Source organism: Amphiura filiformis, chromosome 12 (assembly GCF_039555335.1).
Source record: "Amphiura filiformis chromosome 12, Afil_fr2py, whole genome shotgun sequence".
Taxonomy (NCBI): Eukaryota; Metazoa; Echinodermata; class Ophiuroidea; order Amphilepidida; family Amphiuridae; genus Amphiura; species Amphiura filiformis.
Window position 1 is genome coordinate 18,555,056 of NC_092639.1, and position 144,179 is coordinate 18,699,234.

Consider the following 144,179-nt stretch of genomic DNA (forward strand, 5'->3'; position numbering starts at 1 on the left):
CTTATTGTCGGTCTCACCCATATATTATCGCTGTCTTGAAAGTGTTAGAGAAATATTTCGTCAGTTGCAACACATATAGTGGCATAGAGTGATTTTTCCAAATTTTCACAAAATGACGTAAAGGTTTAGAGCTAGCTATATCCTATAATGGTTATTCCTTTTTAACTATTAAAGATACTCTTTAATAAACACAGCCAAAATAAAAAGTCTCCACTAGTTCATCCCCATTTAATCAGAGTCTGATGAGTTTATGGCAAAATAATTCATATAATAATTTTCTAAACACTTTCCTTCGAAGCTTGATACCAAATTTGATATCAAAAGTTTAATCACCGTGAGCATAGGAACCGTTGTTTGGAAATTCGTGCATTATTAAAAATGACATAGGGAATTGTATCACGTAGCAGAGCTAGCGTGAGTGCCAAGAATTACGTCGCCTGAATAGGCCGGCAGGTTAAAGGTTTACCCATGCATGCCAAAATGCAAATCAAATACCCCGCTCTTTCAATTGTGCGCAGGCAAGTGTACAATGATTCCTGTACGGGTTGCTTCAGGCCACATAATAAGCTGATACCATGCATTGGCTTTTGCGTGGTCAATTCATAAATTGCACAAATTTCCAAACAACGGCCCCTATGCTCACGATGATTAAAATTTTGACATCAAATTTGGTATCAACCTTCGAAGGAATGTGTATAGAAAATTATTAAATAAATTATTTTACCATAAACTCATCAGACTCTGATTAAATGGGGATGGAACAAGTGGAGACTTTTTAATTTGGCTGTGTTTAGTTTGAACCTTAAGCTTCAATTTCAAATGGAATCGGGCCACAGAGAGATAACAGTGGAGAGTGAAGAAGTATTGATTTTGTTATTAGTAACATAAACATATTTCGTCCTTCGCATATGTCACTATGTATTGCAACCGACGATTTTGCAAAACTCAGGATAAAAGTCAAATCACTTCACAGCACCTTAACTCTACTTCGTTACTAGCACCAGTGAAGCAAATACTGATGTTGTTTGTTGTCAAACTTTGGCTGACTAAATATTACACAATGATATAAAATAACAAAAGAATACTGTTTTCAAGACATTACTGTTGATTTCTTTTCTTTGCCCTGAATGTTCGAGACTGCATTAAGCTTGATTTTTTCCCCTTTGTTATAAATGTTTTCTCAAAATTCACACATTATATAATGACATGAAATGGAAATTGATTTCCGCCACTTTGGGTTTAAATAAGCACCATTAAATACCAAAAGAATACTATTTTTCAAGACATTTCTGTTGATTTCTTTTCTTTGCCCTGAATGTCCGAGGCTCGCTTGATTTTTTTCCCTTTTTTATATATGTTTTCTCAAAATTCCACACATTATGTAAGAATATGCTATGGAAATGGATTTCTGCTACTTTGGGTTTAAATAAGCACCATTAAATACCAAAAGAATACTGTTTTTCAAGACATTACTGTTGATTTCTTTTCTTTGCCCTGAATGTCCGAGACTCGCTTGATTTTTTCCCCTTTTTTATATATGTTTTCTCAAAATTCCACACATTATATAATGATATAAAATGGAAATTGATTTCTGCCACTTTGGGTTTAAATAAGCACCATTAAATACCAAAAGAGTACTGTTTTTCAAGACATTTCTCAGACGATGGTGGACTACATTATTCACTGTGGCAACAGCCAATATCGTAAACAAAACAGACAATATGACGGCAACACTGCCTGGACATTGGACGCCCGTGCTGAGTTGTGTTTTTAGCTCTATTGGCCCGTTACAGAAAAAAAAAAAAAAAATGCACAAAATATATTTCTCAGTGAATGTATAAATTTTCACATAAAAATAAATATTTTTGGATTCAAAATAAATGTGAAAAAAAAAAAAAATTACAGCCGGGAGTGAGCGGGACTCGATCTCGGGACCCTATGCACCGCAGGCGAGACCCGTTACCACTAGACCAAGCGAACCGTGATATACAATGGGGGAAATTTTAGGTATATATCATAAACATACCGTGCGTTATTCATACAAAACATTCAAAAAACAGTACTTACAATGAGGTTCACTGGCGAACCTCAACGGATTTAGACTGATAAAATAGTGCTTAATAACATACGTACAGTTTTGGAATAATTTGAGACATTTTTGTGTTTACGTGTAAAACCAATGACAACGTCAAAATTCAGCCAATCTTGGCCGGCCCCCCCTGACATTTCTGTTGATTTCTTTTCTTTGCCCTAAATGTCCGAGACTCGCTTGATTTTTCCCCCTTTTTTATATATGATTTCTTTTCTTTGCTCTGAATGACTACACTCTCATGATTTTTTTTTCATTTTTTTAAATCTGTTTTCTCAAAATTTCACACATTATGCAATGATATGAAACAGGAATCGATTTCTGCTACTTTGGTTTTAAATAAGCACCATTTAAATAACAAGCTGATTTTCTTTATTAGTGTAACTTCTTGAGAGCTGTTGGAATTTCGAGAAAACATAATTATAAAATACTCCTTTGAAAATGATAATGAACAAAAAATAAAACAAGCAAAAAAACATCTAGGAAGACCTCCAATAAGCCTATTCCAGATTTATAATAGTTTTAAAGCACCTTTTTAAATTCCAAAACGAGAATTGATTCAGTTTATCTGATAATACTTTCTTGGTTGTTGCATAATTGCATGGTGGATGTCAATCCAATGACTACATTATAAACAACAAAGTCTTGTGACTTGATCTAGCTACATTGTACATTATAAGGGCTCAAAATTAGTGGTATACTGATCTCCCTTATCCAGACCTCGTTTATACAGACCTGTCTAACTAGTGCCTAAGACAACTTTTCAAAAATTAAAGGAGTATTTTGTGATCCTAGCATCCTCTTTTTTTGACATTTTTCAGCAGATATCCACAAAAAAAGCTTATTCCCAAAATTTCAGTTGATTCCGATTTTACTGCTCCATAGACAATGTGTTGTAATTTCGTTCCGGTGTACCATAACGTAATTCAAATTTCACAATATTTTTGCAAAACGAATTAATCTGCAAGAAATTTTTTGTACATAAACATTATGTAGCCAGAGGTTTCCAGTATTATAAAAAATCTCAACCTTTTTGAGAAAAGTGGGGGGGGGGATGATGCTGTGGATCACAAAATGCCCTTTTAACTGTATAATATACAGAGCTACATATTTTACAGCAATATTTGACAAATATTTCTTCAAATAAGAGGTTTTGTTTTTCTTTGTATTTCAGTGCCCTATTTGACCAGGGAAGTGCCACTAGGAGCTCAGGTTGAATTTCACTGTTTAGATTTGTATAGCCTCATTATTCCCAACATAAACTTGCATATTGATGTTAGAAGCATCATGGTGCAATTAGGGGCTGTGCTCCTGGGGAGGGTAAAATTGGGGGGAAGAAATTTTGGCGAGCCAAAAGGGGGCAAGCAATTTTTGGCAAGCCAAGAGGGTGGGCAAGCGATTTTTGGCACACATTCTTGCAGCGCCTTTTAAATAAAACGCTCTGAAAAGGCTTAGGAAAACCATACAGAAACGCTAAATATGCAAATTTTGGCATGTGCAAGAGGGGGGGCATAGATTTTTTGGCGGGCGAGAAGGGGGCAAGCAATCTTTGGCGAGCCGTTTGGAAATTTTACCCCCCGGGGGATCATAATTCTTGCACAGCCCCTTATCAATATACCTTTTCAAATTGATATTTTCCAAAGACTTCTACCGTTTGTTTATTATGACCAAAGTTTTCCTGGCCATCAACGCTAACACAAACACAACTATTCAGCCTGAACACAAATCTCCATGTAAGACGCGATCCAGCGTTGGGTTTGTCTTGTGTACGTCATTGCTGTTTATGTTGCCACATGTCAATTTGTCCAAATCTGAAATGTCGAAAAATGATGAACATTTGCACCTTTCTTTCCATTACTGTCATATTGTGAAGTGCCAAAGAGCAGAGGTGTTAGTTCCAAATGTTTGGAAAATATTTTACCTGATGACCAAACATTTAAATTGGCTAAATAAGTAGAATTTTTGCTCAAAATTCTGTGGTTCATGAAATTTCTTAACCAATCAGGACCCCACATCCGTGTTTATGTGGCACTACTATACAACGACAAAAAAGTTTGATTATACTCAATAGGCACCAGAAATGCCTAAAAATTATAAGATGTTTTTGTTCCTTTTAAGAGAATCTGCCACAGTGTCATGGGAAGTGATAATCCTGGTCTAGTAGTAGCGGTGATGACAGCATGACTTTAAGTAGTAGGTTATCTATGTAGTTCTCTAGTTCTTTGATGTATAATTTTCTCTCGGTGAGTAGAGCTTCTAGCCTGACCACTCGTCTCACAAGTTCCTGGAGAAGAAGGAAAAAAGGAATTGACAAGAAAACTAGTTGTTACACATAATATTTTGCTTGAATAGATAATACTTAATTCATAAACATTGATAAAAAATAGTGCATATGGCTGGATTTGAACAGGCGACCTTCGTAATACTAGCACAATGCTCTAACTGACCAACTGAGCCACAGACGCACGCTCTTCTCCAACTTTCCTCTGTGGCTCAGTTGGTACAAGTATTGTGCTAGTATTACGAAGGTTGCTGGTTTGAATCCGGCCAAATGCACTAGCTGGTTTGTTTGTTTTTATTGGCTGCTCTTTTTTTATGTTGAGCATATCTAAGGATTAGCAGCTGAAATCTAGGAGATAGCGCTGACAAAACTTCAGCAAGTCACAAGTGACCTGGTAAACGAAGGGGGTCGCTGTAGATAGCTGGTCGGGGAATTTTTACAGGACAGTCAAGTGTAGCCAACAATCGGGCTTATTACCCTGATCGGAATGGACTGAAATGAGGTCTGTTTATCATGGGTCATCTGCCCCGTCTTTACCAGATGAGCCACGGGGAGAGCAATTTTTTTTTTTTTTGGTTCCTGCGGGGAATTCAACCCGGGACCTCTTGCACCAAAGACAAAGACCTTAACCAGTGTGCCACGCTGCTCCCCTCTAGGTAAAGATCAAAATTTGTTCATTCTATCAACCAAGAGAACTAAGTATAATAATGTGAATGCCAAAATATTGGTTAATTTTAATGGAAATCTCTTGACAAAAATGACACGTAACTTATTCCCTATAAAATCAATCTTTATATCATATCCCTTTACCTGCTTTGATAGACTGAGGTATTGAACAGGCAGGTCATCAAGATTATTATTCCCACATGTGGATTTAGGTGAACATGGATTGGTTCCATAGCCTTTCTCCGTTGACGGGTCAAAGGTCACACTGACAGTGCTGTTTTTGAGTGATGGTAGACCGCTGCGAAATGAATGCCTCAAACGACCTGTGCAAATGGAAATTGGGTAATATATTTGAAGGTTTACTCTAAAGAGAGATACTTTAAGTCACTTTTGATGCACACCTTGCAAGTACAATCAGCCCAAGTCCAAATTCTGTCCTTCAACCACTATAATAAGTGTTTTGCTCCAGAGCAAATCTTTCTTGAATTTCTACTTGTTGCATGATTGTAATGCCCAATGGTGTATTAAAATATCACATGAAAGACTAAGCCTAAAGTTCTTAATTACAGTAAAATTTAAGTTTTTATATTAAATCTGGAGATCTCTGGTTTTATTCCGAGTTCACCGATCGAATGATTCTATCATTGAATCAGTGACGTATAAACTGTGTGCATATCGCTCTTCATGAAGCACAAAGCTCCGCTGAATAATACATGTAATACGATCGGCGAGCTAATACATGCACTGTAGGTGCTGGAATGAAATAGCAATTTTCTTCGTTTTACCTCATTTGTTTGGCTCAAAATTAAAAGTGGACAATATGATCAGTGAAAACTAACAGGAATATATGCTTTATGCAAATCACTTATTATTGCTTTAATTACAAAAGTATGCTGTTCACCGGGATTTGCCATTTGGTCTAATACCATTTTGTCTAATATCCATTTCGTAGACATCCATTTCGTCTAAACCCATTAAGTCTATATCCACTACGTCCAATAATCATTTGGTCCTTTAACCATTTGGTCCTTTAACCATTTGGTCCGATAACCATTTAGTCTAATAACCAATAAGTCTAAAACCATTTAGTCTAACAACCATTTAGTCTAATACCCATTTGGTCTATAACCAATAGATCTAATAGCCATTTGGTCTAATACCCATTTGGTCTACAAACCATTTAGTCTTACAAGCATTTAGTTTATTAATAAATAGACGAAATGGTATTAAACTGGTTATTAGACCATACAAGTATTAGACCTAACGGTTATTAGACCAAATGGTTATTAAAGAAATATTAGACCAAATGGTTATTAGACTATATGGTTAGTAGACCAAACAATATTAGACTAAATGGACATTAGACTATATGAATATTAGACTAAGTGGCAATTAGCCTTTCTGGTAATAGACCAATTGAATATAGACTAAATGGGAATTAGACGAAATGGTATTAGACCAAATGGCAATAGACCCTGTTCACAATCCAATGGTAAGTGTCCCCTACAATGGTTCAATATGACATTGCGGTTTTTTTTTACAAAATGACATTCTGTTTGTATCTGTTTGTGAAGGTTGTCATTCATCCAGATATAATTAAATATTAAATTGAATTCATGAAACTATATAACTGGACTATTCTCAGCAGCCAATGGAGGCAGTACTTGTTCACAGCTGTTAAAATTAGCTAAAATGGACTAGGGACCTTAGTGTATTCTTATTAAAAACTGGCTATTTAAGAGTGAGTGAATAACTGTAACTGCTGACTGTAAAGCACAGTGGCCTAATAATTGAAAGGTTGCGGGTTCGAGCCCCACCACAGCCAGTATGTTGCGCCCTTGGGCAAGACGGCGTAATTCCCAATTGCTTCACTCCACCTAGGTGTAAAATTGGGAGCTGTTGGGGTAATCACAATCTAGGTCGGCTGAGAGTACCTGCGCATCAGTTGCGGACTTGTGGAAGCGGAAATGATTCTGATATATCCTAATGGCAGTAGAAAAATTGTTGAAGTGTGCTGGTACTTAGGTGTAGTGCATGTTAAATCACCGACATCTATTTATTTAATTTTATTTTGTAATACTTACTATCTCTGGAAAAACAACTGCCATTTTGACTCCCTGCCGGACTTCCCTCCTGACTCCCAGTCCCAGAAGCTTGAGAATCATTATCATTGTTTTTATCACAAACTACATCTCTTCCTACTAACATCCTTGTCTTCTTCATTTCCATCGGAATATACTCCTCGGATATTGCTCTCATTGGAGACGCAGATCCATTTTGAGTTCCTTTCTGGTCATCGTGTAAATCTACAGCAGAGGCAATGTAACCTCTGTAACAGTTTTTCCTGGCAATGTTAGTAGCTGGGCATTCTTGGTCTCGTAACCGTTCTAAGAATTCAATTTCATTAAGTGTCATATCATGATCGGTGGTTTTTAACGTAGGTTCTGACGGAGAGTGGGGTAGTCCTGATATTGTGCTAATACTGGATGTTGATTTGTCATGAGCCTACAAAAAGAAAAGAATATGTAGATATTAGCTTCCAGCTTTACTTACATAAACACATCAACCAAAAATAAGTCCCCCTCCCAATATTTCGTCATAGCATTGTAAGGTTTTGTTGTGTACCAATAATACTAACTTTGAAATAATTATATTACTGTTTACTTAAGGGCTGGGGTATGAACGTTTGGGCAGTATTTATTGTGGGACATTAGAGCACATCAGACATATCGAATTGCATTCTGAATATGAAGAATGTCATTCTGATATCCAATAATTTTGATTTTTTGAAATTCGCAAGTTAATACACATTTTATGGCAAATCATTACAAATTGATATTTTTGATATTTAACAGTACTTGAAGTAAACTTTATAAATCTGATGATTTATACTTAAAGTGTATGTAGGTGGGATGAAAAGCCGATGATCAATTGAAAATGTTGACCTTTCAACATTATGTTGAACATTATTGATCATTTAGCCATACAAATCCCTATCTTTATGCAGAGCTCAGCACAGTGAGTGGTAAGATGGTCAGTCTCATTCCTTGTCCCAATACACCTTGCAGTTAACAAGCATATAGGCCTACTTTGTGACTTTTGGAACAGGCTGTTTTTGTCTTTAATTTGGGCTCATTCAGCCATGAAGTCATTGACATCTTTCATTTTCACACAACACTTAGCAAACAGTCATATAATTATTTCTCAGTTAGTTTTATTGGTATAAAGTTTTATTCTACGATGTTATGACGTAATTTTGAGAGGGGGACTTATATCTTTTGATGTGTTTAGATCAATAGTGTACATCTAATGCCCTGATAATACCAAGTGTGTTCCATCTCAAATTAGTATGCAGATGCAAAGTTGAACTGTACCCATAATTATTTGCCAACATGTTTTTAAAAAAAAAAAAAAAAAAAGGGCAGTGATTTATAGTGCGCTATGCACAGACACAATGCCTAGACATTGGTCCACAAACCACAGCACACTTAATGTGTTGTTGCCGACTTCTACGGCCCATTTAACAACAACATCAGAGACTTTGCAGCTTCAAGAGTGCACACCCTAGACAATCCACAAATGACCTTCAAAACCAGGATCAACTCCCCAAGTTTTGTAGGGTTAGAACTGTTATTGCTTTGGAACTTTTGTGTGACATACATGTACATTCTCTCTCAGAAGTGAAACACCATCATGGCATCGCTGAACATGCTGCAAATCAAAACCACTTATAATTTTTACCAAGGTTCCTTTGACAGCTTTAACCATCGCGTATACGTGCGCGACGTCAAGCGTGTGTATTGGACCTTGGGCAAAATAATACGCACTGGACGGCTAGCAGTACGCTTAATTTGTAAAAGGAAATCTGAATAACATAATTGGGAGGAATCGGGACATTCTTGCCAAAAGACAATGAGAGAGGTACCAGATGTATTAGCAAGTCTATTTGAATATGAAGAAAAGGATGCAACAACACCATATACTCAGGGCGCGCCGCTAGAGGGGGGTATGGGGGGTGTGCCCCCCCCCATACACAATTTTGTCGGCAAAATTTGACTGCTGTCGGCAAAACGATGTGACTGTCGGCAAATGTAGTCAAAGGTATGTGTGATTGTCGGCAAATTGTGAGAGCGATATAACAGATTAATGTGTTACGAAATTGTGTTGTTGTAACGTAATAGACCTACTGTGAATGGTATAGTAGTTACTAGTTAAAAAAAATATTGTGAAAATTTTTTTGACTCCTCCCCCCCCACTTTAGATTTCTGAGCGCCGTCCTGGCTAAAAAAAAATTGGGTCAACAAATTACAAAAAATTTACGTCGGCAAACCATACTGTACACCCCCCGAATCATATTGGTCTAGCGACGCCCCTGCATATACTCATGAATGCAAACGAAGGCGCCTATCAACGCAGTCACTTTTATGATCAGCTGGTCCAGAGGGCTTTATCAGGTGAGGACATCACTCAGTCAAGACCATAAACCAGTTGTTCAGATCAGTTCGAGAAAACATCCTGAAAGGATGTGAAATGTTGGCTATTATAGCAAGGCACCAGAACCAAATTTGTTTGATGCTTGTTATTAATGAAATAGCAACTAATTAATGAGAATCAATGCTAAATTTATATTGGTAAATATCAATACTAAAATTCATATGTCATCACAATTAACAATAGTCAATTAACTGATTTCATAAACAATAAGGATTGACCAAGCATTAATGGTTGATCGAAAGATCGGACTAATTTGTTTCTATTGACTAAGTTTGGATTTTATATGAGAACTTTTACTAAAGAATCCAAGAAAAAATCTTAATGAACCTGTTCAAAGATTTACGTAAAAATATTACTCACTGCTTTTGTGTTAGGCCATGTTCAAAAATTATTAGTTTCTCATCTTCTCAAAAAGGAGGATGCGGGCATTTTTTTTGCCTTTTCCAAAACAACAGTTTTTCCCAAAGATGATAGATCTAGTGTCTTTTTGGCAAGACTTCCATATGTGCCCCACAATATATAGATAGGGAACAAACTAGCTGCAAACAAGACTAGAAAAGGTACTGACAGCGAAAATCTTTTTTTGTTGGTAATAAAAACCCTTTTTTTGATGCGGCAGCAAAAAACCCTGTGAGCGGGGATGAGAAACTAATAATTTTTTTTGCTTGGCCTTATACATACCTTGCCCTTCTTTAGGGACACGACGGATTTAATCTTCTTTTTGAAGCTACTGACTTTCTTAATGGACGGTGAGCTTTTATTGGCAGGACTGCCGTTGGCAACGGTAGATGATGTCTCTGATGCATCATGCGAGGAAGATCCAAATGGCGCTGGAAGCCTTGAATAAGAACCGGTGGGACTATCGGCAGATACAAGCGAGTCGGATGCCTGGTTGGAGAACAAAAAAATAGAATTTAATTTGGTTGTACCTCATCAATTCTATGACTTATTTTGAGTCAAGGAACAATTGTCTCCATCAAAATAACAAAAAGATATATATGTGCTGGTATAATTGTGTATATTCTCAGTCATCCAGGTATATAAAATATCAAAATTGATAATTAAAATCTTGTCAACTGGACTTACTATTTTTAACTGGCGACATTTCACATCCTATCCTGGATGCTTCCTCAGTTCTGTGACCCCGTCACGGGTCACTGACCAATCGCCGCCGAGAAATCAGATGGCTTGAGGAAGCATCCAGGATGTGAAACGTCGCCAGTCAAAAATAGTAAGTCCAGTTGACTAGATTTTAATTATCAATTTTGATATGTGCTGGTATATTTCTATAATTAAAAAACTTTATTTACTTGTTCAGAGGAGATCAATATAACTAGAAATTTTGCAGTTCTCCATGTGTTGACCATAATGTCTCCACCTTGACATGCATAGTTCTGACAAAATACAATTTTTTTTGGGAAAAAAACATTTTAAAGAAAATAAATCATTTGAACTTTTTTTTGTGTGAAATAAAAATTGTGTGAAAAGCAAATTTGCTAATTATCATCCCAACGGATATGCAAATTAGGACTAACTAAAGGATTAGGCTTTGGCTATGTTTCATTTGGCAAAACAGGATAATATTTTTTTTATTCAAAAAATTTAGTTCTGTATTTTTCTGGAATAGGGAGTAGACCCCACCCCCATTAAAGAGTACAGATGGATACTGCAAAAACATTATGCCTCACAGTGGAGGCACAAAAATATACCAGCTTACCTTTCCACTGTCATTTGAGTCTGACTTCTCTCTACCCAGAGAACCTTGCTCCAGCCAATGCTCTTCATTTTTATCAACTACTGAAGATGATCTAAGTCTTGGAAGTTTAAGCTTACTGCGTATACCTAACAAGGGAAAAGTACAACAACAAAGATTAATAGGAGCGGTAGCAAGATTAGGGAATAACCCAAAAGTTTGATGGCGACCTATAAACGATAGAAAACAAAATCAAATATGCTTTGACAATATATTAAGGTAAAAAAGAAAAGAAAAGAAAAGTTATAGTGCCATATTCGGATCAACCCACAAATTAAAAAATCGAAGGTCATGTTTTTTAATTTGTTTTTTAATGTTTATTTCTGTTTGTAATTCATACTGAATATAATCCTAAAACGAGCCTGGCAAATGGTATCAATCAAAAGACCAAGTCCATGGTCAGAATTCGGCGAGAATCCGAGAATTGATTCTCCCAATGGTTCTTGTAAACAGATTTGCGTAAACAGAAATCCTAGTTGATTCTCGCAAACTTTTGTAGTTTACACAGAAGTTGATTTGCAAGAATCAAACAATTCCCGCAAATTTATTTTGCAGGAATCAAGATTGATTCTCGCACTGCATTGCGAAATTCTGACCCTGTCAACCCTGAGCTTTAAAGGCAATTCAACTTTTTTTGGTCAAATTATAATGTCTTACACATACCTGTTGCAGGAGGCTTTTCTTGAAGAGATGATGACCTTTTGGCTTTTGACCTCTGACCTGACCTATCCAATGTGTTAAATGCTGCTGGAAACTCTTCCTTTAGCTGGATTGTAAGTTCTAATTCTCCTCTTTCTTTTGGTTCCTTCTTTCCTTTGTTGGCTTTATTGCATAGCTTATACCATCTATTCAAATAACAAAGGGAATATTTATTATGGTTGAATTCAATACAGAAAGTCATCATTTGATAATATAAAAAACTATAAAAAACAACAAAAAGACAAATAGGAAAATGGAAGCAATCTCACAAAAGCAGAGCAATAGGTAAAACATTTGAGGATCACAAAGAAACAGATTTTTGTGTTTGATTTGTTTTCCCCTTGGACATATTGATAAAAGCATGATCAAATACTGCATCAGGCATAGTCCCACCACGATCTAATGATCAGCTTACCAGATCCCGAACTGAACATGATACTCCCTAGTGACAAACTAATGGCAATTTTTGATGTAAACAAGTGCCACACTGACTACATTAATGTTATTGAAGATAAACATAAGGCTAGCATAAACTCTTGTTCAATAGGGAATGCATTTTAAAATTACAAACATACAAAGTTTAATACAAAAATTTTCATAACCTCCGCAAATCACACCACAAGTGCACCCCAATCAAATTGCAATTTCAATTTTTTGAAGGGCAAAACATAAAATTGTTTATTTTCACATTTCATTTTTACAAATTTTACAGAAAAATCTAGCTCAGAATATACCTCGGGCTATGCACCAAGGGATGTTCCGCAGCTCGAAGACAAACTATTTAGATTTTTCGCAATAGCTATGTTTTTTTTTGGCTGCCCATAATCCTTTTCACCAAATTGCTGATACTCCCAACTTCATTTATGTTTCAATTCCACCTATTGTGGATAGGATTATATTCAGGTCTTCAAATATTACTGGATTTTTATAGGCAGTAAATTAATAAATGGGTACTCCTATGGTAGTGATGAGAGTTTAAGACCATCATCATCATTATTCTATTCATCACCTTTTAATGACTTTTCCTGCTCCTAGTTCTCCCATGGGAATTGTCAACTGGCCGAGGAAATCATCCAACACCATGCCTCTGTGTAGAACGTTCAACTCTAGTGTCGTGTCATCTTTGGTTACTGGTCTGTGTGGAAGATAAAATGCACCAGAGTGTAATGCAGAGTAGCTAGCTATGTTAATGAACTTGGATGATATCAATCAGTAGGTATAGTCTACCTTCCTCGAGTCAGTAATAATTAGATTTTTTTTTATTGTATCTCTAAATGAGAAGTATGTAAAAGTATACATTTTCAGAAAGGAAATGATGCAAGGAATCCAACTAGCATAACAGATACCTGTAAAAATTAAGTTTTTGAGGAAATCTCAAAATTTGATTTTAATGACTCAAGGAAGGTATACAGACTATAGCTATATGTCAAATGATCATCAGTAGATAACTGTTGAAGTTCTTAATGTTCTGTGTATCTTATCATGGGTAGATAGCTATACTATTGTAAAATGCTTGCTATCATAAGTAGATATAAAAATAATGAACTATGGAGTATATCAGCAGATAACAAATTGTTATTAAGTATGATTTATGCATGTTATCATCAGTGTAGACAGCAATGTGAATAAACCATGCATGTTATCATCAGTAGATAGCAATGTGAATGGACCATGCTTGTTATCACCAGTATGTGAATCAACTATGCATGTTATCATCAGTAGACAGCAATTTTAAGGAACAGTGCATGTTATCATTATAGAAATATTAAGGAACTATGCATGCTATCGTCAGTAGACAGCAATGTTAATGAACTATGTATGTTATCATCAGTAGACAGCAATGTTAAGGAAATATGCATGTTATCATCAGTAGGTAGCAACATGAGTGAACCATGTTTGTTATCACCAGTAGATAACAGTGTGAATGAACTATGTATGTTATCACCAGTACATGTAGATACCAAATATCATGGGTAATGTTACTGAACTATGCAAGTAAGCCGCATCAGTAGATAGCAGTTTTAATGAACTATGCATGTTATCATCGGTAGATAGCAATGTGAATGAACTATGCATGTTATCATCAGTAGATAGCAATGTGAATGAACTATGCATGTTATCATCAGTAGATAGCAATGTGAATGAACTATGCATGTTATCATCAGTAGATAGCAATGTGAATGAACTATGCATGTTATCATCAGTAGATAGCAATGTGAATGAACTATGCATGTTATCATCAGTAGATAGCAATGTGAATGAACTATGCATGTTATCATCGGTAGATAGCAATGTGAATGAACTATGCATGTTATCATCAGTAGATAGCACTGTGAATGAACTATGCATGTTATCATCAGTAGATAGCAATGTGAAGGAACTATGCATGTTATCATCGGTAGATAGCAATGTGAATGGACTATGCATGTTATCATCAGTAGATAGCACAGTGAATGAACTATGCATGTTATCATCAGTAGATAGCAATGTGAATGAACTATGCATGTTATCATCAGTAGATAGCAATGTGAATGAACTATGCATGTTATCATCAGTAGATAGCAATGTGAATGAACTGTGCATGTAATATCAATAGTAGATAGCAGTGTTAATGAGCTTGACCTACCACATAAGATCATTTCTCCCATGCTCTACAGGCATATGGAATGTCCTACCAGAACATTATAGCTTTAAACCAAGATTTGCAGAGCTTAAGTGGGAGGTTTAAAATAGCTATCTTGATCCCTAACCCACCAGTGTTACCAAAATAGATAACTGCGGTTAATGTCTAGGTTAGTTTTAACATAGGAATTTCTTTTCTTTTTTAAATGGTTAACATACGAACATGAGAGTCAAAGCTGAGGATAGTCATTAATATAACACTTTACATAATACATAACAAATTATTTGTAATGTTTTAAGAAACTTGATGCATTATGATAAAGTTGACCCATTTATGCTTGTTCTTTGATGGAGCAGTTACAAACAATATAATTATGTGACTGGACACCACGAATCAGCCGTAAAGTCGGCCCGGTCAGATAACTATGAATAATGACCTCCACACACGTTTTACACTGTAACTCAGAAAACAATTTGCAGAGTTTACGGCTCATTCGTAGTGTCCACTCACATATTGTACAGAAAACCTCTGATGGTCCCCAAGTTGACAATATTGCTATCGGCACATCGCCTTGTGTTAGATTTTAAACTATGATTTATTGCTATCAGCAGTAGATAGTGCTTATATTGCACTTCATTTGATATAGTAGTCACCATCAGTAGATATGTGTCATCTGTTAACTGTGTCAGGTCATGACTTGATATGTTATCAATATCATTTAGCACATCAGTTGCATGTCATTATTAAAGGGGCATGCTGAGATGGGAAATGTAACGTTTTCTTGTGACCAACCAGCAAATATAAAATATTTAAACATGTTTTGGTTGTGGTCCATTCATTTTATGACCATTTAAATGTCAAGTTATATAAAGGTCATAAAGTATATGTAAAGTGATTTGTATGAAAACACTACAAGAACATTTTAAATGTGTTGTCAAGCTGGGACAAACAAACAAGATGTAAGATGGTGAATAGTACCGGAGATCTCCGGATTTAATATAAAAGCTTAAATTTTACTGTAATTAGAGCACTCCAGGCTTCGTCTTTCACATGGTATTTTAGTACACCATTGGGCATTACAATCATGCAAAAAGTAGAAATTCAAGAAAAATTGAAGGCGTCACTGTGGAGCAAATCACACATTATGGCTTTAACAAATTATGTAAAAGCAAAAAGATATAGTGAACAATTTGGTCTTGAAACAATATTGTTGGAACAATGTTGTGCTTACAACTCAGTCACCAAACTCCCAATTCTGTAAGAAACATTGCTCACCTCTAGCAACTAACTAGAGCAGAAAATGGTTCTTTAAAATCCAAATTGAATATCACCGAGACACCTTCGATTCCCTGTAACCATGTCACATACTCTGTTACTCCCAATACATACGTTCCTTATCTAATAGCCCATGTGTTAGCATAGGCAAGAGACAACATAGCCCCAAAATAGATCTAGCATTTAGGTGACGCACTCACTGCTTCACACCCTCATGTTTGGCACGATGCCATCTGCCATCTTTGATCAAAATCGTCTTAAAATTACCGCTACAAAATATGCACTGTTTGTAACGGCAAACTCCTGTATTAAGATGAAAGGATTTTGCACATCGGAAAAATAATAAACGAAAGACTGGGCTAAATAATTATTAACATATTTCTACAAGATGATACATTTTATTATCACCAGACTTGACTTGCAATGTAAAATTTATCACTGGTTAAAACAAAACACAGTCTGTTCTGATCTGCAGCATGTGTGCGTGTGTAGAGGGGCAAGTATAGGAGGATATGCGAGTCACATGGTTGCCTAAGGTACCAGACACATCTCGTTCCTTCACCTATACTGAGTGATATCTGCTGTCTTTGTTGCATCGTTTTTGAATAATATTTTTGTGTGAGGGTAGGGGTGTGTATGTGGGGGTGTGGGATGGGGGTGGGTTGGTATGAAGCATACTTACTTTAGTGCCAGGCTATTACCAACCAATTCCAATACCATTTCACAATTCTTCAGAATAGCAGTCTAATTACCTGACTAATATTTGAGTAATTCTCTAAATAAATATTTTTAATTCCAAATTTTATGGAAAATTTTGCCCAAACTTGTTTCACAAAAATGTGACCTGTAATATAGAAAGGTACCTTAAGGATCCTTTTGACAAACTGAGATTTGAACCTGTCCCTGGAGAGCAAATTCCAAGCTTTAAAATGATACATTAGGCACCAGAAACAAATTTGGTCGATTTGGTCGATGCTTGTTATTAATGAACTATCAACTAATTTATCAGACTTAATGCTACATTTATATTGGTCAATATCAATACAGGCATAAATTACTATGTTATCACAATTAACAATAGTAAATCAATCGATTTCATAAATAATAAGGATCGACCATTCATCGATGGTCGTTTAAAAGATAATTTGTTTCTATTGCCTTATTTGTAAATTTGAACAGATACTTGGTGATATCACACAAAAAATTCCACTTTTTATTCTTAATATTTTCATTATATTTTGCAAGGTTATTTTGCCTGTATCTCAATATAGGCTATGTCGACCTTAAGGTACCTTTTGATCCTTACAGCAAATTACCAACTGCTTTTATGCTTTTTAGTATTCTTTGACATATTTGCAACACTCAAGATCAAAACTTTCAGGTTGCCAGTTTTTAATTATTTTTTTTCCCAAAAAACTGATAATTATGTTACATAGCCAAGGCACCACGCTTCCATCTCCATTATTCATCCCAGCTGCAAATGATCCGAGGTAAGGAATGCTATAACTCATCCACTCACTGTGAGGTCATACTACTTGAAAGCACCCATTTGATAAATCAGCTGCACCGACTGAGATGTAAAAATGTTTGGGGTAATATGAGAAATAAGAGAAATATTACACCACACACACTACAGGTATTAATGGTGTTTGTGCTATCTACTGCTGATAGCAACTGTATGTGTACCATTAGCTTACATCATTTAGAAATCTAGGAGAGACAGGGAGCCAAATGGATGTGTCTGTCTCCTAGCCTCAGTGTGTCGGGGTGTCTGTCCATGTGTCTGTCTGTCTGTCTATGTTTGTCTTTCAGTCAGTCAGTCTGTCTGTCTTGTGATAACAGACTGTTCAAACCAAAATTCATGTTTAATAACCAACACATAAGGACCTTTACTTGAATATCATTACTCTTAGATTCTTCAAAATCCAGCTTGCTTGTCCAAACATGCTCCTAGTCTTCAAAGTTTTCAGTTGTTTGCCTTTCTGTCTGTGTGTCTCACAAGGGTGAAATTAAGTGGGAGACGGGAGCTGTTTGGCCCCCAGAAACTCTGAAATGGCCCCTGGTTCCATCTCAATTGTAGTTGACCAGGGGACACTTTTCTCACAAAACTGGCCCCCTGGATAGTGAACCAAAAATATCAAATTCAAAGCAACTAGTGCTTATTTAACTCATCCAGCTCATCTTTATTTTTATTAGCCCCTTGGTAATTAGAAATGGCCCCTGGTTCCTCCCAATCTTGGTAAACCAGGGGCTATTTTTTTGCCAAAGTGGCCCCTGGTTCAAGCTCTCTTATTTTCACCCTTGGTGTCTCATATGTATAATATATGTGTATAGTTTATATACCTATGACCCTTCTTTCTTATATGTGTTGTGATCAAGCAAAATCAGTTGGAAGTCAGAAATTCAAAATTGTAACTTTGCACTGGGTTCATTGTGGACTGGATAGTCACATTTGCAGTGTTAGAAATAAACCAACATTTCAAAGGGCTTTAGGGTCCCTAAAATGCTCTAATCTTCCATCAATTTTCATGAGCTCTTGGTCCAAAGACCACCTTATTTCCAACACTATCTTTTTGGCTCTCTGTCTTCCATCAGGGTTGCCAAACCTGTGATTTGGTAGCCCAACTGAGCAACTTATGTAGATTTCCCCCGCAACTTTTCCACAATTTCCTGTCCCATAGAAGCCAATATAGGGTTGAACGAAAAAATTGGGTGACTTTTCAACATTGGCTCTCACAACTTTCGATAGTTTCCTGTCCCATAGAATTTTTTCAGAAACCCTGTCATTCTTCTGTGTCTGGCTTAACATTATGGATGTGCACACAGACAGGCATAGGTGTATTAACATTTGTTTTATATTTGTAAGTGTTTGTAAGTGTAATGCTTTACCCTAGCAGGACGTATCTGAGACATACTTAATATAAGTGAGCATCTGAAATAAATGATGCAAGCCCAAGAAATTATGATTAAGTGACTTTATGAAGCTCAGGCAAACTATTAGTAAGTGTATGAGAGACTGTGTTTATGTCTGTCTGTCAGTGGTTTCTCACGAGGCTATGCTTGTGTGCCTTTTTTTGGAGTACAAAACTAGCTTGTGTGTCGATTTTTTCTTGTGTGTCTAGGCACACAAGAAAGATCTAAGTATATAGGGGGTGTAGATGCCATTTTTAAAGGTATTGAAAAAGGTACACAAGCAACAACCAGTCTGAACAACAAAAAAGACACACAAGATGGAAAAAAAGACACACAAGAGGTCCGTCAGGCATCCGTCACATGTCCGTCGGGTCAAAAAGACACACAAGAAAAGTCACACAAGTCTCACAGACACACAAGTAGGGGTGCGTGAGTAGGGGTGTCCGTACGTCTGTCTATCTATGCTTATACAGTAAAAAGCTGCGTCGGCAGTGTGATGATGAATACAAAAGTAAAAAGTAGGAAACTACCGTGAAGTATATAAAATTGGGCGAGCTTTCGGCCATAGGCCTTTTTCATAGCCATGATATAATACTTGTGAAAACAAATACTTGTGAATACTTGTCCACTACAAACCTACTGACTCCCATAGCTACCTTACCTACTCCTCATCACATCCTTCGGCGTGCAAAAACTCTATCCCTCAATCTCAGCTTCTCCGACTTCGCCGTCTTTGCAGTGAAGATGAAGATTTTGAGAACCGAGCTTCTGAAATGTGCACCTTCTTCCACGAGAGAGACTACCCGGAACACATCACTAAAGATGCTAAGCGTAATGTTGATAGAATATCTCGTGAAGAAGCTATCAAACCTACTCCTGCCACCAACACCGATCGCGTCCCGCTGGTTCTCACATATCACCCTCTGACGTACGTGTTGCCAAAATCGTTCAGAAGAATTTCCACTTAATTCACGCGGATCCAGCTACTCATGCCATATTCCCATCACCTCCCCTACAAGCATACAGGAAAGACCAAAACCTCAGAGACTCTCTCGTCCACTCCCTAGTCTCACCCAAGCAAGATAATGCCTCCATGACCGCATGTAAGAGACCGCGATGTAAAACTTGTCGGTTTGTCTATAACACTGCTACAATCAACGGTCCCAAAGATAACTTTAACATCAAGGATGACTTCACTTGCACCACTAAGGACTGCATATATGCCATTACGTGTCGAAAATGCGCTTCTGTGTACATCGGTGAAACTGGACGAATGATAGCAGAACGTTTTCGGGAACATCTCAGAGATACCAACAGAGGGGACATCACCAAACCAGTTGCTAAACATTTTTCAACGAATGGTCACAGCCAAGAAGACATGCAAATTACTGGACTCAAAAAATGCCACGGTAACACGGCAAGTCGCCGCAAAGATGAACAGCAGCTAATTTTCAAATTAGGAACACTTACGCCTGCAGGAATGAACGTTGATTTTCCCGCTTTCCGGAGTAGGCCCATCGCGTTTTTTGTGCTTCTCCGTTCGCGTTTTTGTGCTTTCCGCTTTCGCGCTTTTTTATGCTTCCCGTTCGCGTTTTTAGTGCTTTTCCGCTCAGCGTTTTAGTCCCTTACTACGCACGCGCGTTTATCAACGTTCATTCCTTGTGTATGTTTTGTTTTCACAAGTATTATATCATGGCTATGAAAAAGGCCTATGGCCGAAAGCTCGCCCAATTTTATATACTTCACGGTAGTTTCCTACTTTTTACTTTTGTATTTATCTATGCTTATATCCAAGCCAAACATCCACACCTGGTGTCCTCCTCTCTACTCTCTTTCCTACTGCACCATCAATTGAATTAACACTTACAATTCACACTCCTCGTTCCATCTTGGGCCTTGAGACTTCTCTGCTACGGACGTGATGAATTTATCTTTGCCAAGTGCGATAATAACAAAAGCGTTATTCCACGAGTTGTCCTTGCCTTTCTGTATCAGGTTTCTTGCCTGGTGAACTGTGGAAATCAATCAGAGAAAAGGAAGACACAAATTAGTTTTAATCAATAGTGATATATTTTAGTTCATGTGTGACTGAACTGGATTGGCAGCCAAAAAGAGGACAATGACGCTTAAATTAATGAAGGTTTAAAACTGCTCAACGACATGCAAATTGAATATCATAAGACTACATGTATATTAAAATGTCACACACATTGTAGAGTCTACTAAGAGAATAAACGATAGGAATTTTTGTTTTTACTATCGTCTACCGTGTGATAGACGACAGGCAGCTAGGTCCAATATTTTTAGTGGATGCCTGCGCAGCCTGTATCCACTACGATAAAAATATTGGACCTGCCTGTCGTCTATCATAGGTAGAGGATAGTAAAAACAAAAATTCCTATCCTTTATTCTCATTCTTAGTCAGTTAAGGGGTACTACACCCCTCGATAAATTTGTGTCTGTTTTTGCATTTTTCTCAAAACTAATAACACAGTGGTAACAAAAGTTATGTATATTATACGGGCAAGGAATCCAATTACTACACTGGAATTTCAGTGACCCAAGACAAGCGGTTCGTTATTTATGATAAGAAATAAGGAACCGCTATCATATATACTGAACCGCTTGTCTTGAGTCACTGAAATTTCAGTGTAGTAATTGGATTCCTTGCCCCAATAATATACATAACTTTTGTTACCAGTGTGTTATTTTTTTTTGAGAAAAATGCAAAAAATAGTCACAATTTTACCATAGGGGTGTAGTACCCCCTTAAATATTATTTTAATAACTGTAAACTATGTTTTAAGCAAAAACTAAGTTACCACCATAAAAAACCCCCCTTATTATAAAATGAACAAAACTTGTTTACAACTTCACGTATTTTGTTGCGCGTACTGCACGTACTAGCGCGTCGTGCATTCCACACTAGTGTACGCATACAACGCGATACTTACTCGCACATCTACAAGCGTGTTACGCGTTATCAACACTCATGATGACGTGGGGTCGTCTACGGCCTGATTGACGGCACCCGAAATCATGCGAACTAGACCTGACTCCCACTGACTAAGAATTTATCATCATAAGCCCCTTGTGACCACGGGGCTAATATCTAGATCCAGCAACCCTGAGATCCTAGGTTTTATAAATACAAGTACTGTTGAGACCTGTTCCCACAAAATGAGAGGTTTTTTGTCTTAAAATTGTCTTTATTTGTGAGTTATGGTAAGATTCATAATTTCTGGATTACATGCTTTATGTGATATATAGCTTGTCAGGGTTGCTCCCTCACTTGTTGTTCAAAAGTCAATATTTCAAAGAAGAATTTGAAAGTTTTCTATTGTTTTCTGGCATGATCAATGAACCATATCTCCTTTTCTTTCCTGGCGACTTTCCGCTCATTTAGCTTCATTTTGTGAGGACAGGGGTGTATTCACTTTAAAACTATAAACCCTTTGTAACTTAAGAGCTCTTGAACATAATTTTTTAGAAGTGGCTCTATACCTCAAAAAATAGATTTTTCTGATATTTTGTGCAATGATGCATGTTAGGGTGTTGACTACTTGTGTGACTAAAAAAAATTCAAAAATCGGCTCGTTGCCATGGAAACGGCCAAAACCCAGATTCTGTCATTTTGGGTCAAATTGGCAGTGAAATTAGTTAAAAAACATGTTATTTCAAGTGTTCGCTGCAACTAAGCCATATAATGCTGGTACGTTACATTAAGTTCTTGTGAAAGGACATCTATTCATTTGATGATCAGCATAAATAGAGGTCAATACGTTGTTCTTAAGGGTACGTGCAGAGCCCATCTGCCAGGTGTATTTTCACTTTTTCATAAAATGTCATTTTAGCACCTAAAATATCATCATGAAAATCAACAACCCGGTGTTGCCAGGATTTTGTCCATTCTAGTGTAGGTAGTACAAGCTAGGTACTTTACATTTTAGTAAAAATCAGCTTGGGCAAATGTTACTTCTAAATACAGTGTTGCCAGAAAAACCGGTATTTTTGCAAATTGACATTTTGTCAAATTACGCCTTTTTGTCAAAATTTTGTGCATTTTGACAAATATTTTCCTTCAAGGTGAATCCAAACAACACTTTTTCATCTTTGTAAATATCTAAATACTGAAAATTCAAATTTAGTGTTGCCAGAGTTCTTGATAAAACACCCAATATTAGTATTTTACTGATAGTATGATTTGTTGTTGATGGTTTGATTGGGAAATGCTTATTTCTAATTTTCATACATCGAATGTACATAGTATAGATTGTTATATGAATGTTTAAACACCTGAGCACAAAGTAGGCCTAAGTGTTGCCAGAATTCTTGATAAAACACCCAAAATCATAATACCACGATCCAGTCCTCTCACACTAAAGTTGACGTCAAAATTTGGTTTACTATCATCAATAGCTTGTCCTAAAAAGCGTATTCAAATTTTGAAAACCCCACGGTTCTAGTATTATCTAGTGCAAAGTTATAGTCAGGGTAATCATGGGTATTAATTTTGTTCTTTGTTTTCTATTGAATTTTGAACTGGTCACTCAAACCTTACTGGACTGGATCAATAATAATCAAAAATATTGATATCAATTTCAGCAATAATTAAAAAATATATAAATATCGTTATCAATAATAAACAAAAATATTATCATCAATAATATCAATAATAATCAAAAATATTAACATCAATATCAATAATAATCGAAAATATTAATATGAATATGAATAATAATCAAAATTATTAATATGAATATTAATCAAAAATATAAATATCAATATCAATAATAATCAAAAATATTAATATTAATTTCAGTAATAATTAAAAAAATATAAATATTAATATCAATATCAATAATAATCGAAAATATTAATATGAATATGAATAATAATCAAAACTATTAATATGAATATTAATCAAAAATATAAATATCAATATCAATAATAATCAAAAATATTAATATTAATTTCAGTAATAATTTAAAAAAATATAAATATTAATATCAATTTCAGTAATAATTTTAAATATCAATATCAATAATAATCAAAAATATTATCATCAATATCAAAAATAAACAAAAACATTGACATCAATAATATCAATAATAATCAAAAATATTAACATCAATATCAATAATTATCAAAAATATTAATATTAATATCAAAAATAATCAAAAATATAAATATCAATTTAAATAATAATCAAGAATATTAATATCAATATCAATAATAATCAAAAATATTAATATCCATATCAATAATAATCAAAATATTAATATCTATATCAATAATAATGAGAAATATTAATATCAAAATCAATAATGATCAAAAATATTAATAATAATATCGATATCAATAATCAAAAATATTAATATGAATAATAATCAAAAATATAAATATCAATATCAATAATAATCAAAAATATATATTAATATCAATATCAATAATAATCAAAAATATTAATACAAATATCAATTTTAAAATATTAAGATAGTTTTGATTATTGTTGATATTGATATCCCCATATTTTTGATTATTATTGATATTAATATTTTGCTTATTATTGATACTAATATTAATATTAATATTTTGCTTATTATTGATATTGATATAAATATTTGTGATTGTTATTGATACTGATGTTAATATTTTTGATTATTATTGATAATGATAGTTTTGATTATTAGTGTTATTGATATTGGTATTAATATTTTTAAATATTATTGATATATTGATGTGAATATTTTTGATTATTATTGATATTAACCCTAGAACTACGAAGTACCACCCCAGATTTCTTATCCGTCATAAAAAATGTGTGCATTTACGCCCGACCTAAGCTAATCATAGATCCATCCTTTGCGCTTATTTTAGTGTAAAAATGTTTACCAGCACCTTACCTGGGTGTAGGACCGGCTGTCAAAGATGACCACAGAGGGGGTGTTGGTGAGGGCCACCAAAGGTTTCTACAGTAAAATAAATTATTTTCATTTCATTCATGTAAAATTATTATAAGCTATTGACTTTTTACTTGTTAGTTTGAGGAGAAAATTCGGTCAAATCGCATTTTTTGTAGAATTTTAGCGAAAATCAATTTTGCCAATACTTTTGTACATAGCTAAAATTTTCCAAATTTGCATGGGCGCCCTCACATTATGACGTCACAGTGACATTATGAGAGGAATGTTTGTACTTATTGGTATCACTGGGGTAGAGGAGACCCATAGCTATACATTGATTCCAAATATAACGGTATATGACATTTATAATTGAAAATTAGGGGGTTGCAACCCCCCTTCGTAGTCCGTGTTACAAAATATGGCTCAGTAGTTCTAGGGTTAATGTTAATATTTTTGATGATTGTTGATAATGATGTTAATATATTTGATATTATTATTAATATTATTGATGATAGTAAACCAAATTGATGTTAATACTTTTGATTATTATTTATATAGATATGAATAGTTTTGATTATTATTGATAATGATGTTAATAGGCCTACATTGATATTATTATTAATATTGATGATAGTAAAAACAAATTGATGTTGGATCGTGGCACATATAAATATAAATATATATATGATTTTGGGTGTTTTATCAAGAATTCTGGCAACACTTACTTTGTGCTCAGGTGTTTAAACATCCATATAACAATCTATACTATGTACATTCGATGTATGAAAATTAGAAATAAGCATTTCCTAACCAAACCATCAACACAAAATCACTAAAATGCTAATATTGGGTGTTTTATCAAGAATTCTGGCAACACTAATTTTGAATTTTCAATGTTTAGATATTTACAAAGACAAAAAAGTGTTGTTTGGATTCACCTTGAAGGAAAATATTTGTCAAAATGCACAAAATTTTGACAAAAAGGCGTAATTTGACAAAATGTCAAATTGCAAAAATACCGGTTTTTCTGGCAACACTGTATTTAGAAGTAACATTTGCCCAAGCTGATTTTTACTAAAATGTAAAGTACCTAGCTTGTACTACCCACACTAGAATGGACAAAATCCTGGGAACACCGGGTTGTTGATTTTCATGATGATATTTTAGGTGCTAAAATGACATTTTATGAAAAAGTGAAAATACACCTAACAGATGGGCTCTGCACGTACCCTTAAGAATAACTTATTGACCTCTAAATATGCTGATCATCAGATTAATAGATGTCCTTTTACAAGAACTTAATGTGATGTACCAGTATTATATGGCTTAGATGCAGCGCACACTTGAAATAACATGTTTTTTCCCTCATTTCACTGCCAATTTGGCCCAAAATGACAGAATCTGGGTTTTGGCCGTTTCCATGGCAACAAGCCGATTTTTGAATTTTTTAGTCACACAAGTAGTCAACACCCTAACATGCATCATTGCACAAAATATCAGAAAAATCTATTTTTTGAGGTATAGAGCCACTTCTAAAAAATTATGTTCAAGAGCTCTTAAGAAACCATTAGTTTCAAATACCCTTTTTAATACTAGATGAAACTTTAAGAAGGGTACTTGTTGTAAATCCCTACTGCTTACGATGAGTACCAATCGTAAGTCATTCAAGTAAAATGGATTTTACGATGTGTCAAGTTACGATTGAGTTTGTGACTTATGAGGCTTCATAAAGTGTAGTGAAATGGACCCCAAGTCTCCTATTGTCCACACAAAATGATGTTTTCAACAGGCGTGCTGTATCGGCTGTCTGATAACTACAAACTGTCAAGCTTGTCCGATGCCAAACCTGTTGATGAATATCCATTTTCAAACATAAGGACTTAACGAAGCAATAACATTTCCATTCCTCCTTTATATTGTGTCATGACTCTGTGGCAAAATTGCCACTGCATTTGTCCCAACAGAAAAATGCATAAAAAACAAGAAATTATACACCAGCAGTCTTAACTCTCTCCACGCGGGTGTCGACTGCAGACGACAAGTTTCTTTTTTTTTCCGAAAATTCAAAAATTTCAAAATTGTTTATTTTTATTACCATATTTGGAAGCAGCATGAAATATGCATTAAAATGAGTACAAACAAGCCTGGTATTGGTTCAGTGGTTCTTAAGATAGGTCTTGATATTTTGAAAAATATCTCAAAACTAGAACTTTTTATGTTGAAGCCTATGGCTAGCATGCAGAGCATTAATCATGTTCACGCACTGTCACTCAAAATACTAGTAACTAGCAAACCCACTGGTCTGAAATCCACTGATCTGAAAATTGAATGTGTGCACTAGATTTCACCGTTGCATGATACGTCATGATTACAAATTTCCATTGCCTGGTACATCTGACACCTTATTTTCACTCAAGTCGTACTATTTTCAGGTATGTGTTTCCACAATAAAGCTTATTAAAGTTTGGTGGTACACTGACTAATTCTTTACCCGCAATAAATTAATAATTATTATCAGTGGAGCACCTTTACAGAGAATTTGGTCAATCCATGGAATGTGAAACCCCTTCCTCCCCTTTTGGTGGTTTTATGCAAAGCCTTTTGAATAAAAGCTACACTTGATATGCATGGTTAGTAGTATGGATTCACACAGAATAAATCTGAACATATTTTGAGTGAATTTTGGCTCTATCTCTTGTTCCCCCCTACCTACCGAGGCTGTACATAACTCTGAGACACACTCTCTCTTCTTATTCTCTTTCTCACTCTTTCTCTCTGGCAGTGGCGGCACCACAGGGGGGGGGGGGGCATTTGTCAGAACTCTTGTCCCCTTGTTTCCCCAGAAAAAACCCCAAATTACTTAAAAATTTCCACTTTTTGTGGTAATTTTGCACAAAACTTGTTGATTTTGCCCCGAAATTCACTTTGACCCCTAATGCCCCCCCCAAAAAAAATTTCCTGGCACTGCCACTGCCTATTTCTCTATCTCATGAAGGACATTGTGTTGGGCCGGGGGGGGGGGGGGTCACTGATATGTGAAGGTGGTATGGGCATGTGCAGTGATCAAGGGTTCCTTTTTACAGGCCCTTCAGCAGTTCTAAAGACTCCCAATAGGGGACCATGCTCCATTTCATTTAGAGTAAAACTCCACCAAATTGTAGCGCTTGAGTCAAAATTTAGAAAAAAATAGAATATAGCTCTACAACCTATAATTTGGCCCAATTTCAGTTCAGTAGACTCAAAAACATGATGAAATTCCAGTTCAGAAGCCCCCATCACTTCTCAATTCCCAACGTTTAGTGCCCGGGTTTGGTGCTCCACCCCCACAATATGAAAGCTGAGTTCCCCCACCAGGAGTCTGTCATCATCTTTTCTCTCTCCCCCTTACTTCTCCCTCTACATCTAAATTCTCTCTTACTCATTAAGAAAAAAGAAATACCCCTTTAATCTACTTCAATATCAAATGTATAACATATTCTAAAAGGGGTCGAACAGCAAAGGATAATCTTAAAAGCTAGTCTGCCTACCTTTACTCTGGGTTGAACATATGTGATGAGATTAAGCAAAATAGGTCATTTGTCGGGCAAAATCAAAATTCAACTTTCGATTTCATTACATGTGTCATTTTTAGAGCTTTAGTTTGATAAAAATACCATTACAATTGGACTTATGATTCCATAGATATGGTCATTTTAGCATTGCTCAGAACAATAAAATACAAACAAAGATGAATACTATTATTGGTTATATCTCAAATTTAATATTAGCGACAAATGACTCATTTAGCGTGATCACATCACATATTACCTTATCGTGCCCGCAAGCTATGCAGGGAAATACTGCTACAAAAATATTACATTGAATAAGCAATGAAGCCATCAAGATCCAAATGATGACTACTTGCATTAAACATTATACTTGCCAATACTGGTGCAAGCTGCAAGTTAAGCCAAGTTTATTCCCAAAATGAACTACTAGTCTGCTATACTACACTAAGGTAAACTTTCTTGACAGATTTTCATAAAATTTTCGATAAATATTATAAATATTGCAAAGAAAGGTCAAAATTATTTTCATTATTTGGCAAGTACTTTGGGACATTCTAACTAATTATTTCAAACATCATAATAAATGTAACACATGGTTTGCAAAGCAAGCATGTTCTACAAAAGAAAAAGGTTTGCAGATTATTGAGGAAAAAACAATATTTGTAAATTATATATTTTATTTTTTTACTAAAAGATATTCAGCAGTTATTATTCAGACAATCAAGAAAGACTGTCCCAAAATATGATTCCCCTAAATTTGTTTGTTTATTTGTCGTTTTTTCACTCAAATATATTCAGACAATATAGAAAGTTGTCCTAAAATATAATTATAGGCCTACTGGTTTGAAAAGCTGAAGACAGAGATAGAAAAAACAAAACAATTCCATAATTTTCCCATCAGAATAGCAAATCGCAAAGTTTTCAAGATATTTTGGTTGATTAGAGTTTGTGGTTTAGAATAAAGCCAAGAATTTTCTGCTTTACAAATGCTAAATTCCGCTTTTCTCCGCTTTGTAATTTTAGCACATTTCTGACATAATAAAATTTCACAAGAATCTTACCAATAATAAACTGATCGGGTATCATGGCTGCAATGGGAGGTAGGACAGGCGTTGTACGGTAAATCTATGACGGATTGTACTTTATTTTGATGAATTTTGAAGACCCATTTCTTTAGTAAATAGATGCATTTGTAGGATTGTAGATAAATAATTCAAACTTTTTAGCTTGACAAATCCATTAAATGATTACTCACGACTTTAGCTTTCGCCATCAGGGCTGATGGCTTGATCACAAGTGAATAGGTCCACTGCTTTTCCCGCGAAACGGCTTGTTGACATTTCCCGGAAGTGAAGATGTTTTTGTTTTGAGCAGTGGATTGTACACGTGATCGAGAGAAGATGTGGAGAAGATACGTCGATGATGTTCTAGAGATAATACAGAGAGACAGCACTCAAAAACTCACAGACCACTTGAATTCTGTTGACACGACTGGAAACATCAAATTTACCTTTGAGGAAGAAGATCAGGGCAAGATCCGTTCCTGGACACGCTAATCGTAATGCGCAAAGAAGATGGCTCCGTAAAATTGCTGGTATACCGCAAAAAAACACACACGGACCAGTATTTGAATTTTCAGTCACAGCACCCCTTGCACCAAAAACTTGGGGTCATCCGAACATTGATGGATAGAATGGAGAACATAGTTACAGAGGAAGAAGATAAGAAAGAGGAGGAGAACAAGATCAGGACAGCGTTAAGTGAATGTGGTTACCCCAAATGGTCGCTGGACAGAGTGAAGCAGCAAATGAATGACAAACAAAAGTTAAACAGAAAAGAAGGATGCCACACCATCTAAAGGCATGGTAGTCATACCCTACGTAGAAGGCTTGGCGGAGAAACTACAAAGAATCTTCAGGAAACATAATATTTCCACAGCCATGAGACCCACCAACACTCTGAAAAGTCTGCTGGTCCATCCAAAGGACAAAAAGGACATTGAGCAGACTAGTGATGTGGTATACAACATTCCGTGCAAAGGTGCGACAAGTCTTATGTAGGGAGACTGGGCGACAATTTGGTACAAGGTTAAAAAAACAAAAAAAGGACTCTGAAACTGTTGCAGAAAGAAAGTTCACGAGAGCAAACAGAAAAGAATCCACCACAGAACAGCACAAATCAGCCATTACAGACCACATAGCGCAAGAAAATCATATCATAGAATGGGAGGGGGCGTCTATACCGATTAAGGACTCAAACGCCTTCAGCAGGAGAATTAGGGAAGCAATCTACATTCGCAAAAAGGGGCCAAAGCTATCAACCATGACGAAGGTCTCAGTATCTCTCGATCACGTGTAACGATCCACTGCTCAAAACAAAAACATCTTCACTTCCGGGAAATGTCAACAAGCCGTTTCACGGGAAAAGCAGTGGACCTATTCACTTGTGATCAAGCCATCAGCCCTGATGGCGAAAGCTAAAGTCGTGAGTAATCATTTAATGGATTTGTCAAGCTAAAAAGTTTGAACCATTTCTTTAGTATTTTATTTCTTTCTTTTCAATTGTATTTTTTTTCTTTTCTAGGTCATTTTGCTTATTTAAAAAAATTTCTCCGAAATGCGTTTTCCGCTTTACCTGCGAATTCCGCGATTTTTTGCGGAATTTCCGCAACGCGGAGAATTCTTGGCTTTAGTTTAGAACCATCATCATCACCCAACTGCAGGGGACTCCAAAATTCAGAAGCCTCACCAACACAGACATAATGCAAATTCATTTTTGTCTGAATAGAATCACAGACTGTGATGGAATTGACATTGTCATGCATTATAATCATCACATTGGTATGGATGAAGATTGAAGATGTGCAGTCACAGCACATGTATAATACATAAGGTGATATGGCATGTAGGTGCATTTATGTTGGGCAACAAGTATTTCCCACGGATGATGAAAAAGACCTGATGAAATTCATAAGATTATAAATATTTAGTACCATTATTTGCATCTCAATGATTTAGTAGCCTATTAGACATGAAGTTTGGGTTGCTCATATCGCATGCATTATACATCACTTAAAATGCAGGCATAAGCATCCGAATGGGTGATGAAATGTTATTTCATGTTCAGATTTAAGGTAATAAAGCATTCCTGGGACAGTAAGCATCCTCTTCATGTCAGAGCATGACATAAAGCAAACTAGATTAAAGCCATAATGTGTGATTTGCTTCACAGTTTTACTCGGATTTATACTTTTTGCTTAATCAGGCCTATAATCATATTTTAGGACAGCTTTCTATATTGTCTGAATATATTTTAGTGAAAAACTGACAAACAAACAAACAGATTTAGAAGAATCATATTTTGGGACAGTCGTGTACTAAAATACCACGTAAAAGGCTAAGCCTGAAGTGCTTTAATAACAGTAAAATTTAACTTTTTATATTAAAACCGGGGCGACCCGGTTTTATTCAGTGTTCATCGATCGAGTGCTTGCTAACATCTCCAGCTTATGTGTACAGACGTCGAGCGCGATGCTCCGTGCAGTATTACATGTTGCGATCAGCGAGCGTATTACACACATTTTAGGCGCTGGAATGAAATCGCAATTTTCTTCGTTGTACCGGTACCTCATTTGTTTGGCTCGAAATTAAAAGGGGATAATGTGATCAGTGAAAACAAACATTTAAATAGGAATCTATTCTTTATGCAAATCACACATTATTGCTTTAAGTGACATGCAGACCAAGAGAATCCGGTGTGAATCAAAAGCTCCTTCGTAATGCAAAAATAATATTGAAAATGAAATGCGGTCAAAGTAGAAGTAAGAGTACTAAGTAAGTAACTGAAAATTTAATATTTCCGAGTTCCGACTGATTTTGCTTGATCGCATCACATAATCATACTGTGGTGAAATAGCACACATGATGTTAATTTGTGACACGATCAAGGTAATGTAAGTCGGATGTCGCTAACATTGATTTTGAGATATTGGCAAAGAAAGTGTTTTAACAAAAAATCCTTCTGTTTTCTATTGTTTTCAGCGATTGATAAAGTGACGTAACTTCGCATAAAAAAGGTTTTCAGTTTCTGAAAGCTCTAAATGTCCTCTTTACAATATGTAAATCTCATTTTCGACCAGGGTCGACATGTGACTCATTCCCCTTGATCATGTCACATTTGAGGCTTAATGCCTCATCTTGTATAATAAGTTCCTTTCCATATGTCATGGTACATTGTTCCAGGTATATTGAAGTTTGAGATTGCTCAAATCATGGTAAAGACAAAAAAATCAAGAAGTGAAATAGTAATCATGTTCTCTATTTAAGTGTACACGTGTCAAGGGGGAGAGCAAGAGCTCCATATGATCCAAAAACAGTGTTTAAAGAAACAAAATCTTCAAATAAAGGTTTGCAATATCATACTACAGTTTGCTGCGAGCACACAGTATTCATGACATAGCACTAGCAGGAGAAAACCCCATATTGAAGAGAGATCCTTTTCACAAAGTAAAAACACTGTCAAATTGAAATTCAGGTATGATAGAAGCAACAATAAAACAGGATATTTTCACATAAATTATATTTTCACATGCTTCTTTAGATTCTACTTCTGTCTGATATCACAACAATTTGTTTACACTAACGCATGCATGTGCAACATATATTTCTCAGGTTAATATTTGTATGGTACACCCTATATGCTTTAACAATGAATAGAAAGTACAAAAATAAAAGTGGTATTAAAATATTCATACTTAAAGTAGGCTAATAATGTATTACTGAATACTATAGCCCTTTGCATGCTAAATGGTTGACCCACAACACACCACTTTTTGAAACAATGAAATCTGTTTTTATCAAGATCCACCCCTGGTTTTTTTACCATCATGCTCAGTAATCTACTATTGTTACATTTATTTGCAACATCATCTTTGATATTTTGTGGAAAAACATCTGCACTGTACAAACTTGAAAATGGAAGGAAGGTAACATTACGCAAAATATCAACACACGCCTGGAGCAATGTGACGTATAACAGCATATTTTAGCGTCATTCATTTTTTGTGATTTTAACCATTCTGAACAATTTACCATTTCTTTTTAATCGCAGTTACAATCAGCTACAAATTAAAGTCCGTGTGTCAACAAATTGTGTGGGAATGTTAAATTTACGGTTCTGAAATTAACCACGAAAAGTGCAAAAATATATACTTTGTGAAAATTTCCCCGGTATCACTATGGACCACAACAGCCTCATCCCAATGCCATAGTTCAATAACCTCAAAAAAACAATAATAGTACAAAATTTGAACTCGAGTTGCAGAGTATGAATTTTTGTACCCAAATTTTCAAAGGTCATTCAATGAATGTACAAATGTATTGGGGTTAATGAATTGTGTCCTGATAGATGAGCATGTTGTGGATCCTAGTGAATGCATCTCTGTGTAGTGATACTGCATTATTTTCATTACATTAGAGTATGCATGATGCCAAGCTGGGTTCAAAGACATCTCAAGTGGGTAGATCTATACAGTGATACTATGCAACTATCTTCTATTTTCACAGCCGATTCTCTGCTACTTGGGTTTCTTTTTTTGACATAATATTTGACACATAATGCATGCTCATAGTAAGAAATGGATGCATACAGTAATGCAGTGTAACTGTAGAGTAGTTTGAGAGCAATTGGCTGTTCCAGTTGAAGTCCATACCCTATGGAAGACATGACCTTAATACAGGGAGTGTGAATGGGTGACTCCATTTGAGATTAAGGTCATGCATTCCATAGAGGGTGATGTATCATAACTGGAACAGCCCAATATTTGACTTCATACAGCTCCAGTTTCCTAACCTTTTTTTAAATCTTAGAACCAAAATGTATGTCAAAAAGCATTTATATGCTGATTATGCTCAACAGAAACCATTAGAAATTATTATCAAAACTGTACCTGTTACCTGATGAAATTTGCGGTGAAGATTGAAAGTAATCCTGTCGTTACTCTCTTCAAATTATCCCATGTCGTTTACTGCAGCTACAAGCCTAAATTGAGGTAAATTTTGGTTATTCCTTCATGTAATTTTACACAAAATTAGGGTTAGGGTTAGTTTAGGGTTAGGATTAGGATTAGGATTATGATTATGATTAGGATTAGACTTAGGCTTAGGATTAGGATAGGGTTAGAGTTAGGATTAGCTTACACGAAATAATTACATGAAGGATCGACCTAAATTTTGGTCAGAAACTCACTGGCCATCAACAGAACAACAGGAAACTGAACAGGGCAAGTTTGGCCTATTATTATTTGTCTTGGTACTTTTTGGACACCCTGTTTGTGTGGGCACATAATGTCACATGCATGTACTCATAATGTTTCTAGTGCAAATGTTGGTCAGTAGCCAGGGTTGACCTATACCTACATTCACGACTCATCCTCCAGGTTGAGAGAGTATGGTGATTAAAATGCATGCTTCTCTCAAGCGCTGTTGTAATTATTCCCAGTTCCTTCACCTCATCAAGCATCAGTGCAAACCCTCCCAGCAACGGTTTCGCTATAGGCCAAAATACTCTCATTTCCGCTGGCATGGTTCATCAACCCCATTCGCCAATCATAGTTTAAAGGCTGACCTCAAGTTATTGAGTATGAGTTTTTGTTCTCAAAACATTCAAAGGTCATGATATGAAAGTACAAACATAGTGGAGTTAACCCACTTCACGCAGGTGTCAAATGCAGACGACAAGTTAAAAAAAATTCAAATTCAAAAATTTCAGAATTGTACATTTTATGACCATATTTGGAATCAGCATGAAAAATGCAATAAAATGAGTACAAACAAGCCTAGTATTGGTTCAGCAGTTCTTGAGATAGCTCTTGATATTTTGAGAGAATATCTCAAAACTTTGACTTTTTATGTTGAAGCCTATGGCTAGCATGCAGAGCATCACAGAACTGTGCCTGATGGATGAGCATGTTTAAGATCCTAGATGCTTGAAGCAAAGAATAACAACTCTCACTGATTCCAGACTTCTATCCAAACTGTGTAAAAAAATCAATTATAATTTGGAAGCATAGCGCCGCAAAAACGTTAATATGATTAGTGCCAGAGCTAAGGGTTTCAGTGCATACATTAGACATGATATCATTAGCTATATCACAAGAACCACCAAACCAATACCATGTATGTTTGTATGACGATATTAAATCATTTTTACACTCGGTGGTATAACATAGCTATGAGATGCTATGATTCTGATTTTTTTTTACAAATTTTATAAAATTTTCAGATGTCACCAGGCGATTCTGTACTAAGAAAGCTAATGCTCTGCGTGCTAGCCATGCGCTTCAATGGAAAAAGTTGAAGTTTTGAAATAATTTCTCAAAATATCAAGAGCTATCTTAAAAAACTACTGAAGCAATACTAGTTTGTACTCATTTTAATGCATTTTCATGCTGATTCCAAATATGGTCATGAAAATTTACATTTCTGAAATTTTGAATTTTTAAAATTTGTTGAAACATGTCGCCTGCAGTCGACACCAACGTAAAGAGAGTTAAGATGTAAAATATGACTGCTGTCAGTAATCAAGCATGTGCAAATCATAATATTGCATGATTAAGTAGCCCATATGCGCAATCAAATAAGGCGTTGTAATTACGGTCTTGATGGCACCATACATGCATTTTATAGACTACTATATTTTAAACATAGTATTGGGGCAGCGACAGGGTGATTTTTAATAACTTGATTATAAGTGTATGTCAATACAGTAATAAATAGTGAAAACATTTTGGTTGTAAGTTACCAGTCAGCCAAGTGATATCGAACACTGGTGACATAGAGGAGACTTTTGAGATGCGTATGATCTAGCAGTATATCACACAAGCCTTTGCAAATATAGTGCGTAAAATGGGCTATTCCATTTAATATCCACACTCCCCCTGTGGAAGATTTTGGAACACGGAGAGTATGAATTTCAAATGGAATGAACACATTAGCAGCTCCATTTGAATTTCATACACCCTCTGAGAAAGATTCAACCCATATCTTCCACAGAGGGAGAGTTAAGCTGGTTTCATACGCTTCATCATGCCGCTTGTACTTTTCTGCAAGCGGAGCGGCACACCGCTGAGCGGCAGCGGCATGACTCTGAAAGCCACTCTTGCCGCTCAGCACCGCTCCAGAATCGTATTTTGTTCTCATACGTAAGAGCGGCACCGCTCCGAGTTGTCTTGAATTCAACTCCCAGCGGTGCTGCCACGGCGGCAGAGCGGTGGAGTGATCGATATATCGGCTTGCCGCTGGTCACCGCTAGCGTTTTTGGTGAGATTGCGCAGTGAAGTAATATCATCTTCAGAGCGGCAAAGCGGCAAGCGGCAGGAAAGTATGAAACCAGCATTAGTTTCAAATGGAGCAGCTGATGTGTTCAATCTTTTTGAAATTCATACTCCCTCTGTGGAAGATATTTCCAAAATCTTCCACAGGGGGAATGTGGATATTAAATGGAATAGCCCAATAGAACTGTCCACACATCCGAGACGGGCTACTTTGTCTTCAGACGTGCTTTTTACCTAGCCAGCACATCCGATAGACACCCTGAAATGTGGCCAAATAACTAGTAGTGATGTATCGACTGCTGAAATACCAGGACAAAATTAACCACATTTCGTCGGCTGTATTCCATAGTGGCGTATAGTGATTTTTTGGTCATTTTTTTGAAAATTGGCACATATGTTTTTAATGATGTTCTCTTTCATTTTTTCTAAGTCTCATCAGTCATAATTAGCTAATTAATTAGTAATTAATTAATTAAATGTATGTATAGTTACAAAGTGACATTTTTGTATTCCATAGTGGCGATCGACCATACGCCACTTTTTATACACATTTTATAATTATGAAATATCGGCAAAAATGAAAAACATCGTATGTCATAGTGGCGTACACAGATCGGACCTATACGCCACTATGGAATACTTAACGACTTAAAAGTAACGCCATAGGGATTACACGGCGATCGAGGTGGCGACGGTCAACGTAAGGTTAGGGTATTGCGTTTTGTTCGTTTTCCATAGTGACGTATAGTTTTATTGTCAGTTTGCCAGCAATAGTATGTATTTATTTCTTTTGACAAATATATAACAATAAAATCTATTTAGTTTACTACAGAAATTTCACATCATTTACAAAATATAATGAATGTCTGATTTACACAACTCGATTTTAAATTGGCATTTCTTCAAACCCGATTTTCTCGAAAAGTTGTTTATTCGCTGGCGCCCACTATACGCCACTATGGAATACGGACTGACGATTTGTGATGTTTATCTGCCATTTGGTCTTTTGAGGCCAAAATTATCCTTATTTCGGTTCATTTTTTAGCATTAAAGTTGAAAAATATTTGAAAACGTCCCAGTAAAGTCATTTTGGTAGCAGGTCAGCTGAACAATTTTGCAATTTTTGCCCATCTTGAAAATCTTGGCCACTGATAACTAGACACTATAAAGACAGCGCCAGGGCACCGCTAGGGGCGTAGCAAACGGGAGGACAGAGTGGGCGAAGTCCATGGGCCGCGAGGGTTCAGGGGCCCCGAGCAAACTACTGAGCGAAAATAGGAGGGAAAAGAGTAAGAACGAAAGAAAGAAAAGAAGACCACGTATTCTATCAGCGTGGGGCGCTGGCATAATTAAACTTGGGCTTCATGTTAATGAAAGCACAGCCTTGATGACTAAAATTATGACACTTACCATAAATTATACTTTAAACATGTAGCTCTAATTAAGTGCAGTGTACGTATTGTCAATTATATTGTCTACTAAATTAATGAAACTAAACATAAAAGCAGTTGAGGTTCAATACAATTATAAATGCTATATTGTCTTGATTATGACTTCTATTCAGTTAATTTACTGTATGAAAGTATATGCCTTAATTTTTGACATAATGTTTGTTTATGATTGTCAAGTAACACAAAATGCATACATGAAAACGCTTAAAAAATTGACGCCTGGTTGTTCCACTTTTGCACCATATTTCACCATTTTAGCTTCAATATGGCGACATTTTTGCGCGCTTCACGCATGTGTAACATAAACTTATTCTGGCACCAAAAGGCACTGGATTCACTATACTTCAAGAATTTTGTCCAACCCCATCCCCCATATCAAAAAGAAACCTATGCCACAGAATCTTGTTTGATGGTATTAGTTACTTTGAAAAAATATCCATATAATAGTTAATACAGACCTTCATCTTTGAATTGAATGTGGAAAGAATGAGAGATGGACATAGGACTGTATGGGTTTAGGGATATGGCTGATCAAGGAGATGTTAAAAGGGCCCAGCACTGAGCTTTGTCCATCATGTCCATGGGCACCCGAGGCTCTTGCTATGCCCCTGTGCACCGCAACATTAAAGTTACACCATAGACCTTTCCAGGGTCTATGGTTACACATAAAATATATGGACAGGTTATTTTCAACCCGGAAAGATTACTTTTAGGAACAGCCTGTTCTGCGGACTAAATTAGTTGCTTTTGGCTGAATTTTACACACTGGCTAATATAACCTAAATTTATGCGTAAAATCGATACAAACATTATCACTGATTACACTGAATGTGCAGTAACAATGTGCACAACGGTGTCACATTAGTGCTTAAATTGCAAATGCTTTCATGAATTTAATGGTCTATTTTACACAAATTTTTTTGTTAAATCTGAATAATATATTGATTTAGATGTTAGTGACACAGCAGTGGGCGCCACCCTTAGGGGGCGCCGAATTGACCAATTCAGCATCGATTCTGCACCCCTCCAAGGGATGACATTCTAAATTTTCACGCGCTTCATGTACATTTCAGCACAACATCATTTTAAAAATCAATTTAAGACTGATACGGTATTCAACTTCATTATAACCAAAATTAATAAATTGTAGGCCTTATTTGTACAAATTTTTGTGTGCTCCGTGTGCAATTATTTCAAGAATCGGGGGTCCATTATGTGTCCTAAGCCCAGGGCGCCACAAGACCTAGCTACGCCACCAGGACACAGAACTCTGTAACGCATCAATGACCACAGTTGAATTGATGTTGTTCACCCTGCCTCTTCACTGATTCACTTCTCATCCTGTTAATGAAAACAAAGAATTTTCATCCACATGAAAATTTTCACAAAACTTTCGCTTTGGAATACAGACGTCCCAGGGTCCATACCATACCTTGAGCTGCCTCTTAAAGAAAAGAGCAAGATATTAGTTTAACAGAGTGTAAATGACTTTACTAATGGAAACTTGGAACTATCACAATATGATACCCAACCCTTCACTTCTTATATAATATAGTGAAAGTTAAGAAAGGAAGCTAACACATGAAATTTTCACTTGAAATTTTGTAAGTGTTGAGTATTAGCACATTTTTTATTTTACATTTTATAACAGCTATTTGATATTTTTAAGGAAATACAACTACCGGTAATTGGGAAAATTTAATGTTGCTATATAATTGGGGGTTCTTTAGAACCTTGAAAATGTAAATACCCTGAAAATATTTATTTTATAGCAACTAATTATAATTCATCAACCACACAGATGCACACCGATAAAATTCAATTTCAGTTTCATCTTTCTGATTCAATCTCAGATAACCTGATCAACATCATTAATATGGTCAACTGAACCAAAATATTAACTCAGATTTTCTGAAAAGAATCTCACATTCCCTGATCAAGCCAATATTTCTCATCACGGAGGCATGCATGCACTGCTACATGTACGATGGTGTAGTATGCTGGCTTCAATACAACATGGTAATAATACATTAAAAAATGTTTCTCATGTATTTCATGTAAATGTCAAACACTTTTACATAATTATATTCAAATTTCTTGGATTGATTTCTCTTTAAGCCAGGAAATCGGGTAAAAAAATGTATTCAAAAAGAAAATTAGGCAATGAAAAAGCCAGTTGTATGGGCCCAACCAACCCAGATTTGGCTTTTGGTGATTGTTTTTAAATAAAATAATTAAATAAATAGGTGTATACAATTTAAAACAGCTTTTTTTTTTTTGGCCAAAGTGGATTGGTTTTTTTTTTAATATGCAGAACATTTTCACAATATGTTGTGAAATGTTGCAGATTTTTTGTTCAGATTTATCAAACTTTTGGTGATTTTTTAGGGTCATTTAGCTTCTTTTCTTCCAGAAAAAAACACAAATGAATAACTCTATATGGCAACTGGCAAGTCCATCTGCCCATAGAACAGGCTTGGTTTTTCGTCACCTTATGGGTTTAATATTTTCTGACCATGCTGAATAATGAAAGTAGCTTAATTAACCCTTATTGTAACCTTTTCAAAGTCATCAACAGCATATAATGATGTAGCTCTTAAGGATTAAGTATCCAATATCTCATTTAAAAGCTTGCCTTAGTAGGTGTCCGAAACATTATAGCGCCGTGAGCAATGGTAGCCTCCTACTTAGGGCAGAGTTCAACAATCTATATTAAATGGAAGTCTTTTATTTTGTTCTCATGTTATAGAGGATGAGGTTTGGTACCCACTTCTCTCCAACAATGACCAAGTTCATCCCACAACTATAATCTCATGACAAATTTGTCCTGTATTTGAGCAGTATTAATTGTTCATGGATTGGCATTTTCAAGACATACACATTTATAAACACTTAGCAGAAATTTGCCACCCAATATTTAATGCCCAGTTTATACTTAATCTTTACTAATGAAGAAACCGATAATAATTTAAAAAAATTACTCTCAAATATCTTTCCATCCATGCTACTCCATATCTTGTATACTTCATAATGTCACAATAGTATTCAGGGATTGAATATTGAACACATGGAGTATAGACAAATCTAATTTCACGCATTCCTACACCTCAATGGCAGCCATAGCCACGACGGGGACCCTGCTATCTCACCTAAAATGTGAAATGATGCGGCCTTGAAGGGTATTTTAAACTGCATTCTATCCCCCGTGTTACAGTAGACAAAAGAATGATGACAGTTTACAACACAAAAGAATCTAACATCGAATTTTAAGCGGCTTTAATCCACCCAATTGGGCACTCACAACACCTGTATGGTGCATGCGGGGACCCAAAAATGGCTGACCAAATCCTGACCATGACTTGGCTCATTGGATTCGTCTATAACATGGGGTATAACACATCAGTATAAGATGGAGTATAACACATGGAGTATAACGCATCAGGTCAAAGGTTAAAGAACTGTGCCATGAGAGTTGATGATGTTTAGAATTCTATTGAACGACTGGCACAACACCATTCAGCACCTTTTTAACTCCATTCTGAACTGCAGGGGTAATGTCATTAGGGCTATCCAGATTAGATCAACAATTTTTCCCATCAGATGTGGATGTTGATTTTCAGATAAAGTGTGTCATCTCATTTAATATCATTAGCCCAGGAGGTCTCCTGGTCAAAGGTGTTAAACAGGGCACAAACATAAACAGTTTCACTTATGACAACACCAAGTAAAAGTCATTTAAAGAGCAAAATTACGTTATCATTTTCATTTTAACATATTGTTGCCTACCTACTTTCTCCTCATGAATCTTGTCATGTAATTCTGAATAATTTTATGTTACATGAAAGTTTGAAATAAAATGAAACGGAAAAAACCCAAAATAAATTAATTTTGCATGCCTGTATCCCATGGGGTTGAAGGGGGCAGGAGCAAGGACTCCCCCGACCCAAGAAAAAAATATTAACAAGGGAAATTATGGCTGAAAATATGAAACATTCTGTTAACTTAACCCTTTTTTAAGCTTTTTCTTATCCTTTTTTTGAGCTTTTTTGGAGGCTTTTCCTCTCAAACCTAGGGGAAATAAATCTCCCTGGGCTATTGCCCCCTCAGAATCTTGAGTCTGGTACTATGCCTGGGTACTATGCTGGTATTTTTAAGGTGCCTGCTGCATCCTACTATTTTCATACATGGAAACAGCTCTATTGAGAAAGATTGAATATCGCATGTGACCAAATTAATTTTGTCCTTGACTCTTGAAATCTTAATTGGGTTCATTATAACCTTAATAATATATTCACAATATTTAGCACACTTCCTACACCGTTTCTTTTACCTCTACTGAACATATAAAACAACATAGCATTTTTAATCCCTGGATCTAATGTTTCTTCAAAACATGAGTACTTTCAGGCATATTGATGACTTAGAAGTTTCAAATGAAAAATAACATCTTTTTCAAAATTCCAGAACTACTTACAATTATGGAAAAAAATATATATAACGGTAAATATTTTCCGCAAGAAATCCATCATATTCACCCACACAGGTCGATGCCTCCATAGCTGTTTGTTAGGCATGAGTAGCAAAGCTATTGGCAAATCAAGCCTGAAGAATCCTGTTATGACCATAAAGTACTTCTCACAGTGTGGGGGAAGCATATTGAATAATAAATTGACCATGAGAAATAGTGTCACGAAATGTGGACCATAATAACATTAAGGAAAATGGATGTATATCTAAGTCACATGGGGTCAATTAGTGTCATCTAATAGCTCTATGCTTTAGATTACTCTCATAATTTAAAGTTCATTTCAGAAGCAAAATGGCCAACATAATAAGACCTAAGCAGTATCTCCCCAAAAAAAAAAAAAAGTGGTAAAAAGGCTGGGGCCAGAGGATGTTTAAAGACATTCCCACAACCCAATGGGGTTTCTGACCTTGTATGTCTGGCTTTTGTACACATGTGGTACAGTTGATCATACCTTGGATTGGGATTGTGTGCAAATATCTGGTATTTTCATCCTATTATTTAACATTAAAAACATCGAGACTTAGGAATAAAATTAATGCAGTGGGACAATATGAATGTTCCCTGTAAGAAAATCAAATATCAGTCATAAGTCTCAACTATTAGCTCGTTGGCTGCAGTTTTAAAATGACCAATTTTGTGTGTGTGGCAATGGGGACTTTGCCTTTAAAATTAGGTTATATTGATCAAATTTCCCAATCATAGTGCATTGTAGGACTGCCTTTAAGCCTCCTCTGGGCTGGGGCTGTGAGAACAAAACTGCCAAAAGGTTACATCTATAGGAGGTTTTGCTTTAAACATGTTCAGGGGCCAATGACACATAGGAGGTTTTTACTGCCCAACTACGATATATCATTTCATATCAATTACTCTTGTTACAGATTAAAATATCTGGACGGAAATGTGGATTCCGGATAGCAATATGCTATGACAAAATACACTTTGCATTACGTTGATTGATGATTCTATGGAAACAGCAGGTCTGTCATTATGATTCTGAACTAAAGTCATGAGAAAACAAGTCAAATAGGATATATGCCACCAGTGGCGGCACTACGGGAGGGGGGCATTTGGGGGCCAATATTTTTCTTTCCCCCCAGTTTGCCCCCCCCCCCACTTTTGAGGCAAAAACCCCAAAATCATGTAAATTTCCACTTTTTGCGGCAATTTTGCGCAAAATTTTGCCCCCCCCAGAAATTCACTTTGGCCCCCATGCCCCCCTGAAAAAAAATTCCTGGCGCCACCACTGTCTGCCATAATCCAATAGCCTAATCATGTTTTAAGCATCATAAGCCATTCGGACATATTTAATGCACTCTTTAAGTCTTTATCCTTTGTTAACACTAACAGCAACATTGACATATGTTTTTACAAATCTCATTAAAAAAACAACTTCAAATTAACAAATGATTCAGATGTCAAAGCCGTATCATTTGAACTATATAAATATTTAAAATAATGATAAAATGTAAGTAGTATCTATTTTTATACCATTCATGAAATTCATCTTCTTTGTTGATTTACATCAAAATTTTAAACAAGTTTTTATTTTAATATTTGGAAAATATTAAAGGAGGATTTCATGATCCTAGAATCCTCTTTTTATGACATTTTTCAGTAGATTTCCATGAAAAAAGCTTATTCCCAAAATTTCAGTTGATTCCAATTTTGCATTTGCAAGTTATGCATGATTATGTGTATTACACTGCTCCATAAGCCAGTGGTTTGACATTTTTTTGCTAAACAAAATAATCTGCAAGAAATTTTTGGTACAGAAACATAATGCAGCTAGAGGTTTCCAGTGGTATAAAAATCTCAACTTTTTTTGAAAAAATGGGGGAATGAGGCTTTGGATCACATAATGCCCTTTTAAGTAATAACATTATGTTTATCATATCAAGGTTTGATATTGAATGGCTCTGTAATCATAAAGGATAGAGAGCTATTCATCAAGCATGTCAAGTTCCTACATGCCGATTACCTCAGTAGTACCCATTTCCTGTGACCATGTCTTGTAAGTACAAGTCGGGCTTATCTATTTGGATCATCCCTCCTCCAGCTTCTTAGCAGCATCAAATTCCGTGGTACATTATTTTTCATCTTCATTCATGTGATGCATATAAGGTAGCTTGAAATTAAAAGTGTACAAAATCCTTCAGCTTCCTAGCAGCATCAAGTTTCATGGTACATTAATTTTCATCTTCTTTCATTTGATGCATCTTAGGTAGCTTGAAATTAAAAGTGTACAAAATATTTACAAACCATAATGGCTGCTACTACATTTGTTGAATAATCAAAAATTAACAAAAACAAAATTTGTTTAGGATATTAAAAGTGAAAATATCAATCATACAAAATATTCCACTGTTTACAGTACAGTATGGCATTTTTTTGCAAAGCTCCTGTGCACCATTCAATCGATTGACGACTTCCCTAACCGTTATTCAGCCCAAATTGCCCATCTTGGTTTTATTTGACTATACTTTATCTTTTATTTTCCTACTCCGCATCTTGAGGGTGAAAGCATTAATCAAGTCTGGCATCTTATTTCTCTCTTGTCATAGCTGGTAACGATTTACGTCTAAAATGAATACAGATGATTTTCATATCAGATATTGTTGCTTGCAACTGACTGGAGTAAAATATTCACCATCATCACTTGTTGTTTGCTCCTCTCGTCTCCACAGAATTGTTTATGCGATAGCATTTGATGTTGTTATCAAGAAAAATGAAGCGGATGTTATTTTATTTTTAGGTGTTGTTTTTATTTCATTTCCATTTTTGTATTTTAACCAAATAAATATACTTTAAAATCATCATCTTGAAAGGTGTGGAGGAGACATTCAGCCTGAATGTTCGAAAGTGGCTGAAAAGGGGGAAAAATGGGTCATTTTGTGAAAAGGTGGGAGGGGGCAAGGGGGCACATCTGCCCTGCATGTCCCCCAGGATTGATGCCAATGACTTTAATACAAAAACACCTCATCCAAATTAGGTTTACAGTTCCATTATAGATAAATCTGATTTGGACATTTTCTCCCTCCAAAGAAAAAGCACATGGAAAGAATAATTGACACCCATTATATCTATAGCCTTATAGGATCTCCTATAAAGAACTCATACCATTTTTCTTGTTTGTCAGCTTTATTTCTTTTCAAAATTTGAGTACAAACACCAATAGGTCATCAGCTCCACTCCAAAATACCTTAACCCCCTCCACCTCCCTAATGAAACTACATGTAGTATTGTTCACAGTGCTCCATTTTTATTCTGTTCCGTTGTAAGGATGATTCTATCGCAACACCTATAGAAAGTGAGATACTGGTTGATAAATTATATATGACAAGGCATGATTCATGATCTGCTACTGTGATATACGAGAGAGTTCACTCACATTAAAGAAACATTTCACTGCAGTTTAATTGAATCTAGGAAAATAGGAAATTTATGAAACAGAAAGAAGGTCCAATTTGTTTCATCACTTTCTTTGAAATATTTTGCGTACATGTTTCCTTTCAACACACTTTAGAATGAGATTATTTCTGACAATAATTAACTGAACTGAATTACTAATTGCAGTATGCAGAATCGAAATTATCATATATGTAACAGATTGAATTTTCAGTAGATACGTACCAACATATTATTACTGCAGCAGAATTTCACAGAGATATGATTTTTTTTCTGACAATGGAATAATTTTATATTACAGCAGATGCAAGGATTTGCTATCATTAGTGAATAGACATTTGCAATCTTTGGATACATGCTTAAAACAAATATTTTCCTCAGTAGACAGGAATAATTTGCTACATTCAGCAGAAAGCAATGATATTATAGGTTAATACATGCGTATCACTTGTTGGGAGTGAAATTGTGCAAAATAATACATGCGTACTGAGATATTGATGCGTCTAATGCACGAGCCCCAAAGGGGGGAGTGTATTAGACGCATCAACATCTCAGTACAAGTGCATTATTTTGTACAATTTCTCGAGCAACAAGTGATAGAATTTATTAACCTATTTCATACACAAGATAAAAATCCTGTGATTTTTGCATTTTTATACACCAATCCGAGAAGCGTTTACTGTATTTGGCCCTCTATTGACGGCAACACAGATGTACCAGAGCGGGATATTTAATTCGTAATTCAATACTCATGATTGTGTATTGAAAATCAATGTTGAGTACAATTCCCGGGTACAATTCTGCATAGCACACAATAAATAATGGATGGAACCCCCGACCTCGGGACACCGCAGTTTTACATCGGAGACACCGCAGTAATGGCGAAGTCGGATAGGTGTATAACAAAATTGACACTCAAAATGTTGGAAAGTGCAAGCAAATATAAATGCATCAACCCGCAAGTAAAATGAATGCGTCCGAAAGCACTGCGCGTACTACCCGGAGTGCACGCCCGTGCAATTGTACAACATTTATGCACGGGTAGTAATTTACTAATGTTTGCTCTGGTTCTAACTATCTAGGAGTGTATGAAATACCAATAACTTGCTATCCAAAGCTGATATTTTGCTTTATTCCATAGATAGCAACAACTAACAATCATCACTGGAAAGCCGCAATAAGTAACCTAGTAACTGTTCCTATCTCCTATTAGATACACAATTTGCTATATACATTTAATAGATAACAACAATTAGCTATCTTCTGTAGATAGCAACTATTTGTTATCTTCAGTAGAAAGCAACAATTTGCTATCTCCAGTAGATAGGAATAATTTGTTGTCTTCAGTAGATAGCAATAATCTGTTATCTTCAGTAGATAGCAACAATTTGCTATCTTCAGTAAATAGCAACAATTTGCTATCTTCAGTAGATAGCAACATTTTGCTATCCTCAGTAAATAGCAACAATTTGCTATCTTCAGTAGATAGCAACAGTTTGCTATCTTCAGTAGATAGCAACAATTTGCTATCTTCAGTAGATAGCAACAATTTGCTATCTTCAGTAGATAGCAACAATTTGATATCTTCTGTAGATAGCAACATTTTGCTATCCTCAGTAAATAGCAACAATTTGCTATCTTCAGTAGATAGCAACAATTTGCTATCTTCAGTAGATAGCAACACTTTGATATCTTCTGTAGATAGCAACAATTTGCTATCTTCAGTAGATAGCAACAGTTTGCTATCTTCAGTAGATAGCAACAATTTGCTATCTTCAGTAGATAGCAACAATTTGCTATCTTCTGTAGATAGCAACATTTTGCTATCCTCAGTAAATAGCAACAATTTGCTATCTTCAGTAGATAGCAACAATTTGCTATCTTCAGTAGATAGCAACACTTTGATATCTTCTGTAGATAGCAACAATTTGATATCTTCTGTAGATAGCAACAATTTGCTATCTTCAGTAGATAGCAACAGTTTGCTATCTTCAGTAGATAGCAACACTTTGATATCTTCAGTAGATAGCAAGTTTGATATTTTCAGTAGATAGCAAGTTTGTTATCTTCAGTAGATAGCAAGTTTGTTATCTTCAGTAGATAGCAAGTTTGTTATCTTCAGTAGATAGCAACAGTTTGCTATCTTCAGTAGATAGCAACAATTTGCTATCTTCAGTAGATAGCAACATTTTGCTATCCTCAGTAAATAGCAACAATTTGCTATCTTCAGTAGATAGCAACATCTTCAGTTGATATCATCAATTAGCTATATCTTTCTTTTTTTTTTTTTTTAGCAACAATTTGCTATCTTCAGTAGATAGCAACAGTTTGTTATCTTAAGACTTAAGGGCTGGGGTATGAACGTTTGGACAGTATTTATTTTGGGACATTAGAGCACATCAGACATATCGAATTGCATTCTGAATACGAAGATTTTTAATACACATTTTATGGCAAATCATTAAAAATTGATATTTTTGATATTTAACAGTACTTGAACTAAACTTTATAAATCTGATGATTTATACTTAAAGTGTATGTAGGTGGGATGAAAAGCCGACGATCAATTGAAAATTTTGACCTTTCAGTATTGAAGGTATGGATTTTTTCCCAAAACACCAAAAAAAAAATTTGGCCTTTTGGGGAAAAAAATCCATATCTTCAATATGAAAGGTCAAAATTTTCAATTGACCGTCGGTTTTTCCTCCCTGCTATAGAATATATCATTAGATTTATATAATTTACTTCGAGGACTGTTATATATCCAAAATTTGAAAAATATCAAATTTTTATAATTTGTCATAAAATTAGTATTTTATTGTAATTTTCAAAAATGAAAATTATTTGATATCAGAAAGACATGCTTCAGTATTCAGAATGCAATTCGATAGGTCTGAGGTGCTCTCATGTCCCACAAAAATACTATTAAACTAATAAACGCTCATTTTAGATCCCTTAAGTAGATAGCAACAATTTGTTATCTTCAGTAGATAGCAAGTTTGATATTTTCAGTAGATAGCAAGTTTGTTATCTTCAGTAGATAGCAAGTTTGTTATCTTCAGTAGATAGCAAGTTTGCTATCTTCAGTAGATAGCAACAATTTGCTATCTTCTGTAGATAGCAACAATTTGCTATCTTCTGTAGATAGCAACAATTTGCTATCTTCAGAAGATAGCTACAATTTGATTATCCTCAGTATATATACCAACAATATGCTGTATTCAGCACATGTGTTATATATATATGTTATCTTCAGTAGCTGATAACAATTTGTTATGAGATTGCCCCATGATGAAAAAAATAGTCAGCTAAGTCTCTGCCCCTTTGTCCTCGAAAACCCTCTTTCCATGTTATGCTAGTGCCTACTATAATTAAGTAATAGAATTTTCTAAATAAGTACAAAGAATTATCTCAATTAGGTTGAAAACAAAAACAATTTGATATCGTAAATATATACTCAAATAACATCACTAAAATGCAACAGATCTAAAACACACACGACATCCCCCTCCCCAAAACCAACCACGCAATCAAACTATAACACTCTACTCATACTGTACAGTTATTTTGGGCATTGCTTTTTAATATTCTATACCAATATTAAAGACAAACTTCACTGTATAAAAATCAGCACTTGTGAGATAATTATTCAATTAAATAATCATTGTACACAAAATTAAACTGTCACTGAATATTAACGAAACACATTTTGATGACTAACCTGTTTTGTATGACCGCAATTGAGCAAGTTTAGTGCAGTGGAGCAATCTGAACAACTTAATTAAATTTGCATGGTCAATTTGCCCTCAAACCACAAGAGGGTGTTTTTTTTCATAAAAAGGACAAGAAAAGTGCAAAAGATGCTTCAAATTGAAACTGATGAGCACTGCAGGAAATGTCTTTTTTCTCTTGGAGAATTTCACACATTTGGGATTAGATGGCAGAATATTATTTAAACTCCCTCTAGAAGATGCCAATGTACTCTCATAATGTAAAGAGTGAAAAACGCACTCTCCAAAAGAGTGAAAATTACTCCAAAAGAGTGAATATTACTCTTAAAAGAGCGAACCACTCTTTCATGATATAAGCTAAAGGGACATTACTCAATATTTCATACCTTACTTTTTAGAAATGATTTCTTTTGGAGTGATTTTCACTCTTTCAGAATGATTTTCATTCTTCTCACTCTTTTGGAGAGTGAATTTTACACTCTTTTACATTAAGAGAGTAATAATTATACTTTGTATGTGGATGTGCCATGTATATTTTTTTAAATACTATACATTTGTTATACTATGTATACACATTTGTTACTTTTTAAAATGAAAAATTTGTTATCTTCAGTAGATAGCAATAATATACTGTCTTTATGCTATCTTTAGTATTTATCTGACACATATCCAGTTTCTTTGGAGCATGTGTCAATTAGATCTTTCAGCGCTTCAGACTCCGTATTATACGTACAATATTGTATGTACAATACTTTTCGTGACGATCAAAAAGTATTACACGTGCAATAAATAGTATGTACCGGGAAAATATATATTTTGCTACAATCATAGGTTGCTTAATTGATACGGAGTTGCCAAATTTCTAAGAGTTCTAAATTTAGTGAGTGCACGGAATGAGGAACATCTTTTAATGTCTTCTTGTATTCAACCATGGTAGGTATCATAATACCTACCATGATTCAACTGTACTTGAATTATTATATATGGGCACCTTTTTAAAGTTAATAATACGTCGTATTAATACTAATATTAATAATATTGAAATTGTAATAATAATATAAATGGCACATTCAGATCTTATTTATTTATTTATAGATTTATCTATTTAGGCCTATTTATTTATTTATTTATTTATTTATTTATTTATTTATTTATTTATTTATTTATTTATTTATTTATTTATTTATTTATTGATTGATTGATTGATTGATTGATTGATTGATTGATTGATTGATTGATAACTGATTGATTAATTGATTTAGAGATTCATTTATACTGATATTTAGTCATATATTGATTTAGAAAGTTTAAAAGTATTATTTGTAGGCCTTTGTATTTATTCTGGTTCTGATTTTATTGATACTGATATTTTTGTTAATTTTTAAAGTTTTGGCATACATTCGTTACATTATAACACGCTGTGTTATGAATTTGCAACACCTTTTTACATATTGATATCGTTGAGGCATGTTATGATAGGCCTACTTATGATCATCACAATACATCCATAAACGTGTTAATGCAGTAACTGTGGCGTTAGGGGCACGGAAGCCCCCCTTGATCTGAAATATTAGAAAATCCCATAGGAAAACTGCCGAAAGCGGCTTGTGCCCCTCCCCCTCATCAGAACCGGATGCAACGCCTTCTATACTTTTTCATTCATTAAATATAGGCGTATTAATAGTGATGCGTTGAGTTTTTAAAAAGTAATATCCGCCTTTTTTTCTTTCTTTTTGAAATGACATACGGTACTTGTTACAAAAACAAATCAGCATGGAAACATTTTTTTTCGTCAGAGGCAGATATTTGGCCTATTCAGTGTCATAAAGCTACAAAATAGACGATCTTTTAAAATCATTTTTAAATGGCTATTTATTTTTCAACCTTATTGTTTGTATTTGTAATGTTCACACAATCTGAACAACGATTTTGAATTAAACATGTTAATTGTGATATTTATTATTCCCCTAGAACACCACAGTTAAGCGTCCAAAATTGTAAGTGGGTTTTCTTTTATTTAACCTCATTATTTCGCTAAAATTACTCGAAAACCGTCCTAAGAGTTGTTGTTACTAATAAACATTTCATAATTTTGGGCAAAGGATAGCCAAATAGTTGACCGAAATCGTATATTTGCACCAATATTTGACTGAAATCGTATATTAACATTACCGCCCTTCGTGGCTTTATTGCAAGCCAAAGTGTGAAACGAGATTACTTGAAATATATATTTCAGATTTGAAAGAGTTTCAACCCTACGAATATATTTCTGAAATATGTCTCTCTGATTGGTTGATGGTCAAGAGGATTACGGCATCCTCAAAGCCTCTTGCTGTAATTCTCTAATCGATATCTATTATAGGACCGATCTTCTGAAATCCACACAACCGTGTCAAATGAAATAGTCTCGAATCATAATTTGTGCACGATACAACGTTGATACGTCAGATTTCGGAATTTTATTAAAAATAGGCATAAATCACATTGAACAGGTTGAATGCTGGCAAAAGTAGATAAAATAACTATGGGTCGAATTTACATTAATCAGTGTCCTGGGGCCAGGATAACATTTAGGACTTCTTGAATTCTAAAACAATACTTCGCCAAATGTCCTTGCTTTCATTTTCTCATTTAATTTGTTTTAATTTTAATTAATTTCTTTATCCACTGGCTCTCTGGTAAATCCGGTATTGCCAAATATATCTCTTGTCCATTACCCGTGTTAATCTATTTATTTATTAAAATGAACCATCTATTAAATTCCTATAATACAATGTATAGGCCTAGTGTATTTGATAACAAATTTGTTTTTATTTTTGATTGGAATTTGGGTTCCATTACACGATTTCATAATAAGATATGTTTGGGCATGGCGGAATTAGTATATGATTAAAAATAGACATACTCTTAGGCCCCTTTTTAATGTTTGTAGGCCTACATTATTGATATCAATATTTATGTACAAAATGCAAAAGAATGTATATATATTTGATTGTTTTGTAAACATTAAATTTGATGTTTACTCATAATTATGTCTGGAAAGTCAGGGAAAAACTAAGGAGTATCGGTATTTAGTTTCCTGGGAAAGTGGATCAGATGAGCAGTGAGTAAAAACATTTGCCCTAAATCTTTATTTGATTTTTATTGTTTTATGAATTTATTAGGGCTACTGGTAAAGTGCAGAAAAAACCTCCAAACGCACTCTAGGATTTTTCATCAGCAGCAGTAGAAATTTCTCTTGCATAGATTTTCTGGTGACCTCGCTTGGATTTAGCAAACAATGAACCGTCAGGGTTATAGCGTTATTTAATCTGATTCAACTCGTGCGTGGCACGTATATTTATTGCACGTGTAATACTTTTTGACGTCACGAAAAGTATTGTACATACAATATTGTACGTACAATACGGAGTCTGAAGCTAGCCTTAGATGCAGTATCAACAAAAAATAGGACACAATATCATTACTTAGAGGTATTACACAATGGAGTTGACCTTATAATGTAGCAAAACATGCTGGGTTCCTGGAGACATTTCCCCCTTAGTTGAATGATTTCTGACAACTCACTTTCTGTGAGTGCAAAGTATCATTAAATATCATTATTCTAATGGTATTTTGCATCTAACACAAAGCAAAACCATCAGTAAGAAGACGATGAGTGGTATTTATTTTCCAGAAATGTGTCCATTTTATACCAAGAAATAATTGGACATGTTATTATGATGGGAATGACACATGACATGTTTAACCGTAAGAAGAAATAAACTTCTCACACAATTACCGATGACTGATTTTTGCCTTAATGCTCTGCGTGCTAGCCATGCGCTTTAATGGAAAAAAGTTCAAGTTTTGAAATATTTTCTCAAAATATCAAGAGCTATCTTAAGAACTACTGAATCAATACTAGGCTTGTTTGTACTCATTTTAATGCATTTTTCATGCTGATTCCAAATATGGTCATGATAATTTACATTTCTGAAATTTTTGAATTTTTAAAAAAATTTTGAAACATGTCGTCTGCAGTCGACACCCGCGTGGAGAGAGTTAATGAGGAATGTCGCCAAGGTCTATCTTCATGTCAGCAAAAACATGAAATTCTGAGAATATTGTATACTACATGGCTAACCATAACGAGGGACAAACTACTAAAGAATTAGCACTACACATGATAAAGGATTTTCTTTGTTTGTACTAAGACACATGAATAAGTTTTGTCATTGTGTACAATTGCGGTGGCGGTTTTTAAAATAAGAAAACTGTTGCATATATATATAAAATATTATACTCTTTTATTTTAGGTTTTAATATTCAGAAATTGAGAATGCTGCCTTCTCCACTTTTCCCTCATATTTCTCAATTTCAAATATCATGTATCCTCTTTTTCACATGAATAATTCTGTTCCCCTATTGTAAGTAAAGAAGAAACAATTGCTCATTTACAATATCTTCCGTTCCTTCCCCGTGTAAATATTGATTGTCTGAATGACAGACAGCATACTGAAGTAAAAGTGCAATGCTTGAATATTCATCGGCAAATCACTCTCAAATCAACCTAGCCCAGTTGCTAATCATTTTTTTAATGTCAAAAAAATCTACCCAAATGAGTCAAAAAGGTGAGCGTGAAACGAATATAACACCATTTGACGACATGCTGACTGGAGGTAAATTGCTATAAAAAGTGAAATTAATCAGGAAGTGTCAAAACCTATCTCTCGTCGGTGTTATTTCAAAGCATCAATGGGCTGTTCCAGTTGAAATCTATACTCCCTCTATGGAAGACATGACCATAATCTTCCACACAGGGAGTGTGAATTTCAAATGGGGTTACCTGAGAGGGTAGTGTGACTCCATTTCAAATTGACACTCCCTATGTGAGAGATTAAGGTCATGTCTTTCATAGGGTGTATATATTTCAAATGCAATAGCGCAATTAATCCATGTGTCTTAGTCACCACTCAACAGCTTATTAATATTGTAAAAGTTCACCAGTAGATTCAGGATTTCTTTTAGAAATAGGATTATATTTTCTTTACCATGGGAGCTTATCCATATGTGGGAGTTGATATTAGGACTGACATAGGATGACCCATTTATAAGGGTGTGTCTCTGGATTGATGTGGGCATCGAATGAATGATATCACATTATATTTTCACTCATTCATCATTTAATATTATTTCAGCCTGTTTCACATGCTAGCACAGAACTTTTACCTCACATGATATTTTGTTGAACTGAGCAGTGGTTGAAATTCACTTTATTTTTATTTGTGAAATATATTTTGAATGATTCTCTTTTGTTAATTGTACCTTTAATTTTTTTTAAAGATACACCTGTCAAACATAATGAAATGTTCATGAAAACTAATTAATTCCATGAGAACTACCTGCTGATTGGCCAAATTGAATATTGTGTCCAATTTTGAACCAATCAAGGATGATATTAATAAGATCATCTGCAAATGCAAGTTTGACCATAAATAGTTTAAAGCCTACTCATAATTGGCAATGGAAATGAGCATTTCAAGTTATCAACCAATCAGAAATGCTGTTAGATTACTGTCAGTAGTGTCCAGGGGGTTAAATGACACAGAGTCCAACAGCCCCAACTTGAACGAATTTGTTGTTTTCAGTCCAAGCTTCATGTCACACTTACTAGCTGATTTCCATGCAGACAAATTGACCATTAACAGAATGATCCTCACAAGATTTCGCATATAAATTTACGGTAAATGGACGTTGTTGAAAGCTTAGACACATCAAGACTTGAAAATGTAAAAAAAAAATACAATGTACCCAGAAGCTACCTTTTAACACGTTTACGCGGTTTGGAGGGGATCATGACCTAGTGGGGTTTGCACTTAATTGAGACAAATAAAGCTGGCACACAAGAGGATTGGTATGAATTCTATAAATGAGATTCTACTGCTTGATAAGGATGTCATTTTTGCCCAAAGTGCATGATTCTTCTGAGGAGGGGTAATGCACAAAACCTTTGTTTGATTATATTATTGGCCTTATGGCAAATATAAATGCAATTAATTGTTTCCATGACTCATTTGCTATAACATCAATGTAAATATTAAGAAACTACATTTAAATGGCTAAAAGTGACAAATTGAAATATGGCCCCTGCCATCCCCCTTAAGAACTAGTGATGAAAGAGTAACTGATTTTCATTAAACAAGCATGGCGGAGAAAGCAAACTAATGTCCATCCTGGGCAGTACTACCTACGCATATGATGCATGTGTCACTCCAGTGGGTAGGTTTCATGCAAAAAATCCTCAGACATTTTGTGCTGAAAATCCTTAGACATGGGTAAATTGGTTATGTACTAGTGAGAAAATTCCAAATGCTTATAAAATATCCCGATTAACAATTTTTTTAGTATCAAAATGTGTCCACCTTATAACTGATAACTAATTTTGTATGTTTAAAATGTGCTGTTATCTACTGAAGATAGCAATGCGAGTGGCAAACATTCTACACAAACTTTGAAGTATTTGACCTGCTTTTACCGGGATGTTTGATTTATTTGACATCACAAGCAAATTATATTCTGTTCATACTTCTCCTCGTTTGCATTTGTTTTTTATTATTCTCTACTTTTTATGATAATTCTCTGTCTCCACTGCATCTTGTGTATACATTGGTTGTTTTCTTTCCATTGGAATGTGTATCTTGACTAGAATTTGTTTTCATATCCTACAACATGTTTGCAATGGTTGGGAAAATACATTACTGTAAAAGGTGAAATTTTCGCTGGGATTTAATTTTCGTGAATATTCGTGATTGTAGCTCCAACCACGAAAGTAACACCTCGCGAATGCAACAATGTATTACAAGTATAGGGCAGAACTTAGCAAGCACAAAAATAACAGTTGCGAAAATGTCTCTCTTACTTTTACATTAAGAGAGTAATAATTATACTTTGTATGTGGATGTGCCATGTTTTTTTTTTTTAATATTAGGTTTATACATTTGTTTCACTATAATATTTGCTACTTTAAAAAAATAAAAAGCAACAATTTGCTATCTTCAATAGATAGCAATAATATGCCATCTTTGTGCTTTTTTTTTTTAAATATTAGGTCTATACATTTGTTACACTATACATTTGCTACTTTAAAAAAATAATATGCCATCTTTGTGCTATCTTCAGTATTTTTCTGACACATACCCAGTTTCATTGGAATAAGTCTCAATTAGATCTATGCAGATACGGTATCAACATAAAAAGGAAAGAAGGTTATTACTTGGGTGTTACACAACAGAGTTGACCTTATAATGTAGTAAAACATGCTGGATTCCTAGAGAAATTTCCCCACACCCCCTTAGTGGAATGATTTCTTGACAATAAAACCCACTTTCTGTGAGTGCAAAGTATCATTAAATGTCATTATTCTAATGGTATTTTGCATCTAACACAAAGCAAAACCATCAGTAAGCAGACGATGAGTGGTATTTGTTTTCAAGAAATGTGTCTATTTTATACCAAGAAATAATTGGACATGTTATTATGACGGGAATGACACATGACATGTTTAACCGTAAGAATTACCAATGACTGATTTTATCCTTAATGAGGAATGTTGCCAAAGCCAAGGTCTATCTTTATTTCAGCAAAAACATAAAATTCTCAGTATATTGTATAATGCATGGCTAACCATAACGAGAGACAAACTACTAAAAGAATTAGTACTACACGCGATAAGGTTGCGAAAATGTCTCTCTTACTTTTACAGTATTATATAAGGTTTCTTTATCAGATACGGGAGACCATTGCAGTGCACATTCATATTTGATGTTAGTAGTTGCTGCTGAATACTTAGAAGATAGGAGATATGACTATTAACATCTTTGAGGGTTAACATCTTTGACACAAGCATCCACCCCCACACACAACAGATTGCTAAGTGGTTTTCTAAGCTATGCTGGCGACCCACAATAACTGAAATAAAATATTCTTGTCGACCGACTGACCATACCTTTTGAGCGGCGGGGAACCATAAGCAAGCAATTTATTTTCCACGGCCTCATGACAATAATTTATAAGATAAAGTGTAGTTTTCAAAATGAAATGGAAAATCACACACAAACAAACCCCTACACATGATTTTGACAAAAAAAGGCAATTTACCCCAAGAAACAAGAAAATTATCAATCAGTTTTTAAAATTACAATTTCATGCAATTTTTAAAGCTAACATTTCAAAGGTTTTCAGAAGACTTAGAAACAGAATTATTAGGTCATAAGCTTGCAAATTGAAGAACTAGGTCAAAAAGGCAATATAAACATCCTGCATTGTGCATTGCACAATCAATTCAAAAACAGAATAAGGATGCTTAAGATTTGAGGTCAAAAGTCTGCAACATGCTTTTTCTAGGCCTTTTCATATCAAAACTTCAATCCTGGAAAAAATGTGTTGGGACATTTGGTTGATTTTACTCCTTGTTTTCATTCCTGACGTAAATTTTGACACACTTTTTAAAAATAATGTTCTATGTGTAGCTTCAACCCCCCCTGTAAGCTTAAGCCTCCTATTAAAGCTCACAGGAGGGTTGAAGCTATAATATATATCCCCTCCCTCCCCCACCAATAAAGTTGCAGAGTCCAACACAGAGCCTAATACTAAAATCCCGATCAACATTGTGATGGGGGAAGGGGAGTCAATTTCAGTGCACAGTCCTAAAGTGTGATTACACTTATTACCATGATTGTTGATCAACACGTAAAGACAGATCCATTATCACTGTGTGTAGAGTGTTATAAGTACACATGATGTAATGGAAAGGTGTACTATAATCTGGATCATAAGTCCTGCCTAAATATGCACTTTATGCTTACTGTATAAATTAAACAGGACATTTTTGCAGAATTAATTTTTTCACTTAAAATTCACAGTTAAATAGAAAAACAGAAATTTAAAACCCTGCGAAAATATTTTAACCCATAGACTTCAATATGTAGCTGCTTTATACCACGTAACCCCAAAACTGTTCAAAACAGCTCAAATCTCAAAAAATTTACCCCTTAAAAATACCCTATCAAACAGTATTTAAAGCCAGTCATGAGTAAAAAGTAAGATGCCACAAGGTGTCATAGAATCCAGGCATTTAGATCACGATTCCTACTGCACTTTGCTACACTAAACTGAATTTACATTTAGCAACACCCAAAGTGTTTTTATCGGATAACATGATTGTACTTTCTTGCCCACGAAGGTTTAAGTATTAAAGCTCATCTGTCACTGAGCAATCACTGCTAGGGCACTTAAAGGGGCATTTCGTGATCCACAGCCTCATCCCCCACTTTTCTCAAAAAAAGTTGAGATTTTTATATCACTGGAAACCTCTGCCTACATAATGTTTATGTACAAAATATTTCTTGAAAATTAATTCGTTTAGCAAAGATATCGTGAAATTTGAATTTCGTTCTGGTGCACCAGAACGAAATTACAACGCATTGTCTATGGAGCAGTGTAATACACATAATCATGCATAACTTCATGACGCATAAAATCGGAATCAACTGAAATTTTCGGAATAGGTTTTTTTCGTGGATATCTAATGAAAAATGACATAAATAGAGGATGCTAGGATCACGAAATACTCCTTTAACTTTCATTTTAAACTAAACCAAGTCAAAGATAAATTGCAAAAAATGGCAGTGTTAAACATATATCTTAGCAAACACAAAATAGTTTACTAAATGTTGAGTTATAATAGCATGCAAAAAATAAAATAACATTCACAAAATTTGTGAAAAATTGCTGCAAAACATTGTAACATAACGTTATTTATGTGTTGATAAAATATGTTGCAAACATTTTTGACAACATTTTTAAAATGCTGTTGTAGTGTGTAGTCATGAAAACAATCTAAAATGAAATAACCCAACATAAAACCTTTTTGACCAAAACCAAAACATGTTTTAAAAACATTTTTGTGTTTGCTGGAATGCTATCTTCAGTAGATAGCTGTGTGTGATATTGCTGTTGCTTCCAAAATACAATTATGACAATTCAACAAATTTCAAATTTTTATGACATAGGTCAATAAAAATATAGTGTCATATCAATATGCAGGCTTTCATTGGTCATCCATAGAATACCAAAAAGGTCAATAAATAGAATTGTAGATCATAATATCTTAGAAAGCACAAAGCTATGAAATATTGAAGAACACATTGTGAACAACCAAAGGAATATGATATAGGGTTGCCAGACCAGCTACAGATTACTTTATTAAATGTATTTAGTTTAGTGTAAAGCTGTACAATCCTCTGGGAAAATCTTAGTCTACAAAGAGTGTATACATAACGCTAACTTGTACTTTAGTCACCTTTTTGTCAAGTAGGAAATACTAAGAAAAAGTGCCGTGTATTCAGATCAATAATCTCGATTTGTGTCCGCTGTCACACTTAAGGTATAATACTGTAAGTCAAGTAAAAACAGGAATTAACTGTGTGGAAAAAACAGTCATCAACTGTACTTTGTAATATACACCAGGCACAAAAAGAAACTCGTCAGTTATATTCATCCTTGCTGTTCAATAACTTGATAATTTTGGATTATTCTGAAATATACATGTTGTTAATTGGACTTTGGTTTCTCATTTGACACCCTTTTCGTAAAAAACGAACAAGAATTGACCAAGATATGCGCCTCCAAAGCCTCAAACCCTAAAATCAAAAGTTGCATTTTCAACGATTTTCAATGGGAACGCATCGTTGTGTTGCACACAAGCACCACGGGCCAATCAATAAAGCACACAGTGTAGCATGCACAATTGAATGGTTAAAATTGCAACTTTTCATTTTGGGGTTTGAGAGTTTGGAGGCGCATATCTTGGCCAATACTTGCTCAATGTTCACGAACAGGGTGTCAAATGAGAAAGAAAAGTCCAATTAACAAAATGTATATTTCACAATAATCCAAAATTATCAAGTTATTGAACAGCAAGGATGAATATAACTGACGAGTTTCTTTTTGTGCCTGGTGTAGTTCAGCATATGTGACCTGCTCCTACAAAATCAGACATAAGTCACTAATTTTGAAAACTGAGTTTAATATAGGTCTTCAGCTTTCATTTAATACCCAAATTATGTTTCTGGGACATGTGGTCCTCATTCTACGGTCTTTCAACGGGAAGGGGGGAAGTGACACAAAAAGGAAAGGCAAATGGAAGAAAAATGGCTTTAAAGTTGTAAAATGACATGCTAAGGCAGCTGTGTACTCTAGACATTGTTTCTTTCGCAAAATTGAGTTTTTTGATATGTTTGTACTTTGTTATGTTTTTTATAAATACAAGGAATGAAAATCCAGATTTGTAAACTCCAACTGCAATATTTTAAGGATTTTATTTCACTATTCCACTCGTGTTTGAAATTGAAAAGGAAAGAAAATCTTTGTTTTACCAGCAGGGTACCTCGGCATAACAACGCATCGCGTTATGTATCGCGCAATTTGTTAACGCACAAATACGCTACGCATACGCGACGCTTATCTGCATGCGCGGCGCATCTTATGGAAACACCACGGAAGCACAAAAACCTAGTGGTCAAATGGCTCCGTTTTAGCTGATAAAATGTGGGTTTTTTTAAGTTCTTTCCCCCGATTTAAATATCAAGTTATGAATGGATTTCACTCAAACTTATCAAGGGGCCGTGGATTTACCCGATGTTTATGTAATGTAAGGTTGAAAAATAAAAACTGCTGCATTCTCCTGCGAGATTCGATGAAAGTGCAAAATGTGACCACTTTAAACTTCAATGGCCATTATTTCAATGTTCATTTTCTTGGTAAAATGACGATTTAGGTACACGATAACTCAATAAATACAGCATCTATAGAAACGGTTTTCTCATTTTTTTATATTTTGGTCTATTTCCGATTTTAGGCATCATTTTGTGCAAATAGGCGTTTCTGAATTTTAAAAAGTTCAATTTGATGACTTATATGGTCAATATCTCAAAAAATAAAAAAAAAAAAAAAAAAATTAAAAAAACATTTTTGGAATGGAGCCTCAAGATTGAGCTTAAAACAAAATAAAATATTTTGGAAAGAGTGTTTTTTTTGTTATGATGTACCTAACAAATATTGCCAAAAACTCACTTTTTGTGATTTTCTTCATAATTGTTGTTTTTACCCCAAATCTGTATTTATATTAAGATTTATTGATGTCTTGCCTTCATAAAAATATATACTTTTATATGTCTTGCGCGAATAATTATAAAGTTATTGCACTTTTACTACATGCATGTCTGAGAGTACACAGCCTCCTTAAAGGACTTGGTTTGGCTCAGAAAATGCTAGATTTGGGTGCTTTAGACATAAAAGAATATTTTATTTTCAATGGTAGGTAACATATTAAGGAATCAAAAAATAACAAGAGCACCAATGGCGCTGTGGCTCTGTGCTTTATGGTGACAGTGAAAGTCGAATGTGCAACAGGTGAAATCATTTGAGTATATGTGACATATTACATTCAATGGGTACATCTGGTCGGTTGGTAGCTATCTCATTTGCAGAGCATACAATGATACATCAATCAATTTTGGGAATTACTATTTAGCCACATGGATCGAAACGGTGGAATTGGATGGAAAAGGGTCCAAATGGGTCTAAACTAATCAAAATGTATCAAAATAGGCCTATGTCAAGAATAGTGTTAGTCTGAATAAGAATTTGGCTCTAATTGGTGACTACCCACCAAGTTTCAGACTAAATACAACAGTCAGAGATGTCACAAGCTGACCCAAAAAAATCCTGAACTTGCTAAGCATAGCGAGCGGAACTCTTGCCCAGCACGGCCGGGGGTCCCCTTAAGGTGGGGTCCAGATGGTTTTTGCACATTTAGCACCACAGGAAAGGCCATTTCAGAGGGTAACAAGGCGGTTCTCGAACCATGAGTCTCGCCTGCTTTTGAGACTCCCTGCTTTTACGATAACTTTTGGTAGAGAGGTAAATGAATTTGGCGGTTATCGGCTGGGCACGATTATCTGGCTGATGGTAACTGTACCCACCAAGTTTCATGCCCATGCAACAGTTTTTACTAATATGACCTCAGATGACCCCTGGTGGCCCTGAAATGACCTTCTAAAAATTTGGCTCTAAATGTTGACTGTACCCCCATGCTAAGTTTCATGCCCATATGACAGTTTTTACTAATTTGACCTCAGATGACCCCTGGTGGTCTCAAAAATGACCTTCCAAAAATTTGGCTTTAAATGTTGACTGTACCCACCAAGTTTCATGCATATACGACAGACTAATTTGACCTCAGGTGACCCCGAAATGACCTTCCAAAAATTTGGCTTTAAATGTTGACTGTACCCACCAAGTTTCATGCCCATACGACAGTTTTACTAATTTGACCTCAGATGACCCCTGGTGACCCCAAAATGACCTTCCAAAAATTTGGCTTTAAATGGCGGGTTCAGGGGCCCACCTTACAAATTTGCAATCAAATTTGGCAATACCAAAGAACTATTTCATCAAAGTAATAAATCAAAACAGAAAGATGCTTCCTTTACGAGTTATCACTCATTGAAAGTGCTACTTTGCTATACTTTACATGGAAAGCGACTATCTTAAAGTCGTCATATTTCCTTAATTACATGACCGATCAAGCTGTTATTTGGATATGTGATGCACAAGTAAAAATTAATTATTAAAAGATTTGGTGACCTCAGTTGACCTTTTATGTGACCTTTGACCTCACGAAATTGGATAAAATATGTTGCGCTGAAAATCTAATCAGGTCGAGAACCTCTGGCCACGCAACTCCCCACCAAGTTACGTCACTGTACCCCATACGGATCTCCAGATAATCTGTTCACAAGGTATTTTGCTTATTATGCATATATTATGCAAATTAGGTACTTAATTACCATATTTTACGCTCAAAATCTAATCAGGTCGAGAACCTCTGGCCCCGCTACTCCTCACCAAGTTACGTCACTGTACCCCATACGGATCTCCAGATAAGGTGTTCACAAGGGTTTTTTGCTTGATACGCATCAAATACGCATAAATTATGCAAATTAGGTACTTAATTAGCATATTTTGTGCTGAAAATCTAATCAGGTCGAGAACATCTGGCCACGCTACTCCCCACCAAGTTACGTCACTGTACCCCATACGGATCTCCAGATAATCTGTTCACAAGGTATTTTGCTTATTACGCATAAATTATGCAAATTAGGTACTTAATTACCATATTTTGCACTGACTGAACCTACCAAGTTTCATGCCCATATGACAGTTTTTACTAATTTGACCTCAGATGACCCCGAAATGACCTTCCAAAAATTTGACTCCAATATCGACTGTATCCACCAAGTTTCACGCCCATCCACTAATTTGACCTCAGATGACCTCTGGTGACCCCGAAATGACCTTCCGAAAATTTGGCTATAAATGTTGACTGTAGGCCTACCTACCAAATGTCATGCCCATAGGCCTACTAGTTGTTATTAGTTTCAAAAGCAGCCATCGGTTCAAATAATTGATCTTTGTAACTTTTTTCTGATCAGGGAATACTATAAAAAAAGTGATTTCCCCACCCCTGCTCTCATTGATTGCTTGCCATTCCTTTTGATTGTTCTCAAAATTTAGCTCATGATTAATATTGCACAGCCTATAGTAAAAAATGAAACTTTGCAACTTGCAATCAATGATTTCTGAAACCACTAATTTCAGTCACATTTGAATTCAATTATTATTATTATTATTATGTACATTATTATGTTCATTATCCAACATTATTTTGACCTTTTCTATTACTGCCACCCCCCTAATGACCTTGTGAATTATTCATTCATAACTGTGACGACCTTGAGACCATCCAATCAGAACAGATCAGAATCGATCAATACGCCATAGGTCATGACCTCCTGATTGTAAACATAAAACAAGCCAAAATCATGGCGAGATCGGGGACCATCGACGTAACATCGATCAAATAAACCTTGGTCTTGAATTTCTTAAGAAGTCCTGGCCTAAAAACCATGTTGTTTTTCAAGAGAAAACATATCAATCTTTGATATTCTGAAGTATAAAATTGTTGTGCAAAGTGGAACATCATTTATTTAGACTGTTTTTGCTATGGAAAAATACGGAAATTGTTCAATATTGCGAAGTGGGGTAAAGTAAAATCTCATTGAAAATATAATTTTCCCTCAGAATCATGTCCACAATATGATTAAATTGACTTTTTAAAACTATATTCTAACAAAACTACAATGAGTGTGATGAAATACGAAAATTTTTCATGATTTTCGGTCCGTGTTTTGCACAAAAATTGAGGTCACAAATATATGTGCACTTGCGCAAGGAAAAATAGTCCACTAGGAAATTCATTTACCCGATTCATTAGTTCAGATTTATTCAAGATTCAGGCATGTTCTTGACCATTTTTTGACATTCCTCAACTATTTCTTTATTTAAATTGTAAAGAAATAGTTAAGAAAAGTTATGAAATAGTAAATAACTTCTGAATCTGAACTGAATCTTAAGAAATTACCCTCCGTTGGTTTCCGTCACTTTTACGCCACTTAAATTATACAGACCAAAATAATCTCTAGCACACACAGGGTACCACAAAACAACTCGTTCATCGTGGCTTTTTTACCAAAAAATCATATTTTATCGACAGTATTTGAAATCTACCTGGAGTGCAATCGATTAAATAATAAATAAGCAAAATTTAGAAACAAATTTCAAGACCAAATATCAAACAGACAAACATCCTTAGCATAAAAACCAACGCCCGAATTGGCTCTCTAATTGTTGCGATCAGTTAGGCCCTTTTAGCGTCGCTCAGAGCCAATAAAAACTGAAAAAACTAAATTTGCAAGGTTTTTCACCCCTTTCCCAACTATGACTCGCTGTATCTTGAAATGACTGAGTGCGACTTATGGCGGGTTTCGTCAGAGCAGGTCACATATGTTAATTAGTCAGTGAATCAAATCAAAAGAGTTCCATCTCAGATGTATTTGTATGTTACGTAGACTTTCAATGCAACTGACAGTGACATCAATACCAGGAAAGTAAGAGGCAAATTGTCCTTTCCTCTTAAATTTTTTTTCACCCTCCCTTAATTTTGCTAGACATCCTGTCATTGAAACATATTTTTTTTTACAGTTGTTTTCTCTTTTATTTTCTTGCTTTTCAGTCTCATTGTATAACTTCTACATTTTATCAGTGTTATATTATTACATAGTTAGTTTTACGTAACAACTTATTTACCCCCTTTTCTGTTCCAATTTCTTCAAGTATAAATTTAGGGTTATATTTCTTGGACCTGTTCCTCTTACACTGATGTTCCCTCACCTCTCTGGCAATAAAAGCCAACCTTTTGTCAGGGTTGCCAAACCTGCGATTTGGTAGCCCAATTGGGCAACTTTTGAAGATTTTTCCCGTGACTTTTGACAATTTCCTATCCCATAGAAACCAATGGTTAAAAAAAAAATTGGGCAACTTTTCAACATTGGCTCCCGCGACTTCCGATAGTTTCCTGCCCCATAGAAACCGATGGTAAAGAGAAAAATTAGGTGACTTTTCGATTATTTGACCCGCGATTCGGGCTGAAATCTTTTGGCAACCCTGCCTGTTGTTTTACAATTTAGAGATTAAGTTGAATGAAAATTTTTTTTTAAAATTTAAAAAAAAACTCTCTAAAACTAGGTAACATACTACGGTTTAAAAAATCTGCAATATGTTGTACTTCAAAAATGCTCCCTTTATTTGTTTTTCTGTGTTTTTCAGGGATGAAAACAAGCACTCAGGCATAATTTCCTGAAATGGTTTAAGGGATGGGGTATAAGCGTTGGGACAGTATTTATTGTGGGACATTAGAGCACATCAGACATATCGAATTGCATTCTGAATACAAAGAATGTCCTTCTGATATCAAATAATTTTGAATTTTTTTTTTAATTCGCAATGTAATACACATTTTATGGCAAATGATTAAAAATTGATATTTTTGATATTTAACAGTACTCAAGTAAACTTTATAAATCTGATGATATGTACTTAAAGTGTATGTAGGTGGGATGAAAAGCCAATGATCAATCGAAAATTTTGACCTCTCGTATTGAAGATATGGATTTTTTTCCCCCAAAACACCAAAAAAAAGTAGGTCTTTTGGGGGAAAAATCCATATCTTCAATATGAAAGGTCAAAATTTTCAATTGATCATCGGCTTTTCCTCCCAGCTACATACACTTTAAGAATATATCATTAGAAAGACATTCTTCGTATTCAGAATGCAATTCGATATGTCTGATGTGCTCTCATGTCCCACAAAAAATACTGTCGAAACGCTCATTCCAGATCCCTTAACATTTTTTGAACAAGTGTATTTCCCTAAACATTGTACAGGGTAGATCCAAGCAAAATTTCCTAAAGATTTACATCCCTGGTTTTTAGATGATAAAAATAAAATTGAATGAATTAAATTGAAAACCTTACATACAGTTACACACACAGCTTGACAGATCACAAACATCGTCAATCTGAAGATCTTGCCTATTTGCTTTTTCCCAATCCATAATTTGTTTTTGTCTGTATTTGTCTGCCACAATGTTGACTAAGTCTCTGCTCCCAACACTCATGTTGTGATCTTTATCATGTCAGTTGTCGACGTCAGACTTAGGCTGTAACAGTATCTTGAGGATTCAATGGTGGGAGGATGCAAGGAAAAACATATTTGTACTGCTGCTTCTTCAAAATGAAGTATTTGCATTAGGTCGAATCGAAATATGATGGGATTTGAAATATGATAAAATGGATGATTCTGGCAAGTAAATCCTTTCAATGGCAAGTACGAGCAGTACTGTGATGTATGTGTGTATGATATCTACAGGATTTGTCCTTGTGCTTGTCTTGTGTGGGGGTGTACTGTGTGGGGTGAGTGTGTGTTGTGGGAGGGGTCCTACAGAGGCACTTGACCTAAATTTTGGAAGGGGTGTGCCAAACTTTGCCAACTAAAAAGAGAACAGATTTATGGGCAAAATAGGGGCTTCTGAACTGAATTTGAATTTATTTTTTTAGGAGGGGGGAATAGTGAACTAAAATTGGCCCAAATTAAAGAATCTGGCATTAAAAATTCCAAATTTGAGCAAAAGAGCTACAATTGTGAGGCTAAATAACTGGAACATGATTCCCAAATGTGGGTCTTCGGAACTCCATCCCAATGTAGGGTAAGTGTGAGGCGAGTTTGCAAGACTTCTCAAAATATGGACTAGTTCACTTCAAATATATATGCACAAACTTCAAGTGTCTATCACATAGGCATTGCGAAAAGCCTAAACATTAGTCCATTATATGGAGTATAATTCCACAGTTGACTGAGTGTAAACTGATTTGGTTTGATAGTAAATTTATTAGTTATAACCAATCACTGTGTAATCTGCCTTTTTGACCCAATAGCTCCCAATAAACAATCAAAAACTTCTTGAAGCAAAAGCAGTTATACAATAATATTATAATAATACACTAGGATCCGAAACATTCTCATCTATTAGCGCGCAGTTCTTTAACCCCAATACATTTGAACATTCATTGAATGACCTTTAAAAATTTGGGTACAAAAACTCATACTCTGCAACTTGAGGTCAAATTTTGCACTATGATTGTTTAATTGAGGTTATTGGACTATGCCATTGGGATGAGGCCATTGTGGTTCATAGTGATATAATAGTTCCAATGCATACATTAGTTTTACCCAATACCATTCAGGGGAGTTTAGACCCCAGTGAATGCCATCAAGCTAGGGAAAAAACAGTGATAGTCATGATGATACTATACTTCGAGACATGATGTCAAATGATAAGCCCTAGATAAGAATCAGAGTGTATTCCTTAGGCTGAGTTCACATAGAAGTATACGGTATACGGTATTCGCTATACGAAATACGCTCATTCGTTCAGGCTGAGTTCATATAGGAGTATACTATGTGAACTCAGCCTGATCGAATGAGCGATATTCATATAGCTTAATAGCTTAGTATGTCAGTTTACCCATTTTCTTCGTCTTATCAAATGCTTGTAACTTTACTTCTTGAGGTCACATTGCATTCAATGAGGTGTCATAATGTGCAGAATTAGATAGTGCATCTATTAAAAAATGAATTTGCCCACATATGGTTTAGGTTTTTAAAATTTGGACGGTATACGCTGCACTAAAATTGAACACGCGATTCCCCACTATACTTTACTATACGCAGGTATACGGCCTTTTCGAATAGCTCTTATGTGACCCGGTACTATGAAATTACCTTGCTCGATTTAATCTATACGCGTGCACCTGCAAAACGTGCATCGTATACCCGAATAGTATACTTCTATGCGATCGTAGCCTTATGTGACCCGGTACTATGAAATTGCCTTGCTCGATTTAACTATATACGCGTGCACCTGTAAAACGTGCACCGTATACCCGAATAGTATACTTCTATGTGAACGCAGCCTAAGAATCAAATTGTCCTCAAAGTTGTCCTACATCTGTTGAACAAATCCAATACTTTCTAGCTGACATTAAAATGTCACAAAATACATTACTTAGCTAAAATGATGACATATAAAATATAGTAAAAGGAGAAATTACTCAAATAAAATTAAAAAGAAAAATCTGACATTTCTTTTACAGGGAAGGAAAATAACATCTTACATGAAAATTTCATTTTACATGATGAGCTAGCATTAAGTACTATGGAAACATAATTTCTAATGATTCTTTTCAGGAAATTACTTTTACTGTTGGCAGGTGGAAACTATACTTAGTAGTAATTTCTGGTAGTATTGCCGCCTTGATGAGGTACCGTAATGTGATTCATCAAATGAATCCAAAGAAATGAAGAACTTGCATGGCTTCTTCTCAAATGTCAAACTTACCATAAGTATTTTTTTCAACAGTATTTGTATATCGGTGCCCTTTTTTTACGGTTTCGTAAGCGCATGATACTGATATTTGCCACAGGGATACCATAGGGATACCCTAAGGACCAGCGCTAGTAATACTGATCAATGACATTATACATCAAGACCTCATATATGCATCATATATGCATACAATATGATGCGATTTTTACTGAAATGATTTTCTCTTTTGCTTGATTAGGGCCGCGATCAGTGTAATATATTTTGTAGGTCTCTAATGACTTCAGGGACTGCATTTGCAACCAGTTATCATAAAATTACCTAAACTCGGCTAGCTCATTTCAGGGAAATTGAGCTTGAGGAACATTTTAAGATATATGTACATAAAGCAATAATATGATATACCGTATTCATTCCAATAAGCGCCCATGCCCCAATAAGCGCCCACCCAGGGTATTTTCAATTTGCTAAAGGGTACCATTAATGTTGAAGTGACAGATAGATGTCGATACAGTGAAATAGCTGCAGGACTATACACAAGTCCTGCGTAAACCTGCAATACATTTTCAGCATCAGAAAAGCTACTAGAACGTCTCAGGACCCTTTTATAACATATGTAAATTCATCTCTAATAAACGCCCAGCTCAGGAAAAAATTAGGTAAAAAAATAAGCGCCCACCCAAAATGACTTTGTTTAGCGCCCTGGGTGATTATTGGAATGAATACGGTACATACAATGTATAGCTTAATATGTTTGGCAACACAAGGACTGAACACATTCGATGTAATTGGTAATAAGCAATTAAGTTGAAAGTGCATTTATGGAACTTTTAAGTTGTATGTTGTGTTAATTAGAGCCCTATAAAATATTGAATTCCTGTAATCTCATAAATAGCTCATACATGTACATGTCATTAGGGATATGAGTAGCATTGGTATGCAAATTGCTACTAGTAGCAGTACATATTATAGATCTGCTATCTACTGTAGACATGAATTCAGGATTCCCATTTACAAGCCATCCCTAATATAATATATCTTCATGTGTAATCCCAGATACCAGTATTTATTAATACTAGGAGCTATGCACCTGCAGCAAGCTGTAATATTATCACCTGTTATCTACTGAAGACAACAATTCAGTATGCTCCATTCATACAGCTTATCCTACAAACTGCAGTACTTACCATTGCTTATTACTACTCTCTCAGTGCTCCAGAGCAGAGCATGCATAGGCCAAGAAGCCAGTCACATTAACAATTGATGTTATAAACTAGCAATTTTTAATTTGGAGATCCATATTATTCGTTTTCATGTTAATATTTCTAGGGATGTTTGAAAATGTTAATTTAGAGATCCATTTTTCATTTTAACATTAATATTACTTGGGATGTTTGAAAATCAATTTTTCATTTTGAACTTGAAGTTAACATTACTAGTGATGTTGGAACATTTTGATTTGGAGATCCATATTTTCATTTTAACATTTACTTGTACTCATTTGCATGAATCCGAAGAAACGCAATGTATTCATTATTACATTCTGTAAAGCAACACTGATGGCACAATTTGGCATTTAATATGAGCAGCAGTACCTTACAGGGTTCCCCATATTGAGTAATTACGCCATCAACATAATCTACCTGTCAACAACATTCACAGATCTGTTGGGTGTAAATAAATCAGAAATTCCAGTTGAAATCCATACACCCCATTTGAAATTCACACTACCTGTGTGGGAGATTCAGGTCATGTATTCCACAGGGGGTGTATGGATTTCAACTGGCAGAGCCCAATGACTATCTGAGATGGTGTTACCTGAGGCAAGCTCCAGATGAAAAATTTAAATCAAAAAATTTGCAAGTAGTTTCCAATTCCGCACATATCGTGTGATACTTGCATTATGTTTCTGCTGCTTACATGCGAAATGGTTGAGATATGTGGTGTTTCTGAAATGGAACACACAAGCTATCATTCTGCTTAACTCTCTTCACGCGGGTGTCGACTGCAGACGACAAGTTTCAAAAAAATTTAAAAATTCAAAAATTTCAGTAATGTAAATTTTCATGACCATATTTGGAATAAGAATGAAAAATGCATTAAAATGAGTACCAACAAGCCTAGTTTTGGTCCAGTAGTTCTTAAGATAGCCCTTGATATTTTGAGAAAATATTTCAAAACTTCAACTTTTTTCGTTGAAGCGCATGGCTAGCACACATAGCATTAACTTATTGGTTTTAAGCATGTGATGTTGTGGAGTCAAAATATTATACAAAACAAGTATTAAAAAATGATTGGCAACATATTTTATGATAATATACAGTTACAGTGTGATTTGAAAAAAAAACTTTCACAATAATTGAAGAGCTTTGTTGCAAAACCCTTACATCATAAGTCAAAAATCATCAAAAAATCACTGACATAAGGGGGTTTTCAACAAAAGCAGTTTTTGGTGGGATGCTTGGGTATGATGAGCAATGAGCATCCCGCCAAAAACTGCTTTTGTTGAAAACCCCCTTATGTCAGTGATTTTTTGATTTTTTGATGTGTTCTTAAAATAGGGCAAGTGGATGTAAGGGGTTTTGCAACAAAGCTCTTCATTTTTGTCAAATAATACTCTATTCACATGCTGCCAATTTATGTTAACGCTTCCATTTTGTTAAATTAAATTATCATTTCCAGAAAAAAGTTGACTCTTGAGCTCTTTTTACTGCAATGATTGTAAACGGAACATGAAAATTAATTATTAAACCAGTTTTTCTTCAAATCTCAACACTACACGCATACATTATGAAACTCATGTTACCTGACAGAAACCAATTTCAGAAATCAATGCCAGGAGTGAAACCAGACACTTTGAAGGAAATGAAAATCAAATCAAAATTTAACAACCTCAAATTTGCACAGGTTGTTTACAGTAAACGTGTGACTTCAATGGCACTGCCATGTTTGTGCAGATGTTATTTCAGCCCTTTTCATAACTTGATGTAATTTAACTTTTTTATTGCTATATTTTTTTTCATTTTCTCCTCAACATTTGTAAAGTTTATGGATTTGTTTACACACCCAGAAAGGTGCTACACAAATAAATTGATGGTGTTACATATCGAGGGGTCAGTGACACAAAGCTGTTACTCCATTTTTTGCGAAAATGAGATTTTGATATCAACATTTTCAGAAATATGAGTACTTTCCAATAAACACACAGAAGTAACTCCATTTTTAGCACCCAATTGAAATCAATGGCCAGTGAAACATAGATTTTAAAACTACATATAAAAAGTCAATGTGGACCATTTTCTTTAAAGTCATTTTTCTCAGAAAGGCCAAAATGGAGTTACATCTTTATGTCACTTACCCATTGATATGAAAATACAGTTAAAGTATAAATTGACAAACTAGGGAAACAAGTCCATCTCAGGCATCCAAATTATGTCGCTCATCAAGACCTCGGTCATACTGATATCTCAGTTATCCGAACAAGTGTTTTTTAAAGGAAAATGTTTTCAGAGACATGACACAAGCAGGGTTGGGCTGTAATGAATTATATCGGTTGCTGTTTCTAGATAGGGCCTATGTCCCTATTTTCTTGACCATCTTTGGTAATATGACAAACAATTTTTGTTCTATCCATTATCAAAATCTTCTCCAAACCTAAACCAAGATGATGTTACTATAATAACCTAATGTATTAGAGCTTAAAACCAACCCTCATAAAATATTAAGTCTATATCCACGTCATCAGACAAACCCACGCAGAAGTCATCTTTGCACAGACTTGTAACTTGATGCTCTCTAGTCCCATAGCCGCATGTTTCCGAGAATAGTTTAAAGCCATCTTCATGAATAAAACATGAGATAACATGAGCTTAATTAAATACCACAATTAACCTCATTCATGGCACTACTAATAGTTCTATGTTATGGCATGTCTTATAAATTATGCATTGAATCTTGTCTGTCCCTAGATCCTTGAGGTTCATCGTCGTCTTGGGGTAGGTAGAAACCAAATTGGGCTGTTCCATTCAAAATCCACACTCCCCCTGTGGAAAATATTGGAAATATCAGCCACAGGGAGAGTATGAATATCAAATGGAATGAGCATATTAGGCAGCTCCATTTGAATTTCATACAACTTCTGAGAAAGATTCAACCTGAATCTTCCACAGAGGGAGGGCGAGTTTCAAATGGAGCTGCCTTAAATGTGCTCAACTGCTCATTCCATTTGAAATTCATGCTCCACCTGTGGCAGGTATTTCCAAAATCTTCCACAGGGGGAGTGTGGATTTTAAATGGAATAGACCATTGGTATGAAAGCAGTCCATGAGTCTTAAGGGGGTACTACACCCCTGGCCAATTTTGTGCCTATTTTATTTCAATACAGACAACAGTTGTGGAGTTACAGTCAAAATGAGGAAAACCAATATTTGATCAATAAATCAATAACTACTTGCCTTGAGTTGCTGAATTTTCAGTGCGGTAGTTGTAGTCCTTGCCCCTATAATATACATATTGGCATGTCTTACTTGTCACCAATGCGCTATAATTTTTGAGAAAAATGCAAAAATAGGCACAAAATTGGCCAGGGGTATAGTACCCCCTTAAGCCATGCTGTATGGCATTTATTTGGCTGATGAAAGCATGTGCTGTCTACTGTATAGTAAATCATGATGGTTTAGTTGAGAATCTGTTATGGCTCTTCTGCGGGTGAATCAGGATTAGATGCACAACTCATGATGTATAATTGCTATGACGTGAAATAACACTGAGTTGTTTTGAAAATTGAGTTACTATAGCCTAATTATTACCTTCTACAAACATTAGGGTATCATACTGAAAACACCACAGGTCTACCATACTTGGTTCTAAAGTTATGAAGTTTTGTGATATCTATTTTCTATACCGTATGTATTTTACTGTTTTTTACTCCATATTTTTGCCTGCATCTCAATTTTATATTTGCTGCCTTTGGCCTCCATGGACCAGATGTGTCACATATATGGAGTGTGTTTACCCTATATTTTCTCAGTGTATTATAATGGGGAAGCAGGGTGCCACCTCCCCCCCCCCCCGAAAAAAAAAGTCTCTCCAAAAAATAAGCTTTTCATTTATTTGTATTAAAAAAAAAGAAGGAAATAACCCGGGGACTATTTGCATATTTTACGCAACAAATTTTAGTTCAATTTTGCAAGCAATTTTTTGGAGAAAGGAGCACATTTTAGAAATTTTGCATCACACAGACAAAAATCCTGTGTGCTGGGCTGTGGGGCATAGTATCAAATGAAACACTACAATAAAGTTTGCCTGTCACAAGGCGCATTTCATTTCATGTGCATGCACTTAATAGAAAAGTACGGCTGTCTGGTCAGTTGGCGGACAATATTTGGATTACATTGAGAGTGTTTAGGCAGCTTTTACGATAGAGTCAGTTCAGTGTCTGGAGTGTTTGAATTGATGTATGCGGGTAATTAGAGAAAGGAAAGGGCCCGGTGAAGATGATGACAAGAATTTATTAGCTAAAGCTAATACCTAGTGAGGAGGTGTTGTGATTTATAGTAAGGTGGCCTCATCGCGTTCTTTGGATGAGAAGGAAATTCCAGCTAAGCAATAAAGTAACAACTCCAGAATGATTGAGAATCAGCACTATAGATAGCAAGAAATTGGTAGAATATGCTCCTTTTATTTCTTTGTTCTCATTTGCCAAAAGTGAGAAAGTATGTTTGGTTAGTCTGCTAACCATCTCTGTGGATGTGGCTTACAGATGGCGGTAGGATGCCCCCAAAAAAAAAAATTATCCTAATAGAAGAAAAAATACAGCAATAAATGCCCTGTGCATCATCCTTTTTAGTTAGGGTAAAATTGCAAAATTCTTTGCACTTCGCGCAGCACTGGCCCATCAAAAAAAATTAGGGACTAACATTTGGGGCTAAAATAGTCTGAAATCAAAAAATTGTTATGCAATTATCTCAATAAAACTGGCATAAAGTAGGTATTGAGTCCGTCTCTCTGTCTATAGTCTCTATCTGTCTCTCTTTCACTATCACACACCTTGTCTAGTTGTCTGTCTGTCTCTCTCACATGTCTTTCTCCCTCACACATACACATGTCGCGACATATGCAACCCGACATACGAACGCCATTACTATCACAATTTATGACTGTGATAGTAGAGTTTTTAAACATTCATTAACAACATCCCACATCTTAATTGGTTTTACTGAATGAATATGCAATGATAATAATGATGATGATAAATTGTCTTCCAACCATCCTGTAAACGGTAGTGGTTTAATATGTCAAAATCACTTAACTCTAAATTAATTTAACCTTATCTTTCCAGCATTTCACATCCATTTAATTAAGATCCTGTCATGTGCAATAAATATCATATAAAATGATCATAATTAAAGTAACTCATATTATAGCTGAGACTTGCTTGTGTAAATGTTTTCACAATTTGTCTAGAAATCAATGCATTATTATATAGGCTAATTAAAAAAGTAATAATCTGTTTCCCGTAGGCCACACCCATTTCGTTTTGGGAGCAATTTCCCTTTCACAATTTTTATTTGAGAAATCTGGTAAAAAAATGATATTTTCATTTTTTCAATCAAAAAACGACTGACAAAATGTTTCTCCTAAATGTTCTATCACACACAATATAAAATTAATAAATCCTATGAATATCAATAATCTTCTTAAAACATTGTCATATCTTCTAACCTACTCAGCACTGATTTGATAACAATTATTTGAGATTCCAGCTGCATGTTACCATAACTCCCGACTAATAATAATGAAAAAAACAAACAAGACAAAACATTTTAGGTTTCAGGGCCAACGAAATTTATTGAAAAAAACATGAAAATTGTGCAAAATTTCCTGTTTGAAAATTTAGCAAATTTCCTGAATTCACAATATTTTAATGCTCACATATGACTGTCTCTTTCGTTCAATAGATCAAGTGCAATCAGTGCATTATAAACAACCGATCCCAATCCAATCTCATCAAGTGTACGTTCTCATCACACGTAGTTTCCTATCAGCTACACTTTCTCCTGAATCAAAATGTAGGTGATGGAGAAAGGAACAAAATTAATCTAAATTCTATCAAATCAGATATTTATTACCCGAGTTGTTTTTCCAAAAGAAAGCTAAGACAGGGCTGGGCAGATTGATGTATGAAATTCAGCCTTATGGTTGAAACCCAAGGATAGATATCTTACCCTTCCCAGAATCCTTTGCAACATGATGCATCACCTCATCACATCAAATGACACTCTTACTTTGTACAGATTCTTTTTGTTTTCATGTTACAGATTGGGTAAAGCATGGGTCGATAGTCAAGAAATAAATTTAAACATACTTCGCAAGATCTGGATGTGCTCTGTTCGTCACGGTACTTTTTGCCACTATCGACCCATGCACACCGACATCGCCTGGTTAATAATTACATTGTACAGCAGAGACACTAAAATGAATACACTGGATCGATACACGTGAATGTGCTATGCACAATTTGATATTCAGGCGATAAATCTTTGGATACCGGGGTAGAAAATGATGAATATCTCCCGTAATTTTTTTGTTCTAAAGAAGCCATATTTATTTCTTTGCACTTGAACATAATGTGTTGAAAGGATATGATAGTCGTAAGTTTGCGTATTGAGAAAGAAGCGTGCGTCTTGAGCTCAAAAACTGACCAAAATTCTGATTTTATATGTGCCGAACTATAGCGCAGCGTACATATAGTGTAGCTGCACTCGCTCGTGGTGGCAGTCTAAAAGCAGATGACCACATGGCGTATACATGCTCACTCACACACACAAAGAGGTCAATTACCAGGCTATTGTCAGTAGTCAGATGTCCCTCGGCTCATTATGCGTCTCAAAACTATTTAACAGGTTGGAACAAAATGGCCATGCGTGGCTGTGGATTCAACCTACCATGGCGATTTCTGCCATGAAGATATCGGGCCGATGATACTGTGCCATGTTGCCCTTGATAGCAAATCAGTACAGTTTGGCGAATTCTGATTCACACCCTAGATTTGTAAGAGGTGAAAATTCCATCTTGTCTTCATCAATCTCTACATCCATACCCTCACCACTGCGGAAGAATGCCATTTCAGATAACTGTCTCTCTAACGTATCAATCACTTCATCAAGCACCGCACCATGCAGTCTACTCTTGCCATCATGACTATCCATAGACTCATCTCTGACTTGCTTAAGCTCAGGTAGCTTTCATTCAAAGAACTTGCGCACTCCTAACCAGGTACGCTCACTTCTATCAACATTGCTGCCTCTGTCATCTATTCCTAAGAGATCCATGAGAGGGAAAATGAAAGCATCTCCCAATTTGGAGTAGATTTTAGCAATTAGACAATAACCAGTTATTCTGAATATACGTCGACTAGCCAAAACTAGCTTTTTAGCTAGCTTTTTTTTTGTTTCTTTACGACATGGCATTAACATTAACTGGGCATTAACAGCAGAGACAAAAAAAATCATTAAGAAGCTAATGACGAGGAAGCACCAAGAAAGCGATTAACCTCCCGGCTGAAGCTGGCCCTCAATCTAATGGCTGGAATTTTGGGCAGTTAGAGAATTCCATAAGTGGGCTGTAGATGGTAGAAATGATCTTTCATGGCTGACAAGGTTTTATCTGCCACTGCTAGGTCATGGGATCTCACAGACGGTCGCAACCTGGGGTCATGGACGTGGATGTCTGGCATCAGCTTGGCTGCTCCAACTGCCCTGCGGTGGCTCAATGGTTGAATACGATGATCTTCATATGCATTCGTTGGCAGACCAATATGACACGCTTAGCTCTATTTTGCAGGAAATATTGCTTTGTGATCTCTGCAATTCTACTGAATCTATTACCAGTGAAGCCCTTGAAACAGGCATGTTCGATGTCTTCCATCTCCATCCATGCTGTATATTCGTTACACAGTGATATGGAGTGTGCAGCATAGCTAGGAGAAAATAGCTTTGATATTGCAATGAGGGCCAGCGTATAGACACTTGATCCTGGTGATGTGAAGACCTTCTCACTTGAACGAAGATTTTCTGTTCGATGTTCTTAAAGACTTTGTCAGCTACGTGAGTCATGCCTAGTATAGTGTGTGCACTGCATTTGAGGATTTTCTCTTTAGTCACTCGAGACTTTGCAAGAGCTTGGAACAATCGCCTGCACGATCTGGCATCCAAAAGTCTATCGTTGCAAGGCATTTCAGTTTTAGATCATTATGCAACAGCACCATCAGCTCCTGAGTTACTGATATTTTCTGTAGACTGTTGTCATGGTCTTTCGAGACATGTTAGGACCTGATAATGTGATCAGCTTTCACATCATACATTATTTTGATGCCCTGCTGCTTTGGTTGTGTCGTCAAGACCTACAGTAATTACATCATCATCACTCTTAAAGTGTTCAGCAGGAAGCATCCTCTAGATATCGAATCACAGTTCTGCGACTTGGAAAGACATAAGTTTAAGTCCTTAGCAGATTTCTGACGCTTTGCTGTATCGTCTTCTGATGTTTTATCATCTTCACTATCCCACTCCTCCTTTTCACTTATTTCTTCCAAATCTTGACCAAAAACAATATTGGCTGTTTGGACAATAATACCAGATAAATATCTGGGGCTGACTTGTAATGTAATCAGCTAAATATTAGACAGTACAAAATCATACAAGGTATATTAATGGTGTAAAATGTTGGAAAAACAACATTTTTGGTGTTTTGGGGGTGTTTTTTAAAAATATTTACCACATAACACCCTTCATGTACAGAAATTGATGTTAAAAGTGATAAAAAAATGTGTTTCTTGACCCTGATAACCTATGAAAAGACATGTCACAGGTTAGTAAAGTATAAAAATAAGCGATTTAGTGCTTAAAAATGTGATTTTGGCGGCCATTTTGAATTTTTGAACTTTAGTGGTATCAAACGTCATCATACGTAAAAACGGTTAGCAGATTTGGACTCTACACTAAATTTGGCCATAGAAAACACTCGTTTCAAAAACAGTATGGTGATTTGCCCAACCCTAGCCTACTACCATTCAATCTACTTTTGGTGTAGCGATCAGTTCCCAACAAACACAAAAATGTTTTTAAATGTTGGATTATCTTTAAGGTCATGGATACATTTTTAAAATGTTATTGCAAAATATTTTGGACAAATATTTAAAAAAAATATTTTGTCAACATTCTGTCAGAATGTTTTGCATCACATTTTCAAAAATATTTTTGAATGTTATTAAAACGTTTTTATACCCTTTATAAGCCAACATTTCAACATTTTCTGTAAAGTGTTGTGTATTTGCTGGGTGCCCACCTCTTCCACACAGCAGTCCAATCTTTTAAATGGACTATTTTTCAAAATTTATATTCTTGTTTTTACTCTATAAAACATCAGATTGTAAATTCATTGTGTATCAGCTGATATCAGCAGTGGGTCAAAACCACTCACCATTAGCACTGATCATAAGATAAATTCAAGCCCGAGAGCAGAGAAAAAGCGGGAAGTGGATGGTCCGTAGAAACTAAAAAGCCTGCGTATGCATGATGTGAAAAGTGATGGACAATTAGCATTCTTGCTTGCTTAGTATTGATTGACCATCCTTTTTCCGCCCGAACAAATTTGTAAAAGCTTAAATGACCTCTTGCATGAGTCCTACCGGTCAAGTCTTTAGGGAACAAACTAAAGTTTGATGACGTCCTGTACAGGGTTGTCACTAGACTGAATTTAGTGCCGGCTAAATTTCCATGATATTTGTCCAAAATACTCTCATGCGTAACTTTACAGCTGTTGTTTAGGGTAAAAAGTACAATTTCTCTACTTAAGTGCCGGTTGGCAAGTCCTCATATTCCCTTGAGTGCCGGTTGGTCTGCCTGAGTGCTGGTTACTACCAACCGGCACCGACCAGTGTAGTGACAACCCTGGTCCTGTAAATTAAAGACCTTTTCGGAGGGGTCAAAAAGGCAGATTATGTTTGTCAAAAACTACATAAAATATCGGTCAAAGTTGAGTTTTGGGTTGGAATTTTCAACATTTCAAACTTACATTACATTAGAGAGAGGGGGAAGGGATCATTCTCCTAAACACATTATAGGACATCATCAAACTTTTGTTTTGTTCCCGTAGGTACCTGTGCATGATTTGTTCTACTCGGTATATTGAGGAGCCAGTGTAAGAAAGTCATTACTTAGATTTGGATCATGAAATAACCATTTAAAACAATTAATTATATTATAGGGCTATTTCATTATAAATGACAACATTGAGTCCCAAAAGGGGTCAAAATTCAAACTCATTTATTTCATGCAAATTCATTATCATTTCAAAGTTCAGATGGTGTGTCAATAATTCTCAAAATATTAGAGCGTCAAACCCTCAGGAACCATTAAAAAATTAAATTGAATTTTTGCTGTGTAAAACATAGCTGCCGTCTGGAGGGACATTTTTTAAACAATTTAATACACAACTTTGAAAGAGTATATGTAACCAACATTGGGTTCATACTTATTCATATTTAGTCTGTAATAATTGTTGTATGTTCCTTTACACTTCAGTGTCTTAAATATGCCAGTTTCAATATAAAACAATTAGTAAATTGATACTAATCCAGATAAATGGTGCAAAATTACTACATATTTTAAGGATAAACTTTATCTTCACATGAAAAATTCATGAAATAGTCATTTTGTCCTGCCCAATAGCTACACTGATGCATAAGTGAGTATTCTGCGTCAATCTGTTGTACTAGTCATGGAAAACCTAAAATAAAAGACCCTCCTGTGTCATTTGTTCTGGATAGAACACATTTTTTAACACATAATAAAGCATACTTTAACTTTAGAAATAGCTGCATCAATATTATTGCATCAATATTATTGCATAAAAGATCCCCAGCATTTAAAATCCACTACAAACAGGGTTAATATTCTGGTTAAATTAGGAATATTGCAATTTTTAGCTAACCGAAGTTCAATGCAGAATAATATCATATGTGTTCTCAACAACTGGACAATAATTTGAACACTAAAGTGGGTTGTTAGCATAATTTGCAATAAAATGCAAAAATTTCTTGTGGGTTTGGCTCTTTGAAATTTTTATTTTTTAGTTTGTTTACCAATTCATGGAAATGACATAATTGTGCTGGAGAGGACATTTGTTAAATTGCAAACAGAATCGTGGATACAGGCTTGCAAAAATGCAACAAATACCAAATCATGTGCCACCTTGGTAGAAGGAAGACCACTCTTCCTCTACAAATTTCACATTCTATGATATAATCCTTCTTATTTCAACAATTAGTAATTAACTTCAGTTCTGGAGAGGACAAATTTTTAACGCGGAACTGTGGTATCAAGAACAAGTGGTCTACTGTATGTAAAATAAATGAATTCCTCAATCAGTGCCCTGTCCCATCAATTGGTAATATAACACAGATTATACAGGTAGGGTAAGGGTTTATATTTCCTCTTTAATGTTAACAAAAATGGAGGCATGAATTGGAGAGGACACTCATTTTTTTATTTAACATAAAATGCCAATTTTGCAAGAATCTACGGAATTTTAACATTTTTGCACCAATTTTCACCATTCAACTTGCATGATGTTCCACACATATCATATTTTCATTGCAACAAGCACATTGCCATAGAATGTACCTAATTTTTCAAAGAATTTATTCAGAATACATGGGCAAAATGAAATGGGACTCCAAAATTGGGTTAAAATGTACCTTTTGGCAATTTTTTATACAAAAAATAGACAGAATTCTGTAAAAATGCTCATGTAGCTTGTAGTTTGTGGCATACTTAGAATTAAGTTAATAACACTGCATTATCACCCTAATTATATCAACCAGATATGATAAAAGCCATTTTTGTGAACGTGTCATTTATAATGAAATAGCCCTATAATTAAAAACTTTGAAAACAATAAATAGTTTTTAAATTTTTTTTTTAAAAAGGCACAAAACTGTTCCTCCTGTAAAACAAAACAGAAAAAATGCACTAGCCCCACAATATGGTTCTGTTTATTCCAGAATATCTGGTTAATATCCGTATATCAAAATTACAAGTATTTTTAAAAATTTTGTCTTAAATGTTCTTCTACTGGTGATATCAAAACTGCAAACATGTGACTGAAACTTGAAATGCATTATATATTTAAACTTAAGGGGGTTCGAAACGATGTTTCTGGAAAACAGAAACTGAATTTAGAACCATTTGAATAGATTGAATAAGTTAAGCTAAATACACTGAGCAAAATAGTTTTTGTTTGAAGGAAATCGGACATACGGTTGTCAAGATATACATGTTTTTAGTTTCTTTGTATTCTATTGTTTTTGCCAATATATTGATGAAGTTAATGAGGAAAATTGGCAAAATGTGCTCATGAATATTCATGTTTACCAATATTATACCAATATCTTATGAATAAACCTTCATACTACTTTTATCTTAATACTAATTATAGTTTTATATAATTTTGACATGAAACTTTGCCAATGTGTTTTTATGGCCTAAAACATTAACATGTGATTTTCCCGCCCATCTAATTCGCATATTTGCATAATTAATTAGCATTATACTTAAGGCTAATTAATTATGCAAATATGCAAATTAGATGGGCGGAAAATCACATGTTAAAGGTTTAGGTCATAGAGACACATTGGCAAAGTTTCAGGTCAAAATTTAAAGGTAAAAGTAGTATGAAGGTTTATTCATTAAATATTGGCAAAATATTGGCAAAAATTAATATTAATGAGCACAGTTTGCCAATTTTCCTCATTAACTTCATCAATATATTGGCAAAAACAATAGAATACAAAGAATCTTTCAACAGCAATATCTCAAAAACCGTTTGTCCGATTTGGCTCAAATTTTAGAATTAAGATTATTTTGCATATCTCTCTGCAACAAGTCTATTTTAACCTCAATCAGAGCAACTTGATTTTGCCTTTCGTACCACCTTAAAGCGGAGAGTGTTGTATTGTTTATGAAATAGAAGTATCTATTCTTTTGTCATTGTTGCACAAGAACAATGCAACAAAAAGGGCAATCCGTGGGCAGGGAGAAAATGACAATGTCCGATGTACCGAATGATATCAAATGAATGTATCATATTCCTGCACTAGTCAGCTAGTATAATGCTTCCTTCTAGCCAATTGGACAAATATAATACTCACCGCCTTAATGATACCTGGTAATAATGGTCGCTAAATACTGTGGCCAGTTTTTTGAAAAGATTTTGAGGACATTGCATTAGTATTTGGATCAAATTTCCAATTAGCTGCTTAAAAGTATGCACTTGTTACAGTACAATCTCTGTAATTCATGTTGGAACAGTTCAAATTAAGGTACAAAAAACTTGAGATAATTTTTTGATTAAAATCCCACCTCAAGTCAAAGCTACCCAGTACCTCTACATACTAATGTCCTACCTTCTGTTGGCCCCTATTCCCAAATCCTTCTTTTCACATCATATTTATGAAAAATATTCTTTCAATACAATTACAAGTAACATTCCCTGGCCTCTAGCTGTATCATATTTTCCATATCATTTTGATGTCAAAGGGGATATCATGACACCTCATAAAAGGACTCCATGCTGATGGTTTTTCCAGGCCGTGTGATACGTGTCATGATGAATGTGAATATTTCTTTTTCTTGATATGCAGTATGTATGCAGCTGCATGTACACTGATGTGCAAGAGATTCTGTAGATCACAGTTTTTACTATGCAGTATTGTGGATTTGTCAAACATTATGTATGTTGCAGACATGTATATTACTAACTATCATGCCAAAGGTTTGGGCAGTTGTTTTTTAATATCCTTTCTTTGTGTGTTAGTTGAGATTCACTTAATCCACAGGTACATTTACATGTATATGTGCAAAAAACTTGTTTTGAAAGGCTTGGTTTGTGTTTGGCCATCTCATTAAAATTTCAGGTTTATACCCTTTTCTTTTGTTGGTTGCAATACAATAAAAATGTGTTCTCCTCAGGCGGCATAGGAAGCGCAACACGTGACGTACGAGGCTGGCGAAGATACAGGGCTGACAGCCCCATTCAAAATACACAGTTAGCAATTACAAATGGAAAATTAACATACTTGCAGTGGGGTACTTTGTTGAACCCAGACGGTTTTAGAGTAAGATAATTTTGCTTTTTATTGACCTTTCATATTTAACCACTCCCATTTTGCGACAACTTCTGGGGTCAACCAGTCAATGAAAATTCTTACGGCAGCAGGACGTGTGAACAACTGTAAGCTTTCGCTCAAACACAAGAGCAAAAATACAACTTTCTAAACTATCGTACAGTGTCAGCAAGTTTGTATTCATGTAATTTGTTATTGACAATAATATTTACATAAATCTTTAAAATCTCATCAGGAAAATGGAAGGGAATCATCAAATATTTGCATCAAACTGTGATGTAATGCAATGCAATACTGGCGATCAGGGGCTTTGTAAAATTGTATTCCCTGTTGCCCAACACATCAACATGTACAGACACTGGACAGTCTTGTACAATGATTTTATAAAGTCGATAATATATTAATTATCGAGTACAGCTCATTGAGGCAGCCATTACATTTAAAAGAAAACTGACAAGTTATTTTGCCATCTACTACTGAAGATAGCTCAGCTGTTAAAATATAACCCTATTCCCTACATTTAGGCCTACTGAAAAAACTGCCAAGTTTACCTTATTATCTACAGAAGATAATAGATTTGCTATCTACTGAAGATAGCAGTTTGTATTTAACTGCTACCTACATTCACTGAAGAAAACTTACAAATTATCTTGCTATCTACTGAAGATACCAGCTGTTAATATAACCCTACTCTCTACATTTACTGAAGAAACTGCCAAGTTTACCTTACTATCTATCTACTGAAGATAGCAACTGTTATAACCATGCTACAGGCTTACTGAAGAAACTGCCAAGTTTACCTTGCTATCAACTGAAGATAGTAACGGGTTATAACCATGCTACAGGTTTACTGAAGATACTGCAAAGTTACCTTGCTATCTACTGAAGATAGTAACTGTTATAACCATGCTACAGGTTTACTGAAGAAACTGCCAAGTTTACCTTGCTATCTACTGAAGATAGTAACTGTTATAACCATGCTACAGGTTTACTGAAGAAACTGCAAAGTTACCTTGCTATCTACTGAAGATAGCAACTGTTATAACCATGCTACCTATATTTACTGAAAAAGCAGCTTGTATAACCCTGCTACCTGCATTTAAAGAAACTGCCACACACCCCACACACATCTGTCATACCACCCCAAAATGATTTGGACACAAAATTGATGGCAGCTCTATAATTGCCTTATCTTCTGTTTTCCCTACACATCATGGGCACTTCATTCATCTTTGATCTCCAATCAATTATTTTTCGCATGAAAAAACATCTTTAATTCAATACAAGAAATGGAACTATTACAGGAGACCAGATGCTTTAAAGATCAATAGTCTGTTTACTGATGATGCTACTTAATGCCGCTGTATTCTGTAATAATTTGATTAAATCTCATTAATCTAATTCATGAATATACTATTAAACTTAATCATTTCATATTCAAGTCACTTATTAACCAGCTAATAAAACATCTGAGCCAGGATCTTTTCATTCATAAATAATTTATCATTTTTTTTAGCAATAATGTCAGCAATATTTGAATGATACCAGTAACCGGGCATTGTAATAACCTAGTCCCTCATTAAGAGCACAATATTTAGTTATTTTTATGGACTGCCATAGTGCAGGGAGTACCGATACTGATTATTCTACAGACATACACATTTTTCTTTTGTTCTTTCCCCACAAAACAATGGGTTCATAGATAAAAACAAAAAACAATAGAATACACTCAAAGGGTTCCAATCCCTTCACAGTCACTCACTCTCTCACTCATACTCCTTCATTCAATTGCTGCTTGTATGCTCACTCGCTCATCTACCCATTACCCACTCACTCTTAATATTCACATTACTCATTCTCTGAACTCAATCAATCAATCAATCATTCTGATCAAAATCCCAGCCCTTTCACATGCTGGTCCGATCACCTACCGAGATCAACACATCCACCTACTCACTCATGAATGCACTCTGACTCACCATAAAACTCACTCAATCACACATCACCACTGCACATGATGCACTCACTAACTCACCCCCTCATTTTTGCACACACTTAAAAATCCATGCACTCACTCCAGCACACACTCACCAGCCGCGGATCCAGAGAACAAAAAATACGGGGGGTGCAAAATACATGAGATAGAGGGCGACGAACCATGGCGGCGAAGTGGTCATCGCGTCAGCGCTTGCAAATTTACAATATTATTGTATAAATTCAATTGCTTACTTGACGCAGGGGGGTGTCTGAGGGGGATGTGCCCCCTCAGAAGTGAGCAACTTTTGCAAAATGAAGACCTAATTGAAGCCATTTAGTGGACCATTTTGACACTATTATTGTGTAAAATTTGAGTTTGAAAGAGCGGCAAATGTGTGAAATGTCCATGACGGCTCATTTCCCATTCGTGAACAAGTTTACAATATTATTGTATAAATTCATTTGCTTGCCCGACGCAGGGGGGTGTCTGAGGGGGATGTGCCCCCCTCAGAAGTGAGCAACTTTTGCAGAATGAAGACCTAATTGAAGGCATTTGGAGGACCATTTTGACACAATTATTGTGTAAAATTTGAGTTTGAAAGAGCAGAAAATTTGTGAAATGACCATGACGGCTCATTTAAAATTCGTGGACAAGTATTGTATAAATTCAATTGCTTTAAACATAAAGTTCGGGTCCAAAGTATAAAGAAACAGGCAACTTATTTATACATACATGAGGGGTGTCTGTGGGGATGTTCCCCCCCCTTTGCAAAATGAAGCCATTTGGTGGACGATTTTGACACTATAATTGTGTAAAATTTAGTTAGTTAAAGTTCGGAAATGTGTGAAAATGAAGGCCCAATCGAAGCCATTCGTGGACCATTATTCACTGTAGGCCTAATCATTAAGTCATTACTTCAAACAACATAGGCCTAAAGTGTGCGGGTGTCCAAAACAAAAGTTTAAAACGGGCAGTTGTTTACGCATATTCGCATATATACGTAGGGGCGTCTGAGGGGGGAAATTTTTGAAAAATGATGGCCCACTTGAAGCTATTTGGTGCACCATTTTTACACTATTTATATCATTGCTTTAAACAAAAAAAGGGCCCGAACACAATTTGCAAAATTTTAAATGTTACACTGGTCCACAGACCATGCTGAGACACATTGTAAGACTTGAGACACACAATTAGGCCTACTAAAAGCTACTAAACCATACATGGATTGATGTCAGCATTGACTCCGGCAATGCCTAAAATAATCACAGGCGTGGGCCTATAACCCACGCCTATTAGGCCTTCGATCGACCCGACTGTGCAGTTTTTAGGCACGGGTCTACTCAATTTCGCGCAATGTAACCTTTCTCTTCTCTTTTTATTGCTTTTCTCTTCTCTTTTAATTCTCCTTTTCTCTTTCTCTCCTTTCCCCTTTCCCCGTTTTGACGGGGCGCGCGCCCCATCTTTCCTACTTTTGCTATTTTTACGGGGGGCGCGCGCCCCCTCCGCCACCCCCCTGGATCCGCACCTGCTCACCCCTACTCATGCACTCTATAGCACACACTCACCATGTAGTTTGTAGCACTATTTCTTTTTTCTATTACCGTATATAAAATACAATGATTTCTTGGTTATACATACCAATAACTTTGCATGTCTTGTTTGGTGTCGGTGGTCTGTTTTTGGCATGAGACATAATGTATGTAATCCAATAATAATTCCTTATTCCATAATTTGTCACTAGTGGTAAATTCCCATCTATTATTGGTTTGCTTCAGGTGAAAGAATTTCCATTTAAGGTCTGAAAGAAATGGTAGACAAAATATTAAAGGAAGGTGACCTGATAAATTTGGAAAATCATTAAATCAAATTCTTTAAAACTTATGTATAACATTAACTGTTGAATTACTGACATTTAATACAGCGTAAAACTGGTAGTCTACAGTGTTTTTATTTTTATGATAATCATCATGATCATGTAATAATAGATATCAAATGAAAGATCCTATTTTTCTCATTTAAAACATACTGAAATTAGGAGTTCCAAGTCGGTGTATTTCCCAAGATATCATCAAAAAACTGCTGAATTAGTCAAAAATGTGGTATACCACATTTGAGACTAATTCGACAGTTTGGACGCCTAATTTCAATATGTTAATGAGAAAACTATGAGCTTTCACCTGATACCAAATTCTGCATTTTGATAGGGTAAAGTTGGGGATGAGGCTGTCAATCAGGTCACCCACCTTTAAGCCTACATTATGTACCAGACTAATCATCACTTGAGAATGACCAAAAGGCACAGTAAAGTAGGATTAAATTCCATCCTATTCATCATTTTCTTAATTAGGCCAAATAAAAAAATTAACATATTTCACGTCCTCTCCAGCTTCCTTTTTTGAGGTTTCTACAATTTTATTTTTATTTTTTGAAATTCAGTTATAACTTTTCAAAAAAAAATTGCTTGGAACCCCCCCCAGCCTGCCATAAAATCTTTGCTCCCTTGCTTTGCACATGTATGCATGCCAAATGTTTTGGTTCCCAATTTGCAGAATGTAAATCATGAAATGGTCTATCATGTCTATTAGATTATCGAGCAAGTGAGCATGAAATTTTGAATATTTGAACGCTTCTGTAGTGTTTTCCTAGAGCCTTTAGTTTAGAGATGTGTAAAGCTAAAAAAAAAGGTCCCTGTACTACCTGTAGGCCCTAATTGTGCCAAAAGTGCCCCCGGCCATGCCGGCCTGCCAATAATTGCTCTCTCCCTCAGCCTGCCAAAAGCTTTGCCCCCCCCATGTTACCCTCCCCACATGCACAGGGCTAAATTAACATGATTAATATTGCACAGCCCCTAGCAGCTAGTATACAACTTACAAGGCTGAGCCTGACCGTGCGTGAGCGTGCACCACAGCAGCACAGACTGCCACAGTCAGTGGCGGTGCACATTGATTGTGCATGCAACATTATAATAAATCAGTAACAAAAAATCATCTTCAAAATAACTTTCCGCAAAAATATATTGTTATTCCTTACCTCAAAAATGTATGCAGGTTTACTCAGCCTATGTTACCGTAGCAGTATATCAGTCAGCGGTCTCAGTCCAGCATTAATATCTAAATCATTTTTCGCCAATGCATGAACTTTCAAGACTGTCCTCTGCCTGAGTTTTTGTTTTGATTTGCACGCATGGGGGTTTAGAGAGGTATAACCTCTAATCCAGATGATTCTATGTCGGACCCTAATCGGGATATAGATGGCGCTATGACACAATCATCAAAATCACAGTCAGGCCTAATCAAAATTCAGGTTTTGGCACATTGGCTATGAGAGGCTGTGCAATAATTATGTGTACCGGGTATGTGGACTAACCCCCCCCCCACCCCCGCCCCCGGGTGGTGAATTCTCAAAGTGGTCTGCCAAAATTACTTGCCCCTCCCCTTTGACCGTCAGTCCAAACAATATTTGCCCCCCCCCGGCCCCCTTTTGATGTAGCTGCCGGGGGGGCAAAATGTCTATTTGGGCCCCGCCCCTTAGTGCAAGAAAAAAAAAGAGGAAAAAGGAGGGAGAGAGAGAAAAAGAGAGAGGGAGAGGAGGGGAAGAGAGGTGGAGCCTGGAGCGGGGGAATCCATACGACATTCAATACCATACGATATTAATTATTATCAATATGCCATGCCATGGCAAATTAAGCCTAGTGCAGCTAGGGGAAAAGAGAAAGGAGGGGCTAGGAGGGAAAGTGAGAGGAAAAAGAGGGGAAAAGAGTACTTTCTGTCAATCAAGTATGGTTTATATGATGTCAATCTTTAAATCATAAGCATAGTCTTTATAATAGGCCCGGGGAACCGCCTTGATGAGTAAATGACAGCAAACCAGTGACCCCAAAACTTGGTCAGTGGAGCTCCGCCCGTACGTAGGCCTAAATGTCAATAGCGTCATTATCGATTGGATTAGTCGACCGTACTCCCCTAGTAGTAGTCTACTGTAGTAGACCAGTTTAATTTATCATTCCCTAAATTAATCTCTCTGACCTGACCATGGAAAAGTCATCATTCCTGTTCTGATTCAACAGCTCAGATATCCATGAGAATTCTCTGGGCAGGGCAGTCACTGGAGATGTGATGTGTTTCGTCATGATTTTAAATGGTTTTATGCATGGAAACGTATGAATTGTTTATCAAAAAAAAAGGAATGCAGCGCAGTCTACCCTAGTAGCGGACAATCGCTCATTGGATTAATATTAGCACGTGCTAATAAATTCAAGTTGCATTGGACAATCGATAATGGGTTTACTGCATATCTCGGTTTAATCTTCACTAAGCGGGTTTATGGCTGGAAAGGTCACGGTGAATTTGCCGTGGACATAACTGCACTATGATAGGCCTAATATTGCTTTTATGTTGAACTTGAAGAACTTAGGGCCTATTAGGCCTATACCCGAACATTTGAATTTGAGCCTGGCCACTGCATCACACAAACGGCATAAAGCCCTCGCTAAAGCCCAAAGATAGCCGATAAAAATAGCTTTGAGTTTTATTTTAAATTAACTTTATTGAACATTCAGCAAGCTTTTTCATGATTGCTGTTAATATTTTTTTCACAATCATGAGCATGATGAGTGTGCCATCCAGGTGCGTCAATCAGTGGTCGTGCCGCGCCGCGCCTCCCATAGTTTGGCAAAGTGGCCATTTGGGGGGGGTTGGGTCGCACCCCCACCCCCCTGGCTACGGCTCTGTAAGCTTCTGAACAATGTATCTTAGGGATTGTTCCCCGGGGATTGTTCGCAACATTTCTCACATACGAGGGGCGGTCAAAAAGTTCGTAAAACTCGGTATGCTACTTTGTCGCACAGTATTGAGTTTGGTCTCATTTGAAAGCTTGTTCCTTCAAAACATTACTACAAAGATATTAGAATTTTGCATCACTGTATAATGGGCAGGACACTCTTCAGAGGAAGCCTGCCTCCATGAATTCACAGGTACTACCAGAAGTGAATGCAGGGTCATCATGAAAATTCCTCCGGACGGTGGTGAAAACTCAAATGAAATTTAAAGGGGAAAATAAGTTAGACAGGCTGAAGAATTAAATCCACCAGGGTCATGCATGTTAATGTGTCATATCATTATACCACCAATTACAAAATATAAACAATGCCAACAGGAATTGACAACTGAAGGACAAAAGTTTGAAGCATTAATTTTCTAGAAGATGAAAACATGACTGCATGACTCAATACATACCATAATTAAGTATACATCTATTAACAGGCAGTAAAATGTTACTCCTGTTGACAGATGTGTCAATTCCCCTTTAACAATGTACAGTTGCTGTAAATGGTAATGAAGTCCTTGATATTCAACAGCAACGAAATGGTTCTTAGAGTTCAAGAATGGAATAAGCGTCCTTGAAGATCATCCAAGGTCCAAAAGACTTGGTGACATCACCATTAATGATATACGGTGACATTTAACAACTCTGATGAAAGTTTTTAAAATAAAATCAATTAACATTTGGGTATTCCAGGGTGTCTTCTACTTCAACTTCTAGATGGAGGTCCGTGAATCTTCATGCAAAAAAATGATGCCAGTTGACTTAATAATCGGGTCCACGCCTGCCATACACCTAGAATGAGGACCGACACAAGTTTACGTATTTAGGTAAAGGTGATAAGACATACGGTACATCAACCACTGGAATTATGAGTCCATTCAGTGGAAGCACCTGGATCTCTCACTCACCCCTACGAAGATCATCACTCGGTCACAGTCTTCATCCCTGCTTTCTGATATTCAGGGAGATTCTTGATGACAGATCATTTGCCAAATGAAAGTATAAAAATAGGTATAGGCCTATATCATGCAATTTTGATAGCAAAATTGAGGCAAGCCATCAAGTGGAGATATTTAAGGTTGATGGTAGAAATGGGTCTGTCCGGTGCATTATTCTCAGTTTGTCAAGCTGCCATTCACGACAGAGCAGGTCAGAAAACTAAAACAACCATATTGTGGTCTAGGCATGGCCCCCAATTGGCGAACCATAGTATAGAATTTTAAGTCCTACCTTCATAATATCAGCTTTGATGGTGATCAATGCTGGTGAGCCTTCACTGAAGAATGGCTCATGGAGCAATCGGAAGACTTCCATTTAGATGACAGAGAATGTTTCAAGGAAAATTGAGATGGGTGCATTAAGGTATGTAATGACCATGTTCAAAAGTGAGATACAAATAATTTGGCCCGGGAATTTGGCTAGTTAGTACTCTTTCAAGTACCTAATTGTTCTACGAACTAATATTGACCGCACTCGTACCTCATTGACTTGCGTTGGGCCACATCCCGAATCTTCGCAGACTCGCCTCATCCAATGTTTCTTGATTGGCGCTGTCATTGATCTTGTAAAATGTGCCGCGCTGTCACACAGGCTAGAAACAATATATTTTCCTATTATATTATTTATTTATATTTATTTATCATTTATTTGCCATCATTCCACAAAATAAGCTCACCAAGATTAGAGTGAAATAAGTTTAGCGATCTGAATAAAAATAAGGGACAAATATACTGATTTTCACTAGATACAACATAATAATTTAAGGAAAAGTTTATGTACTATGAAAACACCTCCAAACGGGGTGTAATCTGGGATTTGACACAAAAAAGACGAGAAGCCGGACAAGAATATTGCTCTTCGTCGTTGTCCGCCTCAATTTAGCTGTTTTCATCGGGGTTTTCACATCGATAAGTATTAGAAATATATTCCGTAAGTATTCAAGACCAACAATGTCGGAAATAATTTCATGGGTCTGGTTCAGGTTGCTTGTTTCTACAGTACTAGTTTGACCCTGTGACTGGTTGCCGAATTCGGAACCACTTCACAACTAAATAAATATTGAATAAGTAAAAATGGTAAGAATATTTTCATGAGGTGAAATATGGACTTTTCCATTCAACGAGACTTTGCCGAGTTGAATGGTACAGTACATAGTTCACCTCATGAAAATATTCTTTCCATGGCATTGAACGAATGCAGTTAAAACTAGTACAAGGAACTTATTCTGTCGGTCGGACATCCGGGCTATCTCTAGTCTCGGGCCCAAACTGCATGTGGCTCACGGTTTGTTGTGAACAACAGAAACCGGCTGTGAAGGAGGCTACATAGCGATGTTGCTGGAGTGGCATTCAATTTCGGCAAACGACACGCGACCATGGAATTTAATTTTAAGTTTGTCAGTATATAAACGGTAAATCAATTAAGTTTCTTTCATTCTGAAGACTTAGAAACGGTTGTTTGATTCCACTGACTATTTGCGATCGAAATTTACATAACACCAATGACATAAATCATCAACAAAAATCGAATTAGGGACTTGTTTTCACTCGAACATCATCAACCGGAAGTGATGTGACACGGACCGACAGAATACGATGTCCTCATTCACAAACTGATACTATCTGTCCATCGTATAAGACTGTTACCGTACGGCAATGTCATGAATGTGGTGAAGGAATATTACACAGTCAAGAATAGGCTCCATCATTTTTTTATTATGATCACTCCCAGTCTCCCGAAACATCAAAACATCAAAAGCGTTGCACTTAAATACTTACTTAAGACTGTCCTTTTTCACATAACGCAGACAAAGTACATTGTAGGGCCAACTTGCCTAGAAATGGTCCAATTTTGGCAAGAAATATCTCTGTGTAATCCTTTGCAAGTCCCATATCACATCGTTATATTGGCGATCGAGGTTTTTTTTCTTCTGAAGTTTGGTTGGTACTAGTCCTGCCAGCAAGACTTCAGTCTTTATCATAAACATAATGACATATACGGACCTGACGAGTTACAGTTACTGGAACTAGGTTGGTACCCACCAGCGTCATGCATGTGACGTGACACAGCTAAAATAATCGACCGGGAATCGGGGATCGTTAAAACGTCAACAAATTTCAAAACACAGAAAGCAGTAAACTTAATGGCGAGCGGTCCGAATTTTGAGCCATACAAGTTTACGTGGTGAACTAGTTAAAACTCTCTTCTGAGTATTTTATTTTGGAGGAACACCAACCAACCAAGACAGTACCAAGCAGTGTTCGATTTTTATCTATTTTTTTGTGTATAGCAAAATTGCTACTCACTTTCAGATTTGAGTAGCAATTCCAAAGTTTTGAGTAGCAGTTTGTTTTCACCATATTTTATTGATTTTTTTTGTATATACTTGTCTTCTCACATCCCGGTACTATGCTTTAAAAATCGACAAAAATCAAACACTGCATGGGTACCATCTTTAGACCCCTATTGGAAAAGAGAAAGGCCTCGCCTTCTGGGAAAATCCACCTTATTCTACATTGCCCTTCCCATCCATGCATCTGATAGATGATCATGTTTTGAAATTGCAACAATAATTACCACATACCCCACCCATGCATGGGAAACTGTAACATGTGTTAAGCTTAATATTATATTACTGGGTAATTTTGTCATTTGGAAGGAAATTTACTACATGTAGATGATGTGAAACTTGTCCTCAGAGGGTCTTAGGCTACATGCACAGCAGAGAAAAATAACTCATCACACAGCCAATTTATGATACCACCCAATTAACATTTATTTTTTGCGGAATTAGCCTTGAAACGGTCAGAGCACCACACTGATGCACGAACAAGTAGGACTATCTACAGAGATTACCCATTGATAGGGAACAAAATGGCGGGAACGGATTCTGGACATATTATTTGATGATTTGATTGGTGGATCCCACTTGGGGCAACACACCTCCAAATATTTTCCGGACACGACCATTGAAACTACCAAAAAAGACACGGTCCAGACCCTGATCCCCCTGAAAAACATGCCATACCTGGCTGAGCACACGGCTGCAAGATATCTTGCCAGCCCACCCCACATCCAGAACGGGGACTGCGCACAGACCTGGCCAGCTACCCCCAAACACCACAGGTCTGGGACACGACCCACCAAACCCTCTACCAGCTACAAAACTGGGTGGGTTGGGCGGGATTTTCAAACGAACCTGACCGCTCCAGCCGAAAAAGTGAATGAGGAGGAAAGGGAAAAACCGTGAAGTACCAGACGCTCACTAACAAGAGATCTGATTGGTCCGAGCCTGGCAAGGTCGTAAGGCAGCCAATCAAGAAGGGGAATAGCCCCGCCGCAGTTACTACCTCACAAGGGTGACATTACTGATATGGCTTGAGCTGGGGCAATTTTAAATACAACCTGCCTTACTCCCCCCGAACATCAAGAAAAAACCCAGCCAAAATAAAACCAACAGGGAGACCCCATGGTGACAAAAACGCTTTTGAATAGACAAGCTATTAAAAACCGCACTTATGCACGGGTTAACATAGTAAAGAAGCAACGTCCCGGGGCAACGTTATGCAATTGCAGTGTTGCAGAACGTATGTGGTTCAAAATTCGGCACCTAAACTTCCTAAGCTGATTATCATGTGCCCTTTCTAAACGCAAATTTTCCTTCAGTAATCAAGAGAAATCCTACATTTTTAATGAAATCCTAAAAATCTTGTGTAATTTTGGAAGATTGTCACCAAGGACACACGATATTTCCGTCTCACCACTGAACTATACACTCATATAAACATTGCTGCTTCTATGACGTCATAAATGAATATGCATGTTTTTTGTTATCTGGTAATACATGGAAGTGTGTAACACATCACGTCATGAAAATAAATATTTAGTTTAATGGCGTAAACAGCACGATTCGGGGGCTTTTGGGTCATATTTTTGTGGATGATTTTCTTGGAAATGGAATTTATGGAAACATTTTGACTTCGACAAATGTTAACTTGCAAATGATGGTACATGTATATCAGCGTGGTTCACGGTCGCAATTAGGCATTTTTCCCCGATTTTTTTGGATCGCATTTTTTTGCTACTGGTCTGTGCAGTTGAGTAGCAGTTTGTAAAAAATGACTCGCATTTTGCGATGCGAATCCAGGTAAATCGAACACTGGTACCAAGAATAAAAGCATTCATGATGATGTGACCCGTTCCGACCTGTGCATGTAAAATTTTGTGAAAATTAGCCAATTTTAGGAAAAAATCAGAGTTGTGCATGTAAGTTTTATTTTGTATTTCAACCCTGAAACCAGGAAAAAGTCATTTTGACATTTCATGATTTGAATACAAATGTAAGCACGGGACAATAAGCTTCAAAATGATACCAAAATTATATACATACCAGAACATTTTGTGATTCTTATTTCATCAAAATAATAACAAAAAATTTCAAGTAACATTATTAAAAAACATAATTTTCCTTCGTTTTCCCTACCTGGCGATCACACATCCGGGACACCGGGCATAAACGCTGTTTAGGCCTATGTAATGAAATTATTAGTTTCCCATCACCCGCCCGCATCACCTTCTCAATTTGACCAAAACTTTCATTATTTTCATAAAAAAGGCAATTATCTGAAAATTGAGATGGAAATATTCAAAATTGAAACACTCAAAATGTCTGACATCCCCTGCTGATCATTGTAGGGGTAGAGGATATGGTAAATAATGGAAATTTAAGGATTACCTCATTATGTTTCTATTGATTACAAAAATTGCAAATTTCTTTTCATTTTAATAAAAACAAATTCAAATCTTTTCTCAATCTGTTGCAAAATGTCTGTAATGATGATGGTCTTTCATCAACAATATAGGTTCTCGGGTTGGGTGGTTCTCGTGAGTCGTGATAGGACTATCTCTAATTAGTAATTACCCAACACCCGTTACCCATATGGGCCTACCTGCCCTGACCTTTTAAACTACTATGATATACGTCTCTCAATGATCAAGACCCAATTTGACACAATACCGTAATCAACTTAGTAGTTTCAGTGTAGCTGTTACGCTTACTGGGCCGTAATCTGGAAACCCATCGTTCGCCTCTTCGTAGCCCTGTCCTGCTACCACATAATTATGAGGTCCCCCAAATACCCCGAAATGTGTGTTGAAAATAGGCCTATTGATCCCATGAGAGCCACACTGTAATGTTTTCCGATGCTCGACTTCGCTCGACGGTACTCCAAGACTAAGCGATAGCGCACTGCGCACAAGACGTGATTCGCAGACCATGAGCACGCTGCGTTAGCGAAAGCCGCACACACGCCGAGTAGTGCGCGGACAGAGAGACGGACACGCCATGATTAGTATTATGATAGCCATGAAAATGAAAGTTTTGACAATAATGAAATTTTTCAAAATAATGAATACCGTAATGAAATCATGACCTCTTATTTCACTGAAAAAAATGTGACGGGAAACTAATCATTTCATTTCATTAGCCTTATGCCCGGCTCTCGACCAATCACGCGTGCTGTTACATAGCGTGTAATGTATGACAATGCACATTATTTTACACATTATCAGCGATACTGATTCTCATTCGGTCGGTCAGCATGATGTCCCTCGCGATAGATCGCTTTATCACATTGGTTGTTTGCTTTCTATTTGTTTTATTCAGGTTTGCTGGGTGTACAAGTTTGTCATCATGACATCAACTGAAAACTCCACACTGGCAGCTGCCCACCGCAAAGCATTGGTAGTCTCCATCGGAGCTCTGTGTAGTGAGTTAGGATTTGGTTCAGCTACTGAATCCTGTGTAGAAACCTTAACAGAAATTTTACAAAGCTGTGAGTAAGACTAGGAAGTGCTTGTGTGTACTACTTGTTATGTGATCTGATCCAATTGCACCAAAAGCTGCAATTATGAGATTTGGCACAGATTGCATCCAAGTATTCTACAGATGTAAGAATGACAGTAATAGTTTGCTTGGTGGCAAGTTGATTATGATAATAATTTTGAATAATAAACACTGTTTTGTCAGGGGGTCAAGTTGAAACCCCCACCCTTTTTACTTTTCCCTCATGCTTTTTAGCCAGACACCCTTTTTATCTAGAATTGAACCCCACCCTTTAGAATTAGAAACCCACCCTTTATACAGCAAAATTTTAACACCGCCCTTTTTACAGATTATCGAATTTCAAACCCCATGCTGTAGAAAGCGTGCTGGACAAACAGTGACAAATTAGTATTAAAAATTGCCTCTTTGGTCTGGGTGGATCAGATTGTATCACATAATTTCTTTTTGGCAAAAATAATCTCCTCCATGATTTATTATTAGTTACGTAAGGTAAACTGTGAGCCGCACCGTCTGAGATAGAACCTGTATTAAACAATGAATTCTACACCACTGGTTGCACTAGCGATACCATTTTTCACCTTGATGCGGCAGTGATGTCGGTGCGCATATCATTGGGGCAGCTTCAAATTGCTAGCATTAACTCGGAGCGCTGGCAGGCAACATAGCTACATATGGACCTCATGAACATGGTATAGAGCTCTTTTGGATCTGTTTTGAGATGGGGCATCAACATTTTAAGCAACACAGTGACACTCTATGGCAGGGCTCAAATTTCAGGGAGGCCACGAAGGCCATTGCCTGCCCTTTTTCAGTTTTGGCCTTGGTGCCCCAGATCTTTTGTCAACTTCATTATTTATCATTTGTTGGCCTTGGTGCCCATCTTTGTCTTTGCCCAGTGGCCTTGAAAATGAGTGCCCCCAAAATTAAAATTGAGGCCTGCTCTATGGCATAATTTCCTTTGTACAGTATGGATTGTGGTATTCTCACCACACTTTGGGAACAGAAAGCTGCACTTAGGTGTGACATCAGTAACGTGATAATTGATATAAGCTGGGTCTATTATGGCAGGATACATCAACATTTAAGACGATGTCTTAGGCCACAATATGTGCACTTTACGGTTAGGTACAAAGTACTCACTCAAACCTGGGCAAATGGGACTATATGTACAGTTAAATGTGATGAAAGATGGGCAGCAGTTTATCCCACCAAACCGAAAGTTATACTGCTGATGCGCATAGAAAATTATGGCGGAGCTCCTTTTAATTTCGTGGTGAGAATATTGATCTGCAATCCGTACAAAAATGTTGGCGGCCGATGTACTTTCCTTTCAATTGTAAACGAGTTGTTGATAAATGATAATACTAAATTAAATCTTTTGTTGAACTTTTGCCACAGATATCACAGAACTAGGACGTAGCGCCAGGACCTACTGTGAGCTATCAGGTCGTACTGTCCCCATGGTAACGGATGTATCTATGGCAGTTGTTGAGATGGGTGTGGATGTCTCGGCACTGAAAACCTACGCTAAACGCTTATCAAGATCGCGTATTCCTCACCGTAAGTTATGGACAGGGTGGCTTGAGTTGTAAGGGGGAAGATTAATGATGTCATATCCACCACCTTGTTAAGTAATTGATGAGTTATCGTTTCATGATTCCAAGGTATACTCATAGCTGGCAATATACCACAAGGCATTGTCAGTCCGCTGTATGTTGTTTCAATGGGGAACTGACCCTTCCCCAATTTTGGCTTAGCAGAATTGTACATTCAGCAGAATCAGTGGATGAGTTACAGCAAAATTAAAGCCTAGGTGACCCCTCTCGCCCTAAACAATGGATTATGAAGTCAAGTCGCGTCAGTCTGTCTTTTTTTTGGGGGGGAAGGGTAAGTTCAGGTAACCCACTTCCAAGCAGTGTATTTACTCCTGTATTTGTGACCATATATAATATTAGTGACCATAATTATAGTGTTATGTTACTTGATATATAAAGAATGGCTCAGCTTTTTCAATAAATAAAGCTTTTTCCTTAAATCAAAGCAAACTTATCATAAGATATCAAAAAATTCTGAAATTTGAGTCGGTACTAATTTGTACAGAATGTTTTTTGTCGCTTTCTGAAATTCAGACTGATCCCATCGAACAAGGTTCTGTTTTTGTCATCTAATCCATTTCCTTGTTTTGTATTTGTAGAAGACAGAGCCAGACAACCTATGAATAATAACACACTACAAGTAGGGGAGAAGAACAAGCACCCAACACATATACCAGAACATCTACCACCGTTTCCAGATCCACACACCTACATCAAAACAGCTGTAAGTAGTAATATTAGGCTAGGTTTACAATAAGGTATGCCACGCAAGAGCTGCACTTTATTCTGTTAGTAAGCACTGGCCTCAAAATCAGAGGCTGTATTAAAAAAAAAAGATTTATAGTGCACTACGGACAGGCACAATGACTTGCCGTTGAAACACAAGCCTCAGAAAACATTACAGGTTGTAGCTGACCACTATGGCCTACATCATTCCATAAACCATTAAACAACAACTCAGGGACTTTACTGCTTAGAAGCGCACACCCTAGAAATACCACAATTGCCTGTCGCAGCCAGAATCAACTCCTGGAGTATTGTATGGGTTATAATGAGACAATAAGTAGAAAGTTCCTTGTCCAGGGGAATTTCCAGCTGACTGAATTTTTCCATGAGAGCATACTAAACCACCGCCAGGGTTTGAACCAACGGCTCGCCAAAAATTGCTTCCACCTCCTCTTGACCCGCCAATAATCGCTTCCCCCCCCTCTCGGCCTGTCAAAAATACTTTGCCCCCCCCCCCTGCACATGCTTAATTTTTGGGATCCCAAGTTACAAACCTTAAATGGTCTAAATACATGTTGTGAGCGCATAGAGCAGGAAAATTTGCATATTTAAGCATTTCCGTATTGTTTTCCTAAGCCTTTTTGGAGCGTTTTATTTAAAAGGCACCCTATGAATGTGTGCCAAAAATTGCTTGCCCCCCCTTTCAACTTGCCAACAATTTCTTGCACCCCAATTTTACTCCCCCCGGCTCATAATTATTGTACAGCCCCTTATCGATTGAGCTAACTTGACTTGGTTGCGTGGAGCTTTAAGGCAGGTCAGATGGCAGGAGCATTTAACTAATTAAATCTGTGGTGTACCGTATGTGGAAGATTAAGGCCATGTCTTCCATAGGGGGTGTATGGATTTCAGCTGGAATAGCCCACTTGTTGTTTATTTTTTACGCACAAGACATTACATCATTACATTCCCCTCCATGAGCAACAACACGCAAACATGCTGGAGGCTGAATTCTGTGGTCTAATTAAAGGCCCATTCAGTGATTTGCTGATCGGACGATCGTAAATATCATCAAAATTCAGATTTTGGTACCTTTGTCATTGTCATAAATATGTAAACATAGCCTGCTAGTGGTTCAGCTGAAAGCTGTATATTTAAGACAAAAATAAGGAATTTACATGAATCTGTAATTTAGATACTGACAGTATCTAAATTAGCTACATGTATTTGAATGAGGCTTCAACTTTGTTAATACTGCTGTTGTCTTTTGTGTTTTACCAAATTTTTCATTTCAAAAATACCAAGTGACAATTTGAATGGCTTATCCTTCACTTTTTAGCAATTTATGAAATTTTTATATTTTTTTACACTTTCGCTGGGATCACTGAATGGGTCTTTAAGTGCCACAATGTGGTTCATATTGATAATCATGTGCTTAATTTTCTTTCCTTGTTAGACATTCAAAGAACAAGAGACGGATTACCGTGTAATCAGAGAAAAAGCGTCATCACAGAAGAGAGATGTGGAGAGGGCGCTCACAAGATTCATTGCAAAGACTGGCGACACACAGACTCTGTTTCCAGGAGATAGTAACCTCTTCCCATGTGAGTAGATTCAAACTTGCTTTCTATCTAAACTAGGGGTGTGATTTTCGGGTAATTTTGTGCCTGGGTTTTTTTTGTAAATTTCGGGTACCCGGGCCGGGAATTTCCTGCCCGGGTAATAGGATTCTCGGGCGGGACTCAAATTCCCGGGACTTACTCACACCCTTAATCTAAACTACTTTTTAGGTCATCCGAAAGTGAGGCCTTATGGCAGCATGAGACGTGTGTCAGTGGGTGGTTGGGGTCTGTGTGTGTCAACAGTATTGAAGACTTCTAGTTAAAAGTTGGTCTCATATGAACAACTGAAATCTTATTGCAACCAAACATGGGTCACTGCACAATGTGAATTTCCATATGTAGGCAGTGTCACAGACTACAGGAAAAGCATGTATCTTTAACCTCCATTATAACTCAAGTCAGTAAGTCCACCAAATGATTTATGAAGGTCACTACCATACCTGATGTGACACAAGGTAAAGCTTGGCAAGAAATGTGGGTGCAACTGCATGTTTTAATGTGATTGTACCACAGAATTAAAACTAGAGAACCAGGACTCGATTGTCATCTTGAATTGATACACATGGAGCAAAAATTGAGGGTGTTTTGCTTGAAATGCACCTGAAACTTATTGGTGCTTGTGCACTGTACTAGACATAGAGGTGTTATCGACACATGATTTCTAATTCAACACTTTGTTGGGGGAAATATACGACAATTGATACATGTCAACACTTGTAATGAGATCTAAAAAAAATTGAAAAGGTTGATAGATAAGCTTAAAATCATGGCGATATGAGTTACTATCGCCGACTTCCGGTGTAAACATACTTCCTGGTTCGTTCTACTTCCGGGTTCGGGTCAACTTCGGGAGGTAATTTTCCAATGAAAACATGATTGTACGTTTAGCTTATTCGGACAAAATAGCATGGAAATTTCTTTTTTTTCTTCTTGTTGATATGTGTTGAAAAGGAACAGTTTATTTTGACATGTCGGATTTAGGGTCATGTCAACAATAACAATAATATGACACATACGATAATCGATAACACCTTTAACTAGACACGCTTCATGGCAAGATGCACCGTCTGCGTCTAAGGACTTTCATTTCCACTTACCGTTGGAAAGGACCTGGATACCCCTAATTTTCCCCCATAACTGACCATGCTATTGCAAGCAATGGTATAGGGAGTCCTGGTTCTCTGGTTTTAATTCTGTGAATTGTACACAATTAAAGTGAACTTTTTCAATAATATTTCATAAAACACGCCTAACCTTATATTATTCTCCTTTTTGTCATTCAGTGATAGCATGCACACCGTCCCCACTTCCTTACCTCGATGCTCTCATGCCACCAGAGCATGAAATGGCAGAGCGAAGACAGCGACGAAGTCACCAGCTAAGACTGGAACAGAAGCAATCAAGCGAAGAAACACCGGAAAAGAACACTGTAGAAGAGAGTCCATCGTTACCAAAGCCACCTGGCTCACCTGGTGCTAGTAGATCTAAATCTGAACTCAAAGAACTGAAATCTAGCAATCCATACTTGAGGAAAGTGAAGAAGCCAAAGGGTAAACGAAAAAAGTCGTTTAACTACTAAAGATTTATTTTGACAAAACCAGTACCCGATATGTGGTGAAAGGATGGTAAAACTCACTCCGCCAAAACGTGTCAGATTTCTTCAAAGATGTAAAGCTCTGGTGTGATGGGGGAACTAGTATTGCAAGTCATTTCGTCATTAGTTCCCTGTCATATAAGATAGATGAAACGTCACCTGGTGAACAGTGGAGGCACCTGGAATTTTTTTTGGGGGGGGAGGGGTGGAACAAAGTGAATTTCAGGGGGGGGGGGCAAAATTCCCACAAAAAGTGGAAATTTACATAATTTTTTCCTCAAAAGTGGGGAGAAATGGGGGGGGGGCAAAAAAGGCCCCCCCCCATCTTTTTGGTAAAAATGTCTCAATCTTTGGATTGTAACAATGACTGCCAAAGGAAGTAGAGTTGAGGAGTTTTCAGGAAATTGAATCTCGTTTCAGGGAAAAAATTATGCATGGTACAGGGAAAGGGAAAACTACAGATATCATGATTGGATAAATTTCCAGATTTGATATAATGGTGCCTGTGCATTTATGAGGAAACTGAGCACTCACTGATGAAATTGTGATAAGAGTGTTTTGTTAACTTGCAAGGGAACAATACACACAACGATACTTTTAAAACTGAGCCAAGACTTGAGGGGAAATGAGTAAAATAAGCAGAGTATATTGGTAGTGTCCATTTGGCTTCCTGGATACACACACGGTCAAAGGGCGGTATATCTGTGTGGAGCAGTCATTCCACACCGCATACACGCACTAAAGATACATGTAGCACGCTTCTGTCTCGAGGAAACAAAATGGACTATACTGCCCTACCATGGCAAAAGGGCCTAACTAACAAATTGATTTTTTCGAGATAATTGATTAAAACCGTGCTCAGCCTGTATTGACTTGTACATGGTAACCCATCCTAATTGGGGTAATTATTAGTGTTTGCAGGTTAGAATAGAAGTGTTTTATGTTTTTAATAGGTAGATATAGTATCCATTGACCTTCCTGTGGTGAAAAGTCCATTTCTCAAAAACTGTTAGTTAGGCCCTTTTGCCATGGTAGGGCAGTATAGTGTCAGATTGCAAGAGTCCGATTGCACTCCTGCTACTATGTATACAGTCAGAAGTTTCACTTAAAGAGGCACAGTGGATGCAATATGTGAATGACCACACTATTGGTTTTATCCTGCTATCAATCAAGTCGAGACTTGCACCTTTACATGCAGTGAATAGGAGTTTTCAAGGGACTTTACAAAAAACACAGATCATATGCGACCATCAAAACATATTTAACCACCAATTTCTGGCAATTTTAATGTGTATTAGACCACTCGGTGGACACCGCATTCAATACGCTGTATCCAGCATGAGCAACGCGGTACATGATTGGTGTGAACCAGTAATATCACATCACATCATTCACATGCTCATCAATTTTGAATACGCGGTTGCCAGTGTGTGATTTGTGTGGAAAAGTGCTGCTTCAAAATCAATCTTATATTGTATTGCATTGTAAATTTTCAGCATCCTTTTGTTACGCTGGTTATGGAACACAGTTTAAAATTATCGCAAATGCTGTATGATGAGGTAGTGAATCCAACTCACTCCCGATTGGTTGGTATTTCTGGTGACTTGGTTTGAATCTTTATTTTTGGCCAGCCCCACATTTTTCCTTTGAAATATGATCGTGTGTGTCGATTCATTTGTTCATTCTGACAATGTAATTCAAGATTGTAGCCGGCTACACACATTGTAACTGTACTGGTGACTTGTCACTTGTGGATGGGAGGGCGTTGCTGAGCGCATTTGTTTTAAGTGATATTATTTATTTTTTGTACATTTCAATAAATGTGAGATGACCAAAGTGGATCTTTTGTATTCATGAGCATTATTTTAGTACTTTTTGTTAAATGGGGATTTTAGAGTTTCAAATTCCATATGATTTTGTGCAAATCTTGCACAGGTTAAAAAAAAATGAGACGATCATGACCTCGTCAATCATTGTAGACTGGTTGTACATGAATGTTGGAAATGTGTGCTTATAAAGCTGCGCTTGACAAGTTCGTTATGAATTCGGCAGACGGTCGAATCCGGATTCGGCTTTTGGTAAATTCATGTTATGGATGCAATATTTTTTAATTAGAGTACAAGGGATCAATGATTTACCTGTAGAAGGCAGCATATGAATTTTATCATTGACCATACTGCGATGCACCGCTAGCTAACCCTGCATGCCGCCCTCTTTTGATTACTTATTACGCTGTTATCATCTGATCGTTAAAAAAATTATATGCTGCCCTCTATTATGCAAAGCATTGATCCCTTGTTCTCTAATAAAAAATAATGCATGCGTGACATGAATTTACCAAAAGCCGAATCCGGTTTCGGCTGTCTGCCAAATTCATAACGAAATAATTTGTTTGAAAGTGTTATTGGAATAAAATTATTTTTTCTCCCTAGATAGAATATTGTGAGACAATTTTAAGGGTCTAATTGATGGTCAGTGTCAAAATACTGCATGCAGTTAGCAGCCTGGACAACCGATTCTTTATATATGCTTAGTCGCGCTAAAAGTTGATCGATACATGTTAAAATCAGCACAATTCAGAGATACACCTTTTTGCTATGAAATTAATTTTCTTGGTGTAATATAAAGCAATATTTTTTTTTTTTCTTCAGTAATGTCAGTTAAAAACTTGGATATATATTTTTTTTAAAAATCCTGGTGTTAAAATTAAGCATCAAATTGTGTCTTTTAGTGTGATATTTTTGATTTTTATAGGCCTTGAGTTCGCCTGCGAGCTTTTTACGGAATTGTTTTTTAGCGTCTCAAACTAATATAGTTTGCTAAAGAAAGATATTTCCCACCTCTGTAACGCACATCGTGTGGGTCTATATATTATAGTTTTGTCAGAATTTGCGTTTTTATTTTACGCTTTTTCCTTCATGCTCGAAAATGTCAAACTTAGTACTTTTATCTCGTGAGCAACCAGCAGAAATAGTCGATATTTTCATTGTTGTCATCCAGGGCAATTTTCCATTGAAAAGCATATTGCCCGACCAGCGATTTAGTAGCCCAAATCCCCAATTGGCTTTTCTGGTAAATGAGGTGAATTTTAAAATTTGCTCCCGTGATAGCCTGCAATTTACAATTTATATGGATTCCATGATTATGAAAACCATTTTGTCTGTCTGTTTGTTTGTTTACCTAGGTTAGTCCGTATTTTCTCTTAAAAGAGACGCACGCTTGAGGTCCACAGGAAAATCCACGGTCCAAACCTAGAAAAATTAGCGTGTTATTATACGGAATTTGTTTATTAGCGTCTCAAACTAATATAGTTTGCTAAAGAAAGATATTTCCCACCTCTGTAACGCATCGTGTGGGTCTATATATTATAATCTTCTGTCCCTCCTATCTCCAGGTGAATTTTGTATGACCTACCCCCCCATCGCGGGTTGCCATTTTCATGACACCCTTCAGACTTGTGTTCGGGTTTGTTTTTAATTTGACATGTAGGCGTATACCTAAATGTATAGCTATGCTATATATTATTATGTAATATCATGTGCATGCAGGCCTATGGGGTGGGGTGGGTGCAGAGGTGTGTGAGGTGGGTAGTGGGGGTGTATGTAGGGAAACTTTGGGGTGGTACTCAACACACTTTAACCATGACTTCCAATGCAAGGCTTATTGTTGCCACAAATTTTTTTTTTCCTTATGGTTATTTATAGGTTTTTATAAACTTCCATGTTTAACCTGGTATTGTTTTGGCTGCTTCATTAGGGCCTATGACTTTCGGTGGGTTTCCAAAAGCAGTTTCAAACAAACACAAACAAAAGGCACCATACCCAGTCACACAATTGAAACACTACGTCAAGTATTAACATCCAAGTTATTCTGATTTTAGGTAAGCAATTTTAAATAATTGCTTGAACAGGTTTTTGTTAAAAAACAAAAACCTGACAGAGGGAGAAGAGAGGAGAGAGATGGAGAATCCATACGATATGCAATACCATACGATTATATTCAATAAGCCTGGCAAAATTGTCTATTTGGGCCCCGCCCTCCCCCAAGTGCAGGGAAATTTGGTGGATTTGGGCCACCGCCCCATACAGGCTTACCCCCCCTTGGAAAAAATCCCAGCTACGTGGCTGTGATCAGTAGGATCGCTATTAGGTCTGGGAATTTCGTTGCTATATTGAAGTTCTGGCAACACTGTACCCATGCCGGTATTCCTATTAAACCCAGGGATATCGATCCACAATGCTAGTATTAGCTTTTGATTTCACGCGTTGATTTTGAAATTTTTCAGGCGGGAATAAAAAATGATGAAATCAAAACGGAAATTCTGACAAAACTATGATATATCGCTCACTGTGATGTGCGTTAGAAAGTTGGGAAAAATCCTTCATTAGCGAACTATATTACTTTGAAAAGCTAAAAGGTTGATCCAAAAAAAAAGGCTCATGGGCAGAGTTTAAGCCTATCAAAATCGAAAATCTTACACGAAATGACTGAATTTCACGCCTAAGTTTAACACTAGGATTTGAAAAAAAAATACAGTATCAAGCACTACAAGCACTGAAAATGATTGCTTTTTATTTGGCCGAGAAAATAAATTTTACATTGAAAAGTTGTAACTCAAAATTTAGCTCATTTCAACACCAAATTTGATCGTTTGTATTGCCTCATTAAATGACTGAGTGAGTCTTGCAGAACAAAAGAATCGGTTGTCCAGGCTGCTAACTGCATGGCGGACAAGAGATTTGAATCAGCGTGTTCATGTTAAGGTGGCACGCAGGATCACTCGAAGTGGGAAATTTTAGACATTGTTTTCGGTCCGCCATAATTACTTACCCTAAATATCAAAATTGACAAAAATGGCATATCTGTGTTGTTCTAAAGACACAAATCTAGAAACTGTTTTCTCAAATTTTTGGATTTTTTCTTCGTTTTGAAAATTACCTTAAATTATCTTGAAAAATTTTGGTCAAAATTGAAAAAAGTCAAATTTTGATCTTTTTTGACCCATATTTTTAAAATGAAGAAAAAATTCAAAAATTTAAGAAAACACTTTCTAGATGCGTGTCTTTAGAACACAAATATGCAATTTTCATCCATTTTGATATTTTGGGTAAGTTGTTATGGCGGACCGAAAAAAAATTGGCATGGAAAATCAATTTTGACGCTTTTCTCAAAAACTGCTCATTTTTGCAGAAATCTGCCGTGCAAGTTGGATTCCTTGTGTTATTTCCTTTTTGAAAATGTATAATTTTATGTACTTATCATCATTACTTTTAAAGATACAATACAAAATAATGTTTAAAATTTCTGACTTTGAGTGATCCTGCGTGCCCCCTTAACAAAAAATAAGCTGGTTCCCCCACTAAGCAAATTTCCCAAAATAAACCAGTCTGCTCATATCCAAGTACCAGACTTGAGCCCTGTTTATCAGGGACGGTCTGTGTAGCTCAGTGGTTAGCATCTGCCTGACAACCGGAAGGTCTGGGGTTCAACTCCCAGCACAGGCTGGTATGTCCGGAGTTTTTTCTCTGGTTTATCTGCCTATGCATCTTACGTTTCCATTGTAATTTCATGATCAGTGCTTTTTACCATGTCTTCCAAAGTTTACCTTCCCTGCAAAATCTCACTGCAAAGCCCATATTCTGTACACATTTAATAAGAATACTACATACAGGATCCATATATTAATTATGCATAGATATTTATTAGATTCTTTTTTCCATACAATAAAATACTTTGATATTTGGCAATAGATTTACAATTCAATAAATAGTCTTGTTATTTGAAATCTGATGACACCTGTAAAGACTATATAATGTTATAAAAGCAGCATTAAACAAAATCACATTGAGAACAAATTAAATAGGGTACACCCTGTCAGTCCGAACCAACGTCAGTCCGAATTTTTAGGGTTCTGGTTCTTAACCCTTACCCTAAAAATTCGAACTGACAGTGTTTTGGACTGACGGGGAGACCCCATAAAAATGTGAGAAATGAAAACTGTTTGGAATATAGGGAAGTTATGGACCAATAAAATAAAAACATTCAGGTGATATCATAGATATTATACTCAAAGATTACCCACTCAAAATTGCACCATGCCTACATCAGGCTACATGTACATGGTACACAGTGTCTTCGACCCTATATCTTCATGGCAGGAATCGCCATGGTAGGTTAAATCCACAGCCACGATTAGCCATTTGGTTCAAACCTTTAAAGCTCTTTTAAACTAATAATTAGTCGAGGGACATAACTAAGGCTACTCACAATAGCCGGGTAATCGATCTTGGTTGTGCGTGATTAAGCTTGTATACCCCATTGAGGTCAATGGTCATCGACTTTTATACTGCCTACAGTGAGTGCAGCTGTACTACACGCTGCACGCTGTAGTCCATAACAGGACCAACGCAATATAAAATGGTCAAATTTTGAGTTCAAAGCGCACGGCCAATTTTCAAAGCGCATTCTAGCGACTATCATATCTGTTCAACACGTATTTCCAAGTTTATGAGACCAAATCTGGTTTCTTGAGAAAAAAAATCATGACGGGAGATATTCATCATTTTCTAACCCGGTATCAGAAGATTTTCGTCTGATATCAAAATCGTGCATAGCAATTCACGTGTATCGATCCCGTGTATTCATTTTAGTGTCCCTTCTGCACCAAATAATTATTAGCCAGGCGGTGTCGGTGTGTGGTACCCATCAGTTTTTGGTGTTTATTGACAATCCTGCTTTTTGAAATGCCCAGGATTTATAGTTTTACAACAGCCTCCCATGTTGCATTTTGAAGTGGCAGGCTGGTCTACAATCACTGGAAACTGATGGGTACCAATCATTTTGATACAGCCTGTATGTAATACTATAGGAAATCTACCAATGTACCATCTTGGTTTGTTGCTCATGGAGGCCACTTAATGTTCTGATGCGGATTGCATTTATCTAACAATAATTTGCCTCTTTTAGCTTCCGTGTTTCAAAAGTTTGCGCATACAGGCCTCAACACTCGTTTTTGATGCAACATTCTACAACTGTTTGAATCAAAGTTTACTGGGCACAAAGCAAGATAATTCAGAGGTACATTAAATGGCCTCCATGAGCGAAGCAACAAACATGGCGGAGTTGGTACTCTTTGTTTCTACCTCATTGGTTATCTGGAGGTACATTAAGTGGCCTCCATGAGTGACGCACAAACATGGCAGAGTCGGTACTCGTTGATTCTACCTCATTGGGTAAAATACAGGTCTGAAGATTTATTATAAAGTCACTTGTTAGTGTTTTTAAATCTTAACTGTGCACAACCCAGTTTAATGAGCAATACCATGCTAGTAAGGAATTACGGTTAAAATAAAAATTTGTTACAATGTTTTTATTTACCGACTTGGAATAAAACATAAATATATATATATTTGGTCAACTGCATATGTACATAATATTATGGGCAAAACACCAAAAAGACTCACCCCACTCTACATGTTATAATATTAGGGAAAAATCATATCACAAACAGGGGTAGCGCTAGAACTAAACACTCCAGTGTCCATGCAGGGACCCCAGAACTTGCAGAAAATTAAAAAGTAGGGGGTCCGGAGTAGAGTTTGGCGAGTCCCAGTTGCACAAATGCAGCATAAATAGTATGTCTGCAATAGCGCTAGATTGAAAAAACTGGGGGCCTGCAGGGACCCCTGAACTTGCAGAAAATTTTAAAACAGGGGGTCCGAACTCTATTTTGGTGAGTCCGGGACCCCCAAAAAGCGACCTAGCGCTACCCCTGATCACAAACAAGGTCAGACAAGGCAGTTGTGAAGAGAAGTAATTGAGAATTGCAAAATAGATGCAAATTGCTCAAGATTAAAATCAGATCATTCACTTTCTTTTTAGTATGCCTGGACTAGGAGCTCCTGGTCCCACAGGTGGCTCCTGGTCCCATAGTTTGTAGTGTAAAATACTGGACATACCAGGAGCCAAAATTGAACAACCATGGGGTAAAAAATTGCCTGGTTGCCTACTTAATACTTAATATAAGCCTTATAAGCCTGTATGAACTATACCCGGGGCACTTTCATTACGTGATGGACACCATGCTCAGGTATGGACTCTCGAAACGCATCCTAAACAAGGATTACTCAGCGCATGCAAAACCCTAAACAAGTATTTTGCCATTTTTTTAACACTAAGAGAGTAAAAATGCATGTTCAGGTTCTTGTTAGTAGGCAAAGACAGGTAGACGTGGATGGCTAACATAACGAGCTTGATAATGGATGAGCCTGCACATCAACATTCAACATGTACCTGTAGGTTACTGACCAGCTGTAATCCACAGGCATGATGAGCCTCACATCCTGGCTGCCTCCCCTGCAGCAGACTATGGTTGGGCAACACATACATGTTGGACACCTTCAACCAAACCATGACGTAATTGGAGTTTATAGAGGTGTTAAAATATATCCACAGCCTCAATGATTTAAGCTTTCAGCAATCAATTATTTCAGCATTAGATCAATATCAGCTGCAATGAAATTAAAATTCACAACCAAATTTATACAATACAATACAATACTAGAATGCAATTCATCAATTACATTATTACAATGTATTTTTTGGTAATTCATACATTTCTGTAAATGTGAATGCAGGGACCTGATTCCGAATAAAAGTTCAAATTTATTCTGCAGGTGTGTCATTCAAATGTACACATTAAAAATTGAAAGAAAAAAACTTATCTTGTAGCACAATAGTGTAGTGTATCTGTATTTAGGCCTACGGTACATCATTATAATATATACTCCTTTATGTAAAAAAGGATCAAAAAATTTCATTCAATATTTTTCAAAAACAAAATTATCTTTCAAGATGTTTCGGATGCCAGATGTAACAGTCATAACAAGACTTTTTGGTTGATCCTTCATGTAATTATTTCGTGTAAGCTAATCCTAACTCTAACCCTAATCCTAAGCCTAACCCTAAACTAACCCTAACCTTAACCCTAATTTCGTGTAACCAACTTTTTACAGTGTTTAGTAGAACATGGACAAGGCCATGTAATATATAAAAATATACTTCGATTAGGTACAAGTATGGTCAATATAGTCTGGATGAAATTTTTTGATCCTTTAATTACTTTGAGGAGTGTACATTGTTAAATTGTAGGAGGGTAAATTGATTACCTGTTATCAGATGAACAGGCACTTTGTGCTTACCTATTATACTTCATGACAAAGTAATACATATTAAAAGTAAGTAACACTTATGCTCAGATCATCAAGAAGCAAAATACATTAATTGTGTTCATCTGCAGTGACCCATTTTCTAATTGATTTCATGATGATACACCAAGCAGCTTACAGTTACAGAGTAGTTCCTTGATGAAGAAAGAAAAAACTTTGTGACACATGAAGTGGGCAACAATATGGGTGAGACGCAGTGTTTACTCTCTCTGAAAATTATGGTGCGCCAAATGAAGCATCCCCCCAATTGGTCCAATTTTAGCTCAGTAATTCCTCAAATTGACTATGTAATTCAATTGTAATACAGCATTGAAAATTTGTGTGTGCCAAATATCAGTGTTGGAGGACTCGGGACTCGGACTCGGACTCGAGTCCGGACTCGAGTCCTTTTTTCAAGGACTCGGACTCGGACTTGGACTCGGGAGCTAATGACTCGGACTCGGACTCGGACTCGGACCCCAAGGACTCGGGGACTCGGCTCCCGAGTCCTCCTCGAATCCGCAAAATAGGGTCTTTTAGGTCTTTCATTTTCGTTCATTGTAAACTTCCTTGCTTGATCAATGTTCACATCACGTGATTAATTTAAGTAATTTTGCATGCAAATAAATTCAGTTTGTAAATAAAAGTACAACTAAAAAGCAAGATTGCTTTCAGTTATATATAGATATATAAATGAATTTTAACCATAATCATTTGTTTTGACATGACTTCTTTGTTAGACACAAGTCCCTGGGATGGGACATTCAAGTTAAATTTTGGTAGAGGTGTGTTGTGCCGAACTCTGTGGTCAAAATAGGGGCTTGATGAACTGAAATTTCAACATTTTTGTGGAGGTCTGTGAACTAAAATTGGGTGAAATTATAGGCTTTGGAGCTAACAAATTCAAAATGTTTCCAAATTTAAGCTAAAGAGCCACTATTTTCAGAGTGTTAGGCTCAATGAACCGGAGCATGATGCAAATGTGGGTCTTAAGGAACTGCCGGAGAGCCTGAACAAGGGACCCTTGACCGCCGCACATACCCGTACCACCTTCACATGTGAGTGACCACCCCCACCCCGGAATAATACTGCTTAGGCCTACAGCCAGATCCAACACCCCTTCATTTGGCACCTGAAGTTTGGTACTGACGTCATATATTTATTGTCATATAAATGCATAATGATCTTTTGCCTCTTTAAAACACAAACCTAATAAGTTACTGTGAGTCTGTGATTATTCTGTTTCCAAGGTATGCTACCTAAGGGGCTGAGCAAAAATTATGAGCATTGGGGGGGAAGGTAAAATTGTGGGTAAGAATTTTTGGCCCATCGAAAAGGAGGGTGAAAGCCATTTTTGGCAAACTGAGAGGGGGGAACAAGCAATTTTAGGCATTATGTGGCACCTTTCAAATAAAGCGCTCTAACATTGTCTAAAAGGCTTATAGAAAACAGTACGGAAACGACAGAAACGCTTACATATGCCATGGAAATATTCTCTTATTTCCATGCATGCAAATTTCCCTGCAACATAATCATAATCTAAACCAAGTAGATTATGATTATGTTGCAGGGAAATTTGCATGCATGGAAATAAGAGAATATTTCCATGGCATATGTAAGCGTTTCTGTCGTTTCCGTACTGTTTTCTATAAGCCTTTTAGACAAAAAGTATTGGTGAAAACCCCGGGGCTTGAATTTGATACATAAGGACTCGGACTCGGACTCGGACTCGAACATTGAGGACTCGGACTCGGACTCGGACATCAGAAATTGGCAGGGACTCGGACTCGGACTTGGACTCGGACACCAAGGACTCGGACTCGGACTCGGACTCGGATGATGAGGACTCGACTACAACACTGCCAAATATATAATTTCCACTGGGCCAAAATTGCAACATACAGCCTCTGAGTAAACACTGTCAGGTGAAAAGGTTGTCAAGCTTTTGTCAGGTGTGACTCTGACTTCTTCAGCACTGAAATCATAATTGACACAATCTTGACAACCTTTAACATTCAATCTGATGGCCCACCTGTTGAAACCTTACTGCTTGAGTGCTTCTTCAGGATTCTGAAAAGACTCTCTACTACAGTCTACATGTAATTGTATATAGTCTGTATCATCTCAAGTTGAGAGTAATGTCATGTTGGATTTCGCAGTGGCAGATTTGGATCTTACATGTATATACATGCTTACCTCATCCAACAGGGCACACTGACATTGCCCGGTTAATAATTACATTATACAGCAGAGACACTGAAATGAATACCCGGGATCGATACACGTGAATGTGCTATGCACGCTTTGATATTCAGACGATAAATCTTTGGATACCGGGGTAGAAAATGATGAATATCTCCCGTAATTTATTTAGTCTAAAGAAGCCAGATTTTGTTCCTTGCACTTGAATATATGTGTTCAACGGATATGATAGTCGTTAGCTTGCGTCTTGAGAAAGAAGCTTGCATCTTGAACTCAAAAACTGATAAAAATATTCTGATTTTATATGTGCCGAACTATATATAGCGCAGCGTAGGCTAGCTGCACTCACTCGTGGAGGCAGATGACCATTGACCTCATCATGGCGTATACATGCTCACTCACACACACAGAGGTCAATTACCAGGCTATTGTCAGTAGCCTTACAAATGTAGTTGGATGTCCCTCGGCTCATTATGCGTCTCAAAGGTTGGAACAAAATGGCCATGCGTGGCTCACGGTGGCTGTGGATTCAACCTACCATGGCAATTTCTGCCATATCGGGGTGATGACCCTGTGCAGGGTATACACATGGGTACACAGGCGATTTGTCTGTAGGTTGGTGACGTAACAACGTAAATGCACCGATTCAAATCCGCCACTGCGAAATCCAATATGGTGATACTCTTAAAGATGTTATAGACATTAAATGAAGTTAATCCGTATCTCCAAAATTATTAGACAATTTACTGTTTACCTGTTACCGTACATACATTACATGCAAGTACTGTTTATGTTTTGTTTTTGCTACATGGACATGTACATATATGTATACGTTTGTAAGGCCCCCAAAATAGTACTAAGAGCTGCCATACACATTTATTTTGCGGTGTGCCATTTGTTTAAGAGAAATTGATCAGTTCAATTGTTTTCTTCTCAATTTGTTTTCCAAAAATATAAGTTAAATGTGTTTTAAGATATTAGTTTTAAAAGTTCCGAATATGGCATGCTTATTTTGACTATTTTCAGTTAAGGGATCTGGAATGGCGTTTTGAGCGTTTGACAGTATTTTTTGTGGGACATGAGCACATCAGACATATGAATTGCATTCTGAATACGAAGAATGTCTTTCTGATATCAAATAATTTTCATTTTTGAAATTCACGATATAATACAAATTTTATGACAAATTATTAAAATTTGATATTTTTCAAATTTTGATATATATATATAACAGTCCTCGAAATAAATTTTATAAATCTAATGATATATTCTTTAAGTGTATGTAGCTGGGAGGAAAAGCCGACGATCAATTGAAAATTTTGACCTTTTATATATGGATTTTTCCCCCCAAAAGACCTATTTTTGTTGGTGTTTTGGGAAAAAAAATCCATATCTTCAATACGAAAGGTCAAAATTTTCAATTGATCGTCGGCTTTTCATCCCACCTACATGTACATACACGTTAAGAATAAATCATCAGATTTATAAAGTTTACTTTGAGTACTGTTAAATATCAAAAATATCAATTTTTAATGATTTGCCATAAAATGTGTATTACATTCATGTAATTTCAAAAATCAAAATTATTTGATATCAGAATGACATTCTTCGTATTCAGAATGCAATTCGATATGTCTGATGTGCTCTATGTCCCACAATAAATACTGTCCAAACGTTCATACCCCTTCCCTTAAGGTGGGAGGAAAACAATGCATTCTGCATTGGGTTTCAAAATCTTTCCAAGCTTTGAATTTGAGACCAACTGTATTTTTTTTTTTTTGAATTATGGAGAACTGAAGACACACACTGTTCCATTTTAAAGAGTAGAACAGTAGGCCTGAACATACTTGTCCGCTTAGATGTAAAGGTTAAAAGATTTAGAAGACAATGATGAATTTTAGAATTGCACAAAATAAACTTTGCAGATAAATATAATTTCACTAATTATAATACATGTTATGTTAATTTTGTAAGAATTTTTGAAGTTTGTTTTCATGCTGAATACAATTATACATTGTACATTTTGGACATGGCAACATTCAAGTACTTAATACCTCTACTTCATCAACCTGATTTGAAAATAAATAAACCATGAATGAGAAAATATAATATATATTACTTCATGAAATAATATCCATTAAAAATAACAATCATCATGATCCTTTATCCACAACGATTCTTTTACCATCGTCAAGTTCTTTCACAGAGTGTCCATCCGATGTTAACCACAAGTACGCATCCAGCATGCGTTCCGTACAACGCGCAATGAAGCGTACAAAGGGACGGATGTCTCCCTTATTGGCCATTTTCAGTGTTTCATAGTACTCGTGTCTGTCGGACACTTTTATAATAACTGGTGGGAACCCTGCCCTCATTAGTATCATGTTCATCAACAACCTGGAAGTTCTACCGTTCCCATCTAAAAACGGATGGATATAAACAAGTTTATAATGTGCGAGGGCGGCAAACTCCACTGGATGAAGGCTTTGCATTTCTTCAGAATTCATCCAATCGACAAATTCCTCTAAGAGCGTTATTACTACACCCGGAGCAGGAGGCATGTGTGAACCGACAAAAACTTGCGTAGTTCGAACTTGACCTGCTTCGATTGGATCGACGTACCCGATGACACGCCTGTGAATCTCTAAAATATCTTCTACCCGTACTCCTCCAATGCGATTCATTAAAGTTGTGTTGATATACTGTAACGCTGCATTCAGACCTATAACCTCGTTATGTTCCATGATACTTTTACCCGGCACAGAGAGACCCGTCTCCATTATACTTCGCATCTGTTCTAGACTTAACGTGTTTCCTTCAATCGCCGTTGTGTGATAAATATGCAGGTAATACATCTCTTGCCGAGCTCTTTGGAAAGCAGCGTTATTTTCCGGCAGTCGTAATAATATGTCTCGTTTATCCTCAATCCTACCAAGCATTCTTTGATCAATCTCTTCCACGATACTGGACGTTCTTTTAAGATTTAAAACTGCTTCCGTATGAGAAGCATTGTTGATAAGAGCACACGTGTAGAGATGATCTGCTTTGACGACGTCTTCATCCTCGATGAAGCTGCCATATTCGTTGAGTGTGTCTGCATGATCAGGGTCAAGTGCTAAGGCATGTTGGAAGAGTTTATGAGCTTTTTCTTTCTTTCCTTGGATCTTGGCTTCAATGGCTTGGTGGAGAGCGGCAAGAACTTCTGCTGCAAGTATGTCACTTTTGAAGTCTGGAAAAACAAAAATGTATGAAAAGTATTTATTATAGGCATGGTCTGATTTTTGGGTACACCCCGTCAGTCCGAAACACTGTCAGTCCGAACCACCATCAGTCCAAATTTTAGGAGGAAAAGCAAGATCTTTAGGAGGAAAAGCAAGACCCTAACCGTAAACCTAAACCTCAAAATTCAGACTGATACTAGTGATTTGTCGGACTGACATGTTCTGTTTTCTATCTTACAATAGATTGAGGTCTACCATGCACACCGACATCGCCTGGCTAATAATTACTTTGCACAGCAGAGACACTAAAATCAATACCCGGGATCGATACATGTGAATGTGCTATGCACAATTTGATATTTAGACGAAAATCTTTGGATACCGGGGTAGAAAATGATGAATATCTGCCATAAATGATTTCGTCTAAAGAAACCAGATTTGGTTCCTTGCACTTGAATATATGTGTTGAAAGGATATGATAGTCGTTAGCTTGCGTATTGAGAAAGAACCGTGTGTATTGAGCTCAAAAACGGACACAAATTCTGATTTTATATGTGCCGAACTATAGCGCGCGCAGCGTAGGCCACTTGTGGAGGTAGTCTAAAAGCAGATGACCTCATGGTGTATACCATACTCACTCACACACACAGAGGTCAGTCACCAGGCTATTGTCAATAGCCTTAGTCGGATTTCCCTCGGCCCATTATGCGTCTCAAAACTATTAAATAGCAGTTCCATTAAAAAAAGCTGCTATCATAATGAGACTAAGATCTAGAAACACCCCCGAAATGCCGTTTTGGGGAATATTGCTAGCTGAAACTTTTTGATGAAAGTCAATCTTTGACAAGATGTAACTTTGCTACGGAAAGTGCTATGAAAAAATGGTTTTCAGTTTTGGCACAGGAGATACTGCTGCAGCGCCGAGAGGCTGCTTTCACAGATCTCTCTAATACCATAGTCATTACTGCTGATTCAGGCCATGATATGTTATCAACTTTTTACTGATGGAAGTGTTTTACCTCTAGAACATCACTATGGGCAAGACAGACAGAAATAGATGGCTATTTTTCTGTATTTTGTGCCTGTTTTGGGTAACATTTCTGTATTATTATGAGCCTACATGGACAGTATACAGAGTATCATGCAGTTACCTGTTGATTGATCTGCCTACTCAACCAAGCAGGGTTGCCAAAAGATTTCAGCCCGAATCGCGGGTCAAATAATCGAAAAGTCGCCCAATTTTTCTCTTTACCATTGGTTTCTATGGGGCAGGAAACTATCGAAAGTCGCGGGAGCCAAAGTTGAAAAGTCGCCCAAATTGTTTCTTAAGCATTGGTTTCTATGGGACAGGAAATGGTCAAAAGTCGCGGGAAAAATCTTCAAAAGTCGCCCAATTGGGCTACCAAATCGCGGGTTTGGCAACCCTGCAACCAAGTCAGCCTGGAAACAACTTATTGACTACAACTTACTACCAGTGGGGTGATCATTATTATCATCTTGATCACCCACTTATCATCCTACCAAGTGGAAGTGATTATCCTCCACTACCAGTGACTAATCAATGTATTTTCAATATGGAGTGTGACTGTGTGATCAGCCCTCATCCAAATCATCTCAGTCAAATATGACATTAAGTTTTCAATACACAGCTTTCTTCTTATGTGGATTGTCTACTACCAATTATACCAACTGCCCGCTAACAACTGAAACCTGTCAAAAACTGGACTCACTTAATCTCTTAAAGCAGCCATGTTTAACTCATCATCATGAATCTACACCACCCGAAAGACTAACAAGAGAAAACGATGGCGCCACCGTGGAAATAGAGGTGGCAAAAACTCAAATCAAGGCCTACATCAGAACATATTGATTCCAGAAAGTAGACCCACAACATCCATCAACACAAGAGACTGTCTTAATATTCGTTTATGGAACCCCACATCAGTTAGACATAAAACTACATCTGTATCTGACTGCCTTATTGGTGATAATGTTGACATTATGTTTATAACAGAAACGTGGTTAAATCAGAATGATAATGTTGTAATTGGTGAATGTAGCCCTCCAGGGTATTCGTTTGTTAATGTACCCAGAGGTACAAGTGATCATGGTGGCATTGCAATTATCTCAAAAAGTTCTTTAAAACTGCACACTGTTCAGCTTCAACATAGTGTTACCACCTTTGAATCTGCTTCTGTAATTGACCCGGCTTATGGCATTCAATATATTGTCATCTACAGACCCCCTCATTCCAAAAAGAATGGATTATTTACATCTACCTTTCTTAATGAGTTTGAGGATTTCATGGGTGAGATAGCCTTGTTCCCTAATAAGGTTGTGTTACTCGGGATTTCAATGTGCATGTTAATAAACCATGGAAATCTGATGTCAGACGATTTTTGACATGCCTTGAGGTCTCTGGGTTTCACCAACACGTTAACCAACCCACTCACAGGTCTGGTAACATTTTAGATTTGATTATTTCAAGACCTGAAGATAATCTTGTTCACAATTGTCTTTCTCAAGGCATTTTCCTGCCGGACCATAGCATGGTTCATTGTTACCTGAATCGGAAAAGGCCATCTCAAACCAAGAAACCCAGTAGAGTAAGGAATTATAAACTCATTGATAACGAGCAATTTAGAAGTGATCTTATTACTGAACTGGAATACTTTACTGAACTTAACAGCCACTGTCGGTAAGATTCAGACTCTTGTGATTCAAGTGCGTCATGGATTTTCTTTAAAAAAAATAGGATGATGCAACATTGGTCCGAGAAACTATACCCAAAGTTTTAGCTTCCTCGCTCATTTCGTTTGTCCGAAAAAAAATAATGAAAAGTTGGCCCCCAAAACATCGTTAAATGGTTTATCAATTAGCAGCGACTACAAAATTGTGCGCCAACGTTGACCCAGTAAATAGAAAACAGTTTTGAATCCTTCTATGGGTGTCATTACAATTACACAAAAAATGGTTGGGTCACCATTGGCGATCGTAATAAACTAGTTTAAAATATTAGTGAAAAGCGCCCTCGTGTTGATTTCTATGACTTGAAACTCGTTGCGCCATTAAGCACCCATATAAAAAGCAAGCTGAAATGGATAAACTAATTACCTAGAAGCAATTGCAAATGCGAAATTGATGGGCGCTTGCTGGCGCTAGAAGAAAATTGGGGTCAAAGGTCAAATTTTCCAATTTTGTGCCATTTTCACGCCTCATTAATTTCATGCGCCAAGGTCAAAGAACATTAAAAGTGGTGTTCAGTGGTAAAGAAATAATAACTCTAATTAAAGAAACAGAAACAAGCTTGGGTCCTGTTGGTTCACTATTTTTAATGATTTTCTAAATATCATATAAAGCCTAGTAAATAGCATATAATAGGCCAAATAGGGGTTTCATCAATCTTCAAGCATCCACAACAGGACGTGCCAACAGATACCCATGGTGTTTTTACTTCATCCACCATATTTAAGTGTTGTTATTTGCATTTATGTAGAAATTAGTTTGGGCACATGTTGGCGCAAGGATATATTAGGGGTCAAAGGTTAATCCAAAACCATAAAGTGCTATTTTATATAGTTCATGCAACCAATATGCAATCTTCAAGCATCCACTACTAGATGTGCCAAAAAGTACCCATAATGTTTTTACTTCAATCAGTTTATCTAAGTGCTGTTACTTGCATTTATGTAGAAATTAATATGGGTTCATGTTGGCCCAAGGATATTTTTAAGGTCAAAGGTTAATCCAAAACCATAAAATGCTACTTTTTGATAGTTCCTGCAACTAATACGCAATCTTCAAGCGTCCACTACTAGATGTGCCAAAAAGTACCCATAATGTTTTTACTTCAATAAGTTTATCTAAGTGCTGTTACTTGCATTTATGTAGAAATTTGTTTGGGTTCATGTTGGCGCAAGGATATTATAAGGGTCAAAGGTCAATCCTAAAGCACAAAGTGCAACTCTTTTGCGAGTTTGTGCAAATCTGAAAATGTGCAAACATTGTCCCAATATCTACCTCAAATGGAGTGTATATTTGCTTGTTAAGTCTTATGGATGCTCATGGCACAGTGGTGATATAAAAGAATAACACTTTAATACTGTTGAATGCAGAATGTGTATAAATCCAAACTTACCCTGCATTTTCAGATCATTTGACCATCCACAACAAACCAAGTGGAAGGTACACATTTTAAGTTTTCATGGTTTACAAAAATGTTCTCCAAAATATTATAAGCCTGCACATGTTATAAGTATATTGATTCATTGCAGTCAAAATGCAATATTGTTCTTCACTTATTATACAATACAATGTAAGCTTGCACAACTTATGCATTTTAAATAAAAATGCAGAAGTTGGTCTCATACTTGTAATATTGGGCTCTTTAATTATTCATATAATGCCAATATTATCCCAACTTCAAGGCTTTTTATGAAGAAATTGAATAAATCGAGTTGGCATAGGTAGTGAAAAAATTATGGGATCTTGTTGGCATTGAAATTACCAACACTCAAAGAATGCACTTTGTCATATTTTGAGTTTTTTGTATTGACCTTTGACCCTCAAAATATCATTGTGCCAACATGAGCCCAAACATATTCCTACAGATACACAAGTAATAGCACTTGGATAAACTAAATGAAGTTATAACACCATGGGTACTTGTTGGCGCATCGAGAAATGGACACTCGAAGATTGCATATTGGTCACACAAACTAACATAAAAGTAGCATTTTGTGATTTTGAATTGACCTTTGACCCTTAAAATATCCTTGCGCCAACATGAGCCCACACTTATTTCCACAGAAATGCAAGCAACAGCACTTGAATAAACTAACTGAAGTTAAAACACTATGGGTACTTGTTGGCATATCTAGTGGAGGATACTTAAAGTTCGCACATAGTACGGCATGGCATATTATTTACTGTTTACTTGCTTTAAGATGATATTTAGAAAATCATAAAAAATACTAAACCAACAGGACCCAAGCTTTTTACTGCTTCTTTTAGTAGAGTTACAGTATGTTTACCACTGAACACAAATTTTTCTGTTCTTCGACCTTGGCGCATAAAATTAATGAGGCGTGAAAATGGCTCAAAATTTGAAAATTTGACCTTTGACCTCCATTTTCTTCTTGCCAACGAGCACCCATCAATTTTGCATTTGCATTTGATTCTAAATAATTAGTTTATGCATTTCAACTTGCTTTTTTCGTGGGTGCTTAATGGCGCAATGAGTTTAAAGCCACAGAAAACAGCACGAGGGCGCTTTTCACTAATATTTTAAACTTGATTATTACGATGCGCTAATGGTAACCCAACAATTTTTTTGCATCATTGTAATGATACCCATAGAAGGATTCAAAACTGTTTTCTTTTCACTGGGCCAACGTTGGCGCACAATTTTCTAGTGGCTACTAATTGGTAAACCATTTAACGATGTTTATGGGGCCAAAATTTCAATAATTTTTTTCGGACAAACGAAATGAGCGAGGAAGCTAAAATTTTGGGGGTAGTTTCTTGGACTGATGATGTATCATCTTATTTTTTTTAAAGAAAATCCATGACGCACTTGAATCACAAAGTCCCATTTCGGTCCCATTCTTACTGACAATGGCTGTTAATGATCCTATTGACAACTTGGTTATCTTATTTGATAGCAAGGTCCGGGATATTCTTGATCACCACGCCCCAGAGGTTGTTAAAATGCGCACGGTAAGAACCCGCTTTCCATGGTATAATAGTACTATCAAAGAAGAAAGGCAAGTGCGTAGAAAGTTAGAACGTAAATGGCGCAAGACCGGATCTAATGAGGATAAGCGAGCTTATCTTGATCAAAAGAATACTGTTAATAATCTTATTGATTCTGAGAAAGCTAAATTCTATCAAAACAAATTTGCCAATAGCGATGTCAAGGGTATGTTTCAGAATGTAAAAACCCTTCTGAACCAAAATACGCGTATCCTCCCTTCCTCAGATTCCACTGTGAGTTTGTGCAACCAGTTTGCCACTTTCTTCAATGATAAGGTCACCACGATCAGAGAATGTCTTGATTTGCATCCTGGTACCCAATCTCAATTTGTTGACTACCGCACTGAACATGTGTTCAGTGATTTCATGTTGGTCTCTGAGGAAGATGTTTGCAAACTTGTCAATGCTTCCTCCACCAGTACTTGTATCCTTGATCCAATCCCTACTTGGTTGATGAAAGACCACATTGAGCGTTTTATTCCATCAATTACTCATATCATTAATGTGTCTCTCTCATCTGGTATTTTCCCGGTACCTCTTGGCAAAGCTGTTATATCTCCTATCATTAAGAAATCTTCTCTTGATCATGATGAACTTAAAAATTACAGGCCGGTATCAAATGTGTCTTTTATATCCAAACTCATTGAAAAGGTTGTAACTCAGCAAATAACAAATCATATCAATGACTGTAATTTAGGTGAAATCTATCAATCGGCTTACAAAGCCAACACAAGTACTGAAACCGCTCTCTTAAAGGTGAAAAGTGATGTGTTGAATGCCGTGAGACAGAGGGAAGTTGTCCTTCTTGCACTTTTAGATCTGTCTGCGCCGCGGCATTCGATACCATCGACCATGGTATCATGCTCAAACGTTTACAGGATAGAATTGGTTTGTCTGGTAATGTACATGTATTGCAATGGGTTCGTACATATCTTAATTGTAGAAGTAGTCGTGTATTTATTGATGGTTGTGTTTCCAATTCAAGCCCTCTTGTATTTGGTGTTCCACAGGGTTCTGTGATTGGGCCAATGATGTTTGTTATTTATACCTTGCCAGTGGGGGACAGAATTCGTAAACATAATGTCTCATTTCATATATATGCAGACGATACTCAATTGTATGTTTCCTTTTGTCCTAACATCCCGGCGCTGCTGAGAAGGCGTTACAAACTCTTGAAGCCTGTATCCACGAACTGCAAAACTGGATGAATATAAATAAACTCAAACTGAACAGTGACAAAACAGAATTTTTCATTGCTGGATCCCATTATCGCCTTCAAAAGCTTCCGAATCTTGAACTCAAAGTTGGCCAAAGCATTATAAAACCATCTCCAAATGTGCGTAACCTCGGGGTGATTTTTGACAGTCATATGTCTATGACAAAACAGGTGAACTCCATCGTTTCCTCTGTCAACCTCCAGCTTCGCAACATCAGAAGAATACAGCATCATTTGGATACGGACACTAAACATCATGTTGTCCGGGCCCTTATACTTTCAGCGTTTGGACTATGGTAACAGCCTTCTCTATGGACTCAAGTCTCAAGATCTTCGCCGCCTTCAATCCCTTCAACACAAAGCATCCAAGCTAATTTTCTCCGTCCCTAGACGTACTGATCCAAAACCTCTCATGAACAATCTTCATTGGCTTCCGATTAGCAACCGCATCCAATTCAAACTCTGTCTTCTGATTTATAAGTGCCTGACTGACTCTGCTCCGAGATACCTCATCGATTCAATTAGTCTTAAGCCAACACCGTCCAGTGGCCCTGTTACAAGATCTGCCCTGGACAGAACTCTCCTAAACATTCCCATGTGCAAGTTAACCTGTGGTGATAAGTCATTTACAGCTGCTGGACCGTCCATCTGGAACAGCCTGCCACGGAACGCACGGGAAGCTTCTTCTCTCACACAATTCAAAAAGCTGCTGAAAACTCACTTGTACAATTTTTAGTATTTTTCATTTTGTCTTTACATTGACTTTTCTTGTTTTCCACTGGCTGGTTATTGTTTGTTGTTGGTAATGTAGTTTTGTGCGTTTAGATCAATTTTTTGCATAAGCGCCTTAAAGGTCCGTAACCCGATCGACAGCATCATCCCCGATTTTTTTCATTGTTGATGAGGTTTTGGTATCACATAATAGATACTATTTTTCTCATTACTATCCTGAAATTTGACGCTCCAAGTCGATGTATTTCGGAGAAATCATGAATCACAGCGGTTTTACAGGTATACCAGTTTGTAAACAATGGTAAATACTTTGGAATTCTGGGAGGGAATTATGAGCGAAATATCAGTCACCGCAAGGCGGTGCGCCGTATATAGTTATGAAAACGGCAACGGTAAGCGTGGTGTGCTAAATAGCTCAATTGACTAAGCGTTTGTTTTTTACCGAGAGGTACCGGTTCAAAACCCGGTCTCGGAAGGGTTTTTCCTCTCCATTTTACCCAAACTATTTTTATATTCATTTGAAATGTACATATTGCAAGGGGAAATATATTTTGTTTCCTTTTTTTCTGAAACGGTAAAAAAAAAAAAAACATTTTCCGTTCAATACGGGCCGGGCATTGTACAGCATGTCAGCATTCGTCATTGCCTGCCCAGAATGCAATTCACGTATACCAAGGTATTTGATTGCAAATTTGGCTATTTATTCACATTTACGCTGAAAATGCTCTCGTTTTTTCACAAAGCAGCATAAAGGAGGCGATATTTGATATTATTATGTAATTTTAAAGACAATCCATATCCAAAACCAATAGGGTTACCCCCCTTTAAATCACCTTTATGTATGTATGTATGTATGTATGTATGTATGTATGTATGTATGGCTTTGTTTACTCAAGGGGCTTTGATTTGATATATAAAATGATGCAGTTTGATGGCAAATTTGAATTCACCTAGCATACCTACTTAGAGCCCAAAATGATTGTGATGTTTCTTATTTGTGGAAAAGATAATAATAGAGTGAACTGTAACTCTAGCTAGGTACGACGAGTTACAGTTACTGGAACTACAAATTAACTACGTACGGTACAAGTAACTTCATTAATAAAAAATTGAAATCCTACTATTGACCCGTTATTGAAAATTTTGTTCGATTTATGTCAACCAAAAGAACGCACAAGTCGAGTTCAGTTGACCAAAATGGTATCTCCTGCCTCCTGGTCACCTCAGATATGACGTCAGTATCAAGCTGCTTATTAAATATTCATGAAACCGACCACGTGGTCACAATCGGTGGATCGGATTGGTTGAAATCAAGAGATATGCATATCGCATATTCATGTATGAAAACAGCGATGCGGTTATAGTATCATCACCGGGACTGAGAAATGCGACATTTTCGATGTTTCAGACACAGAGTTTATCCTTACTTACTCAGTCAGGGCATGCATGCATGCATGTTCATTCAGAATCATTGACTGTTACTTGAGCTTACCTGGTCTTAGGAATGAGTTATCAGCGGTCACTGTAACCGGCCAATCATTCATTCCATACCTAGCGTCTCTGCCTGTTATTTCCCGTACTTTACCATACGGTCCATTCACTAACCCAATGTCAAGCTTTTTTAATGAATCGATTCCCGGAAGTGACAACCTACGTAACGGGCCATCCAACAAAACCGGCCAAATTCTGGACACAGTTGTGAAAAAGCAGGCAGTAACTATTCCGCCGAATATAAAAAACAGGACGGAAGCCTTGGTCAACATTTTTTACCTCTTGATATGTCCCCGATTATTGGGAAATTTCAATAAAACACAGCTGTCAAACGGGCTGTCAAATTTCTCCATTGCCGAATACACCTACACGTTTGTTGACGTTTTCCCGGTGACTTTTACCAAGGGCGAGGTTACTGGATAATTGATTAAAGGCGCAGTGTTGATTTTCAGTATTATTTTAATTGCTGATAGTGGTGCTCGGTCGCGCGGTGATCACACCACTAGCGAACAAAAAAACCACTGGGCCTATATCAGCAATTAAAATTAATATTAATTTGGTTCTCATGACACGGGGACGGTACCCTTGAGCCATAATCAATGATAATAATTACTATCTAAAATATCCAAATGTCTGAAATATCCAAATTAGAGTTTTTAGACATAGGCTAATAATAATATCCAAAATATCTAAAAAATCTATTAATTCATCCGATATTTACTCACAGGCCTATCTAAAATATCTGAGTATCCAACTAGGTCTAGGCCTATCTAAAATATCCAAATTATCCTAAATCAAACTATCTGAAACATACTCCATTATAGCCTTAATAACAAAATAACCAGATTATCTAAAATATCCTATTCAAATTAGCCATTTAAATCATGATCATAATAGGCCTAGGCATAGGCCCTATCTGACTCCGATTAAAAGGGCATTTTCCACAGCACCATCCCCCACTTTTCTCAAAAAATGGGTAAATAATGTTTATGTACAAAACATTTCTTGCAGATTAAGTTTAATAGCAAAGATACCGTATCGAGTCGTGAAATTTGAATTTCGTTCTGGTGTAGTATACATGTATACCCATCGATATTAAATACAATAAATTGTTAAATAGACTAATTCGGTGTATATACCAGAACGAAATTACAACACATTGTCTACTCTATGGAGCACTGAGTGTATTAGGCTACACATAATCATGCATAGGCCCTGAGACGAACAAACGCAAAATCGGAATCAACTGAAATTAGTGTGAATAAGGTTTTTTCGTGGATATCTACTGAAAAAATGTCATAAAAAGAGGATGCTAGGATCACGAAATACTAATGTTATCGGCCTACAGATAAAATATCAAAATTATCCTATAAGTAGGCCTACGAAAATATCATATAGCTTCAACATCCAAATTAAATATCCAAACTTAACCATAATACAAATGATCAAAAATATCCAAATAATCTGAACTCTTAATTTACCTATCTGAAATATGATATCCAAATTAGCCATATCCAAATTATCCGCATTTATAGGCCTACATACAAATTGTCCGAATATCCATGCATAGGGTAAATTGGGGTAAATGGAACGCTTAAGCAATAAATCACTTTCTGTGGTCAGGAGGGTATCCATATATGATTTTTGTTTGTTTCAATAAGTAGATAATATGTTTTTACAACTTGTTTTAACAGATAAACTCCCATTTTATGCTTTGTTTCTTGTACCCGGTCCAAATACATACATGGTCATGGTGTTCCAGTTACCCCAACAAATTGGGGTAAATGGAACAGTGGGATGGGTAGCCTAATTGGAACAAGGGGCATTACTTGCAAGGAGCCTACATTCATTGCTATATTTACATTGAAAAGACATCAGAATATTTTATTTAACATATTTTTTGTGACTAAACAAAAGAATAACAAAAATAATTTTGTTTTCATGTTTCTTATATAAACATGGTAAAATACCACGTAATAATACACTTTCTCTCGGTACATAACAGAAAAAATGGTTTTCAGATTTTTAAAAAATCAATAGGAGGCCTAATCTACCATGAATTAGTTATTTGTAGTATATAATTTCATAATAATTAAACCAATTAGTAAAAAATATTAACATGTTATATATATTTGAAGTCAGTCAACCGTGTTCCATTTACCCCAAGTGGATCTGTTGTGGGGTAAATGGAACACCAAACTAATTAATTAGCTAATTAGCATATTAATTTGCATAATTTCATCATTAAAATCTGTTATTTTATTGTTAAAAACATTTATGTTATTGTAGATAACAAACATATTGCCAATATTGTATGACAACTCTCAGCACAACATTCAAATATTTAGGAATCAGTACCCTTAAATTAGTAATGTTCACTGAACCGTAGCACCACTTCATGGTCAGTGTCAACATTTGAGATTTTCTTCCACTCAAATACCGAGTAAACCCACGTTTGGGGTAGGCCTATGGAACAAAAGCGGAACGTATGGCGTTGGGGTAAATGGAACACTCGGTATGATGTTGCCCAATTTTATTCTTGATTGAGGGAATTGTATTCTCAGCGTTCCATTTACCCCACCGTTCCATTTACCCCAATTTACCCTATTAGCCAGAATATCAAATTTATCTGAAATATGTCAAATATCCTAATTAGGCCTATAACATTATCAAAGTATCTGAAATCAGCTGATGACCATAGCCTATAGGCCTATTCGTCCTATACGGTATACAGGCGGACCGCGGCGGTATCCGGGGGCGGTATCCGTTATGATGATCCACTCGGACAATTCAAATAGGCCTAGGCCTATACCTTTGGCAGTTTATATGAAAACAGGCCTAAATGCCGCCAGGCTTAAATGACCCAAAACAAACAATGTTTTTCTGAAACTGATTTATACGGCCCAATTTTATTTTCAGGAGTATTAAAAACCGTAAAATCGCAGCGATACAAAAATACGTCGTGCACAGAAAAGATCAGGATTGCCTTTAATGTGTTGAAACAAAGTGGAAGGATCTGCGCCCGTTGTAAATGTCATGTCATCACCCTGAGAAATTATAGAAACAGTTCTTGGGGTAGAAATTCCCTAAACCATTATAAAAATATTTTGTAATTTCAGCTACAAGAAAATAAGAAAACAGGTACAACTTATTTGGCAGTATAGAATTGAGTTTCTATTTTTATGAATATTTGAATAAATTAGGAGCTAGTATTTTGGAGTTAATACTTTTAATTGCAAATCAATTTTAAAAAGGCTGTATTGTGTTATTTGTCCTTCAGTGATTGGTCACACGCCCGGTGCTGCGTGCAAGAGCACATACTAATAATTCTTGAAAGAAAGTCAATCTCAGATTATTTCCAATGTAAAAATTGTATGGATACAGAGAATGATTTCTGTCTGTGGTTTCGTATCAATGAAAAGCTTTTTGGTCAGGAAGCAGTGCTAGGAGTAGTTTACAGTCCACCAGAAAAATCTAGTTACTCTTCAATAAATGTTCGATGATATTGAAAATCAAATTATTTCATTGCAAAACGAAAATTCAAGTGTTTGCATTTATGGGTGACTTTAAATGATTTAAGTGATGTGCTATTTTTTGATCCAGATATTATTTACTTATCAAATGACTTCATTGAAAAACAAATTCAAAATGAGCAAATGTTAGTTGAGCTAGGTCACAATATACAGCGGGCACTCAACTTAAATTTTGGTAGAGGTGTGCGGCGCAGAGCGCCGAACTTTGGGAACTAAGAACTGATTTTCGGGCAAAATAGGGGCTTGAAGAACTGAAATTAGGGCCAAATTATAGGCTGTTGAGCTAAAAATTTCTAAATTATTTCTAAATTTGAGCTGGGGTATGAACGTTTGGACAGTATTTATTGTGGGACATTAGAGTACATCAGACATATCGAATTACATTCTGAATACGAAGAATGTCCTTCTGATATCACATAATTTTGATTTTTTGAAATTCGCAATGTAATACACATTTTATGGGAAATGATTAAAAATTGATATTTTTGATATTTAACAGTACCCGAAGTAAACCTTATAAATCTGATGATTTATACTTAAAGTGTTATATAGGTGGGATGAAAAGCCGGCGATCAATTGAAAATTTTGACCTTTCTTATTGAAGATATGGATTTTTTTCCCAAAACACCAAAAAAAAAAGGTCTTTTGGGAAAAAACCGTATCTTCAATATGAAAGGTCAAAATTTTCAATTGATCGTCGGCTTTTCCTCCCAGCTACATACACTTTAAGTATATCATATAAAGTTTACTTCAAGGACTGTTAAATATCAAGCATATCAACTTTTAATAATTTGCCATAAAATTTGTATTATATCGCGACTTTCAAATAATCAAAATTATTTGATATCAGAAGGATATTCCTTGTATTCAGAATGCAATTTGATGTGTCTGATTTTATTTATTTTATGCAGAAAAGGATCATCAAGTTGGACAAAAAAGAAGAAAACTTGTTATTGAATAAAAAAATAACACCGTTATAAAAAACCAAAAACAAGTAAAAAAACCCTAGCCTGTGATTAAGATACAGATCATGAATATTCAGGATGTGCATTGCCCCATCAAGCCTCCGTAATATCTTGGAGCTATTTATGCAAAAATGGCATGCAATGATGTAATTTTGCTGCCGAAATATTGCAATCCTCTTTTCATCTTCAAAATCCTCATTTACTCTCAAGTATTAGACCGCATTAAGAAGGCTCCTGTCATACAACTTAGTAGTGTATGTATGATATGCCTCATGGCGCAAACCAAAATATATCATTAGATTTATAAAATTTACTTTGAGAACTGTTATATATCAAAATGTGAAAAATATCAAATTTTAATAATTTGTCATAAAATTTGTATTATATCGTGAATTTCAAAAATGAAAATTATTTGATATAAGAAAGACATTCTTCGTATTCAGAATGCAATTCGATATGTCTGATGTGCTCTCATGTCCCACAAAAATACTGTCAAAACGCTCATTCCAGATCCCTTAAAGAGCTACAATTGTCCGAGTTTGAGGCTCAAAGAACTGGAGCAGATCCAAATGTGGGGCTTAAGGAACTGCCGGAGAGCCTGAAAAAGGGACCCTTGACCGCCGCACATACCCGTACCACCTTAACATGTGAGTGCCCCCCCGGGGTGTTTCCATGGATAAATGTTATAACAACTATGGGTAAGATTAATTGATATGTGTAAGAATTTGGGCTTGTTGATTGCTAATGGTAGAAGTGGCAAAGATTGTACTTGGGTAATGCTACCTGCGCTAATGCGAGTGTTATCGATTTTATCATGATGATTTGCTCACCTGACTCACAGTGTCTTCGACCCTATCGCCATGGTAGGTTAAATCCACAGCCACGATTAGCCATTTGGTTCAAACCTTTAAAGCTCTTTTAAACTAATAATTAGTCGAGGGACATAACTAAGGCTACTCACAATAGCCGGGTAATCGATCTTGGTTGTGCGTGATTAAGCTTGTATACCCCATTGAGGTCAATGGTCATCGACTTTTATACTGCCTACAGTGAGTGCAGCTGTACTACACGCTGCACGCTGTAGTCCATAACAGGACCAACGCAATATAAAATGGTCAAATTTTGAGTTCAAAGCGCACGGCTAATTTTCAAAGCGCATTCTAGCGACTATCATATCTGTTCAACACGTATTTCCAAGTTTATGAGACCAAATCTGGTTTCTTGAGAAAAAAATCATGACGGGAGATATTCATCATTTTCTAACCCGGTATCAGAAGATTTTCGTCTGATATCAAAATCGTGCATAGCAATTCACGTGTATCGATCCCGTGTATTCATTTTAGTGTCCCTTCTGCACCAAATAATTATTAGCCAGGCGGTGTCGCACAGTGTCTTCGACCCTATATCTTCATGGCAGGAATCGCCATGGTAGGTTAAATCCACAGCCACGATTAGCCATTTGGTTCAAACCTTTAAAGCTCTTTTAAACTAATAATTAGTCGAGGGACATAACTAAGGCTACTCACAATAGCCGGGTAATCGATCTTGGTTGTGCGTGATTAAGCTTGTATACCCCATTGAGGTCAATGGTCATCTACTTTTATACTGCCTACAGTGAGTGCAGCTGTACTACACGCTGCACGCTGTAGTCCATAACAGGACCAACGCAATATAAAATGGTCAAATTTTGAGTTCAAAGCGCACGGCCAATTTTCAAAGCGCATTCTAGCGACTATCATATCTGTTCAACACGTATTTCCAAGTTTATGAGACCAAATCTGGTTTCTTGAGAAAAAATCATGACGGGAGATATTCATCATTTTCTAACCCGGTATCAGAAGATTTTCGTCTGATATCAAAATCGTGCATAGCAATTCACGTGTATCGATCCCGTGTATTCATTTTAGTGTCCCTTCTGCACCAAATAATTATTAGCCAGGCGGTGTCGGTGTGTGTCGGTGTGTGACTTGCTATGTAATGTTGTCAATTTTGAGATTTTAATATTTTGTCAACTGCTTTCTCGTGATATAAAGCATATAACCCCGGGGGAGGCACTCCCTATCTGAAATGGCAGGGATGTGCCTCGGCTATGTTAAAAGTAGGGGGCTTTCAGGTCAAATGTACAATTACAAAAATACGGGGTCATTCAGTACACGATCTGAATAATAATGGGGTCATTCGGTATGAAACTTTAAATAAAGGGGGCCATTGGGGTAACAAACTGTAAAAATTGGGGTCATTGGGTACAAGATTGCCAAAAAGGTGTCATTGAGTAGGCCCTACACATAAATAAGTGCCAAAACTGCAAAAAAGAAACTTGGCCACTTTGGGAACTTGAATCAATTAACAATTGGAAGCAACTGGATGATTGAATTTGAAAAATCCCAAGGAAAATTCTCGAGGAGAACACAAATACCACCTTACTTTGGGAATAAAAAGGGGGTCATTGGGTAGCAGGAAATAGAAAAAGTGGGGTCATTGAGTACCTGAATTTTTTAAAGGGGGTCATTGGGTATTAGGTAGGACAACAACACACAAAAAGGGGGTCATTAGGTACAAGCCGGTTTGAAAAGGGGGGTCTATCCCGAGGCACATGATGCATATCCGTTATGGAAGTGCCTCCCGGGCATATAACCCTGTGATCATTTCTCTGAAGAATTTTCATAGTTATGTTGAAAAATCTGATGATAATCATGTTAAAAAAAGTGATACAATGTCAAATGATAATGTAAATATGAAAACTGTGTGGTCTACTGATAAAAAGAGTGAATGGTAATATTTGTGTTGATACGGTCAAAGATATTGAAATGCACATAGATCTTTTATGTAATGATACCGTATTGAAAATGTTTCTCAGATAAGTATGGATGGAATTGTTGCAATGATAAAGGATGTTTTGATGCCAATGCAAAAGAGTGTGACATGTTGAAAAAGTGTAATACTGTGAAAAAACTTGCAAAAGGAAAAACGAAAATAAGCCTTGGTTTAATAACTGTGAAGATAAGAGAAAAGCCTTTTTTGCAGCAAAAATACTTGTAAGCATAATAACTCTGAAGTTACGAGAGCAAATGTGAAGAATACTGGTAAAGCTTATAAAAAAGAATTGCGTGTAAGTTATAACAATTATAATAAGGATCATTTGAAAACAAAGATAAAGGTGCTGTCTGATAAAGATCCAAAAGCCTTCTGGAAACTTCTGAATTGTAATAAGAACAAATCCAGTAAAGATTTGCCAGAGTTAGAGTGTTTCAAAGATCATTTCCAGCAGTTAACTAATGAAGAGCGAATTTCGGCCTTAAAACCACTTTCATGTATCGATCAAGTATTCTGGAACATTTTGACACCGTTTTTGGACCAAAAATTTCAAAATTTTTGAACTTCGTTATTTGGCTAAATTGCGGCCTCAAAACAACTTTTATCATCAAGTGCTCTGGAGTATTTTGACACCGTTTTAGGGCTTTCAAAATATTAATTGTGGCCCAAAAATTTCCAATTGATTGATACATAAAAGTTCAAAAAAATTTGTGGGCCAAAATTTTTGAAGGTGCAAAAATGGTCTGAAATTACTCTAGTACCCTTGATCGATGCAGAAAAACGTAATATTCAACGTTATAACGAATATCTAATCTCTAATCTCGAGCCAACTTCACCATGCTGGCAGATCAATGAATTTAGATATAGATATTCAACTCAAGCTTTTTGACTCAACAGTGGTTCCAATATTGCTGTATGGTTGTGAGATTTGGGGATTTTCAAATATCAAGTTAGTTGAAAGATTACACCTAAAATTTTGTAAAATACTGCTGAAAGTTTAAAAATTTAGAGTGTAGTCAGATTTGGATTTGAGCCATATGACATCGTATTTTGCACATCAAAACACGCCTATTGCAGTAATTGCACCCAAAATTAAAAGGTGGGGAAAATGCGATGCAGCTTTGATTTGTAGTACTCATGCAGTACGTAGCGCGTTGGCTGCATGGTTCCACGAGGAAGAAGCTTAGCGTGCCAGAGGCGCAGCATTCATCTGAGAGTCATTATATAATGCTGATTGTTCAAGTTCAAGTTCAAGTTTAACGTCTGCCTTTGGTATTAGGATCTGTCAAAGAGGCCATTGGCCGGACCAGATCTCAAACATATGAACATGCATCATCGGGAAGCGGGTTGTATGATCTATCCTTCATCTTATTGCTCAAGTTCAAGTTCAAGTTGAATATAATGTCTATGAAGCAGGCGGTGAGTGATCACAAGCAATCTGTTGGTATTAAACTGGCCTTGTGAGTTTGGTAATTAAACTACGGTATGTTATATAATAAAAATTTCCAATTGATTAACTAAAATCAACTTAGTTTATAAGAATATAGCTTCTGAAACTTCGGGGCCTGCGATATTTGTGATATAAGCAACCACACCACTTCTAAATCTGCACTTAAAATTGCACCCTCATGAGAAGGAATTGCAACTCAATGGACAAGTAAGGTGCAATTTTGCACCTCAAGAATTCTTAATTGCAGGACAGTTCATAGTATCGCCTTATACTTTTGTTTGATTTTTAAGCTCTATGTTACTGATGTGTTCTGCTATTAAGCCAAATGCACCCGTTCTGTCAGTAAATTTTGAGTCAAGTGATACAGATAATATAATTGCACCAATCAGGGCATTTTGGATTTGGATTGGTACCCAATACCTCCCATTGGACCGTTATGCTAAGCGAAATGCTGCCATCTTGGTAATGATTGACATTACACTGCCAAAATACTGGTATTTAGCAGGGCCAAGAATTCGGCAACACAAAGTATCCTCAGGTTTTTGTAATAATAATAATAATAATAATAATAATAATAATAATAATAATAATAATAACAATAATAACACTAATGATATAATAATTATACTAATACTAATTGAGTTGCAATTCCTTCTCATGAGGGTGCAATTTTAAGTGCAGATTTAAAAGTGGTTGTGGTTGCTTATATCACAAATATCGCAGGCCCCGAAGTTTCAGAAGCTATATTCTTATAAACTAAGTTGATTTTAGTTTATCAATTGGAAATTTTTATAATATAACATAGTTTAATTACCAAACCCACAAGGCCAGTTAATACCAACAGATTGCTTGTGATCACTCACCGCCTGCTTCATAGACATTATATTCAACTTGAACTTGAACTTGAGCAATAAGATGAAGGATAGATCCGCTTCCCGATGATGATGCATGTCCATAATGTTTGTGATCTGGTCCGGCCAATGGCCTCTTTGACAGATCCTAATATCAAAGGCAGACGGTAAACTTGAACTTGAACTTGAACAATCAGCATTATATAATTACTCTCAGATGAATGCTGCGCCTCTGGCACGCTAAGCTTCTTCCTCGTGGAACCAGTGCAGCCAACGCGCTAATACTGCATGAGTACTACAAATCACGTAAAAACAGCGGCGCCACGGGGGGGGGCATGCCCCTCAGTCTGAACTCTTGCCCCCCTGTTTTCCCCCAGTAAAAACCCAAAATTACGAACATTTCACCTTTTTGCGGTAATTTTGCGCAAAATTGGTTGATTTTGCCCCCCGAAATTCACTTTGCCCCTCAATGCCCCCCGGAAAAAAAATCCTGGTGCCGCCAATGCATAAAAAGCTGCATCGCATTTTCCCCCCACCTTTTAAATCCATAAACATATGTGTCTGATTTACCTGTGCGATATCGCAATGTGCTGTGATGAAATAGGTATTATAATTTCAGTTGGATGCACCATTACAAAGCAAACGCACATTTACAATACTGAGCTTGGCCTTTGTTTCCGAAATGAGAACAAAAGTCTGCATATTGTTATCCAGCCATTTTGATGGTACAACTCATGTCAAACTTGTCACATTTATTGTGATCGTATCACACAAGTAAATGAGAAACATGTCGCTTTAGACTTAAGGGAACGTTCATAAATACTTTGGTAGGGGGGGCTGGAAAATTTTGATTTCGGTATGTCAAAACTTTTTGAACCCCCCTCTGTCTGTATGTTAAACTTTTAGAACCCCCCTCTTTATAGACTGAAAACTTTTTTTGACCCCCCCCTTTGTAAACACCCAAACTTTTTAACCCCCCCCCACACACACACACATAATGAAGGTATACTATAGTACTCAAAATACTCCACTCTTGTTTCCACTATAGGTAATGCTTTATTTTACTAGTATAGTGGATTAAACTTACAGTTTCAACCTTGTTACAAATTCAAGCAAACAGATCCGCAATAAATTTATCATTTATCAGTGTCACTCTTACAGGCCTTATATCTAATAGGCCTAAATTGTCAGGACATCATAAAATATAAATACATTGCTTTCAAATAAGGTCTCAAAAGTTATTGCACGGATGTATCAGGGGTGTATCCAGCTTTCTTGGTGTGTGTAGGGGGGCAAATGAAATTTTTGGGCACAGACGAAAAACAATTGCAGTTGCTTTACATAGATATATACCGGAGCTTTAAAAAAATGCTTTACTGCGCGCGTAGCGCGCAAACATTTTGTATTTGACTCTATTTACGCCTATGATCGGGATGAAAATGGCTTTATTGTGACAATGTGCGCGCGTAGCGCGCACAAATTTGTATTTAACTTTTTGGCCCCCCCTTTATGGGTGTCAAAACTTTCTTGACCCCCCCCTTTTGCCATGTCAAAACTTTTTGACCCCCCTTTTGGAAGGTCAAAACTTTTTTGATCCCCCTACAAATTTTCCAGCCCCCCCCACCAAGGTATTTATGAACGTTCCCTAACACGGTTTGGAAAAAGTTTTTCCATTTTGTAGCTCCCTATCGGGCAGTCAGAACTCCATATTTGGGAGGGCTCGACAACAATCTTCCCAAAATCGCATTTTAATCATTTTTACATGACCATAGAGGGAAAGAATTGAAGTTTTTTTACAGCTTCTATGGCGAAAATTGATCAAACCGATCACACGATGGTGCTCGTTCGAAGTTGGAGCTATCTCGAGTCAGCTGTTGAGCACAATTTGCCATTAAAATTACACGTCCGACTGTTATGAAATTTTGAAGACTCTCTTCGGAAAAACAGCTCGACAACAGCTTTCCGTGACATTTTTTACTTCAAATTGTAGTATGTTAAGGATGAACATTATAATTCACATGTGAGCCTCTATGGCTATTATTGGGTGAAGGGTTTTCCCTCCAGCCCACTAACTAGTCTATTGCTTATACCCAGGGGCGTAAATCCATTTTTGAAAGTGGGGGGGACACAATGAAAATTATTAGTCATTGATACTTCGGCGCGACAGCGCTGCACGTCGCGCCCCCGCGACGTAGGGGTGTCTGAGGGGGGATGTGGCCCCCTGAGAAGTAAGAAACTTGCAAAATGAAGACCTAATTGAAGCCATTTGGTGGACCATTTTGGCACTATTATTGTGTAAAATTTTAGCTTGAAACAGCTGAAAAATTGTGAAATGACGGCCTAATAAGCGATTCGTGGACAAGTCTTCACTAAAACAGAAGCGGAAGCGACCACTTGTTTATGTATACGCAGGGGGTGAAGTAAGAAACTTTTGCAAAATGAAGACCTAATTGAAGCCATTTGGTGGACTATTTTGGCACTATTGTTGTGTAAAATGTTAGCTTGATACAGCTGAAAAACTGTGAAATGACGGCCTAACTTGTGGACAAGTCTTCACTAAAACAGAAGCGAAAGCGACCACTTGTTTATGTATACGCAGGGGGGCGTCTGAGGGGGGATGTTCCGCGCCCTCAGACGTTGGAAAATTTTGCAAAATGAAGGTCCACTGAATTGAAGTCATTTGGTGCATAATTTTTACACTGTTATCATAAAAACAAACAAAAAAAGGGACCGAACTCAATTTGCAAAATTTTACTTGAGATTTGAGATTCGGAATTATTACTAAAGCATGCATGGATTGATGTCAAGTCAGCATTGAGTCCGTCTTAAAACTGACTTTGGTGATATGTGACGGCTGCATATCGACGGGCCCGCAGTACAGGCTTTTGGGCCGAGGACCCGCCTTCAAGCAATTTGCCCAAAATAATCACAGGCCTATAATATTATACTTACGATCGACCTGGCTGTGCGGATTTTTAGGTATGGGCAGTGATGGGCCTACTCAATTACGTGCAATTTAACATTTTTCTTCTCTTTTTCTCCCTTCTCTCTTCTCTTTTTCTCCCTTTCTCTTATCTTTTTCTCCTTTTCTCCCTTTCTCTTCTCTCCTTTCCTTTTTTTTTGGGAGGTGGGGACCAAAATGTGGGGGGGACATTTGATATTGTGTCCCCCCCACTTTGAAAAGTGAGGGGGACGTGTCCCCCTGTCCCCCACCCGATTTACGCCCTTGCTTATACCTCAAGTTGCTTCAAGTACAGTGAGTGAGCTAAAGGTCAATCATCAATTGGAGCGCTGTGTGTGCACTGAATAGGAAAAACGGACAGTAACTGCATAATGTAAATCCAAATCTGACTACACTCTAAATTTTGCAACGGATAATGTAGATGTGAACAAATGGTTGAACCGATTGTTGCACTGTCTTGATGCTACGTACTTTGAATAAACATGTGTACATGCATACAGTGCCTATATGACAATACAAATCCAATAAAGCAGCAGGTGTCAATTGTCTTTTGGAAAAGGGCTCTTAATTGTTTGGAAAAAAATCATTGGCTATTCATATTGCACTATTTAAACACATAATTGTCTCGAAAATACAATCGCATCATCGGTACTTTCACTACTTTCGGAACAATTAGGCCTATGTGTGAGTGAACTAACACATAGTTGTCCTGAAATTACATGGTGTAATTTGTATAATGAGCAAAGAATTATTGTCTTATAACAAGTCTTTTACCAAAAGACTAATTTTGACACATATCGCCATTTAATGGCAATTATATATAAGCACTGCATGTACACAGCTTTATTCAAAGTACGTACACTCTTATCACTGATATTAAGAAAACGCTGTTAATAGGAGAAAATTGTTTATCATTTTGGCACTGATTACAATTTTTTTGCTTTAAACAGCATATATTACTCGAATTTTCTTAGGGCTAATCAAGGGCTATTGATATTTACGAAGTGAATGCTTTAATCAGCAAGTTGGATTAAAGAAATATCATGCTTTTAAGCAACATCTGTTTTATTTCGGCAATAAAGTTCGCGCAACCCTTATTTTAATCGAAGATTGATTAAAGAGTGCAATAAAATGGTGGCCGAAATAGGCATTACGCGGTGGCTGTCGCGTCGAGCAATGATCATAAAAACAGAATATCTACTGCTGTTTCCATCTACCTTATTCAGATGTGTAGCCAGGAAGTCCAGGATAATAATGAATTGCCATGACAGGCGATCATAGAGAGGTTTTGGAAGATTTACAGATCGAACTTGATTCAAATCTGTCAGCTACATGCAGTGTAAATTCATACTCGGTACCGGGACTCGGTATCACATTCAATAGTACGGGATTCACCGCACAGTGTCGACGTCCAATACGATAAATATAAATTTAATACTCTGTTGGTGAGCGACGGGCGAGTGGTATTTCACCGAACGCAATAAAAGGAATTCTATCTGATTGGCTAGCAATCGATCGCTTAGGTCGCTTAGTAGTCAACTACAAACTCAAAACTGAGCAACGTATTCAATTCGATTGAAATCGATATTCTATTATTGCCGTAGATAAAGAGAGTGATAGTGTGTCAATAATGTACATTGTATTGCAGCTGGATTTTACATGCGTTCCTTTATATTATTATTTTCTCAAAGAGTTGAATTTGATCACAATTTTACCCAGGATTTCAAATTTTTACCCGCAAATTGCAGTTAAACATATCCACAGCAAAATACCGGTCCTCACTAATTAGTGTATTTAATTTCCAGTTAGTGTATTTAAGATAAAACCTGACAACAAATTAAATTTTCTTGCAATAGAAATATCATATGGGATACTGATATGGTAGGCCGCAACCGCCACAACGTGGAGCTGCTACGCGTAGCTGACGTTTTGCTCCGTGGAGCCAAATTGACCAATCATGATCATGTTAGAGTTTTTCATTACTCGGAGGTAAAACTGGCAAATTAAGTACGACTTACTCATTACGTGAAGCGAATTTATTCATTAAGAATTTGCCAGACGAGCGTCACGTAGTTGCAAGATATCCTCGGTCACGAAAGTTATGATTCAAAAAGTAGTTTATGAAAAGTACGAACTGACTTATTATTAAGATGGACATGCACTCATAAGAAACTCATACAGTATTGTACACATAACTATATAGCTAGGCAGAGTGGTGGTAAACTATGCACACAGTTCTGCGATCTGCAGTGTATCGCCGGGAGCTAATTTGTATAACTTGCGCGGTGTCCCTGCGGAATTTGACCTTCAGCAAACTGCAAACCAGTTCGGATTTACTTTATATACTAGTAGTAGGCCATACATACTGTAGTTACTGGCCGTTTTCCTATACACAATACTCAGTGCGCTCACCATTGACGCGTGACCTCTACAAATAGTGTATGTTAGAAGTATAGGCCATTGCCTAGTTGACGTCACTGTGTAAAAAATAACCGGCCAATATTTTAAGTATTCTCTGAAATTCTAGAAAATATAGTTTTGTAACATGTCCTAAATTTTTAGCTAATTTAGGTGTTTGGAAATATTGGTACTTTAGTGTTTTAGGAAGGATATGTTGTTACGAGTCGTATTTGACTCAAGGCCAAAATCACCTTTTACCCGAACTCGCACGAATGCACAACACAAATACACTGTTTGGTTAAGCTAACAAAATCTAAGTCTTTAATTGAAAGCAAGTTTCGTTTGGTAAAATATAATGACTACAAATGCACATATACATTAATCAAATATAATCACTCTTTATCTATTTTGTACTTAGCCAGCATTCTTCTTCTTGGTGATCATAAAGTTCTTGTAATGTTCTGGACGACTGATGTAATATATCCCTATTCACTTGTCCTGCGACAATCAGCGAAGTCCTTTGTACACTTGCATTGATAACTCCTTGCGTATAAAATCCTTACAGGAAAATGGTGTTCTCCAAACACGTTTACAACTCCTTGCGCAATTCTCCTATACTAAACTCCTTGCGCCGTCCTCCTATGCTAAACTCCTTGCGCCGTTCTCCTATGCTAAACTCCTTGCGCAGTTCTCCAAATTTAACTCCTTGCGCTGCTTTCTCCAAACTTGGTGCTATTTCCACCTTTCACACAATATCTTCAGGAAGCAGGACTGCGATGCAGTTGTCCCCACTTATTTTGACAGTTGCGTTGAATCAAAATACCAGACTTCAGCAAGTCGACAGAAGAATATATTTCCTTTCTTGGAAGAATAACGTTCTTTGACGTATTCTAGATCTTCTCCGACAACACTGGTAAATAGTAGTACTTTGACTACATAAAATATTTCTGGTTTGTAATTTCCTTTCTTTCAAGGAATTGGACTGTAAGCATAGCCCAGATCAACACTATCAACTGTGACAATAATTGTGTTTACATTTCTTATATATCAAGCATGGGAAAAACCCCATTCTATTATGGGCCATTTACTACCTTAACATTATGCTCAATCTGGGAAATTCCAAAGTCTTAATTATAACATTAACCTTTCACATGACATCACTTCCTGAGGGGAAATCCCATTACATCACTTCCTGAGGGGAATCCCATATATGATGTCATCTCTTTACAATCTGAAGGGGGGTTTCCAAATATTCCAAATTAGATATGATTCAACTTGTTTTGCTCAATTTGAGAGGGGAATTCCCCTAAACTGTCATCACTCATGTAACTTTGTAAACAAAGATAAATCATCAAATTAAATTACTCAGGGCACATCACACCCTCCCCCTTAAAAGAAGAAAGTTTGAATGTAATGAAAATTTCTTAAGTGT

General features: G+C 36.5%; 3 protein-coding genes across 3 annotated transcripts; 1 reads left to right on the forward strand and 2 right to left on the reverse strand.

Annotated features, from left to right (window-relative positions):
• Positions 1-3,629: 3,629 nt before the first annotated feature.
• LOC140165892 (uncharacterized) lies at positions 3,630-89,907 on the reverse strand. The gene is made up of 10 exons (XM_072189237.1): positions 89,776-89,907; positions 88,384-88,543; positions 20,661-20,805; positions 12,992-13,117; positions 11,947-12,128; positions 11,248-11,372; positions 10,212-10,418; positions 7,121-7,541; positions 5,181-5,359; positions 3,630-4,373 (listed from the first exon to the last, which is right to left on the reverse strand). The coding sequence occupies exons 2-10, from the start codon at positions 88,436-88,438 to the stop codon at positions 4,224-4,226; spliced, it is 1,590 nt and encodes a 529-aa protein (XP_072045338.1). The 5' UTR covers positions 88,439-88,543; positions 89,776-89,907; the 3' UTR covers positions 3,630-4,223.
• A 3,469-nt stretch (positions 89,908-93,376) lies between these two features.
• Positions 93,377-104,141, forward strand: LOC140165329 (transcription initiation factor TFIID subunit 8-like). The gene is made up of 6 exons (XM_072188662.1): positions 93,377-93,498; positions 98,234-98,402; positions 99,812-99,973; positions 100,608-100,732; positions 102,191-102,338; positions 103,640-104,141. Exons 2-6 carry the CDS (start codon positions 98,261-98,263, stop codon positions 103,933-103,935), a joined length of 873 nt encoding a protein of 290 aa, XP_072044763.1. The 5' UTR covers positions 93,377-93,498; positions 98,234-98,260; the 3' UTR covers positions 103,936-104,141.
• Positions 104,142-116,971: 12,830 nt separating this feature from the next.
• On the reverse strand, positions 116,972-128,136 carry LOC140165894 (protein adenylyltransferase FICD-like). Its single transcript, XM_072189239.1, has 2 exons — positions 127,774-128,136; positions 116,972-118,587 (listed from the first exon to the last, which is right to left on the reverse strand). Exons 1-2 carry the CDS (start codon positions 128,042-128,044, stop codon positions 117,512-117,514), a joined length of 1,347 nt encoding a protein of 448 aa, XP_072045340.1. The 5' UTR covers positions 128,045-128,136; the 3' UTR covers positions 116,972-117,511.
• Positions 128,137-144,179: the final 16,043 nt, after the last annotated feature.

Excerpts from the sequence above, each read along its gene's own strand:
- LOC140165894 (XM_072189239.1), bottom strand. The coding sequence starts at position 128,044 with ATGTTGACCAAGGCTTCCGTCCTGTTTTTTATATTCGGCGGAATAGTT. Across the intron at positions 118,588-127,773 it reads TAACTCATTCCTAAGACCAG|ACTTCAAAAGTGACATACTT; the intron begins GTAAGCTCAAGT and ends TTGTTTTTCCAG.
- LOC140165892 (XM_072189237.1), bottom strand. The coding sequence starts at position 88,438 with ATGTCTCATGCCAAAAACAGACCACCGACACCAAACAAGACATGCAAA. Across the intron at positions 11,373-11,946 it reads AGAAAAGCCTCCTGCAACAG|GTATACGCAGTAAGCTTAAA; the intron begins GTATGTGTAAGA and ends TTCCCTTGTTAG. Across the intron at positions 5,360-7,120 it reads CAGTTGTTTTTCCAGAGATA|GTCGTTTGAGGCATTCATTT; the intron begins GTAAGTATTACA and ends CCATTTGCACAG.
- LOC140165329 (XM_072188662.1), top strand. The coding sequence starts at position 98,261 with ATGACATCAACTGAAAACTCCACACTGGCAGCTGCCCACCGCAAAGCA. Across the intron at positions 98,403-99,811 it reads AACAGAAATTTTACAAAGCT|ATATCACAGAACTAGGACGT; the intron begins GTGAGTAAGACT and ends CTTTTGCCACAG. Across the intron at positions 100,733-102,190 it reads ACACCTACATCAAAACAGCT|ACATTCAAAGAACAAGAGAC; the intron begins GTAAGTAGTAAT and ends TTTCCTTGTTAG.